General features: G+C 36.7%; 4 protein-coding genes and 1 long non-coding RNA gene across 18 annotated transcripts in view; 3 read left to right on the top strand and 2 right to left on the bottom strand.

Annotated features, from left to right (window-relative positions):
- Window positions 1–29,438, bottom strand: part of LOC106879295 (uncharacterized) — a 106,688-nt gene extending 77,250 nt beyond the window's left edge. For 4 of the 12 annotated variants that reach the window (XM_089357929.1, XM_089357928.1, XM_089357924.1 and 1 more), the window contains exons 1-2: window positions 28,288–29,438; window positions 10,248–11,444 (exon numbers count right to left, since the gene is read on the bottom strand). In XM_089357929.1, coding sequence (XP_089214055.1) covers window positions 10,248–11,438 — 1,191 coding nt within the window. In that variant the 5' untranslated portion in view covers window positions 11,439–11,444; window positions 28,288–29,438. Of the gene's footprint in view, window positions 1–10,247; window positions 11,445–11,780; window positions 12,713–28,287 lie in introns of those variants that run through there. The other 8 variants (XM_089357926.1, XM_089357922.1, XM_089357925.1 and 5 more) reach the window with 5 other exon arrangements.
- An 11,168-nt stretch (window positions 29,439–40,606) lies between these two features.
- Window positions 40,607–52,242, top strand: LOC106879286 (U3 small nucleolar ribonucleoprotein IMP4). Its single transcript, XM_014928781.2, has 9 exons — window positions 40,607–40,694; window positions 42,309–42,417; window positions 42,997–43,080; window positions 44,456–44,565; window positions 45,013–45,145; window positions 46,144–46,298; window positions 47,099–47,193; window positions 50,257–50,333; window positions 52,080–52,242. Exons 1-9 carry the CDS (start codon window positions 40,692–40,694, stop codon window positions 52,193–52,195), a joined length of 882 nt encoding a protein of 293 aa, XP_014784267.1. The 5' UTR covers window positions 40,607–40,691; the 3' UTR covers window positions 52,196–52,242.
- A 9,380-nt stretch (window positions 52,243–61,622) lies between these two features.
- Window positions 61,623–64,561, bottom strand: LOC149134231 (uncharacterized). The gene is made up of 2 exons (XR_016243231.1): window positions 64,437–64,561; window positions 61,623–63,101 (listed from the first exon to the last, which is right to left on the bottom strand). It is a non-coding gene; the product is annotated as an uncharacterized LOC149134231 (long non-coding RNA).
- Window positions 64,562–75,462: 10,901 nt separating this feature from the next.
- LOC106879291 (transmembrane protein 106B) lies at window positions 75,463–99,541 on the top strand. Its single transcript, XM_014928790.3, has 6 exons — window positions 75,463–76,221; window positions 88,153–88,216; window positions 90,480–90,645; window positions 93,704–93,894; window positions 98,023–98,076; window positions 98,645–99,541. The coding sequence occupies exons 1-6, from the start codon at window positions 76,002–76,004 to the stop codon at window positions 98,742–98,744; spliced, it is 795 nt and encodes a 264-aa protein (XP_014784276.1). The 5' UTR covers window positions 75,463–76,001; the 3' UTR covers window positions 98,745–99,541.
- Window positions 99,542–113,345: 13,804 nt separating this feature from the next.
- On the top strand, window positions 113,346–142,581 carry LOC106879296 (uncharacterized). Of its 3 annotated transcripts, none has more exons than XM_089357916.1 (8): window positions 113,346–113,385; window positions 131,756–131,836; window positions 135,259–135,366; window positions 136,567–136,755; window positions 138,379–138,470; window positions 138,988–139,095; window positions 140,105–140,198; window positions 142,355–142,581. In XM_089357916.1, exons 1-8 carry the CDS (start codon window positions 113,361–113,363, stop codon window positions 142,498–142,500), a joined length of 843 nt encoding a protein of 280 aa, XP_089214042.1. In that variant the 5' UTR covers window positions 113,346–113,360; the 3' UTR covers window positions 142,501–142,581. The 3 variants fall into 3 exon arrangements, with proteins under 3 accessions (XP_089214042.1, XP_014784285.1, XP_014784287.1); XM_014928799.3 differs by lacking the exon at window positions 113,346–113,385 and adding an exon at window positions 129,837–130,054; XM_014928801.3 differs by lacking the exon at window positions 113,346–113,385 and adding an exon at window positions 129,952–131,677.
- Window positions 142,582–144,179: the final 1,598 nt, after the last annotated feature.

The following is a 144,179-nucleotide window of genomic DNA, read 5'->3' as shown; positions in this document are numbered from 1 at the left end:
AAAACTGAAGGACTGCTACAATAAGTATGTGGATCTTTGAAAGGAATACATTGGATAAAATCATAATTAACTGATCTTCCTGTATTTTCTTTTACGCAAAGCCAGGGACTTTTCAGCACCCCCTTATATGTAACAGGTTTTGTTGTTTATCCCCAATTGTATCTTGAGCTACATTATCTAATTTATATTTTTTGTTATTGTTGTTGTTGTTGTTTTTTGTTGTTTTTTTTATGATTTAGGAGAAATTCAGATGTTATTTCTAGTAGTGCCTCATTATGCTTCAATCTGCATTGATTTCCCCCACCCACCACTGGATGTACAACATTAATTTTCAAGGAAGGGAGAATTGAAAAAGCGGTTAATCATTGGCAGAATTGATTAATTTATAGAGGAAAAAAATGACTGCATTAGTGTGGACATGTAATGGCAATGAAGGATACATAGAAGGTGAATAGGGATTAAGACTTGCTAATGATGGATCTAGATTAAAGAGTCTACTTACAAGGAAACAGTGAAGGCTTTATACATGGAATGACACAGGATCTTCATAAATAAATATATGATGTATTGTGGAACTGTCCAACTTAGAAGGTAGATCAGGAATAAAAGTGATGATGATGATGATGATGATGATGATGATGATGGGCAGTGACTGCAAAGCAGGTGGTGAGGGTAACATTCTTAAAGTTATTTACTTCAAATGAAAAGAATATTTATTGAACAGGAGAAAATTTAAGAAGGAAAAAAATTTAGTGAACCTAACAATGAAACAACATACATACCAACACAAATAATAACATCAGTGAAGCTATCAGTCCCAATTAACATTATTAATACATTAGTAGCATTGGTAAAATAGTGATAAGACTTGCAATGATAAGTTCAGAGAGAGACAAAGGTAGAAGGTGATTTCTGCATAGATTAAAGTCCCCCAGTTCATTATACAATAATAGTCTTTGAATCTCATTTTTGTTTTGAGAGAACGGGAGAGCCAAACTCATCATTTCCTATGTCGCAACATCTTTAGAGGTTCTTGTGAAAACAATGGCTACTTCAACTTGTGTGAATCTAGTCAACTCTCATCTAGTTGTAGATGGTCAGCCAAACAATTGCAAAACTATAATTCCATATATACCATGCCTATCTGAGAAGCTCACTGAATATATTACAGTGGTAGATGGTAAAGAGTTCAGTGTGGCAATCTGAACATGTACTCTTTCTACTGTCTACTGTATGTAAAGCATTGGTTAATGGTAGAGTTGAGTGCAGCAATCAAGGCATGTACTTTTACCACTGTCTACTGTACATAGTATAGTAGTTAATGGTAGAGAGTACAGTGTGGCAATCTAGTTGTGTACTCTTTCTATTTATTGTACCATAGTACAGTAATTAATGACAGAGTACAGTGTGGCAATCTAGATGTATTCTTTCAACTGTATGTAGGACAGTGGTTAATGGTGTGGAGTACAATGTAGCAATCAAGACATGTTGTGCTCTTTCCACTGTCTACTGAACACGCATTGGTTATTTGTATAGAGTATAGTAATGTGAGAATTATATTAAGGATATACATGTCTGTGGAATACTCAGCTATTTGCATTGGTCATCAACCAGGATCCATATGGCCCTAGGGTGTCCGTACAAGATTTTGTTGTTAAAAATTATGTGCAATGAATTGGTTATACTTCCACAATACACAAAACATTTTAACAATTTTTCTTTATACAGTTCCTAATTATATTTAATCATAAAATTTTTTAAAATATTAAATGGCAATGAGGGTCCACCTGAGTAAAAGGAAAATTGAAGGGGTCCATATGCAAAAGATGGTTGAGAACCATTGTGTTAACCATTTAGCATTCAAATTACTCAGTCAAATGTAATGCGTATTTATTTATGTTGTTTTGAATTAATCATACTTTATATGATAGCTATGTGAAGGCGCATGGCTAAGTGGTTAGAGAATTGGGCTCACAATCATGAGATAGTGTGTTCGAATCCCACACCAGACTGCATGCTGTGTTCTTGAGCAAGACACTTTATTTCACGTTGCTCCAGTTCACTCAGCTGTAGAAATGAGTTGCAACATCACTGGTGCCAAACTGTATTGGCCTTTGCCTTTCCATTGAATAACATTGGTAGCGTGGAGAGAGGAAGCTGGTATGCATGGGTGACTGCTGGTCTTCCATAAACAACCTTGCCCAGACTTGTGCCTTGGAGGGGTACTTTCTAGGTGCAATCCCATGGTCATTCATGACCGAAGGGGGTTTTATATCGTAGCTATGATATTTTGATGATATGATTGTCTATTTTTAGAATTGCATTGTTAGGTAGGTGTGTGAGGCCAGATCTGGCTGGTTTGAAAATAAAATAGGTAGGATATTTGGGCCGGATATGGCCAGTTTAAATACAAAAGGGTTAAAGCAATTGATCTACTGAATCCTCATTGTCAAAACAAAGAACCATAGAAAAAAAATTTTAATTCCAACTCCCATAATTCTTGACATCAGTTTCATGAAGTGTAGGGAGCTGATAGAGGAAACTGGTGTGATAGTGGCAGGGTATATGGGGTTGTGTGGTGTATGAAGGTGGAGTAGGACAGGAAGGTGGTGTGATGTAGTCCAGAGGATATTATGCTTGAAAATAAAGAGATGAGATAGCTTTAGCTGGAATATCAAATGTATATGTGACTTAATGATGTCATAGATATATATGTGACTGAGTGATTTCATAGATATACCTGTGAGTAAGAGATGTTATAGATATGTGTTAGATATATCTGTGCTCTGACACGCTTTGTCAGCAGTGAAATGCCACAGGTCTTTAGGTAACAGTATATGAAGTTTGAAAAACATCTTGCAATCTTGCAAGAACAATTACAAAAAGCTTATCTCTAAGCACTTACCTAAAACTAAAATACATGTATAACATGCAAGTGATACTACAATAATAGATTTATGTATGAAACTAAAATTTTGACACAATAAGTTAAAATGGTCTGCCCTCAGTGGACTAGATATCACTACTGTGTGGGTGTGTGTGCGCGCGTGACTCATAGAGCCAGACAGCCAATTTGAAGTACAAAGTGTTGGATTCATTTATCTCTCTCTCTCTATCTATCTATCTATCTATCTATCTATCTTACCATTGTCCAATTTGTTGTCATGGTAATAGTATTTTAGAACATGTGGTTCTTTCTTTGAGGAGAAACCTGTCTGTTATTTGCATGTTGTGTCACTTTCTATGAAATACAGACATGACCATGTTGTTAAAAGATTTATTTTGCAACTATGAATTTTCATGTTCAATTCCACTGCATGGCACTTTGAGTGAGTGCTCCCGCTACAGCCTCAGTCATCTTAAGCCATATAAGTTAAGATGCATTGATGCAATTGGAACATGCCTATTGGAAGAATTGTGCCTGTTTTTTGGGGTGGTAAACATAATGAGCTGTTGCCCAGTTTAACACCATCACCTGGTCATTCGGTACCTTTTGCCACCTGGTCATTCAGTACTTTTTGCAGATTCCACTCGTACTAGCTATCTAGTTTATTCACCCTGCTAATATCGGAGGTGCTGCCTTCTATCCTCTAAGCTTAAAAAATATTTCAAAATAAAAACTTCTTTCGTTGGTTGTGATAGTTATGTGACTTATACAGATGTTCTTTATGCAAGCATCAGAGAAAAATAATTTCTTGCAAGGGTATGAGGTACCAAGAGACTATGATGTTATAAAGTTCAAGACATTCTTCAGTAAAGCAATTAGGAGAGCAAGCGCAATTAGTGTGGTAAGTAAAGTAATTGGCTACAAACAGGAATCACAGCTGGCTCAGGAAGTTCATACCCCAGGAGTTCACCCTTACTGAACAAACTTTGTTACTAAGTTCAATGGAATAATCATTTATTTCTCAAAGAAATGATAAAAAAAAAATAATTAAAAAACAACAGAGAATCAAAAAGTTTTGCAAATCAGGCATTAAATAGCAGAGAATTTAGTGATTTAGATTATCCTAATCTTTCCTTTTCTATCATTCCAGTGTCTTATTGTCTTAAATCCTCTAAAAATGGTTTTGAACTCAAACCGTTATCTACAAGACAATGTCCTGAAATTTTGAACTATAATTTCAATAACTTATTTCAGACAATTAACTATCTAATTAAACTATGAATCATTAACTCATTTATGTCATTAAACAGCTATACTAATTATAAACAATAAAGCACAACCAGATAACAATTTTATCACATTCTATCTCCTTCAGTAATCTTAAACAAACGCATGTGATATATAAAGTATTGTTATCAAACAAATAATGTTTTGTACACTGAAGAAGTATAACATTCTAATTTTTAAAATGAATTCAAAGAGAATACAGTAAAAAAAAAGCATCTTTAATTAAGGGCAAACTGTATTGATTAAATTGATTTCAATATAATACTGGTTCCTATTTCAAGCAATGTAGTAGTATCTAAACTCTAAGCAGCAGAATAACAAATACCATAGCATATATATATATATATATATATATATATATAATTTGGCTTTGTTCTTACCCAAGATCAATTTATATTTCTGTTTAACTCTTTTTATTGACATATCGAAGTTAGCTTTAGTCTCAAGGACAGCCACATATAACTATAATTGGAAAGTGAATATTTTATGTCAGGAAACTTGTTAATTTATATTGTTAGATACTGTTGAATCTGGTGATAGGTGTGTCAACTTTTAATATTGTACCGCTACAAGAAAACACTGTAGACTTATGGTAATGATAGCTAAATTAAGACTAAGTTTGCCCTATCATATCACTCACATAGCAAGCTTATTACATTTATTTGGTTATGGTTATGGTTAGGAAATAGTTTATTGTAGCATCAGCAATCTCGACATCCTCATCTACTAACTTTAGCAAATATTATACCAAAATATTTACCAATGATTTTTTAATGAATTTTACTGAAGCAACTCTATTTTAGTATTGATTATTTTGACTATTTGATGGCACTTTGCCAGGCAGCAAACTGTGAAAGAAAGTGTATAAAGAAAGCTGGTGTTTGTGTGTATATGGTTCAAGAGAGGCACAAGATACAATATATATATATATATATATATATATATATATATATATATTGTAGCGGTACAATATTAAAAGTTGACACACCTATCACCAGATTCAACAGTATCTAACAATATAAATTAACAAGTTTCCTGACATAAAATATTCACTTTCCAATTATAGTTATGTGGCTGTCCTTGAGACTAAAGCTAACTTCAATGTGTCAATAAAAAGAGTTAAACAGAAATATAAATTGATCTTGGGTAAGAACAAAGCCAAATTTTTACAGACATAGTTAACAAGAATGACACCAGTATATAACTAGTATCTAAGCACCATAGTAATATCTCAGCATGTTGAGTATGTTTCATTCAGTTCATTTCTTACAACTGCAATATCCAGCTTGCTCACATAAACTAACAGACCTAACAACACATTCAGGTGTAATGACGGCAGTTGTTTATTTTAGTAGTAGTAGCTGTATCGATCTTAGAAGAAGAAGTGTATGGTGTTTTAGGGAAAATTGCAGTTTATTCAGATTTACAATGTAATTAACTCCAAGAAACACATGCATACAATGACTGTTAGAATCGCAAAGATTCTGTCAGAAACATTTGATAAAGAATCACAGGATACATATTTAATTGTCAATCTTTCCAATTCATTTTCCTCTAATTCCCATATATTTAATTTAGTCCTGCTGAATGTCTGGACACCCAGGAGGACAAATAACAAGACCCGTCGAAGGATGGATGAGTTCCTTGTGAGCCAATGGCCATCCAGTTAGAACTAACAGATAAAAGTAAATACTCGATGTTAACTAATGTAATATCATATTTGAATATTTTATTTTTCTTTTAAAAGTCAAGGTTTCGTTTTTTTCATTTCGTTTTTGTTTTGTTTGTTTTTTTGTAAGAGATGTACAAGAGATACAAAGTCAAACTCAATGTTATTGACATTCCTTAGGTTAAGCCAGAAGTCCTAAAATGTTGAGTCAACAATAATGAGGTTTAACTTAGAACCACAAGTATCAACTAGACCTCAACACATCTGTATTAAATCCCCTAATGTCAACACTTCTCTCTTTCTCCCCCCCCCCTCTCTCTCTCCTTAAAATATTAGATTTTCTCACTACTCAACAAAAACTCAATTTACTGAACTCTTTTCTTGACACAAGCCAATGAGAAAGCTTACATCTATTTCTTGCTGGCTGCCCAATCTGCTAGAAATAGAAGCCAAATCTCCCTCGATTCACACTATCGTATTAAAAGGAAGGACACATTAGATAATGTGGTTGCAGATAAATAAATGGGATGTTCACAACTGACTTTGTTTATAGGTCTATTGAATCAGGCCTAACTTGAGGTTTGATAACAGACTATTCTGGCATGCAAGTATTTAATACTAGTCTAAAAGTCAGTTTCAAATCTTTTTCATAATTTACCTATGTAGGCGAGGAGGTTTAAATCTAACAATTTAGCCGACTGACAAAAGATGCTACAACAAAAGTACTCATTGAGATGCTGTGGTAACTTGCCAACATAGTCTACTAGGGCAATGTATCAATGTAACAACATATTTTTCTAGGGTGGAGTGTTAACTTGACAAAATACGCCACGAAGGTGACATGTTAACCTGTTGATATACCTTATTAGGAATGAGGGATCAACTTACCAATATATCGCATAATCAAATAACCTAACAATGTACCCTAACTGAGGTAAGATATTAACATATAATACTTTGCAAAGGTAAAGTGTTAATCTAATTTATTCAACAATATATCTCTCACTAAGATAAAGAATCAAACTGACAGCATACTCCCCATTAAACCTGACAAAATAATTCCCATTAAACTAGGTATTAGACCAAGGAAATACTCTCATTAAACCTGACAAAAGACCCCAATTAAATTAAACATACCCCATTAAACCAGGCAAGATATCCCCAATAAACCAGACAGTATACCCCCATTAAACCAGGTGACATACTCCACTATTAAACCAGACAACATATCACCATTAAATCAGGCAACATATCCTCATTAAATCTAACAAAATCCCCCCATTAAACCAGGCAGTATACTCCCATTAAACCAGGCAACATACTCCAATTAAACCAGGCAACATAATTCCATTAAGCCAGGCAATATCATCCCATTAAACCAGGCAACATACTCCTATTAAGCTGACAACATACCCCACCCCACTAAACCAGACAGTATACTACCATTAATCTAGGTAATATACCTCCATTAAATCAGGCAATCTACCTCCATTAAACCAGACACCACAGCTCCATTAAACTTGACAACAAATCACCAATTGAAACAGATAAAATAATCCCATTAAACCAGACAACCTACCCCCATTAAACTAAACAACATACCCCCATTAAACCAGACAACATACCCCCATTAAACCAGACAACATACCCCCATTAAACCAAACATAGCCCCATTAAACTAGATAGCATATTTCCATTAAACCAGGCAACATACCTCCATTAAACCAGACAACATGCCCTCGTTAATCTGGTCAGTATACCCCCATTAAACTAGACAACACAGCTCCATGATATAAAGTGTCTTGGTTCCAGCCATGTAAGGCTGTATAATCACACCATCAAGTGGTACTACATGATGAATACCAACAAAATACTTTAAGGAACTCATATGCCATAGATTTAAACATTTGATTATCTCCCTCTGTGCCATGGGTCAAATCCTTAAGCAGAGCTGACCAACAGCCCCTAACAAGATATCAGGTTGAACAATAGTTTAACAGGGAATTTTAAATTGACCACTACAGTTTGAGATTAAAATCCCGTTGAAATTAACAGAACTTCTCATCTCTACATGTTTCATAGATTAAACAATGAAAATTATACACACAGTGTTGATAAACAACCTACAGCCTTTATTCTCAAACCATTAAGCACATCATTAGTTAGTCTAAATATGTAGTTCGAACAAAGATCCATGATAACAACAAAGATAATATAATTCATAAAGATAAAAATAAAATCAGTGGTCACTGATAGTGAAACTGTTATAAATTATGCCTGGAGGTGCAGTTACTTCTTTAGTGGCTGTCAAAATGGAACAGAGTTAAATTGAAACCAGAGTAAGGCTAATATGAACAAAAGAAGACAGTGTTTAAATTAATTTCATATCGCTAAGAAATTAAGGAGAATATCAAAAAGCTCACATGGGATTTGTTCATTTTCCATTGATTCTTTCTAATGCTGGATATCACAATAAAACAAGAGGGGTTTATATTATTGGCATGCCATAGAGATTAATGTTTTGAATTAGGTTTATAGTTGGAGAATACTCCAACTATAAACCCAATATTAGTGTCTACTTCACACAGAGACATGTCAACTTACACCTCTTCTCTACTCAAATCCAGTCCGGTTCTAGATACTTTAGTACTTTTGATACCACTTCTGGTTCTATGATACAAACTTCTTGTTTTAACCCTTTGGCATCCACATTATTCTGTCAAAAGTAAAGCTTGTTTCTTCACATGTCTTGAATTAATCTTGCATTATCTGGTAGTTCTGAGATTTTGACTGAAGTAACTGTTTCTGTTTTAGAAGGATATTGTAGGGTAGGCATGAGAAACTAGATCTAGGCAGTTTAAACATAAAATAGGGAGAATATTTAGGCAAGATATAGCCTCTTTAAATGCTAAAGAGTTAAAGTGATCTAAATTAACCATTCCCATCAGAATTTCATGGTACTTTAGATTCCAAACACCAGCTTGATAATGACAAGATTATTTTACTAAATATTTTATTTTCAAAATTAATTGAAGCAAAGCCAGTGTATTTAAACAAAAATATACTTACAAAATGGTTAAACAATCACTAAGCTATCTTTGTATTTATTATCCATATTTATCAGAATAAATACTTCTAAGGCATTAGAAATTAAATGAGACAAGTCATTTTCTTCAACTGTTAGTAGCTAAGACTTTCTTTTATTCCCTGTTCTTTGCATAACTATAAAACCTATATATGATCAATCTTGTCAAAATACTGACCCACACTTGTAAGCTTATGGGAAATGTTATAGACTTTCCTTGTTGTGGAATGCAAACAAAAAGTATGTTAAGCAAAGATATGGTCAGAAGGTCAAAGAATTTTTATAATGGATCTGCTACCTTAGCCAGAGATAGATATCTAGTGATTTGTGAAACAAGCAATAATGAAGATAAATACATCTCATGCACCTGTATAAGATCCATGATGGAAAGGGTAAAGGCTTACAGGATTTCAGGTAAGAATTTGTGAAGTAAAACAAAGTTATCTCATGATAAGAGATATATCAACATCTAACTGTATAAATTACACAAACACAATGGCATTATCAGGCAGATATTCTGCTATGATTGATTTTGCCTTTCAGGGTCGATAAAATAGTACTAGTCAAGAACCAGGGTTGATGAAATCAACTAACATCTTCTTCCAAAATTTCAGGCCTTGCACCTATCAGGCAGATATTCAGAATCTCACCACAAAAAAAAAAACAACATCACATGACCACATGACTGATAAGGCTATCAGATGTTGTTACACATCGCAAGTCACAATGCATTTTGCATTGTTTTGGCCTTCAAATGATACTCCCACCCCTACCCTTGCTGGCTAGGCAAGCAAGTCAACATTCCTCCCAATCGAAAGGGGGATTGGAGCAATGTGAAATGAAGTGTTTTGCTCAAGAACACATCACGCCATCCGATCAGGGAATCAAACCCACAATCTAGTGATTGTGAGTGCAACTGCCTGACCACTAGGCCACACGCCATCAAAAAAAAATGACAAGTTATGTTTGAGCCTTATAAAGACAGCAGAATGCCAAGAGCCATTAAAACAACAGAGAAAACAAGAAATGTTATTTGCCATTCTACAGAAATTAGAATAGTGGGCAAGATAATCTCAAAACATTTGGGGGTTGCACAAGTATTTGAACTGACATAGCAAATTCAAACAACAGAAATGGAAATTCCTTCTTAAACAAAAAGACATAGCCATCAGAAAGAAACAGTTTCAGATATTTGATAGTCAGCATCTTCTTAGGGGAGATAATATGCTAGAAATGGACGTTAGTTCTGGTTTAATATGAAGGAAAAAAAAAGTTTTGAAGAAAACTTGTAAACAAAAAAGAATATTTATTCTACTTACTTTTCTGTCTTTTGGATTGGTAAGACTTTCCACACTTCCATTTTCAGGTTCCTTTTGATATTTTAAAATAGGACCCAGTTCATCAAGGTTTCTATAATCACTACTATTGCATTGAGAACTTTGACACTTCCCTAATTGAATTGTTTTTTCATGCCCATGTTCAGAACTTTCAAGATATCTACTGGATGCCCCATAGTGATAGCTTTTGGGTCTTTCCAATGTTCTGTTTAGATTGATTGAACCTTTACCAAAAGTACTATAATTTCCACTTCGCAAAATCTCTTGGGGGTACTGATTATCAGAATTAACCACAACCTGGATACAAGCATCAAAGTTATTGTTATTATTATTGTTGTTGTTGTTGTTGTTGTTTATAGAAAAATTGGCTTGAGAAGAGGTTTCTGATGAATCGGGCCACCCAAAAGATGAGGAGGTAGTCATCGGAACTGTTCCAGCATTATCACTACTAAAACTTCGGTTCAGTACGGTTGTATTTGGTCTGTTTTGAGTCTTTGCTTTGGCAGCAGCTACCATCTCGGGTGTGGCAACAGGAGCAGGATATTTCTTCTTTTTCTCACCAGTAGCATGAGGCTTTTGTTTAGTTTCAACTGGTTTGATTTCAACTGGTTCAGTTTCAAACAGACTAGTTTCAAGTAGTTGAGTTTCAACTGGTTTCATTTCAACTGGTTTAGTTTCAAGTGGTTTAGTTTCCACTGGTTTGGTACTATCACCAGATGTATCTTTATTAATAATTGGTGGCAATGGTCTGTTGTTGCCTGGGTAATAATCCTCCAATTTAAATACATAATCAGCAGGAACATAGATTACATTTCCATCTGTTTTTTCAACTTGCCACCAGTCATCAGAACTATTTGACATCAGCCGGTATATGTCCCCTTTAACCATAGTCACTTTATCTCCATTGTCGTAAGTATATTCATAGTTATAAAGAGCTTTTAGAAAAACATCGTCTTCCAACTCATCTTGCTCTGTTTTCTCAGACACACTTTCCCTAGTGCTGTCGCTACTCTCATCAAGGGACTGCATACCACTGTCATCACATATGACAGCAGGAGACAGCTCCTTCTCCTCAAATGTATCACTGCCATTGCTGCTTAAAGACAAGTTGTGTAAAGACAGTGGCTCACCCACACATGTCTTATTATTATTATTGTTGTTGCTTGTAGTCATCGTGCCCTACATATTGCAAGAGAAAGAAAGAGAAAAAAAAATCTTAATTCTTCAGTCAAACAAGAAATAATAAAGCAATGTTGAACATGAGGAAAGACATAGTTACATGGTAATATTAAATAATTATAGATTTAAGTAGCTAAATTAAATATAAATTTTCATAATTTTGTGATTAATTACAACTAATTTATATGAAAATAATTTATATGAAATAGCTTAGTTGCATTTGATTGACCTTTTACAAGTACTGTCATGAACTGAACTGATATCAAACTATTACAGACCCTAGTGAATTATACATTAAAAAAATCAAATTAAGATATATCAGTTGATTATACATACATGTATGTGTGATAGAGAAAGACAAAGTGGAGAGACAGAATGTTGGAAGTAGTTAAATAGAAAGTAAAAGTAGGTTCGAAAGAGTAACCAATATTACCGCAGGAAGGTCACGTCACTATCACCACGCTCTCTTTATTTTGTTCTATTTGATTATTCTACCTAATTCCGAATAAAGAGAGACCTGACAAAACAAGGAATTCCCCGTCGTTTCACTCACAACAGCCATTAAAACATCCAAGATATTGTATATATATATATAGACAATATCGTGCTTCTTTGCCTCTATTATCAAATTACAAACCACAGACAAATTTCAGACAACTCTAGGGGAATAAATGGATGTATATGCAATTCTGTAATCGATGAATATATAAGCAATACTAAAAATGAACTGACAGTTGTTGGAAAAGATGGGAAGCATGCCTTCCTCTCACTCAGAAATTGTAAAAGAATCAGAACAGTAAAGAAAACTGTAGTGTATAGACACGTGAGGTGAAGTGTTCGGTGGAGGGAGGCGAGTGAGGGTTTTTAAAGTAATCGATCAATATTCGTTCAGCAAGAGTTGAAGATGTAATGTCAATAGTATTGGAAGAGTACTGTGTGTATTTATGTGTGTAGAAGTGGTAGTAGTAGTAGTAGTTCACTAGTGTGATAATTATGATGATGATGGGGGTGGTAGTATACCTATCTGGGTTGGTGTAGCAAACAATTTTAACAGATACGAGCTATCGAACTAACAAGCTGACAAACATTGAGAGAAAAAAAACAATCTATTCAACAGTAGATACAAAATATTATTAAACCTTCTACTTAGAACCAATTAAGAAGCTAAACAATTAGCCTAATTCCTCGTTCATTCGTATTATTGCTGTCTTCAACAGGTTGCTGTAGTTGGTGTCACTCACCGATTCAACTTCGTAGCTACCAGGTTCTTTAGCGACTGCCGTAATTTGTTTTAATTAATTTTTGTTTTTTTTAAATGAAACATCTTTCCTGTAAATCTCGAAAACACACAATTACACATTAGCGGGTGTGTTTGAGATTTAACCGAGCTATATACTCAACACAACTGAGTATGTTGAAATTATAACCGAGTTATGATGTTTGTGTAACGCGGTTAAACATCAAAATACTCAAAATTGAGTGCAACTGGACCTTAATTATACCTGTAAATGACAGGTGTTTACAGTTTGGCTAATTAATTAATACTGAGGAGGAGAATATATTTTCTTTCACTAATTTCTTTGTAACATTATATCACCAATTATTTGGAAATACTGAAACAAATGCAGCGGAGGGAAAACGAGATTTATAAATCGTAATGACATAAATACAAAGAAGAATTTTTATTATTTTAAAATTTTGGCAACAGGCAAAACAAAGAAGAGATGGTCATGCATTTTCCAAATATATTAACGCCGTAAACGAAATACTGATGGACAAAATCGGTTTGCTAAAATATTATTGCCTCGATATCAACAAAATGTATTTCTTTATAATATACGTGAAGATCGGTGATATTTGGAAGGAAGGAAAATAATACGGTGTAAGCGGCATATATGCTGTTCCCTAAGACTTTGACAATTTTAAATAAAAGAACCACAGTTGAAAACATTAAAAAAGAAATACGACAGAATAGGGGTTTGTTTGATAAGAAGACAAGACTGTTTAAACATACATGTATACATGTGAATGTGCAGAGTACATACGAATGTAGTTATATGTATAGTATGTATAGAATACATATGTATGTATGAATGAATGTAATGATATACACACAATTATATACTCTAATATACATTATATATTACACAATGCATATACATATATATTATATATATATCATATAAATACAAAATATATATACATACATGTTATATATATATATATATATATATATATATATATATATATCTGTCCTTTTTTAACTTTCACTTGTCTCAGTCATTAGACTACGGCCATGCTGGGGCACCACCTCGAAGAATTTTAGTCGATGAATCTACCCCAGTACTTCTATTTTTTTAAGCGTGGTAATTATTCTATCGGTTCCCTTTGCCGAATCGCTAAGTTACGCGAACGTAAACATACCAACGCCGGTTTCAAGTGGTGGTAGGGGACAAAGACAGAAATATACAGAGAAGTGTAAACGATGAGTCACATTTATCCAACAACCCTGCCTTTCAACAAAAGTGTAGGTATCTCACAACAGACAAATGACCAAACAGAAGCACAATTCACCATAGCTAGGACAGGACTTAGATTTTAGAATGGTACAGTAGGAGAGTAGGAAAGAGGCTCAGTAACTCAATGGAAAAGCCACAAGTGTCCTACTTAGAGTCATATAACACGAAAAATAAGAAGGTTGTGTGCTTCCCCACAGACAAGTCCAGCAAAATGTTGATAGACAGTCTGCCATATCACATTCGGGCAATGTAACCTCACATTAGCAACATGAGAAAAACAATGTTACAAACACATGAGGAGAGAGAAAAGATCCTCTATGCTCACATGATGATGTGATCAAACATCCTGGGACCAAAGAAACGCATAGCCAACAATTTCCAAGCTGCAAAAAACAACATCCCAGTGCTGTATGGACTCCACAACAATCACAAAATGAACACCGATCCAGTAGCAGGACTACTATCAAGACTGGTCTGTGGAGCTAACATTGCTAGCAACTACAGAGTTTCCTACTTCCTCTCTACGATCATACACCCCATCATGAAGATGTCCAAAAATGTGTATGACAACACAGAAGACCTCCTCAGCAGAAATCAAGGAAAGCAACTGCACCTAAGACCTGACAGGATGCATAAGAGGCAGTATGGATGTGGTGTCCCTATACCTATCCATCGACATTGATTTTGCACTGGAGAAATGCATGGAGATGATCAACAAAAGTAATGTGGAGTTTTGTGGTGTTGACGTAGAGGAACTGGGCTTCTTCCTTAGACTTACATGTGACAAAGAGTACCTAGACAAACACAACTATAGATGTTTCTGCTTCAGCAGACCAATAAGAGGCAGAGCTCCCACTATAATCTCAATATCAAAGAAAACCGCTAAAGAAAGATGGAACAGGTGAACCAGAGCCATCCAGACCCCCAAACCATGATCAGATGAGAAAAATGGTCGCACATGCAGTAGGTGCGAGTACCAAAGCTATATTAAAGGGCCACATGTTTAAGTTCAATAACAAAATATACACTCAAGAAGAGGATGCAGCCATCAGTGGCAGTAATCATTGGAGATGTAGCCAACCTCTTTATGATATGGTGGGATAGGAGACTCAACACATAGCAGAAAGCCCCATAGCCCTAAACATGTATTCGCGCTATGTTGAAGATATCAACATAGCAGCAAAAGCACCTCCACAAGACAATATCTATGAACTAGAAGTTGGTACCATGGAGAGCATCTACTAAAGTATTAAGGTAACAGTACACTACCTGAATAAGCACCCCAACTACAGACTGTTGAACACTGAATTCTGGCTGGAAACTAGGAATAACAAGGTCCAAATCTTCCATTCACACTATGCCAAAGCTATGGCCTCCAATTACCAGAACATAGTAATTGCCAAGGGTGATGAGAAATGTATCCTACATGTGCAACCCAACAGAATTAAAGAGATATATATACACTCTTCATCCACCACATGCAGTTCTCTGGGTATAGCCAAAGAGACAGGATCAGGGTGTATAAAGGAGCCATAGCAAAAGACCATCATGGAAAAGGTAGCAAACAGGGCCTGTCCACTACACATGAGTAAATCATGAAATAGCATAAACAGTGCTAAGAGCAAGAAAGGTTAGGCCAACTCATGGTATGACAACCAAAATTACCAGAGTGTCATGTTTGTTGATACTACTCCTGGAGGCTGTTTTTGGCATGGGTTTTATTGTTGGATGCCCTTCCTAAGACCAACCACCCTGCAGAGTGGACTGAGTGCTTTTTCTGCAGCACCAGCACTGATAATAAGGTCACCAAGTAACTTGCAAGACAAAGATTCTTTGAGAGGAGACGGCATTGCAGGAAGTGATCTTCTGCTAGATGATGGAAGGTTAGAGTGTGACAGAAAGACAGAAACAAGTGTCTTGCTGTAGAGGAGATACACGGTTACCCAATCAGAGAGAGAGAGAGAGAGAGATCAAGAAAGAGGACAGAAACAGGTGTGTTGTGGTAGAGAAGATACATGGTTAACCAGTCACAGGAAGAGAGAAAGAGAGAGTGTAAGAGAGATCAAGAGAAAGAGAAAGTGCAAGAGAGAGAAAGAGAAAGTGCAAGAGAGAGCAAGAGAAAGAGAGTGCAAGAGAGAGCAAGAGAAAGAGAGTGCAAGAGAGAGATAGTGGCGAAGTGTCAAGGTATACTAATAAGGAATAGGGATCAGAATATAAATGGGATGGTAGACTAGAGCAAGAAAGAGATAGATAGTGGTGAAGTGCCAGGTACCCTCAAGGTACGGTGGCGGGGGGTTCTCAGAATATAAATGGTAGGGTATTGTTAAATTTGCATGAGTAGGGAGTAGAGATTTTACATGAATGGAAAGGTTGTGGGGGTGGGGAATTCAATAACTGATGAAACCTGGATATATAGAGCAGGTGGAAGACGACAAGATAGCAATGATACAGTGAGCAGGGCAGTGAGGACAGAATTGAAGACGGCCAGCTGGCAGAATCGTTAAGCACACCGGGCGAAATGCTTAATGGTATTTCGTCTGCCGTTACGTTCTGAGTTCAAATTCCGCCGAGTGATAAATTAAGTAACAGTTACGCACTGGGGTCGATGTAATCGACTTAATCCCTTTGTCTGTCGTTGTTTGTCCCCTCTATGTTTAGCCCCTTGTGGGCAATAAAGAAATAAGAATTGGAGAGCAAGAGATAAGCATAAGCATAGAGCACGAAAATGAGGAAATGTGAAGAAGAAAAGAGATGTAGTTTGGTTTGTCAAGGTAGGAAGTGTGAAAAATTCTATTGTGACATGTGAGTGGAACACAGTGCTTTTAGAACTCAGTTTTGCTGAAATGGTCGGATCTTCTCAAGAACCTCATATCACCAGACATCTCGGTCCACTATCTCTCCTTTATGAAGCCCAGCATCCTGAGATCGGCCCTCACCACTTCACTCCATATTTTCCTGGGTCTCCCTCTTCCACAGGTGTCATCCACTTTCAGCGATTGCCCTTCTTTATACAGCTGTCTTCGTTCATACGCATCACATGTCCAAACCAGCATGGTCTTCTCTCTTGTATGCTGCATCTGATTCCTCTTATACCCAACTTTTCTCTCAACACATTTGCACTTTGTTGTACATACACACTGATGTTGCACATCAAACGAAGTTTACCACCTTCATTCCTCTTTAGTCAACATGTATATATATTTGTATGTGTGCGTGTATACACACATACACACACACACACACACACACACACACACACACATACAAGCACACTTTTTAGGCAATTTGTTTCCCTTAAGAAATATTTTTCTTAAAATTTGTTTATAAAAATTTACAGGTTAATATATAATAATTAAGTATATAATCCCATTACCACTGTAGTATTTAGCATAATTTAATTAAATATGATATTGATTTAATTGATAAAATATTAAATTTAACAGTATCATTACTACCACTACCACGGCTACCACCACCACTACTACTACTATTTACTGCTGTTGTTGTTGTTCTTGTCCACATATTAAATTTGAGGTATTTTTAAATAAAATACAATATACAGTTTTTAAATAATTTCCGTTGATACCTCAAATCCTATAAAAGTATATGAATACAATTTTGCATATTCATACATGAATGCGTCTTTGCATGATCTGCCTGTCTGCGCTTACGTATAAGAGAGAGAGAGAGAGAGTGTGTGTGTGTGTGTGCGCGTGCGTGCGTATGTGTGTGTGTGTGTGCGTGCGTGTGCGTGTGCACGCGTGTGTGCATGTATGTATGTATAGGTCCATGCGTGTGCATGTGTGTGAATGAATGTCTGTTTATATGCAGACACCTGTATGGATTGTGTGAGACAAAATTCGTTTTGTTATTTTAAAATGTCTCTCAGTTTTCATCCTTTAAACCCATTGTATGAACTGTATCTCCTTAACACAAAATTTGATTTACTTTTTTCTCCTGTATGTATGTCTTTGTATGTATATGTGCATATTTATTAAGCATTATACATGTATCATTGTACCAAATTTTGCTGAGGTGTGCGTGTGTGTACGTGTGTGTGTGTGTGTGTGTTATATCTATGCATCTATATAAAAAATAGTATATTATGTTATATTATAATATAAATAAATTGTTAGATTGTCAACTGAATCCCTCTATTCAATTTATATATATATGCTCTTGTGCGGGTGGCACATAAAATACACCATTTTGAGCGTGGCCGTTGCCAGTACCGCCTGACTGGCCTTTGTAGGATTTTCGAGCGAGATCGTTGCCAGTGCCCCTGGACTGGCTCTTGTGCGGGTGGCACATAAAATACACCATTCTGAGCGTGGCCGTTGCCAGTACCGCCTGACTGGCCTTCGTGCGGGTGACACGTAAAAGCACCCACTACACTCTCTGAGTGGTTGGCGTTAGGAAGGGCATCAAGCTGTAGAAACTCTGCCAAATCAGATTGGAGCCTGGTGTAGCCATCCGGTTTCACCAGTCCTCAGTCAAATCGTCAAACCCATGCTAGCATGGAAAGCGGACGTTAAACGATGATGATGATGATGATGATGATGATAGCCACAGGTGGCTGTGTATAGGCGCATTTAACATCTGTTTTCTATGCTGGCATAGGTTGGATGGTTTGACAGCACCTGGTTTCAGTGTCTGTTTTGGCGGATGTTTTACAGCTGGATGCCTTTCCAACCAACCACCTTACAGAGTGGACTAAGTGCTTTCTATGTGGAACCAGCACTACTAGTTTATTTATATGTTTATATATATATATATGTATGTATGTATGTATGTATGCATGTATGTGTGTATGCATGTACAATATATGTGGTCTGATCAATAAGTATCCGGACTGTTGCCATAGTAACAAAGCTAAAGAATGCAAAGTGAAGCTGCTTCGCAAAGATTGACCTTGAACTCTGCTGTGCATGCACACTAAATTTTAACATTCTAGCTCACTTCTGCTGGTTACAGCAATGCTTGAAAGGAAGGTGTGTAGAGTGTGATTGTCGCATTGACCATAACAGAGAGAATCGAGCAAAGAATCTGCATCAAATTTTGCCAAAAGCTATGTGACACCTGCTCAGAGGCCCGCACAAAGTTTTCAAAAAGCTTTCATCGTTCTCAACACAATCAAGGAGATCTTGTACAACTGAAACCCAAGTGTCTTCTTGGTCAGCTGAAAGCAGATTTGCCACAAACTTGGCAGACATGTGTCTCATACCCAAATCTTCAGTGATAATGGGCTGAACTGAACCATAATTAATCTGCACATCCCCCTGATAATTCACTGATGGTGATTTCACGATTTCCCCTTACAGCTGCACACACATCCATGATGTTTTTCTCAGTTCTGCTGGTTGTGGGTCTCCCAGAACATTTGTTAATATCGACATTTTTTCAGCCATCTCGGGAATATTTGAACCCCTTGCACACTTGTGTGCAGCTCATATACTCCTCTCCATACACTTTTTGCAACTTTGTGTAGGCCTCTGAGTAGGTATCACCATGACAATTTTCTTTGTCATGGTCAACACGACAATCACACGCTACACACCTTCCTTCCTTCCAACAACAGAAGTGAGCTAGAACATTAAAACTTAGTGCACGTGCACAACTGAGTTCAAGGTATACCTTTGCCAAGCGGTTTCACTCTGCATGCTTTAGCTTCGTTACTATGGCAATAGTCTAGATACCTATTGATCAGACCTTGTATATATATATATGTGTGTGTGTGTGTGCATGTGTGTGTGTGTGCATGTGTGTGCGTGCAGAAGCGCATGTGTGCATATGTGTAAAAAGAAGGTATGTATATATATTCTTTTATTCTTTTACTTGTTTCGTTCATTTCACTGCGACCATGTTGGAGCACTACATCAACTCTAGTACTTAATCTTTGTATATGCATATGTATATGTATATGCATACAAACAAATCAATTATTATTATCATTAGGTGTATTCATCATCATCATCATCATCGTTTAACGTCTGCCTTCAATACTAGCATGGGTTGGACAATTTGACTGAGGACTGGCGAACCGGATGGCTGCACCAGGCTCCAATCTGATCTGGCAGAGTTTCTACAGCTGGATGCCCTTCCTAACGCCAACCACCAGTACGAGGGCCAGTCTGGCAGTACTGGCAATGGCCATGCCCAAATGGTGTTTTTTATGTGCCACCTGCACAGGAGTCAGTCCAGCAGCACTGGCAATGACCTCGCCCAAATGTTTTGTTCACGTGCCATTGACACAAGTGCTAGTAAGGCGACACTGGTAATGATCACACTCAAATATATGTGTGTGTATATATATATATATATATATATATCACTCATGCTGGTGTCATGTACAACTCACCCAGTACACTCTGTAAAGTGGTTGGCATTAGGAAGGGCATCCAGCCATAGAAACCAAGCTAAATCAGACCTCCAGTTTGCCTGCTCCTGTCAAACTCTCCAATTTATGCCAGCATGGAAAATGGACATTAAACAATGATGATGATATGTATGCATGGCTGTGTGGTTGAGAAGTTTGTTTCCTGACCACATATTTTCATGTTTGATTCCTCAGTGTATTGAGTAACTCAAGCAAGTGTCTTCTACAACAGCATTTGGTTGAGCAATTCTTTGTGAGTGAAATTTGGCAGATAGAAATTATACAGAGGCAGCATCTCTTTAAACTGACCCTGTATAAGTTGAGCTAACATCTGCAGACATCTTGCAGCTTGGAAATCTTGGATTTAAGAGAGCCAATAGAATATATAGTACCCAACTTGAAATTAAGCACAGCTATGGCCGATGCCAGTGTTGCATGTCCAGCCCATTTAAAAGTACCCTTCATGGGTTAGGCTTCAGAAGACCTGTTGAGCCAAGTAAAACCAAAATTGTAGCTGTGGCCAGTGGTCCCTGACTGGCTTCTGTGCTGATGGCACATAAAATGCACCATTTGAGCATGGTCGATGCCAGTGACATGTAAAATGCACCATTTGAATATGGCCAATGACAGGTCCGTTTAATTGGCTCCTGTGCCGGTTGCATGTAAAAAGCATTATCTGAATGCGATTGATGTCAGGCCTGGCTGGCTCCTCTGCCATTGGCACGTAAAAGGCATCAACTACACTCTCAGAGTGGTTGGCATTAGGAAGGGCATCAAACTGTAGAAGCATTGCCAGATCAGATTGGAGTTTGGTGCAACCTCCTGGCTTGCCAGTCCTCAGTCAAACCATCCAACTCATGCTCGCATGGAAAATGGACATTAAACGATGATGATGATGATGATGCATATAATATATATATATATATATATATATATATATATAATAATTTTCCAGAGGGTGTAGCAACCGTTACCAATAAATCAATATATCGAGTTTGAAGTCTCTGTCTCTTTTGAATATGAAAATTTAAAAGTTAAAAACCTTATAATATACATATATATATATATGCATATATACATACTTACATATATATATTTATATATATATATATATATATATATATATATATATTTAATATATGTATGTATGTATTTTATATAGGTGCAGGAGTGGCTGTGTGGTAAGTAGCTTGCTTACCAACCACATGGTTCCAGGTTCTTGGGAAACTGTCTTCTACTATCGCTTCGGGCCAACCAAAGCCTTGTGAATGGATTTGGTAGACAGAAATTGAAAGAAGCCTGTTGTAGATGTAGATATGTAATATATATATGTATGTGTGCGTATATGTTTGTGTGTGTGTAATTGTCCCCACAACATCCCTTGACAACCGATGCTGGTATGTTTATGTCCCTGTAAATAAGCAGTTCAGCAAAAGAGACCAACAGAATAAGTACAGGCTTACAAAGAATAAGTCCTGAAGTCGATTTACCCAACTAAAGGCAGTGCTCCAGCATGGCTGCAGTCAAATGACTGAAACAAGTAAAACAAATATATATATATATATATATGGAAATGGGCTGTGCGTGAGAAGACCCGGCAAGCCAAGTAAGATCGTTGCCAGTGCCCCTGGACTGGTTCTTGTGCGGGTGGCACATGAGATGCACCATTTTGAGCGTGGCCGTTGCCAGTACCGCCTGACTGGCTCCTGTAGGATTTTCGAGCGAGATCGTTGCCAGTGCCCCTGGACTGGCTTGTGCGGGTGGCACATAAAAGACACCATTTCGAGCGTGGCCGTTTTCGTGCGGGTGACACGTAAAAGCACCCACTACACTCTCTGAGTGGTTGGCGTTAGGAAGGGCATCCAGCTGTGGAAACTCTGCCAAATCAGACTGGAGCCTGGTGTTGCCATCCGGTTTCACCAGTCCTCAGTCAAATCGTCCAACCCATGCTAGCATGGAAAGCGGACGTTAAACGATGATGATGATGATATATATATATATATATATATATATATATATATATAGTTTTAGTTTATACATATAACTAGACTCACATCCTTTATTATGATGCTCGTAATTTTCATAAGGGTATCCAAAATTATCATATGGATATCCAAAATTATTCTCTGCTTTTTCCTGTATCAAGTCCTCTGTAATAATAATTTTTCTGTTTATACTTCTTGTACTGAGGAGAACACTGATATGTAATTAATCTAATTTAATCAAATTAATTCAATTATTCTACCATGAATTTGCATACAATTTGCAGACACATACATACAAAAGAAAACATCAAACATCACAAAAAACACTTACACATGCACAAACACACACACACACACACACACACACACACACACACACACACACACACACACACTTACACACACACAGCTGGTGACCACACATACACACAGGGGGAGACACTCAAAAGAACATATCTAGCCCAAAAGAAAATCCTAATTCTTCCTTCAACAAGACATTCACCACAACATAAACACCCATCAACACACACCTGGTCACATTCCAAACATATTCAAAGGACATTCAACACAATGCACACACACACTCATACACAGGTGGACATAAAACCCATTCAATGTGGATTTTTAGCCGCTCCCTTGACAGGAACACACAGAGATTTTAGACAATAGACAACTACACCTCTTCTCGTACTCTCTAACACTTTGAACTTTATACCAAACTATATCTCAAGACGACTTCAACATAAAATATCCAGACATGTTCTTGACTCCCAGACAGAAGATAAACTGTTTTTCCTTCAAATTTTTATAAATTTTTATTGATATTTGATATGATGAGATTCATCACTGAAACTGGTAATATTTTCTTTATATAATTTTTAAAATCATTTTTATTAAATTCCTTCTCAAATTCAAATACCTTAGACTTACTTGTGCTATTACCACCTCCATATATATATATATATATATATCAAAAAGATGGAGCATAAGCACAACAGACGACAATGAAACATGTGGACAGATAGACGACACAGAGACAATGACTTTCATCTCTTATGTTCAGCTCCTATGTTTCTGCCTCAAGGATTTCACTTTACACACCCCAGCTCAATTTGATTCGTCCTTATTAGTCAAATGACACCTGTTGCTATTTTCTTGCTGCTTGTATTTATAATTGCATAACATTTTCTCCATTTTTTAATATTATGTATATATACATATACTATATTATGTATATGTATATATATATTCACTGGAAAAAGTTATATATATTTGCCAAGGGATGTCTTTTGCATCGAAGGTCGGCGATTGTTGTACGCTGAAGAAGGGAAATAACCTTGAAACTCAAGTACGTACGTATCGTAGATCAAGATGGGAAAGATAACTTCCCTTGGCAAATACAGACAGGACACAGATATGTGTCGATAGCCAGCTGGGGGAGATGTCCTCCTTGGGCTAAAAGCAACAGTAACATCTACCCCTCGGGGTCAGCCACATTTAAGTGGCAAACATACTTCACTTTATCGTGCAGTTACTGTTAATACCACGTTCAGAGATTTAACATTGCTTGTTTTCATTTTTTCGATATCAGTGAATAATTTCACTGGAAAAAGTTATATATATTAGCCAAGGGATGTCTTTTGCATCGAAGGTCGGGGATTGTCGTACGCTGAAGAAGGGAAATAACCCTGAAACTCGAGTACGTACGTATCGTAGATCAAGATGGGAAAGATAACTTCCCTTGGCAAATACAGACAGGACACAGATGTGTGTCGATAGCCAGCTGGAGGAGATGTCCTCCTGGGGCTAAAAGCAACAGTAACATCCACCCCTCGGGGTCAGCCACATTTAAGTGGCAAACATACTTCACTTTATATATATATATATATATATATATATATATAATATTAGGGACAAAATCCAAAATTACAGGTAAAAACTCAATTAAAATCAATTTAAATTAAAATTAAATTGAGCTTTCATCGATGAGTTGTTGAAACTTGGTTATTTTCCCTAAAACTATATATTTTATATATATATATATATATATATATATATATATATATATATATATATATATACATATATTATGTTATGTATATATATATATATAATATATCATATATATATATATATATATAATATATCATATATCAATATATATATATATATATATAGATATGTTATTTGTTTATCATTCACCTAACTCAGAACCTGAAATTCATTTGGCTGTAGACTGCGTGGAGTGTGGTGCAATAGGTGCAGTGAGAGTACCTATGTGTGACCTTAATATGTCATGTATTCAGTCGGCCATTTGTGATTGTATGCACAACCTGAGTACAAATCCATGTTTACTTTAGTAAGCATGGATCTGCTGTTAAATATTGCTTGTATACGACAGTCCTATCACTGACCTGACCTTGGTACTTTACTATTCAAGTACCTGATTCTCTTGAATCCTCGAAATTGTTTATATTTTTTTTGTTTTTTTTTTTTGTTATAGTTTCAGCTTAGAGCTGCGGCCATGCTGATGCACCGCCGTGTAAGAGAAAGTTGTGGTGAAAGATTACAGCAGGGTTCACCACCATCCCCTGCCGGAGCCTCGTGGAGCTTTTAGGTGTTTTCGCTCAATAAACACTCACAACGCCCGGTCTGGGAATCGAAACCATGATCCTATGACCGCGAGTCCGCTACCCTAACCACTGGGCCATTGCGCCATGCATATACACATATATATATATATATATATATGTGTGTGTGTGTGTGTGTGTGTGTGTGTGTATCGCCTGACTGGCCTCCGTGCGGGTGACACGTAAAAGCACCCTGTAGAAACTCTGTCAAATCAGATTGGAGCCTGGTGTAGCCATCTGGTTTCACCAGTCCTCAGTCAAATCGTCCAACCCATGCTATAATGGAAAGCGGACGTTAAACGATGATGATGGTGATATATATATATAAAATTCTAGATATAGGGTAAAAATTAAATATTAATTTTTTTCACCAATGGCCAGCGTGAGTAAAAATGTCTATAGACTGCAAATATTATTATATTATATGTGTGTATAAGAGTTATACACTGAGGGAAAGCCACTAAGTGGTTTTCCATCATGCTAGAAATGGAAGTTAAATCCCAAATCACAAAAAAACTATTCTTATTTTGACACATGATTAGCCATTCCCGTACTTCGAAGTTTTGCCCTTAACTATTAAATACTCTATTTATTAATCAATCAATGCATTAAATTGCTCATCAGCGAGAATCACTATTGACATATAAATACAAGAACTCGAATACATATGACATCAAACAAGACACACTGCATACTGAGTTTCCATCTTAATACATTGAAGAATTTAGTTCAAAAAGTCCCACAAACAGCGGTTGCAATTTTTATTCCTATTTCCTCTTGGAGTTTCCTGTTTCTTCCTGATTCCAAAGAAGAGCTATGCTCAAAATGTAAAACTTCTACTCTTTTCTTTCTCTGAGCATCTTATTAATGCATTGCTTGTGCCACATCCAAACATTTGCTTCTTTCTTTCTTTCTTTTTCTCATCTATCTATCAGCCTATCTACTTACCTATATTTCTATCTATCCATCTCCATTGTCATAGAACCTCACCCCCCAAAAAACAAAACAATGTTCTCTTCTAAACAAATCCCCCAAAAAAACATCTGTTTTATATAAATGAACAAGCTGTACATTCACAAAATTTTATTTGACAAGTTCGAGAAAGGAACGAAAGCGCTAATAATAATGAAGAAATAAAAAGATTTTTTTCCTAAATTCTGACGACTTTTTTTCTCAATATTCAATTTCTGTACATCACACCTAACACTATATATATATATATATATATATATATATATATATATAAATTTTTGTATACATATATGAAAATAGATATTCATATACAAAATTAGTAGAGGTCACAAAAGTGACAAAAGGGTACTGACTAGCACTGCTTATGGTAAAATAAGAGTTAAATCAACTCCAAAACCACTAAAACACTATACTTAATGACTAAAAAGGGGAGGTAAGTCCCTAATGTATATAGCTGTATCGCGATTTCGAATTTTGCACCTGCAAAATTTGTGGAGAATTAGGGTTCGGGCAAACAAAATAATACAGGATGGATGGATGTATGCAAGTAAAAAACGGTAATTTGAAACAATAGACGAAGACAATAAATAAATAAACATAGTCTTGGGGCAAAACAAGAGATTAAACTTATATATATATATATATATATATATATATATATATATATGTGTGTGTGTGTGTGTGTGTGTGTGTGTGTGTGTGTGTGTGTGTGTGTGTGTGTGTGTGTGTGTGTGTGTGTGTATACATACATATATATTCATAGATACAAAGCTACAACACACACACATACACACGTGTGTGTGCTTAGAGATCAAAAAGTGTAGTCACCCCTGCGGGTAGTCAACTTGGAAATTCCAAGTAACAATGAAACCTTGTTTTCATTAAGGCAATCTCAGCCTGATGATTAGCTAAGTTGAGCACCTGTCATTGTGTAACTATTACATGAGAGATTCAACCAGCCAAGAAACATATGTAACATGCATTTTATCAATTCCACTCCCTCAATTTGGATATGTGTAAATTCGATATATATTGACATACAGTGGGGGGGGGGGGAGATAGAGATAAGAGAGAGAGATGAAAGAGAGAGAGAGATGAAAGAGAGAGAGAGAGAGAGAGATGAAAGAGAGGGAGAGATGAAAGAGAGAGCGAGAGATGAAAGTGAGAGAGAAGAAATGAGAATGTGTACTGAATAGAAATGAATGCAGTGTCCATGTGAGTGTGAAGACAGACGGATTGAGAGACAAACATACGAACAGCAGATTGTTGATAGGAGATAGACAGACAGACAGATAGATAGTTGATAGATAGATAGATAGATAGATAGATAGTATCTGTGTTTTGAAGTTTCAGAAATCCTGTAAAATCAACTGCAACAGTTCACATGTAACAAATGTCGAGTGTTGCAAAGAGGATTGGCCTGCCGGAGTTTAAGTGAGTGTGCGCGTGTTAAATCATGTGTGTGTTTAATTGTGTGTAGTCATATGTGTAGTTGTGTGTGTGTGTGTGTGTGTACGTGTGTGTGTGTGTGTGTACGTGCATGTAGTTGTTTGTGTTTAACTGTGTGTAGTTATCTGAATAGTTATTTATACGTCTTAAATTATGTGTATGTAGTTATGAGTAATACGTGTAGTTAAATCTGTAGTTATGTGTGTGTGTCTTAAATTAAGTGTGTAGCTCTATGTGGTTATCTTTGTGTCTGTTAAATTATGTGTACAATTATGTGTAGTTACGTGTGTATTTATAACTTATGTGTGTTGAGTACCTGAGTAGTAATGCGTGTGTGTAGTTATGTGTATATGTCTAGTAATATGTGTTTGTTATAGTTTAACCCCAGGTTAGCCTTACTCAAGTAAACCTAGGATCAGGGTTGGGTGTGTGTGCGTGTGTGTGTAAGTCCAGGGGTGTTAGTGTAACTTTGTACAAATGTGAGTGTGCGAGTCAGTCTATGTATGCGAGTATATATTTATGTGTGTGTATATGTATATATATATATATATATATATATATATATATATATGCGCACATATACATACATATATACACATACATGCGCATGTACGCATACATGTCATCGTACATCGTATGTGTGTATACACATACCAGTGCGTACATGCCTGCCAGTTTGTGTGTGTGGGGGGATATCTACGTGTGTGTGCGTGTGTGTATTCATATTTTTATGTGTTGGCAACAGAAAAATATTTACCTTTTCAAATCGGAGCACGAATTATGATATATATATATAAAAAACCAATTTTCCGGTTGATGTAGAGAGCGAACCCTTGTACACTGACTTACCACTAGTTCCCTCACTTCCACCCTCCTGAAAATACACAAACGTTAAAAATTCTCTTTTCTCACCTTTCTCAACCTCTCCTTTTGTTTCCAGATAATAGTCTAGATTGGTTCCAATAGCTTCCCAGTAGATATCCATGGATGAACAAGAGACATTTTGGGTGACAAATTTTCTCTTCGAATTGTGTGCGAGACGTTAATTAATCCACAGATATGTAATAAGTCTATCGCCGCGGAATAACATGATATATACACAAAAACAAACACTACTTTAGTGGATATGAATATATATATATATTGTATATATATATTCAGGATGTCAGTGAATGGTGTTAGTGGCTATTTATACGTCACAAGGCGCTTTCCTGTTTTCTGGTTTAGTCAAAATTCCATCACAGCAACAGTAAGTCACAATATATAGGTACCTATATGGGTTGGGTGTCAAAAAGAAAAAAAATAGATATAAATGTGTCGTAGGTAAGAGATCAGCGCTCAAGGTCGCCACTGAGACACCAGAGAAAGACGTAGTGATAAAGTGAGAGATAGGGAGAGAAGCATTGTGATGAATAGATTGATACTGTGAAAAAAAGAGAGAGATACAGTGAGAGATAGATATATAAAAACAGAAAGAGAGAAGACCTATAAATAGATATATAGATATATACAGAGAGAACACTTAGCAATAGATAGAGAGAGAGGGAGAGGAAGGGGAGGGTGAACAGTGGCTCGGAACAAGTGCGTGTGTGTCAGTCAGCGACTATCTTTGTCCACAAAAATTAGAGAAAGAGCAGCCAACTAAAAACACATTGTTGCTGGCCAACATACGGTAGATAGATCGGAATGTCTGCCTTACGCATGTTTTTATGAATACGTACAAATACATATGCATATATATTCATATATATACATACATTTATTAGAATATAGACAAAATCATGCACATATATTATGCGCAGACGTCCGAAAGTTATTAACTAAAGTTGTAATATGGAGAAGATAGATATGCACTAAAAAAAGACAATTAAGTTGGTTACTGTCCTTAGAAAAAAGCAATGCATAATGTAGGCATATGGTCGTAATCAACACCTCTCCTATCAACCTCAACAGTTTCCTACTGACACCATTATAAATATCTTTGTCCATTTTATACCACGGTCATTGTCATAGCTTCGGACATTCTGATATATTCAAGCATACGCTCGTCCGCGCGCGCACACACACACACACACACACTTTCTCTCTCTTCTCCCTCTCACCATATACAGACAGACATATCCATACATATATATATAATAAATAAATGCGCCCTTTTAAAGCCCAGCCAGGCTCATGGGCCCGGTTTCCCTGTTTCAATGGCGTATGTGTTCTCCAGCTAGACGGGACGCCAGTACATCGCAGTGTTACTCATTTTTGCCAGCTGAGTGGACTGGACAACGTGAAATGAAGTGTTTTGCTCAAGAACACAACGCGTCACCCGCTCCAGGAATCGAAACCGCAATCTTACGATCATGGTGCTGACACCCTAACCACTAGGCCACGCGCCTCCACTACATATATATAGAGAGAGTGAGTGTGCGTCTCTTTTCGAATTTGTTTTTACAAGCGATATATATATATATATATATATATATATATATATATATATATATATATATATATATATATATATATATATATATATATATATATATATATATATATAAAGTTAAAAACCTTGAAATATATATATATATATATATATATATATATATATATATATATATATATATTTCAAGGTTTTTAACTTTTAAATTTGTATATTTAAAAGAGATAGAAACTTCAAACTCGATATATTCAAGATCGATTTATTTACCACTCTATGTCAACGTTATATTGGTAACGGTTGCTACATCCTCTGGAAAATTATATATATATATATATATATATATATATGCGTCTCTTTTCGGATTTGTTTTTACAAGCGAAGAGACACACACGCTAGAGCAGTATAAATGAAAGTTAGGTAAGGCAGGTTTATGGGATTACCTTGTATCATCAAATCCCAAAAGCCAACAGGTTTTGGGGTCTGGTGATACGCCATAAAGCTAAACCCTTCATGAACGTGAAACCTAAAGTAATTTCATAAACCGGCCTTATCTAACTTTTATGTGTGTGTGTGTGTGTGTGATGGACTCTCCCGTCGGTGACGATGTATGACCTGCACAAATGATTTGTTTAAAGTGATCAAATGTATGTGTATATGTATGTGTATATATATATATATATATATATATATATATATATATATATATAAATTTATATAAATATATATATAAATTTATATAAATATATATATATATATAAATTTAAATAAGAGCTATAACGCGATCCATTGTAAAAAAACTTTTGGGATCGCGTTATAGTTTTATTTAAATTGATATGCACACACAATTGTATGATTAACAACCTTTCATATGAGAATTTTGCTACGTTGATAAGAGGTACAATATTTTTACCAAATTTTTGGTAGAGATCTATAAATACAAGTATATATATATATATATATATAGTCATTGATCCCCTAGGGTAAAGTCTTATGCTATATTGGTAACAGTTACAACATCCTTTGGAAAATTATATATATATATATATATATATATATATATATATATATATATATATATATATATATATATATATATATAAACTTTAATTTGAAATCGAAACTAGAATTAACCGCTGACGGGAATCGAGCTTTGGATCTCACTAGCAATACTACCGTATCATGAAGACACGCCCATATGTATATATATATACACTCATGTATACACATATGCACACGACTAAAGGCTTGGTATAGACAGACAGATAGGTACTGTAGTCGTTTAGCGTCTAGTTTTTCATGCTTGCATGAGTCAGAAAAAATTCGATGCGGCAGATTTTTCTATTGCCAGATGCTCTTTTTATTGTCAACCCTCACCTGTTTCCCAGCAAGACAATATTTCGTTTCGTTTAAAACGAACAGCACAACGGTCGAACCTGTTTTTCACGGATGATTACAAAAAGATCATTACTGTGCCTATGACGGTAACATCTGTTTACAGTTACCACATGATATCGAAATAAAAAAAAAAAACAAGCACACACACTCGCACGAACACACACTCATGCACGAATATACACACTCACGAACACACACACAAATATATACATAATAGGCAACTTTCAGCACAAGTGTGGTTAGTGTGTGCTGCCTGGAACGGCAGTGCCATTTGTCACCCCCGGACCCTATAAAAGATGTATGCGTATATATATATATATAGTGTAGTATATTGCCACTTAAGTGTGGCTGACCCCTAGGGGTGGATGTTACTGTTGCTTTTAGCCCCAGGAGGACATCTCCTCCAGCTGGCTTATCGACACACTACTGTGTCCTGTTTGCCAAGGGAAGTTATCCCTCCCATCATGATCTGTAGCACGAACGGATCCGGGTTTCAGGGTTATTTCCCTTCGTCAGCGTCCGATAGCCACTGATCTTTGATGAGAGAGATAAATTCTTGGCAATCTTATATATACTTTTCCAGTGTCCGTTCGTGCTACAGGTCATGATGGGAGGGATAACTTCCCTTGGCAAACAGGACACAGTAGTGTGTCGATAAGCCAGCTGGAGGAGATGTCCTCCTGGGGCTAAAAGCAACAGTAACATCCACCCCTAGGGGTCAGCCACACTTAAGTGGCAATATACTACACTTTATCGTGCAGTTACTGTTAATACTTCATTTAGAGAATTAACATTGCTTATATATATATATATATATATATATATATATATATATATATATATATATACACATTATATATATATATATATATATACACATTATATATATTATATATATCATATATATCATATGTATATATATATCATATGTATATATATATATATATATATATATACATATATATATATATATATATATATATATATATGTTATATACATATTATATATATTATATATATATATGTAATTAATTTTTTTGCTACCCTAAGACTTATTAATTATATATATATATATCTGTAATATAATGTGACAATTATTCAGTTGCCATAATAAAACTCAGAATTTCAGATGTCAGGGGCGAAATCTGCTCCGGCATCTTGTCAGTTATTAAGACAAGCAAAAATGCTATGAAAATTACCGTTAAAACAAAGGGAAATTTCTATGTAAATGACCTTTATTAAGACAAACAAAAGAGCTATTAGAATGACCATTAAATAAAGGGATATCCATAATATCTCCGAAACAACTGTAAGACAATTTCATTATAAATGTCCTGAAAACTCCTCACAGCTTGGCTTTGTTATCTCATTCTGTCTAATACACATATATAAATTGCTGACATGGCCGATGACAGTACCCCATGATTGGCACTCATGCCAGTGGAACATTACAAGTACCATCCAAACGTGATAGATGCCAGGGCCGCTGATTGGCTCCCGTGCCGGTGGCACATAAAAAGCACCATACGAGCATGATTGTTGTCAACATCGCCTAACTGGCACATGAAAAAACAGCATTCGAGCATGGTCGTTGCCAGTGCTGCCAGACTGGCTCCTGTGCAGGTAGCACATAAAAAACACCTTTTGAGCGTGGTCGTTATCAGAACCGCTTGACTGGCCCTTGTGCCGGTGGCATGTAAAAGCACCTACTACACTCTTGGAGTGGTTGACATTAGGAAGAGCATCCAGCTGTAGAAACTTAATAATAATAATGATGACGATGATGATGATGATGATGATGATGACGATGACGACGACGACGACGATAATAATAATAGTAATAATAATAATAAGAGCAGTCAGAGAGCGCAAACCTCTGCCAAAGTAACGATTAGCCAGAGATGATTTTTTAAAATGGGAATATCTGAAATAAACTCAACTGCTCTCACAAATATGAATACTAAAAATGAACCTGACCACTCTCAAAAATTAAGTAAAAAAACAGGAAAAATAATTCAGAATCCTTGTCCAGTACTAGATTGATCCCAAAATCAAGTCAGTTCATGCCAGTCATGGAGCCAAACATCCCTGTAAGTTTCATCTAAATCCATCCAGCAGTTCTTGAGATATTTTGTCCACGGACAAACAAACAAACAAATATGACTGTAAACAATGCTTCTGCCTTCGCTAAGGCAGAGGTAATAATAATCATGGTTTCAAATTTTCGCACAGGATCAGCAGAGAAGAAAGGGAAGTTAATTACATCGACCCCAGTAGTTGGCTGGTACTTATTTTATAAAATCTGAAAGAATGAAAGACAAAGTCAACCTCGGTGGGGTCATGAGCAATTGTGTCACATTTCTTCTGACTGGACCTTAGCTTTAAAGCCACAGCTTACACTGGGTTATTGGACTGGGTGATGAAGCCCTAATTCAAAGGAAGTGGACAGAAAGACCATGTGTTCCAGCATGACTCTGCTCCCTCTGACATGGTCCTTGTGCCCCAAGAGTGAATGACAAAATGTTTTCATTATCATCTTATCTCAGGGCTTAAACACTGAGCAGGAGACCAACAAGTGGTTCCACAACACTCTAGACTTGTTGAAGGCTTTATCTGTGTGCATGATGGACAACATATATGAGAACCTGATCCTCTTTGGGTTGAATTGAGGGAAATTTTATTGAATGTGTAGTGGCGCGAAATTATGGCCACCATTAAGGAAGTACAATCTATGCATGCGCAAGGGACTTGCCTTCCCGGAAGCCCCTCAAGTGCGCATGCGTAGTAAAACCAGTACTTAAAGAGTTTCTTTCGTTTTCTAAGCCTCTTTACCATGATGCCTTCGACGTGACAGCTACTTGCTCCTCTGGCATGCATCAACGAAGCCCTTAACCTTCCAATGCCGAGTAAAAGTTAACTAGCGGCTGCTAAGCTGAATGATACAGGATTTGCAAAACCAAGCATCATCAAAAATAAAACTTATTTTTATTATGTTGTTAATTGTTCTACTATTTCTTAATATATAATCTTGTTGAAAGGTGATAGAGAGAGACTAATGTCTCCATTGCAACTATCAACCTTTTACAAATGTATCTTTAGTATATTTGTGTATACTATTTTACTGAAACTATAGTTTTTTTGGGGTTTTTTTGTTCTATCTAGTGTCATTGTTTTTCCTCATATTCAGTTTTATTCTCAATTACATGGCACACCTGTACATGTTATCATTTTATGACCACTATCCATGCGGACATGGTTTAGATAGCTTGTCATGGTCTGATTCAGCTCTTATTCAGATTTACTGCTCTATCATTACTCTACCTTCGCCCCCCCCCATCTCTCCTTCTCAATCTCTCCCCCTCTCCCTCCTCTTTCCTTCTATCCTCCACGTTTCTCTCTTTCCTACTCTCTCTCTCCCCTCTCTTCAAATTACTGGTGGTTGAAGCCATGATGGTCTAGTAATCAGATATTTTAAATTCCGAGTATCTTATAGACAATATATATATGGCAATATATATTGATGTGTGTGTGTGTCCTAATATATATATATATATATATATATATATATATATATATATATATATATATATATATATATATATATATATATATACTTATATTTATATATTTGATCCTTTATATTGAACACTCAATATTTCATCTACATTCAATACTTTATTTCATGGTGCCATCCATTTTTATTTTATTTTATTTTATATTATATATTGTATATTATATTATATATTGTATATTCCATAGTCTATACCCCACATTGGTTCTGCAGGAATATAAATAAAACATAAAAAACAGACTGTGTTGGAACTCTTTTAAACAAAATAATATATATATATATATATATATATATATATATATATATATAATACAAATAATAAATGAGTATATGCATATATATATATACATGTATGTACATACCTACATCTACCTGTATATATAGATGCATATCTGGGTACAGGACGTTGCAAAGAAAACGTAGACAAAATGATAAACAGAGTACAGAAAACACACAGGCCACATAGAGAACATTTCCTTCATCATCTATATATACATACATACATACATATATATATATATATATATATATATATATATATATATATATATATATATACTATATATCTACTATATATTTGTGAAAAGGGCAGACATTATCTCACAAACTGTTGTGCAGGCAAAAGTGTTAGTAAGTGTGGTCGGATTGATCTGAAAATTTTCACACCTGGAGAGTTTACATGGCAACTTTGAGTTTGCTCAGTTGAACGGTATGGCCTCTAAGGCAAAAAAAAAGGGTTCTCTTCGATCGATTTGGGGGTGTGGAGGTCGTGTTTTTTGTGCAATTTCAATAAAACGCACAACTGCCTGAACTTCAGGTTCTTTTGTATCAAATGCATGCAAAAAGTTATGGAAATTTTTGCAAACAAGGCAAGATTTATTTAAAAAACTTTTACTGGTCACTTTTTTTTTTTTGCAGCTGCTTAAATCTTATTGGGCATTTGCTTCTGCCGTTTTGCATTTTTCCCCCCCAAAATGGTACCTGCATATAGAGTGTGATGAGGTATATTTTTCACATTTTGAATCATTCAAAAATTCCACCAATAGGTACAAAAATAATTTTTTGCACCAATTCTGTGGCATGGGCGAAGGCGAATTTTGCTCCCATTTGTCTGCAAAGGCTTATCGATTTATTTTCTTGCGTCAAAGGCTTACGCAGTCTGTAAGCTAGTGTACGAAGGCGATTACTATTCAATAGCTGTTTTGCTTTTAAGTTTTAATTAGAGCTTGATTTTTTATTTTAATTCCATCAACGCTGATACAGAAGGGATGAAAGTTTATAAATGTTATTAAAAAGATAAAAATAAAGAAGATGGGGCACTGATTCTGCAAAATTGGGTTGGGTGTGACTACGTATTGTACCCAAAACATTATAAGTGCAGTTGTATTATACTGTTTCAGTTTTGTGCAGAGACCTGATTGGGGTTTTGTTTTTTTCCATCATTTTCCTGACAAATATTTCCACAAATATCAAATGTTGGAACACTGTTTAATCCGACAATAGTCTAAAATTAAACTTCAAGAAATTAAAACTGAAATCTGAAACTTAAGTTCATTGGAGCTTGTTTACCAGATCAAATATTGTTCACAAAATAAGATTATTTACTAAACAGAAGATCAAAATAAAGAAGATTGTTTAAGTAACTTGCTTCCAAGCACATGGTTTTGGGTTCAGTCGTACTGCGTGACATCTTGAGCAAGTGTCTTCTACTACAGCCACAGGCCAATCAAAGTCTTGTGAGAGGATTTGGTAAACAGAAAGAACGCTGTCATATACATGTTGTGTGTGTGTGTGTGTGGGTGTGTGTGTGTTTGTGAGTGTGTGAGTGTGTGTGTGTTTGTGAGTGTGTGTGTGTGCATGTATGTATGTCCCTCAGGGGCATGTCCTGACACAACTCTATCATCATCCCTCTCACTGTCACTTTCTTTATCTTACTCTCCAACTCTCATTTTGCTCTCCAACTGCAGTATCCATGTATCTACAGCAAGATACTTTTATTTGTCCCTCCTATAATTTAAATCTCTCAACTGGCACAGTTGAGAGATTTGTTGTGCAAGTTTCTTGGTGATCTTGTCGGTGCTGGCACCACATAAAAAGCATCCAGTACACTCTGTAACGTGGTAGGTGTTAGGAAGGGCATCCAGCTGTAGAAGCCAAGCCAAAACAGACAATGCTAGCTCCTGTCAAATCATCCAATCCATGCCAGCATGGAAAATAGGTGTTAAATGATGATGGTGATTATGTATGTATGTATGTATGTATATGTGTGTGTGTCTTTGTGTATGTCAAGGGTGGACTGAACTGTCAGTCAATCAGGCACTGCCCAAGGACTCAGTGTTCTGAGGGGCCCGCACTCTACATGGTAACTTTACTAAAACACACATTCAAAGTGGCCCGGTAAACAGTTGTGCCCAAGAGCCCTTAATACTCTCAGTCCGCCCCTGGTGTATGTCCACCACCATCAATCCCCACCCCCATCCCATCACCACTAGTGCTTGACAAGTGGTATCAGTTTGTTTATGTCCCTGTAACTTAACATTTCGGTAAAAGTAACCAATAAAATAAGTACCAGGCTTAAAAATAGTGGGGTTCAATTTGTTTGACTATACCCTTCAAGGTAGTGCCCCAGCATGGCTGCAGTCCAATGACTGAAACAAGTAAAAGATAAAAGACAAGATTCAACAAGGGATACAACATTGAGGACAATTTAATATATAAACATATGATGATGCTTTTCCTATAACTTAACCCTAAATTTTTATTGTGGTTCTATACAATGAAGGATGAATACAGTTATGTAAAATTACTGGCCATTGTCATTACATTCTAGTGTTTGGTATTTTATGATAAAAATAATAATCTATTTATGATATGCATAATTAATATTATAAGTCATTTGCTTCAATTAAACACTTGGAGACAGAAGTATTTGTTACAAGAGTAATCCATCTGAAGGCCTGTATACAATTGTATACTCAATAATCACATATAATAATTTACAATGTGCTTTTGTTCGCAGCCACTCTAATAGAAGGTAAAATGCTGCTGCTGCTTTTGATGTTGTTGTACAGATTATTAATTAGCAACAGGAAATTTTAGGAGATAAAAGAAGTATGAATGATGTTACAGATAGTAATTCAATGGCAAAATATTCCAAATACAAAGAAACATTGTTTCTACAGAAACAAAGCTTCTAATTCCTTGAAGCTAAATGTTTACTAATGAAAACAAGAGATTTGATAGTTGATAGTTTCTTAACAATGTCCAAATTATGTAAGTTTAAGGATAGGTTGGAGTAGAGGTGGGGGTGGGGTAAAACGTATCTATAGTGAATGAAAGAAATTGGTTAGAATCTTTCATTATTTTCCCTACTGCAAAACTAGGACCAATTCTAATCCATATTATTATTTTTTTTTACTACTATTATTACTACTATCATTAGCATTATCACCTTTATTACAATCACTATACTACTACTACTACTACAACCACCACCACCACCACTACTACTACTACTACTACTACTACTACTACTATTACTACTACTACTACTACTACTACTACAACCACCACCACCACCACCACTACCACTACTACTACTACTACTACTACTACTATTCATGCCAGTGCTCTGTAAATGCACCCATTCTGGTGGCACATATATTTAGAGGAGTGGGTACTTGGTTACATACTCTCCAGTACTCAATTGGTACTCATTCTGCTGACCATGAAAGAATGGAAGGCAAAGTTGACTTCAGTAGCATTTGAACTTTTACATTCTGAGTTCAAATTCCACCAAGGTTAACATTGCCTTTCATCTTTTGGGGGCTGATAAAATAAGTACCAGTTGAGTGTAGGGCCAAAGCAATTGACTAGCCCCTCTCCTCAATATTTCAGTCCACGTGCCTATAATAGAAATTATCATTGTTGTTGTTATAATTATTACACTTCTATAGTCTCAACATATTACTGCTGCTGTTATTACTTCCCCGAATACCAGCATAGATAAAAAGAGTCAATTATTTGACATGTCACTGAGCACAGGTATCCATCAATAGGTGATGTACTCCATTGATTTGGATAAAAAGATGGAACAGTTAATCTTTACTGTCCACTTTTACAATGAAAGTGAAATATTCTAAGAATTCATAGAATTTTTCTATTTTCTTTTCTTTTGTTCTACATCTATTTATTGCAGTATGTGGGGGCTGGTTTTGCATTGTTTTTTTGTAAATTTAGGGAAATAATTTTATTTCATGGTTGTGTGTTCTATCAAGCAATAAAATGATTAAGTGTGAACGTTTTGTCAGTTCAGAGGCAAGCAGAGGGGGCACCAAACTGTGGTTGTGCCAAAAATTTCATTGCCATAAAAAGCACCATAACATTTACAAAGTATTGTAATAATTTTCTGTTAAATAAAATGTGGTTAAGTCTTAAGGTAAGAATTGTATCTGGGGTTTCTCACACTCTTTTGAACGGATGTATTATTTTTTATCATTAATAAAACTATTGTCATTTTTGACAACACAGTTATGTTAGTATTGGTACAACATATGGTGCAACAATTTGGTTTAGCTAAAAGTTAGTACAAATATGTTTCCTATTGTATTCAAATGTCATAAGCACCCAGTTTATGCAAATTTAACTAGTTTGAGCTTCTTTTAAGGTTTAATCAGAGGATGAAGAAATATGCTCATGACATTTTTGTGGGCCTCTGAGAGTGGTTAATGGAGATGGAAAGTAATCCTCATTCTGGTGAATGTTAGCAACAGAGTGGATGCTATTAAATTACCTATGCCCTAGAAGGAAGTGTTCAACTAAGTGATTGGTCTGTCAGTAAAGAACAAGAACAGCTACTCTAATGGACATTACACAATTTCCATCAACAAAATTCTACTCACATGTATTTGGTCAAGCAAAGGTTATGATAGAAAACTCTTGACCTAGGTAACATGCAGCGAGATTGAACTTCATACCATGTTGGCATGAAGCAAACACTGTAACCACACATCCATGCCTATCTTATTTAAGAAAGATATCTCCCACTGTAGATAGAACAATAGTCTGTTCCTTGTGTAGAATTGGATGCCAAACCCAAAATTTCAAGGGAACATTTGAACATTGAGCTTATATCCTTACATACTTGGTTATGCTACATGTAACATAACATGATTTATAATAAAAGGTTGTGATAAGAGAGGCTGGTTGGCAGAGTAATTATGTTGTCAGATGACAAGCAAAAATGGCCATAGTTCATATCTTTTAACCAACACAGCAAATTTTAGATAGTCTAAACCACCTAACAGTAAAAAGATACTCCTGTAGCTCTCAAATGGTGCAGTCCTCCTAGTCATAAGTAGATATTACAGGGTTGGAACTAGTCACTGTTGTAAGCCATGATAAAATCAACAACAGTTTCATTCATCTATAATGCTAACTTCAATTCTTTTGGGGGGATAAACTTGGAAAGAAATGGGTGTCGAGAGATTGCATTGGCTGAAGGTTAATTAATTAACAGTTTCTGCGAGCCTAATGCCTAATGAAACTCAAGTTTGATAAAATACCATCTAAAAGAATGTGTTAAAAAAAAAACGAAATAAAACAGCAGAACAAAGTAAAGGGAGATAAGAATTGTGACTTTTTTTGTTTTTAGAAATGTGACTAAAGAAAAATTAAAAGTGATATAAATTGTGTTATAAGATAAAGTAGAGACTGAAATTTCTTTCTACTCCAGAATGTCGAGATATTAAGTAGTGAGTCCTACTATGTTAGCCTCTATATATTCTCGTCTGCATTAAAATACACTATTTTCATTTTTATTCCAATTGGATTCTTTTCAGTGTCGGGCTTCGATATATAGAGTTACTTCCCTCTTTCCACTCTTCTCTTTTCACCACGTGTTTTCATCTCTAAGTCAACATGGTGAGTTGTTTCAATATTATTTTTACAATAATTTAATATATTCTAATGATCCTTACATGTATATTTCATATATATTCTACATTTCCTTATGTAAACTGTAACTTTAAATCTAAAGTATCGACTTTATATTCCAGATCTTCTCGTTCAACTTCTATTTTTGTTCGATTTATTTGTTCCATTTAGAAATTTTATTCTCTTTCTACATACTCTCAGTTTTAGCCAATTCCTTATGTATTTTCTCATATATATATATATATATATATATATATATATATATATATATATATATATATATATATTCTAATGTTTAGAGCAGCGATCTTGTGTCATTCATGTCGTTCTCGTTGTGGTGATCTATATCGGAAACTCATTAGCCTGTGTGAAGTTCATGAGTTTGGAGAGAACATTGTTTTAAATTGACAAACGAACTGACTTCTCTCTACATATTAAGTCCTTTGACAATCTCAGTGTCGGAAATGAAGTAATAGCTACAAATTAAAGCCATTTCATATATTTGCAGTACTGGATTCTCTTGAATCTTATTAGTTTACATGTAGTGATGGTCAATGAGATAACCATCTGCATAACTACAGACGTGTGCCCTCCGCCACCGATTTCGTTTCTTTATAACTTCATGAAAAGTGCATATTTTTTAACGAAGATTTCTAGATTCATTTTAAATGGTGTAGATTTGGATTATATCGGAATTAGTTGTGAAAGAATCATTCAGACCGGTGGAGAGGAGTTTCGGATAATTCACGCACCTCGATTTGTTTCCTCTTAACTTTCGGAAAACTGGATAATTCTTTAAAGTAAAATCTTCTGCAAATACGTTTCTGATGGTGTAGGTGACGATTAGGCTGGAATTTTGTCTGTGTGTCCGGGGGTGGGAGATGGGGTCTGATAATTCACACACCACAGCTTGGTTTCCTCATACGTTTTGATGAGGTGTGTTAATTACCCACTTCCCTTCTGTGTTTTCCATATGATAAAGGAAACAAAATCCGGTGTGGGGGGGGGAACAAGGTGGGTACATCTGTAGTTATGCCTATACCTCACTAACTTGTTCACTATTAACTGTAACTGGTGGCGATCTAGTTAGTTGTTGACCATCACTGTCGTTCACCCCTTGACAGTTGATTTCTACAACAGGAGCTAACAAAGGAGCTGCTATGTGTTTGCCCAAGCTGTTAGAAACAGAATCCATATTCTGTTAAATCACATCTTGCCATATTATCACTGGAAGGATATTGAATGATGTCACATGTATACGAAAAGACAGGGTATTCACGGCTGATATGCCCTCTGATTATTGGCTTACTCTATAAGGATAATCTGGACTAAATAGCAACTTCTACAACATAGTGTGTATGTGTGAAAATAGTTTTGGGGTCATTCTACTCTGCAATACCATCTTGGTAATATAAGATCCAAATTGGAGTAGGTCTATATGTAGGTACATCTGTCTGACATTCCACAATATCTTACAAGCGTTATTGTCTCAGTAATAACAGTTGTCTTAAAGAGAATAAATACATAAATGCAACATTTTTCTCATTTTGTGATATCTTACAATATGTGTCTCTATTGATTCATTCTTGTAATTTTTTACAGCTGAGACGTCAAGCCCGTTTGCGGCGGGAATATCTTTATCGTAAAGCAATTGAAGACAAAGAACGAACTATTCATGAGAAAAAACAACGTCTGCTGCAGTCAATTGAAGGTCAGCTGCTTGTGATTGGTCTTGTTCCTTATTTTTAGATATGATTTTATACCTGTTTGTTCTATGTTAGTGTGCTGAGAGAAGCTAGAGGCTTACTGTAGCATCCTTTCATCTTGTGGGACCATCAGTCTGCACCTGAAAAGTTTTGTCTCAATCTGTGTTCATAGAATAGTGACTGTTGTGGCTATAACAGTCCATACAGGAGTGACAATTACAGCTGTAGCAACCACATTTGTAGGTGTTACCCATCAGTGTTGTGATGATGTTTTCTTCAGTAACGAGCCTCAACTTCTCACTTCTTTTTAAACTCTTGCCTCCATCAAGAACAATTATTTGCAATGTCTTCCCATCTGGAGGTTTAGTCCAGTAAATATAAATCATTTACATATGAATATTTAGGGCTGATGTTTTTTAGCTTTTTGAATTGTCTTCTCTTACTACTTATTCAGAACATGAGTGAGAAATTAAATTTCAGTGTGTTTTATTTTAAGTAGTTACTCTTGTTTATGATAAAGAGTCATTTTTGCTTTCATTATCTCATCATAATTTTCTATGTATTATATTTGATCTCTTTTTCAGAAAATCTTCCTATTGCTCCTGAAATAAGGAAAGATGCCATTAGACTCCAGAAAAGTTCAGAATGGGATGACAGTGGAGCAGATGGTAGGTCTCTTGTTTTTATATATTTTGTGTCACTTCGTAATTTTGCCATTGTCATATCCTTATATAATGTTTGTTTTTATTTTATATCACATTTTTTATTGTTTCGTTAAAGGAGTAGGGGTAATGCTGCAGCCTTGAAATTCTGTCTTACTGGAATTAACTGAGAAATGACTCAAGTAAAATCCCTGCAAGTGGTGGTTTTCAATGGTCACTACACTCTCGGAGTAGTTGGCGTTAGGAAGGACAGCCAGCTGTAGAAACCTTATCAGAACAGATTGGAGCCTTGTGCAGCCATCTGGTTTACCAGTCCTCAGTCAAATCGTCCAACCCATGCTAGCATGGAAAGCGGACGTTAAATGATGATGATGATGATGATGAAATAACTTAGTTGAGATCAGCTTTGTCTTTCATCTTTTCAGGATTGATTTAAAAAAGTACCAATCCAATATAGAGAATTGATGGCACTGTAAGAATAATGTCAGACTAGATGCCTTGCAGTTATATGACCTGGCTCTTTGTGCTCAGGGTTCCAGTCCTGCCATGGCTTACTTTGGTGGTAAGACTTAATTTGTCATCTGGTTTAACACTGTCACTGGCATTTTGGGTGCTGTTAATAGAGTCCAAGCTGTTGCAAATTTTTGGGCTCGGATTCTGGTTTGAGGATATTTTTCTCTCTCCTTCCCACCTGTCTTGGAGGCCCTGAAAAGGATCATCGACACTGCCTTTCCTCTTGGCTAAAAGATTTTCTGAAAAAACTTGTTTAACACAGCAACATTAGTTTTTGCTTACATTTTATGCAAAGATTTTAAAACTAATTACTATTAATTACCACAACTAAAAACATCATTTAATTTGGAATTGTTTCAGTTGTACAAATAATTATATTTCTTGTTAAATAATTAGAAAGCCATATGGGTATGGCTGTGTGGTTAAGAATTTGCTTCACAATCAATGTGAGTGTGGCCCCCATCTCCACCATGTAACAACTACTGATGGTTTATTTACATCTCCATAACTTAGTAGCTCAGCACAAGAGACCAATAGAATAATTACCAGACTCAAAAAACATGTACCAGGAGTAAATTTGTTTGACTAAGCCCTTTAAGGAAATGCCCCAGCAGAGCCACAGTCCAATGACTGAAATAAATGATTATAAAACCCACACATTTGATGCGTTCCTTTCAGTTTTCTGCTTACCAAATCCATTCACATGGCTTGGGTCGGCCCAGAATTATGATAGAAGACACTTCCCCAAGATGCCACACTGTGGCTCTGAACTCAAAACCATGTGGTTGGGAAGCAAACTTCTTAACCTCACAATCATGCTTGTTTACTGTTTAAACTATTAACACTTCACGATTCTCTTGTGTTACAGGGATCATTAATAGTATGGATGATGAATATAAATCTGCTGGTATTGAAGACCCTCAGTTAATGGTCACAACTTCACGTGATCCTAGTGCGAAACTCAAACAATTTGCCAAGGTCAGTGATTTTCATAAAAGCTTCATTATATCAACTGTTTATATTTTCTGGTGAACAGGACTACAGAACACTATGAATCAAGTTTTAATCTCTCGTCATAACTCTTCAACATACCATGATAGAGCTCTTGGATTGTATATCTTGAATCTCCTATTTAATTAAGAAGTTGCAGCTGCAAGCTATGAACTGTCCTCAGTTGATATATATATGTATGTGTGTGAGAGAGAAAGAGAGAGTCTATTAAACCTTTTCACTGCAGAATTAAATTTCATGATTATTCTAGTAAAGATGTTAAATACCTACCAAAAAATAGAATTGGTATTTTCTGCAAGTCATATTGATCATCATCATCGTTTAACGTCCGCTTTCCATGCTCTGGGATTCCTTCTCTGTCCAGTTTACATTCACCAGTTTATTATTATTATAATTATAATTCTTTTATTGCAGGAAATTCGATTAATCTTGCCAAACAGTAAGAAAATCAATCGAGGAAATTATGAACTGAAACAGTTAGTAGATGCTTGTCGTGCCAATAATGTCACTGATTTGATCCTGTTACATGAACATCGAGGAGTTCCAGGTGAGAAACAGCTTCAGTTTTCTATTTTTGAGATGAAAAGTTTTCATTTCGTCAAGTGTTATGTACTTAGTTTGTTCCAGCTGGTGTGGGTGGAATATTCTTATAAATTTAAACATTTACATATTAGCTGAGACATTGTTGTGTGGTTAAATTTGTTTTATAATCCTGTGATTCTGGAATTGACCCCACTGCTTGGCATAGCAGTAAACATTTCTACTATGCTCCTGTGTTGATCAATTTTATTGTAAGGGATGTTTGATTGATGGAAACAATGCAAAAATCCATCTTGTATCTGTGTATGTTAACCAGAATGCAGCACCTTGAAGAACTTTAGTTGAATGAATCGACCCCACTATTTGTTTTCAAGCCTGGTATTTATTTTATCAGTCTCTTACTGAACTACTAAGTTATGTGGATGTAAACACATCAACACCAGTTGTCAAGCAGTGGTGAGGCCCAAACACTAAGAAACACACATGTATGCACATTGTGCTTCTTTTGGTTTCTATCTCACAAGGCTTTGTATGGTCCAAGGCTGTAGTAGAAGACACTTACCCAAGGTGCCATGCAGTGGAGCTGAACCTGGAACCTTGTGGTTGGAAAGTAAACTTATTATCATAAAGCCATGCCTGCACCTAACATGAGACAGAAATGAAACTGGAGTCAGTCTGATTGACAAAACTCTTGGAGGTGGTGCTGACAGTAGTAAAAGACTTGATGGAGAATTTTTCTAACAAAAAGTAAACTTCTTAAGTCAGTGAGTCTGAGTAATTAACCTAAGTGAGCTAATTTATATAAAATTTTCTAAAAATTCCTAAAATATGCTAATTATTCACACCTACACATATACAATATTGTACATCGTCTTAGTGGGTTTTTCACCACTGCTTCAGTAAATATGGTGGTGTCTGTTCAAGTGATTTATAGTATTATGCTGTAAAACAGTCCCTTCAAAAGTTCACATCTTTATTTCATTCTTTCTTCTCTCTCCCATGTAGATGCATTAACAATCTCTCATCTCCCCTATGGGCCGACAGCTTACTTTTCCATGTTCAATGTCGTCATGAGACATGATATCTTTGATGTAGGAACCATGTCAGAAGCTTACCCACACCTTATATTCCACAACTTTGGTACACGGCTTGGAAGAAGAGTAAGTGAAGTAATAATTTGTGTTGATTTCTATGTTACTAAATTGCCAATCCCTGTAATTGTGGGATAATAAATGCATGCATCTAAACACAAAAGAGAATTAGGGTAGGGAGAAGAGCTCTTTAATCCTTTTAAAATCATGTCTCTAAGAGAATATTGATAGTTTAAATGATGAATCTGTTGTCAAATATATTAAATATAAATATGCATAACTCCCTACAGAATTTCTGTTTATTGAATTAACTTTTCTTTAACTTTACAGACTGTGGTGTTTGTGTCTGTATATCCTGTTATCAGAATGTACAACACACTGAAACTATTAACCGTTTACCGTTTAAATTGGCCATATCCAGCTCAAATGTTCTACCTGTTTTAAGTTAAAACTGGTCGGATCTGGCCTCTCATACCAACCATACAATGTCATTCTAAAAATAAACAATCACATCATTGATATCTTGAAACTATGAGATATTGCATGATTAATTCAAAACTATTAATAAGCATTACATTTGACAGAGTAATCTGAATGCTAAATAAGTTAATTAACTATTAGTTGAACCCAAACTTTTAAATTTGCTTTAAAAGCATTTCAGCAGATTTTTATCTTTAGAAGTGTCTTGTTTTGTCCAGTAAAATACACATCTTGGGATCACCTTAACTTGAAACACATGTAAACAAACTGTTTGTACATGATAATTGTTTTTTTCCTAATGTAAATATTTTAAGATAAAGATGTGGATGGTATGAAGTATTCCATGTAGGTGATGTTTATATTAAAAGATGTTAACATGATTTTTCTAGGTGCAAAATATTCTAAAATATTTATATCCTGTCCCAAAAGAAGACAGTAAACGTGTTATGACATTTTCTAATTCTGATGATTTCATCTCATTCAGGTAAGTTTTTCAGCAATTTTCTTTTCACCCTTTTAGATATAAATCCACTTGTGACTACCACCTCTGATTCCATCATATGAATCTTCTTGTTTAAAAACTTTGATTTTTAAATTTAATCTTTTCATTGCACTTTCTGAGAACTTTATGTTCCAAACACAAATTTTATAATGGACAAATCATTTTAATTATTGAACTAAATCCTAAAATTCTGGATTAATTTTGAAATTAATTGAAACATAGCCAATGGAATTCTTTATAAGTATGGTCACTGAGGGATTAGTGAGTGCAGATCACTGTCTCTGGCACAATCCTTAACTATGATCTAATGAGGAATCTACTACAAGGTTGCTTGACTTGCTGAAAATAGCAGCCAAATCTCCCTTAAACTATACCCTTCCATCTAAAGACATGTTGAGCAATGTCTGAATAAAAGATGGGATGATTGTGGTTGGAATGTCTTTGGTCATAAGCCTGCTGGTTCAAGAACAACTTAGAGATAAATATCAATATCACTTAATTAGTTGTCAGTTTTAATCTAGATATTATTTAATATCCATCATTGATCTATGTTTGGTCAATCAAAAGCAATAACTGGACTTGCCCTCGACCCAGGTGGAAGCTAGAATTATATTGAACCTGATTTATTGTCATTCAAACTATAAATAAATGATTTATATGGTAATAGACTCTACTGTTTAATGTTATAACATGTTAGTGGAAAGAAATAAAGGTTGATATTGTAAGGGAAATAACTCATGTCTTCTCTATTTCTCAAGTAGATAGTATTTTTTTGTTGCTTTCTGATTAGAGAGTTTCCCACTGAGCAGTTAGATTGTTTACTTTGTTATACTAGTATTCAGTCATTTACTTCTAAATATTATTTTTATATAAGATGTACCCAGTGTAAGCTATGGACACATAAGAGGTGCAGCAACATCAAAAGAAGATTAACCAAGAAAATAGCTTTCGTGTACGCCAGATGCACAGGGGCAATAAACACCACAGATGCTCAGAAAACAGATTCCATCACATGCCAGCGGGAGAAACTAGAAGTAGTTGATAGCTTCCGCTTCCTAGGTGACCAAGTTAGTAGTTGGGGTGGATGGTCAGAGAGTGTTACCACTAGAATAAGGAGAGCCTGGGCAAAGTTTAGAAAGCTTCTACCCCTACAAAGGCTTCTCACTCAGAGTGAAAGGTAGATTGTACGATGCATGTGTGCAAACTGCCATGTTTCATGGCAGTGAAACATGAGCCGTGACTGTGGAGGACATGTGTAAGCTCGAAAGAAATGAAGTTAGCGTGATCTGCTGGATGTGTAATGTCAGTGTGCATACATCACAGAGTGTAAGCACCCTGAGAGAAATGTTGGACATAAGAAGCATTGGATGTGGCGTGCAAGAGAGACGTTTGTGCTGGTATGGTCATGTACTATGAATGGATGAGGGGAGATGTGTGAAGAAGTGCCACTCCTAAACAGTTGAAGGAATCTGGGGTAGAGGTAGACCCAGGAAGACATGGGATGAGGTGGTCAAGCATGACCTTTGAACATTGGACCTCACAAAGGCAATGACAAAAGACTGACACCTCTGGAGATATGCTGTGACTGCGAAGACCCAGCAAATAAAGTGAATTCACGGCTGTATCCTACACCAGTTTCGCATAACCAATCCCAGCCCATTCAAAATTACCATGGATCATAGGGAAACCTGCTGTGCTTGAGGGACCTATTGAGTCAAGTACATCAACATCAAAATGAAAATCAAATGGAAATTGTAGTTGTGATACCTGTGCCTGTGGCATGTAAAAAGCACCATGCGAACGTGGCCAATGCCAATGCCGCCTTGACTAGCTTCCATGCCAGTGGCATGTAAAAAGCACCAACTGATCCTGGCCATTGCTAGCCCCCTCTAGCCCCTGTACCGGTGGCACATAAAAAGCACCCACTACACTCATGGAGTGGTTGGAGTGGTTGGCGTTAAGAAGGGCATCCAGCTGTAGAAACACTGGCTTCCCAGAACCTGGTTGAACTGTTCAACCCATGCTAGCATGGAAAACGGACGTTAAACGATGATGATGATGATCTCTTTTTAGCTTTTTTAGTTACTCTCAATCATGCATTTGTGAACAATAGCAACACAGATTTCAGGTTTCCAAAGAGTCTGTCACTGCATTTCCAATGATGAGAATGTCTGTGTAACACTGTGTTTGACCCATTGATTTTTCGGTAGTTTCTCTCTGGCACACTCATGCATATACAGTGGGCTTCTACACAGTTTCTAGCTACCAAATTTTATTTGTAGTCTATTGGTCAGCTGAGGCAACAGTAGAAGACACTTGCTCACAGTACCATACTGTAGAATTGAGTTCAGACCCACATAGGTTCAAGGCAAACTTTGAGATATCTGGCTCCTTGCTGAACTCTAGAAGACTCACCCTCCACAGCAGAAGCGCTAATGCTGCTCCCCCTGATGAAGAGGATTGGCCTGCAAGAGCCGTGTTCCACTTCCACATAAGAGCGCCTGTGCCAATTAAAAGCACCCAACACACACTGTAAAGTGGTTGATGTTAAGAAGAGCATCCTGACATAGAAACCAAGCCAAATCAGACAGGAACTTTTATTATAGTTATCTGAATCATCATCATCATCATCATCATTTAACGTCCGCCTTCCATGCTAGCATGGGTTGGACGATTTGACTGAGGACTGGTGAAACCGGATGGCAACACCCTATTCATATTATTTCACATTGTTAATTAGTTATATATTTTTTTTCTGTGCAGTTTCTCTAACCTTTATAATATTTTACAAACTTATTTTAGATTGGGTTAGCTTTTCTGGAATATAATGAGCATCAATTATAGACATTAATACATCAATTATATATTTATATTTTTAATTCAGCCGATATCAATTATGAAGTAATTTCTGTCCTTTTGTTCAGTTGTGTATTTTATGTGTTCTTTCCTTTCTCAGATTCTAGCAAACAAACAAAATCTTGTTTTTAAAGTTGCAAAAGTTTGTTCTATTCAACTGTTTTCAATTCTTTGGCTTCATTTTTCTAGGCATCATGTTTACTCAAAGAATGCTGAAACCAAAAAAATTGAATTAACTGAAGTTGGACCAAGGTTTGAGCTAAAATGTAAGTAAAACTATATCATTTATTGAAATGTATACAAAACACTATAAGCTCCATTTTCAAAGTGTAATGTTTTCTTTTATCACTGATATTCTTAGCATAAACAATCATTTTGTTTCCTTTTATTTTCTATCTTTTACTTGTTTCAGCCATGCTGGGGCACCACCTTGAATTTTTTAGTCGAATGAATTATCTTTTTTTTTTTTTTAGCTTGGGACTTGTTCTATTGGTCTCTTTTGTTGAACTGCTAGGTTACAAGATTACACACCACCATTGGCCAAGCAGTGGTGGGGGACAAACACAGACACAAAGACACTCACACATAGATATTCATATCTCTCTCTCTCTCTCTCTCTATCTATCTATCTATCTATATATATATATATATACATATACATATATATATATATATATATATATATATATATATATATATATATATATATATATAAATATATATATATATATATATATATATATATTTATACAGGGTGTTTCAAAAAGTTTGATATCATTTGAGACGTAAATATCACAGAAACTACATAGTCAAAGCAAATGAAACTAAACAGGCTTAATATTGAGCAACATAAGATTTATTCCTCCAAATCTGAGTGAAAAATTCAAAGGTATGTGGATTCCATGAACGATTTCACAAATGTTCAATATGCTCACCGCCTGGGACACAGTACACATGAAGCCCATAGTCCAGCTCCTCAGCTCCTCCCAAACATGCTGCAGCATGTCTTGGGTAACAGTCTCCAGTGCGATAGTGATTCTCTGCTCAAGTTCCTCTAGGTCTGCAGGAAAAGTGGGGACAAACCAAGCCCTTCACATAACCCCATGTTTGCGCTTTTGCTTGTCATCTGCCTGAACGAGCTGCAGGTTGTAGGGTTTGATTAACAAGCATTTCCTGAGGATGTGCCAAACTGTGGTTGGAGGAATCTGGGTTTCCAGACTTGTTCTTCTTATGGACTTCTTGGGGCTTTGCAAGAGTTTTTGGTGAACCTGCTCAACCGTCTCTTCCGATGATAGTGGTCATCCAGATCCTTTTGCCCTGCACAGACAGCCTTCCTCTTTGAATTTTTTGTGCTCAGTCCAAATCTGCATTGCTATTGGTGACTTTTTAGAGAACTGTTTTCAAATTTTAGTACAAGGCCAGCAATTTTGTGGAAGGAGATAAGTCAATTACCCTGACCGCAGTGTTCAACTGGTAGTTTTTTTATTGACCCTGAAAGGATAAAAGACAAAATCAACCTTGGCAGCATTTGAACTCAGAACATAAAAATGGATGAAATACCGCTAAGCAATTTTGTCTGATGTGATAACAATTCTGCCAGCTCACCGCCTTAATAATAATAATAATAATAATAATAATAATAATAATAATAAAAAGAAACAGAAAATTATTTAAGAATGATCTCTTGTTTACCATCCCTGCAAGTAGTGTGAAAGATTGTTTTAACTGGTAAATTAAACATGTTTAGAGGAACATTGTTGCTGTGAGAACAATAACTTTTTCTGTAAATAACTTCTTTTTTTTTTACATAACTTTATTTGGTTTTGTAAATGATCAACTGAGTGTATTTATTTTAGTGGCTTACCAATGTATATCGTGAGTTTCTTTGCCCTAGACATTGGGAAGACACTCAACAAGAAACAGAAACAAAACTAAAAGAAGAATAACTACTACCACAACTATTACTACTACTACTACTAATAAATCTATACCTTATTTTGTTGTACTTGCAGTGTTTAAAATAATCCAGGGAACAATTGATAATGTTGACACAGCAGATGTTGAGTGGGTTTACAAGCCTTACATGAGGACAACAGCTAAAAGAACATTTTTAGCTGAGAAAACTTGAATTATTGTAACTTATATTGATTTATAAATAAAGATGTTCTATTTTTATTTCTCTATTTTTTTTTTTTCTTTTACACAAATAATTCATTGCGCAACTCTGGATTACATCATCTACTTCTAACTTATATTAGCAAGTTACCTTTACATATCTGTCCTCTAAATTACACTAGCTACTGTCCTTATCAGCAAGTGTCTCCTTCACCTTCTCAAGTTACTGTCCCAACCCAATTCCATGTGTTCCCTACTTTACTTTCAATCTCCACTTTAGGATCCCAACTTTTCACAATCCAGTAGTAACAGTCTCTTTTTTTCCTAAGAATGTGAAATAAGCAGTTTTTCTCCCTATTTTTTATCCCCATCTGTGTGTACCTTCTCTCTCCTAATTCCATCATTAGCTCATTGCTGACACAACACTAAGTGTATCCTTAAATATTAGATCACTCCTAGAGTTTTCATGACAATGGCTGTGTGGTAAGTAGCTTGCTTACCAACCACATGGTTCTGGGTTCATTCCCACTGCGTGGCACCTTGGGCAAATGTCTTCTACTATCGCCTCGGGCCGACCAAAGCCTTGTGAGTGGATTTGGTAGACGGAAACTGAAAGAAACCCATTGTATATATGTTTGTCCCCCCAACATCGCTTGACAACCGATGGTGGTGTGTTTGCGTCCCCGTAACTTAGCGGTTCGGCAAAAGAGAGCCGATAGAATAAGTACTAGGCTTACAAAGAATAAGTCCGGGGGTCGGTTTGCTCGACTAAAGGCGGTGCTCCAGCATGGCCACAGTCAAATGACTGAAACAAGTAAAAGAGAGTCTTACCATGTCACGGTCAGGTAAGGAGTGTGTTGTTAGTGTATTTCTGTCAGCTCCAGTCCTGACAGAAATTAGACTGCTATTATTGAGTCTGTTGACAATAAATATACCAAACTCATAGAAATAAATAATGTTTCATGATATACATTTCACTGCTGGATATTAACCAGATGCACAAAAATAGTATGTGGTTCAAGGTGGTTGGTTGACTTACTAGAAATGGTGGTTAAATCATTACACTTTCAATAAGGATTGTACTTGATTATGTAGTTCTATATTCTCTTAAAAAACTGGGATTGGTTGGAATACTTTTGTTCAGAATTGAGCCAAGGCTGAATAACAAGAGAGCCTCTATCAAGATAGAAAACCTGCTAGAAATAGCAGCTGACTCATATTACAAATAATTTTTTTTAAATTTGAGACATTGCATAATGCAGTCCCAGATGCACTGCGTAGGTGTAATAGAATGACTGATATTATATATATAATATACCAATATATAATATATTATATCAAATATATAATATATATTATATTATATATGTAATATATATAATATATCAAATATATAATATATTATATCAAATATATAATATATATTATATTATATATATAATATAATATATATATATATATAATCAGACTGTATGACGCATGTGTACGAACAGCCATGCTACATGGCAGTGAAACATGGGCTGTGACTGCTGAGGACATTCGTAAGCTCGCAAGGAATGAAGCCAGTATGCTCCGCTGGATGTGTAATGTAAATGTGCATACCCGTCAGAGTGTAAGTATCTTGAGAGAAAAGCTGAACATAAGAAGCGTCAGTAGTGGTGTGCAAGAGAGACGATTGCGCTGGTTTGGACATGTGGTGAGAATGAATGAGGATAGCTGCGTGAAAAAGTGCCACTCCCTAACAGTTGAGGGAACCCGTGGAAGAGGTAGGCCCAGGAAGACCTGGGCTGAGGTGATGAGGCAAGACCTTCGAACATTGGGCCTCACCGAGGCGATGACTACTGACCAAGACCTTTGGAAATGTGCTGTGCGTGAGAAGACCCGGCAAGCCAAGTGAGATCGTTGCCAGTGCCCCTGGACTGGCTCTTGTGCGGGTGGCATATAAGATGTACCATCCTGAGCGTGACCGTTGCCAGTACCGCCTGACTGGCCTTGTAGGGTTTTCGAGCGAGATCGTTGCCAGTGCCCCTGGACTGGCTCTTGTGCGGGTGGCACATAAAAGACACCATTTCGAGCGTGGCCGTTTTCGTGCGGGTGACATGTAAAAGCACCCACTACACTCTCTGAGTGGTTGGCATTAGGAAGGGCATCCAGCTGTAGAAACTCTGCCAAATTAGATTGGAGCCTGGTGTAGCCATCCGGTTGCACCAGTCCTCAGTCAAATCGTCCAACCCATGCTAGCATGGAAAGCGGACGTTAAACGATGATGATGATGATGATGTAGTCACAACCCTTTTGATTGAATTGCTTGCCCCATCAGGGTTAATGTATACACACTCAAAAATATAGAGAGGGAGAAGCATGGCTGTGTCATTAAGAAGTTTCATTAACAACCACATGGTTTTGGGTTTAGTCCCACTACATAGCACTTTGGATGAGCCTCTTCTACTGCAGCCCCAGGCCAGCCAAAACTTTGAGTGGATTTAGTGGATGGAAACTGAAAGAATAGGTTCTGAATAAAGTGTGTATAAACAAAATTCTGAAAAAGAAAGAATTTAATTTTTTGAGTTTTGAAATTCTTCCTCCCTGTCCCAACTTTTGGAATACTCACCTGACTCCCCTATCAATACTCCACATATATCTAAACTTAACTACTTAGTTCTTCCACTTTGCAACTATTTATACACACTCAGAACCTATTGCTCTATGTATTTATGTCTGTGTCTGTCAGTCATTTCTAATGTTCTACAAAAACATGTCTGACCATTGAGAGAAACATTACTTTGCTTCAAAACAGGTGAGTGTTGGCAACTGGAAGGGCATCCAGCCATAGAAAATCTGCATTGACAAATATGAAATGGCAGCCACATATAACAAATGAATGCCTTTATGGAAACCTGCCGAATGTTGTCTGTGACTATCTGGTCACTGTGTCCTACCCTGAACTGGAAGCATTCAAATTAGTCATGTGAAATCCAGTTCATGGTGATGTAAGAAGAGGAAAACATTGTTACTCTTACATTGACGACTTCATTGCAAGCACTGGTGGCCTGGAAAGTATCCAGGACGTCGAGACAGTGATGTTGGACTGAGAAGTATGGCAGATGGACTCTGCTGCTGCAGCCCAGGTTGGAACCTGGCCATAAATAATAATGCTGGTTGAATAAGCAAAGATGATGACGGAGAGTTCAATATGACCATTTGATTTGCTTGAAGTAACAGCCAAATTTCTGAAAAATAATTTTTTTCCCAACATTTTGATATTTTTTAATCAACTCCTTATCTGGTTATTGGAATAACAATACCCACCACTTGTGAATGGATACCCGTTGAACCAGCAGACAAAATGAAGGACATCTCAATGCAGTCACTTAACTCACTACAAACAACAACCAAAGCTCTACTCTTTTATTCTCTCTTTTACTTGTTTCAGTCATTTGACTGCGGCCATGCTGGAGCACCGCCTTTAGTCAAGCAAATTGACCCCAGGACTTATTCTTTGTAAGCCTGTTACTTATTCTATCGGTCTCTTTTGCCGAACCGCTAAGTTACGGGGACGTAAACACACCAGCATCGGTTGTCAAGCGATGGTCGGGGGGCAAACAGAGACACACAAACACACATACATATATATATATATATATATATATATATACATATATACAACGGGCTTCTTTCAGTTTCTGTATACCAAATCCACTCAAGGCTTTGATCGGCCCGAGGCTATAGTAGAAGACACTTGCCCAAGGTGCCACGCAGTGGGACTGAACCAACCTCAGACTCAATATGGAGGCCTACATCAAGTGCCTGGAGGGGGTAGTGCTGGCCTGGGTCAAGAGGGTGGCTACTGGAAGACCCTATGTCTGGCAACAGGACTCTGCACCATGTCACACAAGCACAAGAACCCAGTCATGGCTGCCAGACAATTTCTGTGACCACATCACCCCTAGCACCTGGCTACCTATCTCCCCAGACTGCAACCCTCTTGATTATTATGTGTGGGGGCATAGTTGAGCAAGAGACCAACAAAACTTCTTGTAAACAACCAAGATGAACTGAAGGCAAGGATTATGGCAGCATTCACCAACTTAAACAAGGAAACCGTCCAGAAGAGTTGTAAGAGATTCCAAAGTTGTCTGGAGGCCGTGGTTGAAGCCAATGGTGATTTTATTAAATACATTTACTGTTTAGTATTTCAAGATATTTTTATGTAATTTTGGTAAATATAACTGTTAAATGAGATGTCAGTGTTATTGTCAATTTTGCATAATATAGATGACAGTTTATTCACTGCACCCTGTATATATATATATTCCTACATATGTATGTACATATACATATGTATAAACATACATACTTATATATATGTGGGGGGAGGGAGTGTATATACACCCCACCACACACATATATTCAGGGTTGGGCAAAACAATGGAAACACCATTTTTATTAAACTCTTTTTTCCTATTAGCAATATTTCAAAAGAAAAACAACAGTTCTAGTCAGTAGATATGCATTCATATACATAATTTGTGCCTTGTTGCTTATTATATAAGCCTCTATTTTTTGTCAGTTGGCAGTAATTTATATTTAAATAGGTTAAAATGCATACCCTATATGATTTCCATACAGAACAAGTTGTTGGAGCACGGTTGGCTGGAGTTTCAGTCACTAAAATTGAATTGTTTAATTTTTCAATAGTTATAATTTCTAAAATCGTATTGACATTCCAAAACCAAAGTAGAACAAGTTTTAGCAAGCATAATTATAAATGGAAGGCAAAGGAACATAGAGAGGGTTTGTAGAATAAAGAAATGTATGGTGACTTAAAAGCATTGGACTATGGTAGCAAAAGCAGCGGCAGTACTAGACCACTACTTTACCACCATGTGGTCAATCAAAGGTTTTTGCAGCTCATGACATTTTGTTGTTTATGAAACTTATGTCTAGTATTAATATATTTTCGTGTTTTATTTATGACCAACAGGATACATCCACTGATGTTCATAGAGACTATGGATAAGAGATTTTAGTAGGTCTATGAGAGACTTTAGTAGGTCTATGATACAATTGAACTATTTGCTACATTAACTAGCCAAATATCTAGTGGATGAGGTAATTATAAAAGTGAAACAATATATTTTGTTATTACCATGTAACAAAGCAGGAAGATAGTTCTGAAAAGTATGTGATTTAGGAAAAGTGTATTTATAGGGATATAAGATTGAAACAGTTTTTCTCAGTAGCAATAATTAGATTAAGGCAAAATGCTACTGGGTAGCTGTAGGGCTATCAGGGATAGTTTCATAGATGTATTAAGAACCGAGCTGTAAGTTATGTAGGAAGGAATGGCAGTCATCATTATAAAAGGCAATACAAGTAAAAGAGATACAGGTGAGATAGAGAATTATTGAGGTTTACCTCAAGCTGATAAGGATTTACTCGAAATATTTTCACAATGACTATGATTAACATGTCTCATGTGACCATCAATAGCTAAAATATCACAGAGAGATTATTCAGTGTCACATGGTATTTTTATCTATAATTAGGTTTACTGGCTCATTGATACATGTCTCTTTCAATAACTTCTAATCACCTGAGACACTCCTTATTTGATGATTTCTCTCAATGACAAAATGACAAACACCACGTGTACACACACACACATACACACACACAATTGGCCTTGAAATAACCATTTGCTACTGAGGTTGCCAAGACAGAAAAAGATTAGAGAGAGGGAAAGAGTAAAACTTCCATACTAAATGAAGAGTATTTCAGAGGAGAAAGTGGCTTGATAGAGGTGTCTTGCCATAGCAGAGATACATGGCTATCTCCTATTATATATAAAGAGATGTGTGGAAGCTGGTGAGAAGGAGATAAAAGGAAGGTAGTGCCAGAGAAAGTATACTTTCAGAACATCCTCCTCCGCTGCTAAATAGGTCACTATGACCTGTGGCAAAATGGAGAGCAGTGGTTTCATCATGACAATGTGCCTGCGCACACCTCCTTGAGTGTGAGACAGTTTTTGACCAAAAATGGTATGACCCCTCTTACTCACCCTTCCTATTTATCTAATCTTGCACCTTGCAAATTTTTTTTGTTCCTCTGAATGAAAAAAAAGTCCTTAAAGGAAAACGTTTTGCAGATGTGGAAGAGGTGAAGAAAACAGTGATGGAAACATTAAAAGGCATCACTTCGCAAGGGTTCCAGGACTGCTTTGAACCAGTGGAAAACACACCTGGACTAATGCACTGTTTCAAATGGAGAACACTTTGAAGGCAATAAAAGTGTAAATATGTAAAACTAAGTGAATAAAATAATATTACAAAATTCCAGGTTCTTTTGCTAGGGGAACAGCCCCAATCCAAGTGTACACATGTAAGCCAAAGGCACATCCCTAATCGAAGTGTAAGTATATAAGCTTGGAATACATCCCTACTCCAAGTATATTCATGCATTAGGGGTAATCATAATCCATTGGAGTTTATCACAACTACTGTCAGCAAATGACTTTCATTGCTAGAATTACTTTTTTATATTTCATATGTGGGGATATGTTGAATAATCCAGGCATAGATTCTGTGACAAGTGAAATAATTATCTATTAATATTCCAGATAATCTACTAAAATAGTTCTATTAGTGGCTATGTCACATAGAAAAGCACAAGTTGTGGGTGCTAATGTTTGGTTAGCGAGGTCAACAGTAGGAAACTCATTTTTAACTCTCTAAAAGTCACAATTATAAGCTGCAGCCATATGCTGACATAATAGCATTAAAATCCTACCTTAAGCTAAGTTTCAATCCTACGACATTGCTTTAATTGTTCTGGGGTCAATGAAATAAATATTAATGATATAATAGAATCAACTAAATCTTCTGTTCCAAAGAGCCTTGTGATGTCTCAATGAATACTCCTCCATTTACTGCATCATTATTTCCACTTTACACAATTAGTTTTGTTAATTAGCATGCATCTATACTTGCTAATTAATGTAGCTGTAGTAACCAGAAGCCACATATGTTGCAGTGCTATAACAACACTTACCAAGAGTATAAACCTTTTGTTCTAGAGGTAAATGTTTCATTGTTTTATGTCAATCTGTTTTATTATTTCAGTTTAAAACAAATTCTATTATGATGTAATGGATGGGTAATGTTCCACTACTTATTAACTGATCATGAGTTCAAATACAGTTATTGTGTTATGTATTACCGTGAGACACAATATATTCATTCAATGTTTAATAAGAGAAAAATGATTAAACTTTAAATTCCTGCTTCTATTATTCATTAAATTATCTGAATTTTGCAGAACTATACTGTTTGTATCATTGAAAATGAAATATATAATATTCTATCCTGTTATAAAAGATGAGTTTAGTATCCTATAACTTGTATAACATAACTAAACTTGTCAACATTATTTACTCTCTATCATCATCGTTTAACGTCCACTTTCCATGCTAGTATGGGTTGAACGATTTGACTGAGGACTGGTGAAACCGGATGGCAACACCATGCTCCAATCTGATTTGGCAGAGTTTCTACAGCTGGATGCCCTTCCTAACACCAACCACTCAGAGAGTGTAGTGGGTGCTTTTACGTGTCACACGCACAAAGGCCAGTCAGGCGGTACTGGCAACAACTAATTCCAAGTGACAATAAATACACCAAAATGTATGTATATATGTATGTGGGTATATATGTGGAAGCAAGGTGTGGAAGCAAGGTCTAGAATTGAAGGGCCTTAGAGTCAACCTAGCTAAAACCAAAATCCTAATAAGTAGGAAGGTAGATAAAACACAAACCCCTTCAGGTAGATGGCCCTGCTCAGTATGTAGAAAAGGAGTAGGTAGTAACTCTATAAGATGTACCCGGTGCAAGCTATGGACACATAAGAGGTGCAGCAACATCAAAGGCAGGTTAACTAGCAAGTTAGTTTTTGTTTGTGGCAGATGTTCAGGTGCAATAAAGACTGCAAACAAACAGGAAACAACTTCTATCTCATTCCAGGGTGAAAAACTAGAGGTAGTCGATAGCTTCCGCTATCTGGGCGACCAAGTTAGTAGTGGGGGTGGGTGCGCTGAAAGTGTAGCTGCTAGAATAAGAATAGCCTGGGCAAAGTTTAGAGAGCTCTTACCCCTGCTGGCGACAAAGGGACTCTCACTCAGAGTAAAAGGCAGACTGTATGACGCATGCGTACGAACAACCATGCTACATGGCAGTGAAACATGGGCTGTAACTGCTGAGGACATACGTAAGCTCGCAAGGAATGAAGCCAGTATGCTCCGTTGGATGTGTAATGTCAATGTGAATACCCGTCAGAGTGTAAGTATCTTGAGAGAAAAGCTGAACATTAGAAGCATCAGTTGTGGCGTGCAAGAGAGACGATTGCGCTGGTATGGACATGTGGTGAGAATGGAGGAGGATAGCTGCGTGAAAAAGTGCCACACCCTAACAGTTGAGGGAACCCGTGGAAGAGGTAGGCCCAGGAAGACCTGGGCTGAGGTGGTGAGGCAAGACCTTCGTACATTGGGCCTCACCGAGGCGATGACTACGGACCGAGACCTTTGGAAATGGGCTGTGCGTGAGAAGACCCGGCAAGCCAAGTAAGATCGTTGCCAGTGCCCCTGGACTGGTTCTTGTGCGGTTGGCACATGAGATGCACCATTTTGAGCGTGGCCGTTGCCAGTACCGCCTGACTGGCTCCTGTAGGATTTTCGAGCGAGATCGTTGCCAGTGCCCCTGGACTGGCTTGTGCGGGTGGCACATAAAAGACACCATTTCGAGCGTGGCCGTTTTCGTGCGGGTGACACGTAAAAGCACCCACTACACTCTCTGAGTGGTTGGCGTTAGGAAGGGCATCCAGCTGTAGAAACTCTGCCAAATCAGACTGGAGCCTGGTGTTGCCATCCGGTTTCACCAGTCCTCAGTCAAATCGTCCAACCCATGCTAGCATGGAAAGCGGACGTTAAACGATGATCATGATGATGATGATATCTATTTGAGTGTGTGCAAGTTTGTATCTCCCTGTCTTGACATTGTGTGATATTTGTAAATTGATGGTCACTGTCAAACAAGCTGTGTTATTCCTTTCCAGTATTCTGTGAGAACTTGCCTGACCATGGGAATATGTTACCTTGTTGACTTTCTGCCTACCATATTTCCAGTATACAAGTTGAATTTTTCAGAGCAAAATTTACAGCAAAAAAAAAAAAAAAAAAAAAATCAGTTTATGCACGAAAATGACTTTGAAGGATCAAAACTTCCATGTGAAATGCAGCAGGTTTGGAAAAGATAGTGATGATGTTTGAATGCTTACACTATGTGGTCTTGCAAGGGTCTTGCAGGGGTCTTGCAGATAAATTGAGACAATTTTTACAATGCATATAATTGGTTATAAAAACTAAAATAATGGTAGTAGACAGATATAATTTTAATGTAAAATTTATTACAACAAAAATATTTTTAGATGGTCATGGTCTCACGTATTGAAACCATCTAATGATGACACTGTTCAGAAGGCTATAATATGTCATTTGACAAAGGAGCACTGCACAATGAATTCATAGAACAAAGCTGTAACTTTAAATACCTTTACTCTAGGTCACAAATATATACAAGTTGAATAATAATGGAAGGAGTTTACAAGTGAAGGCCATGTTCATCTTCTGTGTATTACCTCATGGCTGCTCGATACCAGCTAACTGCTGCATCTGTGTAGTACAAGAGCTGGCAAAGTCATGTCTTTATGCTCCAGCATTCCAATGCGAAAGAGGAAGGGGTAAGTGACCAAACCTTAATGTCACATATGCCATCTAGTGGCGGGCTATTTAGGCAACCACTGTCAGGGGAGATAACTGTGCCTACACATTTATCACTCAATATGGCCACCCTTTTGGGCAATTACTACCTCCACACAAGTACAAAATTTTTTCACAGCTGCTGCAACTTCCGCCTCTTTGATTTTGCATGTTGCACGCATGATGCAGGTCTTCAAACTGTTGACACTCAACTGTGGTGAAGCATTGGTCCTTGCTTGAAGTGTGGCCCATAAAAAGTAATCGAGAAGGTTGAGATCTGGACTATTACTGGGCTAGATGTTGGCCTTCACAAAAAATGGCACCTTCTCACCAGGGAAGGCCTATGTTGCTTTTGACCCATGGCATGATGCAGAATCCTGGATAAGCACTACATTGTTAAGCCCAAACTTTTGCTCCATCCAAGGTAACAGAGAGTTCTTCAGGATGTCCAAATACTCGTTTGTGTCAATCTTTAAGCTAGACTCAATGAAATGTGGAACCATGACACTTCCATCACTTGCCTCTAAATACCATCACAGAGGCAGGATTCTTAGTCTAAAACACAGTGGGGATGTTAGAAGGGTTGTACACATTCACTTGAGAATTTCTACGATTCACCTCAGCATGCACAGTAAACTTCTTGTCCACAAACACAAGAGTTTTTCTGTACCTTGATGCTGGATGAATGACAGAAGCTTTGGGCATCTCTTGGCTCTGATTGCTTTGACCTTGGCTGTTAGGAGGTGACAGTGTCATCGAACATAGCTAGTCATGCCAGGGTTCCTGCTCACAACTCTGGACACAATGGAAAGGGACACATTGTATTTCATTGCAAGAGTTGTCACAGATGCAGATGGTTTGGCTTCAGTTTAGCGTTTGAGGCGGCCTAACCCCTTGGATTGCGCTGGGAATCATTTCGTGTCTCGTGTTCTTTTCTATCACTCTTTCCCTCTTCTTTAAATTGTTTATACATACAATCAACTGTTGCTTATGGAAGTTTTGACAACTTAACAATTTTATTGGCAGTGTGCCTGGTGCACACCAAAACAACAATGGTGGAACAATTCTGTTGGTCCGTGACTTTCTGCTGTCGAATTAGTTCACTATTTATCTGAAAAATAAAGAGGAGGATTAGATTTTTGAGCAAGCAAGGTTTAGTCAAAAAATTAAATGCTAAACCCACTAAGTCAACTGCTTAAAATTGGTCTCAGTTTATCTGCCAGACCCTGTATATGTATATATATATACACTATGAATTTATTATATACTACATCAACATGTATGCTAGAAAATACAGTAAATGTGACATGTAAAAAGTACCCGTTACACTCTTGGAGTAGTTGGCATGAGGAAGGGCATCCAGCCTTAGAAACTATGCCAAATCAGACTGGAACCTGGTGCAGCTCTCTGGTTTACCAGTCCTTGTCAAACTGTCTAACCCATGCTAGCATGGAAAGCAGACGCTAAATGATGATGAAGATGATGATGATGAGAAACCATTTTAAGATGGTGAACTGGCAGAATTGTTAGAGCATTGGAAAAAGCACCTCACTGTCAATTGTTCCAACTCTTCACATTCTGAGTTCAAATCTACCCAAAGCCAACTTTGCTTGTCATCCTCCCAGGGTCAATACAACATAATGTCAGCCAAATCCTAGTGTTGATTCAATGGGCAAGCCCCCCCCTCTAAACCTCTTCTCCACTTCTCCTGTTAGAAACAATTATTATTAATTATTTAAGAAGGTGGTGAGCTGGCAGGATTGTTAGCACGCTGGGTGAAATGCTTAGTGGTATTTCACCCATTGCTATGTTCTAAGTTGTGGAGGCGCAATGGCCTAGTGGTTAGGGCAGCGGATTCACGGTCATAGGATCGCGGTTTCGATTTCCAGACCAGGCGTTGTGAGTGTTTATTGAGCGAAAACACCTAAAGCTCCACGAGGATCCGGCAGGGGATGGTGACGAACCCTGCTGTACTCTTTCACCACAACTTTCTCTCATTCTTTCTTCCTGTTTCTGTTGTGCCTGTAATTCAAAGGGTCAGTCTTGTCATACACTGTGTCACGCTGAATATCCCCGAGAGCTACATTAAGGGTACACGTGTCTGTGGAGTGCTCAGCCACTTGCACGTTAATTTCACGAGTAGGCTGTTCTGTTGATCGGATCAACTGGAACCCTCGACGTCGTAAGCGACGGAGTGCCAACAACGTTCTAAGTTCAAATTCCGCTGAGGAATTAGAGTTGAAATCTAAATCTACTTTGTGTTTATATTGATGATGATGATGATATTGAAGAAGAAGAAGAAGAAGAAGAAGAAGAATGTGGAGAAGGAGAGGAGAGGGAACATTAATGCATTAAATCAGTTTTTGTCAATTTATGAGTCAAAGCTATTTACTGTTAGATTGTTTAATTAAAACTAGTAAACATTAACTCAGTACACTCCACGAACCTGTAAACAATGATGACCTTTCACCTTCTCTGTATTGTTAAACTGGTCGTTTTTGCGCTGCTTCATGTCACATGAGCTGCTGCTGATGATTTGGTGATTGTGGTAGTGATGATGGTGATAGTCATCTATCTGAAAATGATATGGACTTCATGTCATCTAATATAATTTTACTGTACATTCATATTATACAGACATATATATATATATGTAAAAAAAATAATGTGTCTTGAATGGCACAACAATGCACTATAATAACAACAATAGACTATAATAACTGTTATAATTTAATAATCCATAGTCTGATATGATATAATATTTCAGAATATAAATATTGCTTCTTCAGATATCCCTTGGAATTGATCGATCAATTATAACAGTTATTATAGTCCATTGTTGTTATTACAGTGCATTGTTGTGCCATTCAAGACACATTATTTTTTTACAAACACTACACAATGCTTCAAGCAAACTACAATACTCTCCTATGCATATGTATGCATATATGTATGTATGTATGTAAATGTAGGGATAAACAGGTTAGGTAAGTCAATATGCAAAAAATATTAAATACATTTAATACAAAAAATTGTATATATGTTTACATATAAAAAGATCTCACTTACACAGAATAGAAATGATATCAGAAATTAAAGGAGTTGAATAAGAATTTTACGAGTCCAACAGCTGTTTCTAGAGGCTTTGTGGTTCAAAATAATGATTATAAGTTGATTCTATTTTTAATCTCATTTCTGTCAACAACTTAAATGTAAAATTCTTTCCTGAAGATGAAAGCTGGTATTATCTGATGATGGAATCAAGTTACAATTATCATTTTGGACCACCAAGCCCCCAGAAACAGCTATTCAACTTGTAAAACTCTTATTCAACCCCTTCAATTCCTGATATTGTTTCTATTTTGTGTAAGTCAGACTTTTTTATATGTAAGCATATGTACATTTTATATATTAAATGTATTAAATATATTTTGTACATCGACTTACCTAACTTGCTTGTCCTTACATTTACTCCTCTACCTACTCAAGTTTAAATCTCATGAGCTCTACGAAGTGTATTCTATATGGAGAATATCTGCCTCTCATCTATAAACTATATATATATAAACAAAATCAAACATATATATACAAGTTGTGTGTGTGTTGTTAGTTCGTGGGTTGGCTGCGTTATAATCAGCAATATGCCTAGAACAGGCCTTGTTCAGTATGCGGCATTGAAAAGTTACAACAATGATGAAACATCTATGTCTGTCGCTCCGAGAAGGGACCTGATGTGAGTTGTCGTGCTTGCCTAATACTTATTTCCAGGTATTTTTAACAACAGGCACATTGAGAATATATATAGGATCTTCCGTACTTTGTTAATCTTTTTATAGAAGTGAAAGGATTTTGTCTATTTATTTATTTCGTCCATCCACTTGCCAAGGTGGTATGCAATGAATATCCAATACCAAACAATCTTAATCTCCATATTTAAACTGCATTAAACTTTGGCAAGCTTACCTTTACCTATTCTGAGTTACTTGAAAGGTAATGTTCCCTTCCCTCTCTTCTATTTGTCGATACCTTTGTTTACCTACCAATGCGATGTTTCCCTTTGAGGATGCTTATTTACCCATCCATTATATTTCGACTGTTGTCCATTGTTTCAAATACGTTTTAGCATTTTCATTCTAGCCTTTTTAAACAATCACATATTATTCGTCCCAAAGAATCAACCTTTAAATAAGAGTTTTGCTTCCACTAGCGAAAGCTATACGTATCTTTCAGAAAGCTCCATACTAATTTAACTTTATGCAGCATAAGCTGTTAGTTTATGTACTGGGTATGTGGGAAGACAGAATAAAGGGGTTTTTGTTAGCTTATCTCTCAGAAAAAATAGCTCCCTTTGCAGTAAAAAAAAAAAAAAAATTCGCAGAGGGGAAGTTTCAACGTCTTCCTTCAATTTCCTTACACCATTTATGTGGCTGTTTCCAACAAAAAATTTCACTTTCATGTAAAACAACTATATTTTGTAGTCCTTATCCGTAATCTACTCCAAAAAACACTTCAGCTCTACTTTGTATCGCTGCAAACTTATATGTTCTATGATCATTAAAGTGCAATGACATCCACAATAACGGTTAATCAGAAACATAGATTGCCATGCCACTCATAAACGTTCTTGGTAGTTCAATTATTTGGTGAAAAAAATACCACCAAAGCAACTTAAACCGCCCAAAGGATGGGTGCATTTGTTAGTGTATATATATATATATATAAACAATATATGAGTATATGCATATATATGTACATGTATGTACATACCTTCATCTACATGTACATATAGATACATAACTGGGTACATGACGTGGCAAAAGAACATGGACAAAATGATAAACAAGGTACAACAAACAAGCAAGCCACATAGAAACATCTCCTTCATCAGCTGCCACCATTAAAACACCGGCGTTTCGAAGAATTAAGGCAGTACACATCGTTGAAATGGTTCTTCCCACGAACACAAATTAAATTATTTTCGTGAAGGGTAGTGGCAGACGGAAAACAAGACAGGAAAACGAAAGGGTGAATAAACAAACAAGCAAAAAGGCTGTACAGCCAGACATGAAGTGTGTATGTATTGAACGCTGTGAAGCACGAACAGGAGGGGCAAATATATATATATATATATAGATAGATAGATAGATAAATAGATAGATGGATGGATGGATATACATGTGTGTGTCTTTGTGACTGTGTTTGTCCCCTACCACCATTTGACAACCAGTGTTGGTGTGTTTATGTCCCTGCCACTTAGTGGTTTGGCAAAAGAGACCAATAGAATAAGCAGTTTGACTAAAATTCATCAAGGCAATGCTCCATCATGGCTGCAGTCCAATGACTGAAGTAAGTAAAAAATGAAAAATAAAAGATATATTTTGTATACATAAATACATACGTACGTACGTATGTACATACATACATACATACATATACGGTGGGGGGGGTGTTGAAAAGTTCTTGGCTTTAAGGGGGTTGCAAAAGGCCTGGTTGGAAGCTCAACCTTCCGAGTTCTTTTACAGAGATTATAAAAAATGAAGGACCACTGCAATAATTGAATCTCAGAGTGGAAAATGTTGAATACAGTCATAATCAACTGATCCTCCTGTATTTTCTTTTGCCCAAAGCAAGGAACTTCTTTGTACCCCCTTGTGTGTGTGTGTGTGTGTGTGTGTTTGTATTTACATATTTTGTTTATATATATTGTACATAATACCATACTAGCCAATATATTTAGATCATAGGTTGCTTTAATCTTATTGAAGGAACTTAATATGTCATACACACCAACCATTTACTGGAGTTCAAGTCCTTTGATTACCTACCATTTGTTCTTTGTTGAAAATGTCTGTTTTTGAACATTGACCTTTGCCTTCTGGCAAACTTTCCTTTTGTATTCATTGTTCTTGTCATTTTGGTAAGACTGAAAATCCATTCATTTTCTATCAATCAGCTGCTTTATTTGGGTGATGTTCTCATCTAACAAGTCTTGGACTCTTGCCCTGAAACCCAGAGACGTCTGATAAGCCACCAAAACTTCTGCTTTTAGAACAAATAATGCTTTGATTTTGTACCTTTTACTTGATTCAGTCATTGAGCTGTTTTGAACTGTGGCCATACTGGGATACTGCACTGAAGTATTTAGTGGAACAAATTAATCCTAGTGCTTATTTAAAAGTCTGGCACTCATTCTATTGACCGTATCCTATTGATAAATCCTTAATGATAGCAAGCTCCAGGATTTGGAATGTGTGTGTGGGGGGGGGCTCTAGCTAAGTGGTGCTCATATTTAGCGGATGTGTGGTACAGTGAAGTTTGTTTGATATGAGTTGTACTTCAGCTTTTTTGATTATCTTTTTAAGAAATGAGATTGACATGGTCCCTCTGGAGAGAGAGAGAGAGAGAGAGAGAGAGGGAGAGGGAGAGAGAGAGAGAGAGAGAGAGAGAGAGAGAGAGAGAAAGAGAGAGAGAGATTCATGGTATTGGAGAGGGTCATTGTTAGTGAATGCTGTCACTGCTTTAGAGATGCTTGAGATGAGAGTGTAACAGGATGAGAGATTCCCGCACTGGATAGGTGCTATTCGCATCCTTCATATTAAATATTAATTGAAGAAAGAGTCAAGATTTTTCGTTAACTTCAACAGTATAAATATTTATTCTTTGATTCGCAATATAAAACATTTCCTTCCTCTGGGCGAATCGGCAACCTAGGACCTCATCGGCAGTAGTCTAGTGGAGTGAGTCAATCCTGCCCGTTCATGCGTAGCAGGGATGCGCCACGAGGTAGCAGCTCGAGAGAGCTGCTGGAGACACGTCTGTATCGTTCAGCTGCTAGTGTCAAAAAGATAGATACAAGAGAATTTCGCTGCTGCTAATTTTCTGCGCATGCGCATGAGGGAGCTTCCGGCAGGCCTTCCAGAAGATTCCAACCCTGCGCGTAAGTGCTGGAGATTTCCAAGATGGTGTCACTACAAAAGCAATAGGATGATAGTTGGCTGTCTGAGAAAATGTCTTCCTTTGAAATGAAACACACTGAGGAGTCAGAATATATCCCCAATTTGGTATTGGAGTAAGTTCTGGTGTTTAAGGAAGGGAAATTGTCTAGGTTGGTAACTTTGTTTATTTGAAGCAACTGGAAGTGTTTCTACCCTTGGCATATATGTATATAGGTTGGAAATGAAATGGTGTAGATCTGGAGAAGACTGGCCAAGGAAGTGTTGTTCGGAACTGAATTCAAAGTGGGCAGTGAAGCTGGAGGTTTTCTCCATGGGAATTCTGCTTATAGAGTCATTATTGTTTAGAAAAGGAGGGAATGAGGACTCTGCAAAGGCAGTGAGAATTCTTTTAACAAGGGACCAGAAAGGTTAACTGAATTTTGGAAAGTGGGAAAGGCTGGAGATATATAATACATGTGGTCTCTCAAGAGTTGCACTGATAGGTAAAATTCTCCAGGTACTGTAAGTCTTAAGAATAATAATATTGATTTCAAATTTTAGTACAAGACCAGCAGTTTTGAGGTCGGGTAAGTTGATTACGTCAACCCCAGTGTTCAACTTCTACTTATTTTATTGACCCCAAAAGGATGAAAAGCAAAGTCAATCCTGGCAGAATTTAAACTCAGAACATAAAGAGCTAGAAGAAATGTTGCTAAAAATTCTGCTAATTTGCCATCTTACGCAGTACCAGGCAGTGGCTCTCATGACTTCTGATCTTAACTGATTAAAAGTGTTGTAATGTACATTGTCTTGTCATGGTATAAAAAAGATGGGCTACAGCAAATATTCTGCTCAATACCACAGATTTGCTTGTCAGTTGTTTGACCGTAACCAGTTGAGCATGTCCCTTAGTGGTTGACGATATGTGCATCTCTGATCACGAGCATCATAGTCATGTGTTGAAAGGAATTCTTTGGGGTTTGAATAATTCACCTCTGGAAACATGGGTGTTTTGTTCAACATCCTTAAACAACTCTTATTCAGGGACCTTTTGAGCGGGATGAGCTACTCAATCTGAAGAATTATTTTTAGCACATCCATATACACTAAAGATGTGCAACTGTCTTGGAAGAGAAATTCTCTTTATGGACAATGCCACACTGAGCTATGTTGTGAATGATGTCACAGTAAGACACATATTTATGGACTGTTATGCTTCCTCAGCTACAGACACCAAATCCATTCTTTGTAACCCACTGAGAATTACCACTTGTTCAGTTTGTCTGGCTGACAAACTGCTCCCCAACATCACAGCTGAGTGATTCATAGGAGCAAGAACATAGAGCTGTACAAACAATTGCTCCAACAAAAACAACACCTCCCTTCAACCACTTACTAGGATTGAAAAATAGATTTAATACTGTAAAAAAAAAACATATGGTCTGCAAATGTCTTCACTTTTACATTTACACAATTACAAATATATTCACAGGGATTCCCTCCCATATACATATGCATACACACACACACACACACATTCATGTATACACACACATATACACATACATATATCTGTGTATCCACACATGCTGACTGGTTTAAGCTCAATGATCTTCACACAAAAAATACATTGACAAACATTGAAATATGGCTTTGTTAGACAATACAGAATCAATAAAAAGAAACAGGTTGTTTTTCTGTAAATACAGAATTTCTTGTATAGCGGAAAGTATTAAACAGATTGTCAGCGGCTAACAAATCTAGCAAGAACTGAAGAAGATATTGTTAGATTAAAGAAGTAGGCTGGAGATTAATAAAAGTGAGACTGTTAGTGTGGAGTTTGAAGAGTTGGATATAGCAGGGTTTGGAGGTAGAAATACCACAGGGTTTGAGACAGGGCTGGCTTAATAGTATTTATAGACCCTTGGGCAAATAAATACACAGGATCCTATTGTATTTAGTTATTGACAGCAAGCCTGTACATGTAAAGATCAGAATTGGGTATCTAGACTTGTGGAGGTCCTTGGACAACTGCCCAGTGTGCCCACACCTTCAAATAGCCTTGAGTTGAGAGAAAAAGACAATTGGATGCAACAATAGGTTACAAATGGAAGGATGATGATGATGATGATAGAAGTGGTAGCAGTAGTAGAGGTAGTGGTGGTGGTGATAGGGTGATGATTATGGTAGGAGAGACACAACAACAACGACAACAGATGGATTGAGAAACGTTTTTCTCATAGTTATTGCAGTGAAGAAGATCACAAACATATTTTGGTGTTTTCCACAGGATCAAAACAGGAAAGAAAGAAGAGACAGAAGAAGAGAAACAAGAGAAAGAGGCAGCAACAGACATCACAGGTGTTTGCTGAAAGTAACATGTCAAAGTTCAAAGTAATACATGTTAATATATTAATATATATATATATATATATATATATATATATATATATATATCATCATCATAAATATACAGGGATTAGCAATTGAGTTGCTTCTCCAACATACTGAAAATTTAGAAATAGCAGTCAAAGAACTACTGATTCCAAACTACAAATTTTTCTCTAAAGCGGATGGCGATATTTATGGCACACATAGAACAAAAAACCGGAGGGAAAAGCGTAAACAAACCAAGCCTTTAGTTAATTGGATACGAATCGTTTCATGGTTAAGTGAATGGAAATTTCACTATTCCAATCTTCAGCCCAAATATTCTGATAAATTTGAAAGTGTCTCTAAAAAAATTCACGGTAATTTTTGGCCATGCGACACCAAAAATCAATGATAAGAAAGGCACTTACGAATTCATCGGCTAGCGAGTTCAGGCACCTCACCTCAAAGAAATCTATTCCATGTGCGTCACAAATAGTCCCGTATGAAAAGAAGTCCCGTGTGGAGGGATTTACGGTTTAACCATCTAACTTAGAGATATCAAATATAAATATACAAGAATAAGGGCAGAGAATCGTCAATTAATAATAGAATTAATAATTAACAATTTTGCCAAGTAGTTCAGTATGAAAAAAACCTTTATCGGTATTCTTGTATATATATATATATATATATATAATTATGTGTATTTCTTCTATCTTAATGAATAAAAATTCTTCTGATAGAATAAATGGGTTAATAGAAACCAATGTAGCAAAGAACACAAAATAATTGTGGTCAGCTCCTGTTTTTAAGGCAGGAACTCCTTGAAATTTTGGGTATTTGAGTATATTTAAGAATTTAAGTATGCAATTATAACATGCGTTTTCTCCATTCCTTAAATTCTTATATATATATATATATATATATATATATATAAGATAAGATTGATATATATATATATATATATATATATATATATATATATATATATATATATATATATACATATACACATACATATATATATATATATATATATATATATATATATATATATATATAGGCGTAGGAGTGGCTGTGTGGTAAGTAGCTTGCTTATCAACCACATGGTTCCGGGTTCAGTCCCACTGCGTGGCATCTTGGTTAAGTGTCTTCTACTATAGCCCCAGGCTGACCAAAGCCTTGTGAGTGGATTTGGTAGATGGAAACTGAAAGAAGCCTATCGTATATACGTATATGTATATATATGAGTGTGTGTTTGTTTGTGTGTCTGTAGTTGTTCCCCTCCCCAACATCACTTGACAACTGATGCTGGTGTGTTTACATCCCCGTAACTTAGCAGTTCTGCAAAACAGACTGATAGAGTAAGTACTAAACTTACAAAGAATAAGTCCTGGGGTTGATTTGCTCGACTAAAGGCGGTGCTCCAGCATGGCCGCAGTCAAATGACTGAAACAAGTAAAAGAGTAAAAGAGTAAAGAGTATATTCAATAAGATAAGATTGATAAAGTATCAAACTGAAATATGTACTGGAGTTGATGTGATTGACTTACTGCCTTTGAATGCAGTGCTCCAGCTTTGTTGTAGTCCAAAGAAATTAGTATTATCTTTTGTATCAAGGTTTTTCATATTTTCGTATAAGTTTGTTTGGAATGGTAAATTCATCATCATGCCATTGATGTTTTTATACCTTCACATTCTCGTTTCCAACATGAGGTAATGTTGGTATGTGTTGCTATATAGTAGTAGGGTTTATGTGATTAGAGTAGATGTTACCATCAAAATTTGAATTTTGATTGTTTGATTTATCTCATCAGCCCAGTGTCGTTATCGTCATCGTCCTCCTCCTCATCATCATCATTTACCATCTGCTTTTGATGCTGGATTGGGTTAGACAGTTTGATAGGAGCTGGTGAGCCAGAAGACCGCTCCCAGCTCTATTGTCTGTTTTGGCTGGGATTCCACAACAGCATGCTTTTACAGGGTGCACTGGTTGTTTTTATGTGTCATCAGCAGGGTCTCCAAGTAACTTGCCAGACAAGACTCCTTGACAAAGTGGAGGTGCAGTATTAAGGCAGGCAGCTTTGTGCGAAGTATATGTGGATCATTTTAGTATCCTCCCTTCCTCAGCAGTGACCATTTTAACAACCTTCCCTCTGGTTTGGAAATTAAACATTGCTCCCTCAAAAAAATTTCAAAAATTAATTTAAATTTGGCTCAAAGTTAAGTTTATGATTAGGATTGGGGTTGGAGTTAAAGAAAAGGTTAGGGTTAGGGTTACTGTTAGAAATAGGGTTGGAATAAGGATTATAATTAGAGTTCGAGTTAGGGTCAGTGTTAGCACTGAGGTTAGAGTTGGGATTGTGGTTAAGGTTAGGGTTAGGGTTAGAATCGAGGGTTATGGGATCAGTAACTTCTAATCAGATTGCAGCATCATTGCTTGTGCTGACAGGGGTCTTTCTGTCACCCACTCACTCAACTCTGGTTTCTGGCTTCTTTTCCGCCAGTCTCTCCCTTCTATACATCAATGACTTATCTCTACGTCCAACAATGTCCACTCTTACTCAAGTGATGACACAGCTTAACTTTCTTCGACCATGCATCATTCACACGAATCTTAGGCACCGTATGCTAAGCCTGTATTGCAGTGAGTCCAAACCAATTTTGTCTTTTACTGCACCCACCCAAATAAAAAAAAAAAAAAAAAAGAACTCAAGCAGCACTCAGGACCCCAACAGATACTTCAAATACTGAGCTGCACAATCACAAAGGATCCCTCTTGGCAAAAAAATGCATCCTTAACATAACTAGAACTATATCCCAAAGAGAAGCCTTTCCTCTTCAAGGTCAGAAAATATTTCGGTTCCCAACAGTCGCTGACACTTTACAAAGCCCAAGTGAAGCCCACAATCAGTGCCACTTTAAGGCATAGTCACGTAAGACAGTTGCCTGGTCAGTCTCATGAGTCTAGAGGTCCAAGTCTGATCCATGTATGCTGTGGCTTGCTGTCAATACATAAATACTACAGAGTCCAGTGCACTGATTTACTAAGAGGCTTATAATGCTGCTAAGATGGCCTTGTTCACAATAGAGTACTGCTCTCATATTTGGAATGGTACTGCTGTTATGCAAAAAGATATCCTGGACCACTTGACTGATTGGCATTCAATCTATAATGGACTTGTTCTGGCCTCATGCTCACAGATATACTATCCCCTCTCTGTCTTTTCTATTGCCACTTTAATGGCCAATGCTCCTCAGAGCTGGCTGGTCTCATACCTCCACTTCTTTGACATCTAAGATCCTTTTGTCTCGCCATCTCTTATTGCATCCAGTTCCTCTTAACTCTGCACTAGTCTTTATGTCTGGTCCCTTAAAATATTGTCCTTTTGGAACCCTCTCCTTGGTCATGTCTTTCCTGTAACAATTAAAATGGAACACTTATGGCATGATGCTAAATGTTTTTGAGGACAGGCATAAGTCTGAAGAGACTCAATAAGTAAGATAAAAAGAAATATTAAAAAATTAGATTTAATGCATCTAAATTTTTATACAGATAAAAATCTCGTACTTTGCTTCGCATTTCACCCAAATGTCGCCATTTTAACATTAGAGCCACCAAGTCTTGATGATTTGACTGTATTCTCAGGTTCTCTATGGAGGAGACGGATAAAGTGATTCTGTATTACCAAATACATACATGTGAATATGCGTGTGTGTGTGTGTACGGCTCACTGTGTATGCGCGTATCGTTCGCACACCATCAAATAGAGAGACGGAAGGAAAGTAAAAGAAAGATTTAAATTGAAGCATTCTTTTGAATTGATATAAATAAATATGAGAGAATGTGAATGAGATGAACATGTAATAAAAATAAGAGATAAAGATATAAGGAGAAAGAGGTAAGTGGTACTCAATGAAATGTGAGGCTAGAAAGGGAGTGGGAAATTAGTAGAGAGAGAGAGAGACAAAGGCGCTTTGTGAGAAGTAAAGAAAGAACTGTCGTCGTAGTAGTAGTAATAGTAAAGAGTGAGTGAGTGAATGAGAGAAAGAAGAATTTAGTGAGAATCATGCAGTCGCCGGTGAGTAGTAGAAAGAGTATAAAACAGAAAGAAAGAGAGAGGCGCAAAAGAGAGCTTTAGAGTACATGTGCTATGTGACGTCATAGCGAGTCCTGTAGATGTTGTTATGTCTCTCAAATGTATCGATGTTAAAACATTGTGATCTGGTGGACGACTGTTCCCTCATAGTATACCTCTCTGGATTCCACATTAAACTCTTATCTCAGCAGACAATGGAATGTTTCATTTACATTTGATATTGCCAACAAGAAACTTGACTTCTTTACCCAGAAAACCAGCTGAAGTTTGTTGACGGTGCATGTAACTTACTTCACACACACACACACAACGATATCCATTGATTGTACAGCTGTTTGAATTATTGCTTTCTATTTTACAATCGAATACACATTGAATTTTTCATTACATATGTGTTAAGGAAGCACTGAACCAGAATGTGAAACGTTTTACAATGAACGTAGTTGACAGTGAATTGTCAGTAATTCGTGCACATAACCTCTACAGAACGAGGATTCTATTCAGAAAGCTGCTTGGATAAATTCTTCTACTATTCTATTATTCTGTCTAAAAACCAGTAATTTCTGGTCGTAGTGGAACAACTTGATTTACTGAACAGCCACCATGACTTCCACTTCAAATAATACCCGAGCCATGAGTAGTAACGGGTACAAAACATTCGTTAATGAACCGTATGCATCAGATGATGCTTCAAAGGAATTAGATAATATTCAAACTACTTCCAGCAGTCCTGACCCGTCCAACTTTAATACTGGGTATGAGGAATTAATGAAAGGCAGTAAACAGTGCCCTACATGTCGAGGGCTTGGACGAATACCCCAACGTAAGTCTTTATTCTTAATTTCACAACTCTACATGACTAGTTATTATCTTCTAGTCAGATATCTTCCAGTTACAACAGCTCTTTCTTATTCTAATAAATGTAACAACGATATAGATGAGCTTTTTTTTTATATTACCCAATGTCGTAATTAATGTGTCTGGTATTATTGAATGAGCTCGTTTAGTACACTAATGTGATATTTATTAATAGTTTTCCTTACGCTAGTATATCTCTGTACATGTACTGGTTGTTTTCGTATATAAATATATAGTATCTCAACATGTCCTGGCTAGTACTGTAACACTATATATATATATATAAATGCATTAGGTTAAGATTTCATATAATTGCTCTACTTAGAGTGTGCTTCTGCGGATTTATGTATTTCTACAAACGATCCGCACACACACATATCTATATATATATATATATATATATATATATATATATATATATATATATATATATATATAAAATGAAATAAAGACCCCCCCCCCTCGATCATAAATGATTGCGGGATTGCACTTAGAAAGGTCCCCCTCCGAGCAAGGTCGTTTATGGAAGACCAGGAGTCGCTCATGCATACCAGCTTCCCATCTCCATGCCACCGATGTTATCCAAGGGAAAGGCCGATACAGTTTGGTACCAGTGACGTCGCAACTTATTTCTACGGTTGAGTGAACTGGAGCAAGGTGAAATACAGTGCCTCCCTCAAGAACACAACATAACACACAGTCCGGCCCCGAAATCGAACTCACTATCTCATGATTGTGAACCCGACGTTCTAACAACAGAGGCATGCGCCTTCACACACACACACTGTATATATATAATACACACACGCGCACACACAAGTGAGTAGACAAACGAAAGATGGGCACTCAACACATTGGGAGTTGTATAGATCAAAACAGTTTGATTCACACTCGGAGTTGTATAGATCAAAACAGTTTGATTCACACTCGGAGTTGTATAGATCAAAACAGTTTGATTCACACTCGGAGTACCAAGGAGTCTGAATCAAACTGTTTTGATTATATATGTATGTTACATGTACCAACTGGCTCTGTGCACTGATATAGTATCTCTATATGTTCTGGCTGTCTTTGTATAACTGGTATATCTCAGCAGATGTACCAGCTAGCTTACTACTTTCGTATATTCGCCACATATACCAAGATGAGTTTAAACACAAGTATAATCATTGAACATATATCAACTGACATAGTTTAGTTTAGCACTTATACATGTTCTGACTGACCTTAAAAAACTTTTAATGCTTTATTTTATGGTTATTTTTACTGTGTAGCTTCTACAAGTTAATATTTACTAACTTTAACACTTTTAATTCTTATAAAATATAATGTATTTTTCACACTAGTTACATCTAATTGACAGTTGCTAGATCGTTTTCGTTCCATGTCTGTAATTAAAGCCCTACATATACATTTTTGGACTTTTTTCTAATTGTTTTTCTCCGTGAATGGACAAAAATTATAAATTATATTAAGATTTGCATATTATAGGTACTTGGTTTCCACTGTCTACTTCTGTCATCTAATAATTATAATATTGTATATTAAACTTTGTCTTCTGCCCTCGTCCTGTTGGTGGTGAAGGGTGAAAGACTTTATTTGTGAATAAATTCTTAGTTCTGATTTCCTGAGGTGAATGACTTGAATTCTAGACAGTTATGTGTCACGAAAACTGCGAGTAGAGTGTAAGACAAAACGAGTTAGCTCCACGCACTATGGTGACTTTTCACATTGTACTCGGTGAATAATATAAATACTTGAGGCTACGTAAATAGATATTCTGTTTATGTAAACGTAAGTTCAAAGTTCTAGAAATGAATGGGTTAGCCTTATAAATGGTTTTGCCGACAGCGTCGGACAAAATACTTGTGTTTACCTACGGTACTTTTCGTTCTAGTTTTTAATAGTGCTAAAGAGCAGCTTTGTCTTTCGCTTTTCCGAGGTCGATAAAATCTATCAATCAAGTACTGGGAGAAAATGTAATAATTGTATATCTGAATGAAATTATGACAGATGTGTATTTGTGTGTCTTAATCTGTTTACTTCCACCTCATACATCAAGAAAATGATTATGACATGATTATTGACAATTATTGGGTTGGCAAAAAAGTAATTTCGTTTTTCGCAAATGGAATTAAGACTTTTTTAATGACTTGTCAGTGTTATGAAGTTTCCCCTTTGACATTTGATAACCGTTATTTATAGCTTACTTTAGAAGCAAATTGTGCGTAATTTTGTTAACAGCTGTTAGTTCAGTGCCAATTTTAACATGGAGTGCAAAAACGAACTTTTTCGCCATATTTTGCTTTATTCTCGTAGAGACAAGAAAGCTGCTGGGACTCACAAAGTTTATGGTGTTGATTGTTTAATAGAACGCACATGTCAGAAATGGTTTAAAATTTCCGTTCTGGAGATTTTTCACTCAAAGATGACCAACGTTCTGGTCAACCTACTGAATTTGATGACCGAATCAAAGCCATAATTGATTCTGATTGTCATATAAACTATGCGAGAGATTGCGGAAAGGTTAAATGTATCACACACAATAATAGAAAATCACTTAAAATGTCTTGATTCGTTAAGAAGCTCGATATTTGGGTTCCACATAAATTGAAAGAGATGCACTTAACATAACGAATCAATATTTGCCATATACATCTCACACGTGATGGAATTGACTTTTTTTTTAAAACGAATCATCACTGATGATGGAACATGGATTGTCCACAAGAACATCACTCGAAAACGATCATAATTCAAACGTGATGAGCCAGCACAAATCGGATTAAAAGCTGAATTGCATCAAAAAAAGGTCTTGCTGTCAATTTGGTGGTATTTGTTTGAACTGCTTCCAAGGAACCAAACGATCAATTCACATGTTTACTGTCAACAACTAATGAAACTGGAGGAAGCAATCAAAGAAAAATGGCCAGAATTGGCAAATCGTAAAGGAATCGTGTTCCACTATGACAACGCTAGACCAAACACATCTTTGCTAACTTGTGAAAAGTTATTGGAGCTTGTTTGGGAAGTGATGTCACATCCACCATATATCCTTGACCTTGCACCATCAGATTGCCATTTATTTTGAAGTTTGCAAAATTCTTTGAATGGTAAAACTTTCAATAATGATGATAACTTGAAATCACATTTACTTCAGTTTTTTGGCTGATATGGACCAGAAGTTCCATGAGCACAGAATCATGAAGTTGCCAGAAAGATGACAAAAGATCATTGAACAAAATGGAAAATATATAATTGATAAAAGTTTATTCTTTGTATGAAAAAAAAATGACTTATTTCACTCTAAAAAACCTAAATTACTTTCTTGCCAACCCAATATATACTTAAAATATGTCATTGACATTCACAAACCAGTGTACATGTGACCACTAAAACCATTGAATCGATGAGGAGGCCTCTACAAGATCATTCCCACTATCAGAACTTCTTCATACCCCAAACTGTAAGACATTCGTTCGTTCGTTCGTCGTTTAACGTCCGCTTTCCATGCTAGCATGGGTTGGACGATTTGACTGAGGACTGGTGAAACCGGATGGCAACACCAGGCTCCAGTCTGATTTGGCAGAGTTTCTACAGCTGGATGCCCTTCCTAACGCCAACCACTCAGAGAGTGTAGTGGGTGCTTTTACGTGTCACCCGCACGAAAACGGCCACGCTCGAAATGGTGTCTTTTATGTGCCACCCGCACAAGCCAGTCCAGGGGCACTGGCAACGATCTCGCTCGAAAATCCTACAGGAGCCAGTCAGGCGGTACTGGCAACGGCCACGCTCAAAATGGTGCATCTCATGTGCCACCCGCACAAGAACCAGTCCAGGGGCACTGGCAACGATCTTACTTGGCTTGCCGGGTCTTCTCACGCACAGCCCATTTCCAAAGGTCTCGGTCCGTAGTCATCGCCTCGGTGAGGCCCAATGTACGAAGGTCTTGCCTCACCACCTCAGCCCAGGTCTTCCTGGGCCTACCTCTTCCACGGGTTCCCTCAACTGTTAGGGTGTGGCACTTTTTCACGCAGCTATCCTCCTCCATTCTCACCACATGTCCATACCAGCGCAATCGTCTCTCTTGCACGCCACAACTGATGCTTCTAATGTTCAGCTTTTCTCTCAAGATACTTACACTCTGACGGGTATTCACATTGACATTACACATCCAACGGAGCATACTGGCTTCATTAGATATTGTAATTCAAGGTACATTGTCTGAAAAGAATGGTGGAGTGGTCTAGGATGGAAAGCCTTTGATCATCAGTCTACTCGGTGTTGAGTCAGAGCTAAACAAAATGTGTGTATCCACAAATACACACTCAAAACACCAAGGACCTGAAGGACTTAATGCACACACCAACATCTGCAATTACTCCTACCAGCATTGTCAAATTTCCAAAATCTTAAAGTGGGACAAAATCATAGCCATTCAAAAAAAATTCAAAGCTAATTCTTGACACAGTATAAGTGACCCACACAATCTCCTTCAAAATGCAACACTGTTGTAGACCATTGCATTCAATTACCACACTATTCATGGCTCTAACATAAAGGATACACAATTTTAAATGCAATGTCAATGCTTTTGACTCTATTTCCCACTATCCAACTTTTAACATTCAGATTTCTGTCGAGCATAATGGTCTTTCATTCGTATTGTTTTAAATTAATCATGCATTGTCTCAGAGCTTTGAGATTTCAATGATGTGATTATTTGTTTTAGAATGATATTGTAGTGTAGATGTGAGAAGCCAGATCTAGCTGGTTTGAACATAAAACAATATTTGGCTGGGATATGTCCAGTTTAAATCAGGGCTGTGGAGTTGAAACAAAAATCTTCAACTCCTCTACTATTGGCACCACTGATTCCTCTTTATGTAATTAAGTGGTTGTGGTCTACATATCTCATAAAGCATGTGCATAAACGTGTACTCTGAGTAGGCCTATATGTTATAACCGGTTTATATTAAAGAATAAAGTGTGAGTTGGAGTCGGTATAGTTTTACCGACTCCTATCCAGCTACCCCTTAATTATTTCCAACTCTGAATCCACAGCCCTGGTTTAAATACTAAAGGGTTAAACAACCCACTGGCAAACTACTTGTCAGATTACTTATTAATGTACAAAATCATTTCCCAAACTTGCTATTTCCTGAATGGAGCACTATGGGGGTTCATCCTTTTAACCACACTTTTCAATTTGTACCTACATGTTATTTTCACCTCTCCCTAGAATATCCACACAGTCACTTATGCAAATATCACCCTCAAACCATTTTCAAGAGCTGTACTGATGCTCTTACTTTCACCTAGACACCTGCTCCAAAATGTTTACTGTAACATTTACCAAACCCACTGTCTCCCTTCTTACTAGCAATGCCATAAAACATTGAATACAAGACTTTCAACAACATAAACATACAACACACGCACACGCACACGCACACACACACACACACACACACACACACACACACACTAGGAGTTACATGCAATACCTCTAGAACATTCACAGCACAAACTGAAGGCAATTTGGCAAATATAGTGATGGTTATATGTAGCTGGCAGAGTAGAACTAAAACCTGTCCAAAGTTACCTTCTATTTACTGGAAAATAAAAATGTCACTGAATAATTCTCAATAGATTTGCTCTTAGCTTTTAAAGGCTTAATATATATTAACAGTAAATTTTATTAAGCTCAAAATATTCAATTATTTACTAGCAAAGTAAGGTGGGATTGTTGTTTGCTCAGTTCATCCTTCCTCTTTAGCAAATTATGTAACATTGTCTTATTAAATATTTTGAGGTTATAAAATTTACTAGTGTTAATATATTAAGCCTTTAAAAGCTAAGAGTAAATCTGGTGAGAATTAGTTAATGACATTAGTTAGATCACCTTGGTAACAAACTACCAACTACATCTAGGAGACTAAACAGTCCTTGGACTACATTTCATGAGTGCGCCTGTTAAATATTCATACATTTAACGCATGTGATAACCTGGTTCTGATTTAGCCTGCCATCTCACTACATTGTGTGAGTAAGTTATTGCTTACATTGAGTACATATGGAGTACCTTTTACTATTTATTTAACAAGACCACATCCCACATTGATCTGAGAGTTTATGGCAGGAAAAGTTATTCAACTGTAAAAGCTTTTTGCAACATGTGAATAGCCTAATTTTCAATACTACTACAGTCATAGTGGTATGCTAAAGTGACTCTAAAACAGCTAAAGCATTAAAAGAGTCAGAGAGTTTGATAACTTTGCTGTTCCATTTGTCTTAGCAATTCCACATAGGGACATAGTAAACATAGAAAATATCCTGTTGAACTAAATAGTTTAGTGTTTACTCTGTCATCATTGGTGACATTTCTAAATTGTTTTGTAAAAGAGAGATTTGTTCAGCATTCCACTTATATCTTAAAACAGCATATTTTCTTTCATCCAGAATCAATTTGTATAACTAAAACGAGTCATTTTAATCACTTGATATTCATCCAAACTGAATTATGTCTGCAATCTAAATCCATCAGAATCATCTTATTTTGAAAAGTGAACAGAATTCTAAAATTTATACAAAAGTAGTTAGCTTTGTTTTTCATTTTGTCCAAGATGCTCTCATTACATTAGTCTAGCTTACTGCAAACTTAATGTCACTTCAACTTAAAGATTAATAATTTAATATAGGGACTAGCACTGCTTAGGAAAATTCCATGGTTATTTTTTTGTAATTTGTTTGAAGCATTGGTTTTTCATGGAGCAAATGTCCACATAGGTAGTACTGAATGTGCAGTATTAGAAGGCATCATCTCCGAAAGCTATAGTCCTTTTTATATATTTGTCCCCTCTTCTACATTGAGATTTATTTTCTATTGTTTTTCACTTCACATCAAGAAGTAAACAATCTTAATAATGGAACATAATTAAAAACCTAATTTATCTATATTATTCTGTTATTGTACAACTACATTTGTGAAGATTTAACAAATCTTACTGTGCTGTATTATACTCTCATATCAGAAAAGTTCATATGGCTGGATTTGAACCCACAGTCTCAGTGGACTAAATAAAGTAGCTACCATATTGAGTTCTGGATTCTATAAACAAACATATCAATGACATAAACGCAGGCATGGTTGTATGGTTAAACAGTTTGCTTTGTAAGTATGTGGTTTGGGGTTCAGTCCCACTGTGTAGAAGCTTGGACAAAAGCCTTCTACAATAATCTCAATTAATGCCTTGAGTGAAATTTTAGTTGATAGAAACGGCATGGAAGCCTAATGTGTGTGTGTAATCTGTGTTTTTCATTTATGTTAGTTAAATTTGGTGATGTGATGCAACACAGCAGTTTCACAAATACACATTGATGAAATAAGTATCATTGTCATTGTCACCATGATTTAATGTCTGTGGACAGTGCTGGCATGGGCTGGACAGTTTGACATGATGTGATGTGTTCAAGGACTGCATATTGCTCCAATGTCTGTTTTGACATGGTGTCTATGGTTGGATATCCTTCTTAATGCCAACCACTTTACAGCAGTATTGGGTGCTTTTTTTCCCTGCCACCTGCACTATTGAGGTTGCCATGCAGCTTGCAGAAATTACTTAGAAGATCAACAAAAAGAGACTGATACCAGACTTGAAAATAAGTACTGGGGTCAATTTGAGACTAAATCCTTTGAGATGATGCTCCAGCATGGCAACAGTTGAAAGACTGAAACTAGTAACAGGCAAAAAATGGTTAAGTTATATTTGGATATATTTAGATATGTGCATTTGGTAGAATCTTTTAATGGCCTATCCTTTATGAATGACTGGCTGATAACCAGCTGGTAATTAACAATTCTAGAGTTCTTTGGATGGCATATCTTATGAACCAGGATAAATGTTAACTGGGTAACTATAGGAGTGTTGTGACACTTAAGACATTTGAAATCTTACGTAGGTTGATATAGTTATTGACATAACTTTTTATCTATCACTAAAAGTTATCAATAGATGGTCTGTAAATATGAAATAGGCAACTACTAGTGATTGTAGGTGGGGGTTTAAATGTTGAAATTAAAACATAAGATTAACTTTTTTTTTCTACTTTAGGCACAAGGCCCAAAATTTTTGGAGAGGGGGCCAGTCGATGAGATCAATCTCAGTATGCAACTGGTACTTAATTTATCGAACCTGAAAAGATGAAAAGCAAAGTCAACCTTGGTGGAATTTGAACTCAGAACATAAAGACAGACGAAATACCACTAAGCATTTCGCCTGGTGTTCTAATGTTTCTGCCAGCTCACCACCTTAACACCAGTCTAAATAAGATGATTTCTTTCATATTTCTTTCTTTCTGACTGTTACCCATTAGTTGGTAGTAGTTGGAAATACAGAAATTATTGTCTTTACCAGTAGTTTCTGTAGGAGTCCAAGTTTTTGCTCTCATTTATTTATTTTGTATCTCAATTTGTGTACAATAATGTCATGGATTCCAGGCTTTTAATAGTTTAGTCTCTGATTCATCCCATGGTGACAGTTACAAGGAAGTTCATATTGAACAAGTATCTCAAATAACTTTGTGACTCTGTAGTTAGAATTAGTGTTTTTATTTGCATAAAAACAATGAACACTTAGATTGAATAAAGTTCTTGATATGTAGACAGTCTAATATTGTAATTCTATTGACAGTGACTTGAAGTTTTACTAGGTCATGTCTTATTCAGAATGTTTGAATTAGCTGTTCCATGTTAAAATTTTTGAAGTCACTATCAAAATTGTGTGTAAAAAACAAAAAAAGATGGGCTTCAGCACAATTTCTATCTATGAAATTCTACCCATAAGATATTAGTTAATCCAAGGCTATGATAGAAGACACTTCTCCAAGGTATTGTATTGTGAAGATTGAACTCAGAACCATGAGGCTGGAAAGAGAACTTAACAACATAGCTGTGCCTGCACCATTTGACCCTTTTCTCTTTCATGTACCACCAATAATTATTACTAACTGTCTTGTGTTGACAGGTTATATGAAAAAGTCACCTAAAAGTGGAGTATCTAAATCATTTTTGAGTTATTAATCTACTGGTATTTGTTTTTTTTTTCTCTGACTTAATGTTTTTATTGACAAGAGGTGACCATAAGAGAAGCCTCGTTCTCTGTCTATAATTATATATTTTAATATATAATTACAGCTGTCATCTTGTCTTTTACTAATTTCTTTTTTAACCCCTTTTTTTTAAATTGGAGATTATTATTTTTTTTTTATTAATGAATAATTTCATTGCTAAAATATTTTAAATAATGTTTAACTATTAGTATGGGTTAGACAAGTGTATTTAGTCGGCTCTTTTTAATTTGTTGTCATTTAGTAATGTCCTCTCAGTTGTTTTCTTGTTAGATCAGGTTTAACATCAGATTTTCCCTGTCCTTTATCTCAACACTCAATTATCCACCAGCAACTCACAATATTTAATCACCTGTTTTTTTACCCAATTCTCTTGTTATATGTCTGTAATTTATTTTACCTCCTCATCACCATCAATTTTATATAATTTTTTTTTTTATATTGGATAGGTTTTTTTTTTAAATAATACTCCTCATCTCAATCATTGTCAAATCCACACACATCATTTCCACTAAAAATCTGAAATCTTCATTATCCTTGCTTTATTTACCATGAATTTGTCCATATTTGTATATCCCCACCCTCAACTCATCATTGTCTTTGTTATTTATTTTCTTAATTTTTCTCTTCAACCTTTTTCTCCACTCAAACTTTCACAGACATCAATACTTGATGCCTTTTATTCCCTGTTCTCCTTAGTTTATCCAAATATACTCTACCTGCAAATCACACATTCTTTTACTGCTTATTGTACCTTTCCACTGATATCCTTGTATATAATCCTGTCGCAAGATTTACATAACCTCTTATCACTAGCTTTCTTGTAGCTTTCACTAGCTTTCTCCTTATTTAACTAAACTTAAAGTTAACTAAACTCTTTATATAGATTCTTCAGCCTTGTACAACTTCTGCAGTACATGTATCAATATGTTTGTACAGGAAAGATTCTCTAGAGTTTTCAGTATTCCAGACAGCAACCTGTGTCAGTATGTCTAGACTCACTGAACTGTAAATTCTATAGATCATTGGTCCCGATACCTTTCTGTAATCCTTTGTAACACCCCCTCTTTTTTTTTTTTTTTTTTTTTTTAAATATTGAAAGCAATTTTTCTAAAATATCTCTATCCACATCATCTAAACACTACTAATATTGGGTGCCAACCTTTTAAATAACAAAATACTGAATACATACACAAATATATTTTAACCTCAATATGTGTGTGATAAGCAGTTAATAAACGCAATTAAATATAATTTAGGAACAAAACTAAAATATATTTAACTTTACGATGAAAGTAAACAAACAAAGTTTGTTCTCTTTTTTTTTTCTTTTTTTTTTTAGAAGCGTTCATGGCTGGCTGGCAACGTATTTTTCTGCATTATATGGATAATTTATACTGATCACGCTATTTATAGCATTATCACGCTATTTATAGCATTATCACGCGTTTGAGAAATAAATTTATTTCTGTATCTTAAAATATATTTGTTTTTTGTTCAGTTTTTATTTTTCATCATTTATCTAGATTTAAATAAGTCCCAAACTGGTTAATAAATTGCTAAAACTGGCAATTGGTTATCCATAGCTTGTAAACTAAACTAAATAATCAGTAGCCCCAAAGTGAGTTGAGTAATGGGTCTAATGTTGTTTAACAGCACCAGCTGGACCTTGGGTGCTTTTAAGAGTACACTTTTTTTGTGAGCATTCAGGTTCTCTGTGTGAAAATAACTGCTTCCCACCAATCTAAGAGGCCCTGAAAAATGTTGCTGTCCTTCCTCTCTGATTAAGTAACCAAACACAAAAAATTGTTTTTAAATTTCAGATCTAAAATGTTTTTGAAACATTACTAAATGAATCTATTCCAATGGAGCACACTTGACATTTGATATTTTGTGGTGGAAATATTCTTCAGTTTGTGTTTGCAGTCAGTGTAGTGTTGTGGCTCTTATGTCTACAGTTTATTATATAACATACTTGGGGGACGTTTTGCATTTTGTCAGATATTGCAGAAAGAAAAGATTTTGTCTTTATGACTCTTTCAGAGTTGTACTGCTATCCATCAGTTGGAAATAGCTGATGGTTGACCCACTTAGTCTCAACTTTTCAGCACTTCTAACTGTAGTACACAATACAGTGTCTTTGTTTTTCCTTTTGTGTAACTTAGAGGAAGAGGGGCAGAGCCTATGACCATCTTTGCAGGGTTTCCAAGACAGAGAAAAGGGGACACTCTCACTTCTTGGTTTTCTGCAGTATATCAAGGTATTGAGTTATCTTCAGATCAGTGACCGGGTCCAAATGGCAGCAACAAAGGCCATTTTGTTGTAAATGCCCAAAGATGGCCATAAGCTTATGGTAGCCGTAATCTCTACTTGATTTTGCTTTCAGAAATTTTGCTACTTCCATTTGGATTCTGTCTGTTTTATTCTTGAGTGTAGCAACTATAGGAGTTTTTGTTTAGCCTTTAGTTCAGACCTATAAACCTCTGATAAAAGGTATTCCAGCTGTAACCATCCCATCTTTTTGGTGATTTGAAGAGTTGGTTGCTATTTGTAACTGGTCAAGCAACCATGTAAAAGTTGCTTCAAATTGGAAACAGAAAATAGTTCACTGATGAAAACAAAAATAGATTTATGAAAAACGGCCAATAAAATGAATTTTTTTTGTTTCATTCAATTCTTTTGCTTTTTGATTTGTTAAGAAGACAGCAATTATTGTGTCACTATACCTTTTACATTGACTTTTATCATTTCCTTTTTTTATGTTTAGATGAAGCAGAACAACTTGTTGCTCTCATTCCAATTGGTGACAAACGATTAAAACCTCAACGAACGTAAGTATCTGCTGTATGGATTCTACACTTGCTGCCCTGGTGAACTATGCTAGCAATTATGTTAGGAAGATGTGTGGGTCTTTACATTTTTCAGATAATGTCATGGCTTTGACTGACAGAGTTGAACAGTTTCTTTGTAGTACTCGACTTGATGATAAGAGTTGGTGTGATCTTAGTTTTGTAAACCTTTAAACTGTCAAATAATTAAGTACATATACATATTATGAGAAGAAAAGTAATTAACATTTATGACAGATTTTGTCTTGGAAGACATGCAAAAGAATTCCCAAGTTTAAATTAAAAATTCGACACAGTGAGGAGTGGTTCTGATATTTGGTAAGTATAGGGATAACACTGGACATGTTCTAGTCTTAATAAGATCTTGTTAGCCGGACATAATTTGATACATACCAGATTCAGAATGATTTTGAGGGGATATTGTCTTTATGTGATAATTAGTCACTGATTTGACAACTTAAAATAGGACATTGTAGAGAACAGAATTAAATTAAACTAACATATTTAATGTAAATATTAAAAAAGAATTACCTTAGTGATTTATCCGGTTTCTTCTCAGTTCTGCTGTCAGTAGAAGATAGTAAATACTTAGGAATATACTCTCCCACTATTACAGATACTTTGTTTATAAAGGTGTAGATATTTTGACATGTTGAAACAGGAAACGACTTTGTTTTTTGTTTTTTTTAAAAAGTATTTTGAAACTGATTCAATAGTAATCTATAAAGATTGTTGAACAGGGTACATCAAATAAATGAGGACAAGAGTAAAACACAGGAACCAAACAGAAAACAAAAAAACAATCTTGGGAAAATAGTACACACATTGGACTAGATTTCTCAAAAGACAGACACTATTTAATAAAATCAACTTCTACCTTAATAATGGTTCCAGTGTAGCATCAGAAAAGTGAGTCTGCATACCAGGACCAAGTGATCCATACCTCTATGTTTAAGATGGCAGATCCTCTCCCTCCCCAACTAGCTTTTAGTACTGTAAGGCTACTGGTTGCTTCAATCACCCCCACTAGCACCCAAAATATAACACTCTATGGGGTTTCAAATCAGGCAAGCTAGAAAGCCACATGTTAGGGAATACATAATTGTGAAAATTCTTGATCAATTACACCTGAGTTAGACAGGTTATGTCATAGGGAACAGAATCCCACTAGAACATGCATGGCATCTCTTTCCTTGACCCAGAGCTTAGCTACTATGTCCAGCATCTTGATGCAGGTAACAGAATTGACACTAAGGTTCTATAAAACACCATGACATGGTGCAAGATGATCAGAAACTCATGTATTACTGTGGACACATCTGTAGGGTCGGTCCATATAGAGCCGCCTGTTACGGTTCTGTTCATCTTCTCTTCTATCGAATTACTTCACATTGGACTTATATGTGATGTCCTTATGCATCACATGTCAGATAGTGGAGTCTGTCACTTTGAGCTGCTTAGTGTTGGTCTTCATTGACCCACAAAGGGTGTTGTCAATGTCCTGGATTTAATAGATGAATTCAGCATTCTGGAAACCTCTGACAGTTGAGAATATTCCTTCCTCTTTGCCACAAATACTATAGGCTTCTAAATTTTTTCTGACCCTGAACTAGAAGGACCCAGTCATTTTCAAGAAACCAGTGATCTCCAGGTTGCTGTGCTTGGTAGCTGCAGCCAAAAGCTAAGCATGTCTTTTCATTCCCTGTGTCATATTGGAATTGACCATGTTGGTTTCAGTACATCTGGAAAAGGAAGTTAAAATTTGGCTCATGTTGTGTAACATTAGGTCATTCTGTTTACAACCTGCTAAAGTTTGTTCACAAACACTTGGTGCATCCTGTATAAAGAAGGATAACATTTAAAACTGACTTTTGAATCAGTAGTTTAGTAGTTTAACTAAGTAGGGGTTCTTTTGCTTAATCCTTTAGTATTCAGGTTATTCTATCAAACATATTACTTAGTTATTCACATTATTTTGAATTAATCATGCATTATCTCATCTCCTTAAGATTTCAATGATGTAATTGTTTAATGTAGAATAACATTGTAGGGTAAGTGTAAGAGCCTGGATCTGGTCAGTTTGAACTTAAAACAAATGGAAATTTTTGGCTGGATGTGACTGGTTTAAATGCTAACAGGTTAAAGTATTAAACGTGTTCTGTTCTGTTTCAGTATTTTGCCATTAACAGATGTTGATGATTATAGCTATAAATTAACATTACCGTTTGTTTTTCTTTTATTCCAGAGTTCAGTGGGTCATTCTTTCAATAATTATATGCTGTTTTGTGGCAGGACTTGTTTTGTTTTTCCTGTTTCCCAGAAACGTACGAGCTTTAAGTAATCAACCTGATCTTGAGCCTTCACTGCTCCAGATAAATGTCACTATGCAATATGTTTACCTCAGTTTTATGGTAAGTACAAATAGTTTTTGCTATAATTTAAATAGAATGGTCGTTGACCATGTACAACTTCGGTTTTACAAATCTGGACTCTGTTACAAGTACTTCATTGTATGAATGGGATAGGCAGTATTCAAAATATCTTTTATCAAAAAAAAAAAAGTCCCAAACAAAACACTTTTAAGATTAGAAATAATCTAAACAGTATCTATGTTTTTGTTTTTCTTTATAGGTTGAGCAGATCTGCTGAACAAAACTCGATCCCTTTATTTCATATTTTTGGTTTGAATTCTGATCTGATAACCTTCTACTCATCCACTATATGAGTATCTAAACCATTTTCTAATACAAAAAAAAAAACAAAAAAACTTCCGTACACTTAATCATCATTAACATTAGTAAAACATCTAACTATCCCCCAATATCCTGTCATTCAAAGTACTTTAAACAATCCAAAGTGATAGTTCAGTATTTATCAAGTTTAATTATCATTTAACTGCAGAGCCTACTGGCTACATTATTTCTTTAATGAGATTTCACCAGAATCCACTTTGGTAGGACACCTCACATAATAAAACTGCAACCTTATATTGTCAAACTCATAGTAATGTCACATCTCATCTGAAACAGCTGTATACATATTGTACCTGGACAAATTAAAATTCTGGCTTCATCAGAATAGATTAATATTTCCACTATTTCACTCTACAAAATTAACCAAAGAAAACATCTATTCAATATATTAAACAGTAATGACTGTATCTTGTAGATATTGTAGACATCACAATATGTCAGTATCATTTCTCCAACATTCAGACATTATAACCAAAACAATAACATTTAAACACTGAGCAATACTCTTTTGTGCAACATTTAGCTAATATGAACAAACTCCTGCTTGTTCTAACAAACTTTCTGCTGGAAATAACAAGACAAAAAAATGTTAAAAACATACTATGTATCAACAACTGCTACACCAACCTATTATTAATCTAATTCCTTTTATAACATGGCCAACCATTTTCAGATTCTCTTTAATTAGCAAGTGTAAGACTATTTGACTTTGTACATCTAGCAGCAGTTCAGAGGTTACACTATATATATATATATATATATATATATATATATATATATATATATATATAGTTTGTATTTGATTTGCAAGATTCTTGATGTGAATATGTATGTTGAACCTTGGGAGGGGCATTATTATTACCGGTGTAATGCCCTTCCCAAGGTTCAATAGTATATATATGTATATGTTTCCAAATTATGGTTGGTAGGGATATAGAATCCAAGGTGGGTGCCATAGTCGTATGTACTGGTTATTCTCCTTTATGTATATGTATGTATGTATATATATATATGTATGTATGTATGTATGTATGTACGTGTGTGTGTGTGTGTGAGAAAGTTGGTATGTGAAAGCACGTGGTTGGATATATAAAAGATAAACAAGAGTGAAAAAACTACAGAAGGCTTGTGTTATATGGTTAAAGTATATATTTAAATCGTTATGTTAGAAAAATGTTATAAAATTTTGAGTATAGAAACATTGTTTTTGGAGAAATAACCGGTTTCGTATTTTCTTTTCAGATTTCTCTACCTGTATCGTAACATGTCTTCGCTCCGGTGTTTAACATTTTTCTAACATAACGATTTAAATATATACTTTGACCATATAACACAAGCCTTCTGTAGTTTTTTCACTCTTGTTTATCTTTTATATATATATATATATATATATATATATATATATATATATACACATATATTCTGGGCTCTTAAAAAGGAAACTTAGATATTAAATATACCACTGATAATGTCTCCAGAGTAAACAAAGTTTCAAATCACACTTTGCACTTTTTGGGAATGTGATGGTTTCAGTTGGGTAACACTTCTGGAAAGATGAGATACTTGTTGATTTTTATATTGTAATTGGACAATAGTGACATTGGATGTAAGTTTTTGTTTCTGATGGCAAGAGTTAACAAAGGAGTGTCTGTTATACTTTTACAAAATAAATATCACAAGTGGCTTTGAGAAAATGGCTGTTTTTTTTTGTTTGTTATCAATATTTAAATTTTTTGCTAATTTTTTTTTTTTGTGTATATATATATATATATATATATATATATATATATATATATACACAAGAGGTGCAGCACAGTGCAATTAAACGTGGAACCACAAGAACGCAAGGTGGACATTTCATAGGCTTTAATTTCTCTACATGTGAAGTGTTGTTATTTTAGTTGTCTTTTACTTGTTTCAGTCATTGGACCATGGCCATGCTGGAGCACCACCATGAATTTTAGCTGTGCTAATCAATACCAGTACTTAATTTTTAAGCCTGGTACTTACTCTGCTGGTCTCCTCGCTGAACCATGTTATGGGATGTAAATAAACCAAACAAGACACACACGCGCACACACACACACACACACACACACTGTGGGCTTCTTTCAGTTTCTATCTACCAAATCCACTCACAAGGCTTTGGTTGGCTTGGGGCTGTGCTAGGAGACACTTGCCCAAGGTGCCATGCAATGAGGCTGAACCACAGTCCCATGTGGTTGGGAAGCAAACTTCTTACTACTAAACCATACCTGTGCCTTGTCGAATAAAATCCATTTAAGGATTTTCATTGCAAAAACATTTTATTTAAATTTTGGCTTACTTTGTACAGCAAAAATAAATGTTTGAATTAACCCTTCAGCATTTAAACCATATATATCCGGCCAAAATAAACTTCCTGTTTTATCTTCAAACAGGCCAGATCCAGCCTCTCGCATTTACCCTATTATTCTAAAAATAAACAATTACATTAAAATCTCACAGTTACAAAGTAATGCATGACTAATTCAAATCAATTTCAATTAATAATTACTACATTTGACAGAGAAAGCTGAATGCTAAAGGGTTAATGGTAAATTGATTATCAACTTGTATTGTCTGATACTTTGCTCATAAAACAACATATAGTGCAACGTAGTAGTGCTCACTCTAGTGCATAATTATGTATATGCATGCATGTCTTAATTGTCTATTTCCTTTGATTTATTTCCAGAATAAATACAACTTCAGTAATGAGAATTATATCCCAGTATCGGTGACAGGAGTAACAATGTCTGTACAGTATGACAGGAGTATTTTGAGTAAAGTGGAGAACAAAACAGAATTAAAAATACCCCAGTTATCTTCCAGGGAGTACCATGTTCAAATGAATTTGACTTTAGAAGGGGACCAGAAATATCTTGTGTAAGTCTGTTTACTTTTTGTGTTTACTCTTACTTTTCATAACAATTATGATTTTTTTTTTTTTTAGTAAACAACTTGCAGATGCAAGTTCTACCAGTTGAAAGCTCTACATATCAGATGCTAGCAAGTTTATGGGGTCATCAGGAGAGAATTTGGACTGTTTCAGGGCCTTCCTCTTAGTGGCATCATTGCGCGCCAGCCCCAACCTTGTTGAAATGCAGCCCCACTTTCTATATCAGGTTTCGCTCAATATTCTTCTAGCCATTGCTTATCATCTCTTTTTAACTGAATCCAGTGGCTTGCCTTTTCCACTGTAGTCTGGATATCTTTCATGGTGATATTTGCTTTACAATGAGTTAGGTTTAATAACAACAGTCGCCTCATAGTGTCCAATGAATCCTCTACATCTGACTTGTAGTTGTAGCAGCTGAATGTTATTTTTTAAATACAGTTTTTTTAATGCATAAACAAAGTCAACAGCTGTAAAAACCTTGCTGTAAAAATCTTGCCAAAACAGTCACAGAAGTCTGGTGCAGGCTTCTGCCTGGCCAGCTCTTGTGAAACCGTCCCACCCATACTAGTATGGGAGGCAGATGTTAAACGATGATGATCTGGCTGTTTGATTACTGACTTCAACTTGCAGTAAGACTATATGGTACTTTGGTCGACTGTCTTCTATCATCGTGTTGTAGTAACCAATACTTTGTAAACAGACATGCCTCTAATGCTAGTGCCACAAGAAAACACACCTAATACAGTCTGTGAGGTGGGTGATGATTGAAAGGACATCTAACCATAGAAAGTAACTTAAAATGATATATATGAGCACCTGTCTGTGAGAGCAGTGACTCTCAATAAGAACTGTCTTGGATCATCAAAAGCCATCTGACCCATGCCAGCAAGGAAAGCAGATGTATGATGAGGACATTTCATCATCTTCATTTAAAGTCTGTTGTCCATGCTGGCATAGGTTGGACGGTTTGACTGGGCTGTCACACTGGAAGGCTGTGCCAGGCTCCACATACAAACATGGATGCATATATATATGCGCATATACACACATGCTGGCATCTGCAGTTTCTGTTTGCAAATATTCCGCTGGTCTCATAGACTGATGCTGTTATGCGTTATTTTGGTTTGGTTTCTATGGCCAGATGCCCTTGCTATTATCAACCACTTTACAGTGTTACTAGGTACATTTTCCTGTGGCACCAATATGTTCTCAGCAAGACAAGACAGAATGGTCCTCTGAATCCTACATTTTCTTTGCTTATTTGCCAGCCAATTTTATAATGCCTTCAGGGTATATTTTTTTGTGACACCAGCACTAGAGACATTGTCAAGTCCTTGGTGAGACAAGAGCCAAGGAATGCCTCATCCTTAGTTTTCCTCCACTCGTTTACCAACGACATGACGGTACATCAAAGGTGAGGGGATCATTCGCTATAGCATCTGTACTGAAGGGCAAACCTTATATACTGTAAGCATTGAGAGTTCTCTCCATTACTTAAAACTTTGGTAATGAGACTGAGTGTAGGAAAGTGAGAGAGAGAGAAATAGTGATGATTGTTACACAGACAGATATACAAATACACATATTTAGACACACCCACAAACATTTAAATATACGTTTGTCTGTCAGTCTGTCACTCTGTCTCTGCCTGTCTGTCAATCTGTCTCTGCCTTTCTCTTTTTCTCTCTCCATCTCTGATTATCAGTCTGTTCCTAAACACATACACATATAGCAACACATGAACATATACTCATAAAATTGAATATTCACATACTTATCTCTCTCTACCACCTAGATCTAAAAATAAGTATGTAGATACATACTCATATCTGTTATCACACAACTTGTGCCAATTCACATATGTATATACTGATATTGACGCACCTGTGGGTCCCTACCCTTGTTTACATGTGTACCATTGAACAAATTATGTACCATATGTATACAGAAACTGAGTAGAAAAAAACTTTGACAATGATTAAACAAATCATAATTAGAATAATGCTAATAGTTTCTGACTTAAGCACAAGGCTAGTAGTTGTGAATGGTTGGAGTAAGCCAATACCACTGACCACACTTCTTGACTAGTGCCCTATTTTATCAACCCTGAAATGATAAAAGGAGTACTTGACTGATACTTTAGTTCGTCAACCCTGAAATGACGAAAGGCAAAGTTGACCTCTGGAGTGGGTGGGCGTTGAAATCAGAATGTGAAGCGCTGGAACAAATATAGCTAGGTATTTTGTTCAGTGTTCTAATGACTCTGCCAGGACACTGCCTACATAACAATAATAATGATGTTTCAGTTGCAGACCATCGGCTTGTTGTATACAGATGATTAAGGTGTGAGGAGTTTACTATAATTTTATGATGGGAACTAGATACTGTATAGGCTAGCTTGTCGCATTGCCTCTGTATGTGGGCAAGCTGAAACATACATACACGCTTACACACACCATTCTCACATACACACGCACATGCAAGAACAAATTTGTTCCACTGGGTTATCATCATTATCTCCTTTCCATTCAGCCTCTTTATTCTGGCTATTTCATCATGTTGAACTGTTAATCCCTACGAAAAATTTTTTTCTCTCTGTTCTTTCTTTTTCAATCTCTTTTTTTCCCTCTTAATCCTTTCTGTCGAAGAGTGTAGGCTTGGAGTGTAAAAGACTTTTACATTCTTCCCAAGCATTAAATAAATACACCTGCTTCTTGTTCCTACAGCTGTCTTTGTCTTTTGTTCTCTGTAAATTTGAACTATATATATAAGGTATATAAGGGCTTGGGAACGTTTGGCATATTAATGGTGCAATTGGGATGAGGGGAAACAGTAATGGAGTGGGAGTGTGGGCTAGCTTTGTGTTAAGATTACAAAGTTGGTTTGGCTCAGGATTGTTTGACATGTTGGCAATACAAGTTAGGTAGCGAAGAGAGTGATGAGCGATTGAAGTGCGAGAGAGTTTCTTAGCTTGTCGGCTGGACATAGTGCATCGTGATGTGATGGAGTCAGATAGCACAGTGGGAAGGAGGGTTTGAGATGGGAGCCAGATGTGGGCTACAGGCCAGGAGTGGTCAAGGAATAGCTGACTTCATCGCACGGGAGTCGAAGTGGCAGCAATGGACAATCGTGAAATGGAGGGAAGTGACTGGCTTCACAAGAGAATAAAAAACTCAAGGGCAGAGGTAAAGGACATGGACTGTACCCCCACCCAACTTCAAATCTATCATAGCAGCCTCTAATAAACAAAAGCTTTCTCTCTACTATCAAAACTCACACTATAACAACTCTAGATACACTAATACTCAACATGTACACAGCTCCAGCACAGAAACCTTTAAATTAGACCATAACCCAACCCATCCTACCAGCACTGCTCAGAATACCACCACAACTTCCACCACTCTTACAGGTAGTACAATTAACAAGAACAATAGTAATAACAAGAACAAGAACAACAACAGTAATAACAACATTAATAGTACTAATAATTTAGACCTCTCTACCCGCTTCTATAACCTCTTCGTTGACAGTATTACCTCCTCCATTCCTGAAAATAACCTCCAAAATACACCCACTTGTAACTGCCATCCTGGGGTCATCTGCACTCTACAAACCCATTGTAGAAGATCTAATGTAACTTATAAAATTTATGCAAATATGTATTGTGTTGAATGTATTTCTGTTAAAAGTTGATTTTCTTTCAAGTAATCAAGATCCAGCATGAAAAAATTATTAAGGAACAACATGGGGAATGGTCCATTCTGAATGGGGAAACATTGAATGGTCAACTCTTAATAATTCCCTATCATCTATTTTCCATGCTGGATGTATTTGTTAGATTGGCCAATACTTTATATGACCATTTCTCTGTATTTTTTGCTAACCCCACTGAGAAGCTCAACATCCTGAGATCCCTCTTCATCAAGAAATTCTTATTCATGTGTTCAAAGAAGCATTTCTTCATGGCTTCTTGCAACCACTTCTAATTCTCTAATTCTCTCTCTCACATTTACAATGTGGATATATCAAAGCCCGAATTAGATTATTAAAAACGATTTTAACAATATTTTTTCTATTGTTTGTTAAAAATATTCTTCTGTTTCTAATTACAGGAAATTTTGCAATGATCCAAGACGATGGGTCCATGACATGTTTATGCAGTTTGAGTAAGTAAAGATTTAATGTCTAAATTTTAGAAATAACTTGTAAATTCTCTAATTATACTGTATTGCCTTTTGTTATTAGTAAACAGTGGAGGCGCAATGGCCCAGTGGTTCGGGCAGCGGACTCGCAGTCATAGGATTGCGGTTTTGATTCCCAGACCGGGCGTTGTGATTGTTTGTTGAGCGAAAACACCTAAAGCTCTACGAGGCTCCGGCAGGGGATGGTGGCGAACCCTGCTGTACTCGTCCACCACAACTTTCTCTCACTCTTACTTCTAGTTTCTGTTGTACCTGTAATTCAAAGGGGCAGCCTTGTCACACTCTGTGTCACGCTGAATATCTCCGAGAACTACGTTAAGAGTACACGTGTCTGTGGAGTGCTCAGCCACTTGCATGTTAATTTCACGAGCAGGCTGTTCCGTTGATCGGATCAACTGGAACCCTCGACGTCGTAAGCGACGGAGTGCCAACAAGTATTAGTAAACAGATTTCATAAATCCTAAGTCTATCATTACCATATTGTATTACATATTCCCCTTGCTGTAATATTTTATTCTTTTTACTGTTGCAGGTTGACCGCTAACTACAGCTATTTTGGCCACATAGAACAGACCACATTGACCACTTACCAACATGTCAGCTGTGGAAATGACACAAAGAGTCCTTATTGAGTTGGCTCACCAAACTGACACTTCTCCCTCCAATTGCTGCCAGTGCCTTGTATCATTTGACTTCTCACACTGTTGTTGCTCTTGCCAAAATTTACAGTGAAGCTAGATATACACCCATGTTGGTTCTGGCCAGCTATCTTTTCAAGCATAATATAATCTTTAACAATTGAGGACTTCATAAATTTAATGAAGAAAATCTCAGAAAGTTCTGAAATTATTTTTTCACCTGTACTGAAACAAAGCAAACTGTCCTTTATATTACACAAAACCAGAGAACATGAAGTAATTCATTTTCCTTACATGAAAGAATTTTCTAGTTATGACTCTATGCTAGAATTTTTCCTGTGACTATAATGCTCTGTCTACCCATTGTTATCCAAATGCTACATACTAGGCAGGTAATTTCCTTCTCTCAGATCTGCCAAGACATTCAAAAAAAAAATTCTTTTTACTGTATTTAGTAATGATTTTTTTCTCTCTCAGTATTTACTTTGGGATAGCAGAGGTATATTATTGTTTTTTTTTAACTGTAGTGTATTTATTTTCATTGAATAAAATTGAATAAAACTTACAATGAAAGTATACAATCATCTAAACTACTGACTGTTTTAGTTTGTTCTGAAAGATTGTCACAAAATCAAAAAAAAAAGAAGTCATTTCCCTCACTCTACTCATTTGCCTATTGTCGAAGGTTTGTTATTAACTTCTAAATCTCCGTGCATAAAGCCATAAATTTCTGTCAGAGAATAAAATGTGAAATCACAGCATTTTATACGTTTGCTGTTCATGTGCCTGATGATATGTCTTAAGTGTTCTTTCTTTCGTTCTCTTCAGTTTAGTTGAAATTATTCAATTCTGCATTATTTCAAGTATCAACCATTCTATTATATAAATCTAGCTATAATTTCTTCATTTGCCAATTATTGCTTCAGTGCCACACCCTAACAGTTGAGGGAACCCGTGGAAGAGGTAGGCCCAGGAAGACCTGGGCTGAGGTGGTGAGGCAAAACCTTCGAACATTGGGCCTCACCGAGGTGATGACTTCTGACCAAGACCTTTCGAAATATGCTGTGCGTGAGAAGACCCGGCAAGCCAAGTGAGACCTAAATCCAAGGCTTCTGCCAGGGGTGTAGCCAGCCCACTTATGCATACCTTTCCTTCATTGGACACGAAACTCAGCTTGCGAAGACTTATTGGGGCAAGTGAAAGCGAAATCGGGATGGCACCTGTGCCCAGCGTCGCCTTTCTGGCACTTGTGCCTGTGACATATGTAAGGTTTTTCGAACGAGATTGTTGCCAGTGCCCCTGGACTGGCTCTTGTGCGGGTGGCACATAAAATACACCATTTTGAGCGTGGTCGTTGCCAGTACTGCCTGACTGGCCTTCGTGCTGGTAGCACGTAAAAGCACCCACTACACTTTCTGAGTGTTTGGCGTTAGGAAGGGCATCCAGCTGTAGAAACTGCCAAATCAGATTGGAGCCTGGTGTAGCCATCTGGTTTCACCAGTCCTCAGTCAAATCATCCAACCCATGCTAGCATGGAAGGCGGACGTTAAACGATGATGATGATAAGTTTACCATTCAAACTAAATATGACATACCAGGAAGGCTCACTTCACACATGTTGACTTATATGAAAAGTTTTTGTCATCTGTAAAGAAATGAAATTTGTAAAAGTTCTCTCAAGCCTCTTAAGCTGATTTTCAAAACAAGAAAATACATTTTCTCCCTTTCAGACTTGCCTTTGATTCTTAAACCAATGAATATTAAGATTTATTGGAATTCAATAAACAGATTATACTCTTTAAAAATCAGCATGTCACATATGGTAATATTTATTTTGTAACATTTGGCCCAGAAGTTCACAATTGTGTTATTGAAGTATTCCTTTACACAAGATCATGGTAATATCTATAATATTTATTCTATGTCTTTCTTTTCAGCTTTTTTTAAAAATATTTATCATTTTGGTGCAGGAGTGGCTGTGTGGTAAGTAGCTTGCTTACCAACCACATGGTCCCGGGTTTAGTCCCACTGCGTGGCACCTTGGGCAAGTGTCTTCTACTATAGCCTCAGGCCGACCAAGGCCTTGTGAGTGGATTTGGTAGACAGAAACTGAAAGAAGCCCATCGTATATATGTATATGTATATATATATGTGTGTGTTTGTATGTCTGTATTTGTCCCCCCCCCCCCCCAACATTGCTTGACAACCGATGCTGGTGTGTTTACGTCCCCGCAACTTAGTGGTTTGGCAAAAGAGACCGATAGAATAAGTACTAGGCTTACAAAGAATATGTCCTGGGGTCGATTTGCTCGACTAAAGGCGGTGCTCCAGCATGGCTGCAGTCAAATGACTGAAACAAGTAAAAGAGTATTATTATTATTATCGTTGTTGTTGTTGTTGTTGTTGTTGTTGTTGTTGTTATTATAGTTGCAGCTTCAGGGAAGGGAATATTAAGGTTTATGTATGTGTTTGTGATATACAGTGCTGCTCAATATGGATATATGATTGGCAATACCTGAACAACCAACCACAGCACAATGTACTTTGACAGTGTATAGAGGCTGAGATATTTTCTACATTGCTGATCCTACATCTTATTGCTCTTTCTCTCTCTTTGCATATTTGACCACCACCTCATCACTCTATTACTTGCTTACCCCTTTTCACTCCATCACTCATGTCATATCCCCACCATCTGTGCTGACTGCATCATCCTCATCACTCTGTCACTGGTTTCATAAATCAGATACTGCATAAAATCACTCTCTTCATATCACTTGGCCAGTGTATAAGTGACTGCATCGGACCTTTTCAATAAACTCTAACTTACTCTTCTTTACCAGCAAACTCAGTGTTACTACTCAACTACTCATTTTATTTCCTCATCCACCCTTATGTCTATCTACCTCCACTACAGCCAATCTCTATCTTGTCTTGATTCCACCCTAAAACAACCTCGTCTCTTACATCAGACTTGTAGTTCGTACACCATTTTGAGCGTGGCCATTGCCAGTACCGCCTGACTGGCTTTCGAGGATTTTCGAGCGAGATCGTTGCCAGTGCCCCTGGACTGGTTCCTGTGCAGGTGGCACATAAGATACACCATCTTGAACGTGGCCGTTGCCAGTACCGCCTGACTGGCCTTCGTGCAGGTGACACGTAAAAGCACCTACTACACTCTCTGAGTGGTTGGCGTTAGGAAGGACATCCAGCTGTAGAAACTCTGCCAAATTTAGATTGGAGCCTGGTGTTGCCATCCGGTTTCACCAGTCCTCAGTCAAGTCGTCCAACCCATGCTCATTCTCTCTCTCCTGTTTTCTTTGATTAGTTTACATTTCCATGGCTTTTGTGAGTTATTGTCTGGCTCTTGTGTGGGTGGCACATAAGATGCACCATTTTGAGCGTGGCCGTTGCCAGTACCGCCTGACTGGCTTCCGTAGGATTTTCGAGCAAGATCGTTGCCAGTGCCCCTGGACTGGCTTGTGCGGGTGGCACATAAGAGACACTATTTCGAGCGTGGCCGTTGCCAGTACCGCCTGACTGGCCTTCGTGCAGGTGACACGTAAAAGCACCTACTACACTCTCTGAGTGGTTGGCGTTAGGAAGGGCATCCAGCTGTAGAAACTCTGCCAAATTTAGATTGGAGCCTGGTGTTGCCATCCGGTTTCACCAGTCCTCAGTCAAGTCGTCCAATCCATGCTAGCATGGAAAGCGGACATTAAACGATGATGACGATGATGATGATGATGATGACATATTTACAAACCTGCTTGACACAAGTGCCTTATGATCAACCTAAGATCAAGACCGTTGATGGTTTTCTGTGTGTGAAAAGACTTGTCAGACTAAATGAAAGTATAGTCATGGACAGTGCTGGTGATGTATACAAGGGACCCACTACACTCTTGGAGTGGTTGGCATTAGGAAGGGCATCCAGCTGGAGAAACCAAGTCAAAATTAAACTGGAGCCTGGTACAGCTCTCTGGCTTAGCAATTCCACTCAAACTGTCCTACCTATGCCAGCATGGAAAACGGATGCTAAATGATGATGTTTACATAAATATGTGCAGAAAATCTTAAGAATGTTTTCCATTTATGTCACAAACTAATTATATGATAATTTAGATGCACTGAAAAATTATATCAAAAAATGCAGAGAGAGGAGGGTATGAAATAACTGAAGGTGCACTGACATTACAAAATATGCTGTTTGTATATGCTTCATTCTCTCTTTTGCTATGTTTAAATTTACACATCACTTCAGTCTCTCAACTACTCTTTTCCCTCATATCTTTACTTCAACTCCCATTCAAACTCAAACACAGAACACTTTGCATTACGTTTTCCATATCTACTTTTTTCATGTTTTCTCTCTCTTTACTGAACCCAATATTTCTGTTGTTTCTGTTTTTTTTCCTTCACTCTCTTTGTATCTTAGTCTGCTACCACCACTTCTATATTACTCTAACACAAAAAATAGGTAGAGACATAACTTTGTATTAATAGATATGTGTGTTTGTATATATATATATATATATATATAATATAATGTTAGGATAAAATCTTTATAAGAATTTATCAAGTAGTTAGCGTGAAAAAACCTCATAAGGAAAAATAACCCAACATTTTTTTCCATAAATATATATAATTGATTTATATAAGGGCATTACTATAAAATAAGGCCTCACGCTTAGAGGGACTTCATAAGTCAAAACTACCAAAATAAGCACGCTTATTTTGGTAGTTTTGACTTATGAAGTCCCTCTAAGAGTGAGGCATTATTTTATAGTAATGCCCTTATATAAATATATATATATATATATAATTATCATCATCGTTTAACGTCCGCTTTCCATGCTAGCATGGGTTGGACGATTTGACTGAGGACTGGTGAGACCAGATGGCTACACCAGGCTCCAATCTGATTTGGCAGAGTTTCTACAGCTGGATGCCCTTCCTAACGCCAACCACTCAGAGAGTGTAGTGGGTGCTTTTACGGTGGTGGTAATGATGATAACATATACATGCACATATATCTGTGTGTATATTTGTTGTGTGTGTATTTGTCTATCTGGCCACATGTGTATGTGTATGAATATTATTGTTTAGCGTTCATTTTTTCCATGTTTGCATGGATCAGATGGAGTTTATTGAGGCAAATTATCTATGGACAGATGCCCTTTGTATTGCCAACTCCTTCCTGTTTCCAAGCAAATTAATATTTCCCCATGGCTAGACATGGTTTCACAGAATATTGGAAATAGATGTCATTCATTTACAACAATCTTACGGTGTCAAGATAAAGTGACACATTATACATGACTGAAACTAGTTTCACTTTAGTAAAATATATCGAGCACTAAATAATTATTCATCATTTGACATCACGTTTTCCAATCATTTTTTCATGTTTTCTCTTTAATGAATCATGTAGGAAAATTACCCTACTGTTTAAACAATTTAACAAACATTGGTTATAGTCAGTCTGTTTATCCCTTTTGATACCAAACTGGCTCTGTAGTACACATGTCTTATTTTCATAAGTTTTGAATTAAAATCTTCCACCAAATCTTAGTCACAATTTATGTTCCTAACACGAGCCTAATGATAACTAAGTTATTTTACTAAATTCTTTGTTATCATCATCATCATCGTTGTTGTTTAATGTCTGCTTTCCATGCTGGCATGGGTTAGACGGTTTGACTGAGGACTGTTGAACCAGAAGGCTGCACCAGGCTCAATCTGATCTGCCAAAGTTTCTGCAGTTGGATGCCCTTCCTAACACCAACCACTCCAAGTGTAGTGGGTGTTTTACATGCCACTGGCATGAGGACAAATCAGACGGTTCTGGCAGCGACCATGCTCAAAAGGTGTTTTTTATGTGCTGCCTACACAGGAGTCAGTCCGGCAGTACTGGCAACGATCATACTTGAATGTTGTTTTTTCACATGCCACTAGCACGTGCTAGTAAGGCAACAATCACACTCGAATGGTGCTTTTTACATGCCACCAGCACAAGAGCCAGTCCATGGCCCTGGCAACGATCATGCTCGGATGTGCCTTTAACGTTCCACTGGCACGAGTGCCAATCAGGCGGTACTATCATTGGCAATGTCAGCGATTTTGATTTGATTTCACTTGCCTCAATAAGTCTTCGCAAGTATGAAAGAAATACAGAGCATCTCGAAGTAAATACGGTAATGAAAGGGTCAATCAAACTGCATTATATTGGTTTCAAATTTTGGCACAAGGCCAGCAATGACATTGTGAACTCAGAACATAAATACAGATGAAATGCCTCTAAGCATTTTACTTGGTACACTAACAATTCTGCCAGCTTACCACCTTAATCAAACTACATAATATTAGAAATGCTAAGATCTTTCATTCAAATCTGATTTCTTATAAGGGATTGGAAGTGCTGGGGGAGGTGTATTTCTTTTTATTTCCCACTACCACACATCTAAGCTAAATAGAAGCTGATCAAATATAAATTACAACTATTCTGTCAGTCATCTTCACTATTATATCTGGTATTGGCTTTCTTTAGAACAAATGTCAACAAACAATTCAAATTGATATTTTCTTAAACCAAGCACAAGTTTACTTTTAAAAACCTACTTAATCCTTTGTTGTTTACTTAAGATTATGACTTTATTTCAATATTTTTCTTTCATATATGTGTGTGTGTGTGTGTGTGTGAACAATGGGTGACACAATGTGAGTTTGAGTGTGGTAGATGGTTCCTAAATAATATTTGGAGAGATCAGACTCTCAAATGCCAACTTCATCAGGATAAATAGAACAATTTGCCCTCCATCTTCTGAAGAAAATGCTGTAACTTTTCTGCGTAGAACAATCAGAATCTATACTGAGACTTTGCTTTTGTGTATACCTACAATAGTACCTTTGTATTGCACCTGTTTTCATAATATGCATTGTTATCATCTAGTCATTGATCATTCAAAACAGCTGTAAAGATAAGACATGGAGAGATTAAAAAAAATATAGCATTGATTTTTTTAGAAGGTATATAGACAAAAGGATATCTTGGTTGTTTCTAATTTGGAGAAAATTTAGAATTCAGTGTCCTTCTGAACAATTTACATTCAACTCTGAAATTCACAAAAAAGATGAGCAATACAAAATTACCATTTCTAGATATGGTGGTATTTAATAATACCAATATCATAATGGATATATATTCTTTTCTACTCTAGGTCTGAAAGTTTTGGGGAGAGTGCCAGTCGATTAGATCGACCCCAGTACACAACTGGTACTGAATTTATTGACCCCAAAAGAATGAAAGGCAAAGTTGACCTTAGTGGAATTTGAACTCAGAACATAAAGACAGACGAAATACCACTAAGCATTTTGCCTGGCATGCTAACGTTTCTGCCAGCTCACCACCTTATAATGGATATATATATATTATAAAGACACAGATACACATCAGTACATGAAATTCAAATGATACCATCCAGCACACATAAAGAGTAACATCCCATACTATCTGAAACAAAAGAGTAAAGTGAGAGTAAGAGTATATTAGTTAAGTTGTTCCAAGTAGAAAAAATGCAGAGAGGATTAATCAAAATATTGCCACAACATTCACCGTATATAATGTATATAATATCAAATCTCAGATTCATGGAGTGGGGGGGGGGAGAAGGAGAACTTCTTTAGGTAGTATTTATGTAAGTAGAACTAGAAGGTTTTCTGAATTTTCCATCATAGCATTATTGATATTGTTCTAAGTATCTCACGTGAAATACACAAGTGCAGACCAACACTGCCACAAAACTATAAGTATCTTTTTATCCCCACAGAAACTTATCAGTAAACCACAAATATCAATTAATACATATATACATAAACTTACAGACACATTAATTCACCCACTATTGATTAAATAAACAAACATTACATTCAATCAGTTCTTCTGTTTATTAAATCCAGTAATCAAATACAGTGTACATTGTATAAACACATGTACACACAAACATACAATCACAGATTTCACATAAGACACATGCTTGCTCGAAGAATTTCCTGTTTTTCTGCAAATGGCTTATTTTTTTTATATCTCTAGCTCTATGTCTTTCTTCATTTCTAAGTTAAGTGCAAAAATAAAGCAACCCTGCAAAACACAACCGATCTTTACACATAGACGTACAGAATAACAGCAATCGAATAACAACAGCGGAGTGCACAACTAATATCTGCAATCTGATAAGAGATACCAGTTAGTCTTGTACACCTACCAGGCTTGTTTGCCTGAGTTGCTCAATAATTTTTCGTTCCTTTAAGAATATTGTAGAACAGAATCTTTTCATACATTGGAATTTAAATCCTAATCTCTGTAGAAATTTATTGTTTCAAGAAAACAATATGAAATGACAAATCAGTCAACTCTGGAAACGAAGTGAGTAGCTGTTGGTAGGAGTCACCCAAAGTGACCACAAAGAAAGAAGGGCTTACAATGGGGGACAGAAGAATCCTTTCTGGGGATGGCGAGTGAAGTGGTATCATCAATGAGTTGGCGCCCCCTAACGTCCACAATGAGAGAATAGTGGTGTAAGAAATCAGCACCAAGAATAAAATGGGGCAGGTCTGCAATGGCAAAGATCCACTTGAAATCCCTATGGAGTGACAAATTCAGCATAAGGGGATATTTGTCCATAGGTCTTGATGGTGGAGTGATTCACTGTGTAGAGAGAGATATCTGAAAGACCAGGAATGGTGGAGGTAAACCGTCGAGGCCAAATAATTAAGCTGACACCTGTATCCTCCATAAAGGACCTTGAAGAACTGGCATCTCTGATAAAGAATGCACGATAAGGTGAATCAATGGGGGAGATGACTGACGTGCCCAGTGTCTCCTTGAGAAGTGTAGGAGCAGGGCTGTGTACATTTCTCAGCCTGGTCCTTGAACTTCATGTGGCACCAGCAGACTGAGGGAGCAGGAAGTGCACAAATTAGTCAGTGCACAAATGATGAAGGCCATTGGAAACAACTCAAGTTTGTGAGAGTCAAAATTAGCCACTGAATATAGTGAAAGCTACAGAAGAGGAATATTCTCCCTCATTGAAGCCTCTGAAACAGATCAAGTTGATTATCTGCAAGGAAAGATTGATGAAATCAGAAATGCAACTGACAGCAAGAAATCAGCAGTTGTATGGAAGATAGGAAATGAAATAAGTGAAAGAAGGAAGTCAAATATTTCCTGACTGAAATATCTAATTCAAGTAGAAAGGATTTAATTATGGAGGAAATACTATGAAGATCTTAGTAAACCCACAGAAATTGCTGAGGGCAATATTGATCCTGTCTTAACCGAAGAACTTGACATAGAGAAGGATTCTTTCATCATTGATGAACTGCATGATGCCTTCAAATGACTTCAAGATGATAAAGTTTGTGACCTGGATGGCATACCTGCAGAAGTCTGGAGACTGGGAGAAGAAAAAAATGTGCTTCCTGAGGAAATAGGTAGCTGGAGAGAAGGTTGTATAATATCAGCATCCAAGAAAGAAGACTTAGGTTTTATGAAGAACTACTGTGGCATTACACTAACAACAATTACAGCTAAAACCTACGACTTGATACCATGAAAAGAATCAGGATCAAGCTTGAGAAAATTCTGACCATCACAAGAAGCAGAGCAGCCTTTGTCCAGACAGATCAATAACAGAAATACTTACAATCAGGCAAATCATTGAAAATGAAAGAGAAGAATATACCAGCTGTTCTGCTTTTCATAAATTTCATAAAAACCTTCAATTTGATCCACAAAGGGGGAAATGAGACAGTTATTGCTAGCTTATGGCATTCCTGGAGAAACTGTGAATGATGTTATATCAGAACACTATCTTTTATCAGATTACTACAGGCGTGTTACAAGGAGATACCTTCAAACTCTACCTTTTCATCATATGCCTTGATTATGTACTATAGCAAGCATTGAACTCAAAAAATACCCTAGTTTTGACAGAAAATTAGTAATAAATATCCTGTAAAGAAAATGAAAATTACAGATGCAGAGTGTGCCATTATGCTGCAGATTGTGTCCATTCATCAGCAGCAGTTGTTTAGATGCTGCATAAGAGACTTGATTCAGCAACTCCACAATAAAAAAATATTCCAACTGTAACAATCACATCCTTATTTGAAGGTGTAGTATATCAGGACCATTCTGAGTGTCCTGCCTTGGTGATGGTGCCACATAAAAAGCACTGATGCTGGTGCCACATAAAAAGCACCCAGTACACTCTGTAAAGTTGTTGGCATTAGAAAGGGCACACAACATCATCATTTAACATCTGTTTTTTTTTTATGCTAGCATGAGTTGGATGGATTGACAGGAGTTGGCAAGCTGGAGTGCTGCAACAGGCTCCAATTGTCTGTTTTGGCATGGTTTCTACTACTGGTTTCCCTTCCTGATGCCAACCACTTTGCAGAGTATACGGAGTGCTTTTTGCATGGTACCAGAATGGGTGTTTTTTTACGTGACACCATCACAAGTGTTTTCTCATATGGCACAAGTACCAATATATGTATATTACATAGGCGCAGAAGTGGCTGTGTGGCAAGTAGCTTGCTTACCAACCACATGGCTCTGGGTTCAATCTCACTGCATGGCACCTTGGGCAAGTATCTTCTACTATAGCTTTGGGCTGACCAAAGCCTTGTGAGTGGATTTGGTAGACGGAAACTAAAAAGAAGACTTTTGTATATATATATATATATATATATATATATATATATTATATATATATATATATATTATATATATATATATATATATATATATATATATATATATATATATATATATATATATATTATATATATATATATATTATATATATATATATATATATATATATATATATATATATATATATATATATATTATATATATATATATATATATATTATATATATATATATATATATATATATATATATATATATTATATATATATATATATGTATAAACCTACCCTGGCGAAGAATGTACCCCACAACATAGATTAGTAGTTAGCGACTTTGGGATCAAGGCAAAATGGGTGCCCAAAATTAGACAGGCTTGGAGAAGAAGGGTGTGGAAGCTTAAAGACCCTGCAAACGGACAGAGACTTAGAGACAAGTTACTTGAAGCATTTAACGAAATAGAAGGGGATATAGCATCATACAACGTGGAAGACAATTGGAGATTTCTGCGGGACAACCTGTTGAAAGCCACCGACCAGATTTGTGGGTGGTGTAAGGTCCCCTCCCAACCCAGAGTAACGTGGTGGTGGAACAAGGAGGTAGACAGGGCTATTAGACAAAAGAAACAGGCTTGGAAGGACTGGAAGAACGGTGGTAGCAGGGAATTGTACCAATGTGCCAGAAGGGAGGCTAGGCGACAGGTTTATTTAGCCAGAGGGGAAGCAGATAAGGAAAGATTTGCCAATGTTCTGCGCCGTGAGGACCAAAGACTCGAGGTATTTCGTGTTGCAAGACAGTGTAGGAGAGAGAATAGTGATGTTGTAGGAGAGAAATGTGTTCGCATGGATGATGGTACGCTTGCATTAAATGAGGATGCAAAGAAAGAGGTCTGGAGATGCCACTACGATAGATTGCTTAATAAAGAGAATGAATGGGAGAAAGAGAGCCTGCCTTATGTCGACCCAATAGAGGGACCAGCTATCCGAGTTGATAGTACCAGGGTAGATAAAGCAATTAAGAGTATGAAGACCGGGAAAGCCCCCGGCCCATCAGGAATCACTGCAGAGATGCTCAAAATATCTGGCAGTGTTGGCTATAGCCTAGTCACCCGTATTACGAACCAGGTGATACACGAAGGAGTCATACCCTATGACTGGTGTAGCAGCATCATAGTCAACTGCTACAAAGGTAAAGGGGACGCTTTAGATACAAATAATTACAGAGGCATCAAGCTGTTAGATCAGGTTATGAAAGTTACAGAGAGGGTCATAGCCCAACTAATTAGGGAGCGAATCAATTTAGATGAGATGCAGTTTGGGTTCGTGCCAGGTAAAAGCACTACTGATGCCTTATTTCTAGTGAGACAGTTGCAGGAGAAATACCTAGCTAAGGATAAACCTCTGTACCTGGCTTTCGTTGACATGGAGAAAGCCTTTGACAGGGTCCCCCGATCCCTTATCTGGTGGTCAATGAGGAAACTTGGGATAGAAGAATGGTTAGTGAGAGCTGTGCGAGCCATGTACAGAGATGCTGCCAGTAAGGTGAGGGTTGGAAATGAGTACAGCAATGAATTCCGGGTAGAGGTAGGGGTCCACCAAGGTTCCGTCCTCAGCCCCCTATTATTTACCATAGTCCTCCAGGCAATCACAGAGGAGTTCAAGACAGGTTGCCCCTGGGAGCTCCTCTATGCTGATGACCTTGCCCTAATTGCGGAGTCACTATCAGAACTAGAGGAGAAGTTTCAGGTGTGGAAGCAAGGTCTAGAATTGAAGGGCCTTAGAGTCAACCTAGCTAAAACCAAAATCCTAATAAGTAGGAAGGTAGATAAAACACAAACCCCTTCAGGTAGATGGCCCTGCTCAGTATGTAGAAAAGGAGTAGGTAGTAACTCTATAAGATGTACCCGGTGCAAGCTATGGACACATAAGAGGTGCAGCAACATCAAAGGCAGGTTAACTAGCAAGTTAGTTTTTGTTTGTGGCAGATGTTCAGGTGCAATAAAGACTGCAAACAAACAGGAAACAACTTCTATCTCATTCCAGGGTGAAAAACTAGAGGTAGTCGATAGCTTCCGCTATCTGGGCGACCAAGTTAGTAGTGGGGGTGGGTGCGCTGAAAGTGTAGCTGCTAGAATAAGAATAGCCTGGGCAAAGTTTAGAGAGCTCTTACCCCTGCTGGCGACAAAGGGACTCTCACTCAGAGTAAAAGGCAGACTGTATGACGCATGCGTACGAACAACCATGCTACATGGCAGTGAAACATGGGCTGTAACTGCTGAGGACATACGTAAGCTCGCAAGGAATGAAGCCAGTATGCTCCGTTGGATGTGTAATGTCAATGTGAATACCCGTCAGTGTAAGTATCTTGAGAGAAAAGCTGAACATTAGAAGCATCAGTTGTGGCGTGCAAGAGAGACGATTGCGCTGGTATGGACATGTGGTGAGAATGGAGGAGGATAGCTGCGTGAAAAAGTGCCACACCCTAACAGTTGAGGGAACCCGTGGAAGAGGTAGGCCCAGGAAGACCTGGGCTGAGGTGGTGAGGCAAGACCTTCGTACATTGGGCCTCACCGAGGCGATGACTACGGACCGAGACCTTTGGAAATGGGCTGTGCGTGAGAAGACCCGGCAAGCCAAGTAAGATTGTTGCCAGTGCCCCTGGACTGGTTCTTGTGCGGGTGGCACATGAGATGCACCATTTTGAGCGTGGCCGTTGCCAGTACCGCCTGACTGGCTCCTGTAGGATTTTCGAGCGAGATCGTTGCCAGTGCCCCTGGACTGGCTTGTGCGGGTGGCACATAAAAGACACCATTTCGAGCGTGGCCGTTTTCGTGCGGGTGACACGTAAAAGCACCCACTACACTCTCTGAGTGGTTGGCGTTAGGAAGGGCATCCAGCTGTAGAAACTCTGCCAAATCGGACTGGAGCCTGGTGTTGCCATCCGGTTTCACCAGTCCTCAGTCAAATCGTCCAACCCATGCTAGCATGGAAAGCGGACGTTAAACGATGATGATGATGATGATGATATATATATATATATATATATATATATATGTACATGTATATATATACATACACACATATATATATATGTATGTATATATATGTACATATATATATATACATACACACACATATATATATATATGTATATATTTGTGTGTCTGTGCTTGTCCCCCCCCCCACCATCGCTTGAAAACCGATGTTGGTGTGTTTACATCCCCGTAACTTAGCGGTTTGGCAAAATAGACCGATAGAATAAGTACTAGGCTTACAAAGAATAAGTCCTGGAGTTGATTTGCTTGACTAAATGCGGAGCTCCAGCATGGCCACAGTCAAATGACTGAAACAAATAAGAGAATAAGAGAATATTATGACTCCAAGACTGCTGCCTGAATATTTATTTTATAAGTAGAACTTGTCTACACTTAAATTCTATTAAGTGAACTTATTTACATTCTAATCTGAACTGTTTCTCTAAATTCTATTATTTTCCACGTGTCCTAGAAATATGTTGAACTAATTATTGAACTGTTATCTATTGTTTGTTTATATATTTTATCTACAGGATCGTAGAAGTGTGTAGTTTGTATGTCAAATTGTGAGGACATGGTCCATTGTATTGTGTGTGTGTGTGTATTGGTTAACTTGTCTATGTGTAGTTATGGGGGTGTTTATAAATGTCAATATTCAGCAGTGTGGACATATGTATACATGTATCTATGCATATGTGTTACTGTTGGCGTGTGTGTGTGTATATGTATGTATGTATTTCTCGTCTACGTTTTGTTTGCAATGTCCTGTACCCAGATATGCACCTATACATACAGGTGGATGTCGGTATGCACATACCTGTACGTATATATGCATATACTCATTTACTATTTGTTTTTACATGACTGAACGCGGCGTCTCCAATCGTAAGTAGTTTTCGTAAACTTATATCTTCCGACGCTACTCTATCTCTTTCTCTTTCTCTTCCTCTATCTTTTTTCCCCCTCTCGTTCTTCCTCTTTACTACTACGTATCTCTTTTTTCCCCCTCGTACTTCCTCTCTTTCTCTTTTCCTCTCGTTGCTCACCTATTCTTCTACTTCCTCCCTTTGTTTCTCCCTTTACCACTCTCTCTCTTCCCCTTACACCGGCATGGTCACATGCTTCTGGTCAATAATCCTTTTCTTCCTTGGCTATCGCCGAGCAAACACGCGAACCTTCGTCCCTTTCAAGTTCGTGCCTCACAGCGTTCATACACACATAATTTTTCTCGTCTGGCCGTAAAGCCTTTTCTGTTTGTTTTCCTGTCTTGTTTTTTGTCCGCCACTACATTCCTCCATGGCAAGATTTAATTTGCGTATACAAATTTAATCTGTGGTCCATGGGATGAGCCGTTTTAACGATGCGTCCTGCCAAAGCTCGTCGAAACGACGGTGTTAAAACGTGGGTAGCTGATGAAGTAGAATGTTCTCTATGTGGCTTGTGTGTTTTCTCGTCTACGTTTTGTTTGCAATGTCCTGTACCCAGATATGCACCTATACATACAGGTGGATGTCGGTATGCACATACCTGTACGTATATATGCACATACTCATTTACTATTTGTTTTTATATATATATATATATATGTATATATATATATATATATATATATATATCCCATACACACACACACACATACATATACATACATACATACATATATATATATATATATATATATATATATATATATATATATATATATATATATATACATACATACACTACGTGTGTGTGTGTGTGTATTGGTTAACCTGTCTATGTGTAGTTATGGGGGGGTTTATAAATGTCAATTTGCAGCAGTGTGTATGTATGTATACATATATCTATGCATATGTGTTATTGTTGGCGTGTGTGTGTATATGTATGTATGTATGTATGTGTATATATATATATATATATATATATATATATATATATATATATATATATATGGGAGAATATATATATATATGCGAGTAAAAATAAATACAAAAAAGGTGGTTTTTTTGTATGATTGTGTATAGAGGAATATATTATTTTGTTTAAAAGAGTTCCAACACTGTCTGTTTTTTATGTTTTATTTATATTCCTGCAGAACCAATGTGGGGTATAGAATATGGAATATATAATATAAAATAAAATAAAATAAAAATGGGTGACACCATGAAAGAAAGTATTGAATGTAGATGAAATATTGAGTGTTCAATATAAAGGATCAGATATATAAATATATAAATATAAATATATAAAGGCGACTCGAGTTTCAGGGCTTTTTCCCTTCGTCATGGCCGGTATGACAGACTTTAACATATATATATATATATCACACATATACATACACTACATGTGTGTGTGTGTGTGTGTGTTTGCCACACCAAGTTGTGAATGTGTAAGTCATGTTTTGTCTATTTTTATGACTTGATAACTTCTGGCATGTCACTTTCCCGTCTGCTTTGACTTCTGCCACAGGGTTGAAACTTGAATAATCTGGAATTTGCTGTTAGTATGTTTTAAAAGTATTTGTAATCTAATCCCTTCAAACTGGATATATTTTGTCATATCCACTTGATCTATTTTTGTTTTATTTAATTATATCTACACTTGTTTGTTATGGTTGGAGAACCTATTTATTTTATCTTTATAATTGTCTTTCACCTTTTTATTTCATCGTTTGTTTTATTATTAGTTTTGTTGAGCATGACTTCCAGGTATATCTGTATCAGTTTTTCAGGTGGACTTGAGAGCATTGGGCAGCATGTTGACGCCACTGGCTTCTTTTGGTTGGAGTTTTCTCTATGTCTACCCATGCGAGACTGGCCTGTCTCATATTAGTTGTGAATATTCTGTATCATGTAGTGTTTGATTTACTGCTCTTCCTTTCCTTCTGGTAGTGTCCATTTGAATACTGTTTTAGAACAGCGTTGTTCTGGTAACTAAAATATGACCTGCTACTTTCAATCTTCATTCCATGATGATTTCAATAAGTGTTGTGTTGGCCCTCTTCAGAACATGTTCATTGGTTAAATAGTTTCGCCAGTACATTCTCCGAATCCTTCTCAAGCATCTTTGATGGAAAACATCTAGCTTGTAACAAAATTCTAAATTTATAGTATACCTTTGTATGTATGAATGTTTGTGTGTGTGTGTGTGTGTGTTTGTCAGTAGAAAATGTACATATCATTGAGCAGAGTGATAAAGTGGTGCTTTCAAACAAAAATAGCTTGAGGTATATATTCTGTCTGAGTTGCTTAGACTTCCCATTCACAATCTTACCATCATAAATACAGGTGAACGAGAAACTTTCATACTCAATGGTACCATTTTCATTCACAAAGTGCAGGAAGTAAAGTAAGATATAAAGTAAGATTTACTCAATCTAAGAAGCTGTAAGATTTATTAATCCTTTTACTGTTAAAATCAGATATATTCACTCAAAATTTCATTACTTTCAACAGTGGAAAGCAGTTTTATATGCCAGTCTATATTTTGTTGAAGAATGTCATATTTGAAACTATTTCTTCTTACATGTGTGAGTCACTAATGTAAATTGGAAGGAATGTCTCCTATATGTAATGTGTTCGAATTCGTTTCTCCACTGATAGAGATGTCTGATGGAGGACTTCATGCTTCATAGATAAATATGTAGTGTCTTGCAGTATGTCTGTAGTTAGATCTTTCAAATGAACCACTAAGGAAGAAGGAATGGTGCTCAACAAAATGTATAGCTGTTGCTGCTTCAATCTAATGTTGTTGGCAGCAAAATATGCCTCCTTTTGCATGAACCAAACTCTTGCATCACCAGTGAATGCTGGTAAGGAAGAGTGATTCATACCGGCCAAGAAATGTAGCACATACGAACTTATAAAATGTGGCGAGCACAGTTCTCAAAGAAAAGAAATCACTAATCTATATATATAAAAATGAGAATGTGTGTCTGTCTGTCTGTGTGAATCCCTAAAACTCGAGAACTACGCAACCAATTTCATTCAAATTTTACAGATGCCTTACTTAGGGTTCCAGTTGTGTTTTAGTCAAAAAAAATTATTAACTTCTTGCGGAGTTCGAGCCCACGGCAACATAATATCTCCTCCACTATTTAAGTATTACGTGTCAAAAGTGAAACAAAAACACTCATGTCAAATACTTTCACTTTAAAAATGAAACTATTCTACTAACTGAAACAATCACATTTCGATACTGTAATGACAGATACTTTCAGAGAGAGAGAGAAAGAGAGAGAGAGAGATGTATATGTATACATATAGATGTATATGTACACGTTATTCCACTAACTGAAACAATCACATTTCGATACTGTAATGACAGATACTTTCAGAGAGAGAGAAAGAGATGTATATGTATACATATACATGTATATGCATATATATATATAGATAGATATAGATCTATATGCATACATGTATATGTATACACATGTGTAGATGTATATATATATATAGATGTACATGTAATACACATGTGTAGATGTATATATATATATAGATGTACATGTAATATGTACACATATATACATATATATACATGCATACAGATATCTATACATATATACACCCATCACACACAAACACACACATTAGTCATTTGTTTTCTTATCCAAAACTACGTCAAAAGTACTGAACGGATCTTTATGAAATTTGGAAATTATATTCTATGTATAACTCCCATGAAAATTCATATATTTTTGATGTTGATGAAATTTTAACCCGAACATAACAGATGAGCATTATTTGTAATTCAACGGTACAACAGTGTAAGACTACCCTTTCAGATATACTTACATTGTGATTTCTGCAATGTGGTGCATAAATTGTCAAGTAAATGAGACGCATCTTTGCCTCCACTGATTCACTTGCAAAGTGTTGAGTAAAATTATTTCGTTGCAGACCTCCTTTGGGTCTTTTTATTATCACTACGACACACATAGTCCCCAGTTGGTAACATTGATTTCAAGGCCCTCCTGGATGAGAGACTGGCATTCGACTTAATGTCTATGTTCCATGCTGGCATGGATTGGAGAGTTATTAATGTAGAAATATGGTATCGTAGCTACTAATAGTTGAGGGTTGCATAGTCTAGACGGCGTTTTTAGATTTCGTTATTTTCTTTAACCCGGGCAAAGCCGGGTATTTCTGCTAGTATTGCAATAAAAAGATATATTAGTCCTCAGTGTGTTTTGTTTCATTTTCCTTTCAAATAATCATAAAACAAATTCAAGACAAAGCAAGATCAAATTTTACACCAATGGTGGCAAGCAGGAAAAAAATTAATCTGAAGTGAGGTGAAACGTGTATTGGGCACCGGTGCACATGCGTAAGGCATCACGGGTTTATGTGTGAAGAAGAAGATCGGACGCCATATTGAAACAAAATGCATCCATGTGGTTTAGAAGAAAATAAATGAAGCCATCATATGAAGAATACCACTAGAGGTTCCTCATTGAAACAAAAATAATAGACAGCTTTGATATGTTAACCTACACAATTTTAGTTTACCTTTGCTCAGCCCTGTTCTACAAAAATATTATTATAAACACTGAGGTCTATATGAAGCAGAGTGGAAGCTGATATTAATCAAATGAGTTGGTGGTGGACAAAGAAAATGTGACATGTCGAAGAAAGCGATGTTGCTTCTTTGCCGTCAAATCCACAAAACGTTTCAAACTGCCACTTCTCTGCTGTAGTGAGTTCTGTTGCTAAGGCGAATCACTGCCGTTTTATTCATACACCTCCATCTCTGACTGGCTGGAATATGCCACAGCACAACTGAACTATACCACAGTAACCTAATAAATCTTTTTGACTCACTACAATGTGATTGAAATCTCAAAGCTACAAGGTGAAGTATAACTAGTTCATATTGATGTGAATAAACAAGCATTACATATATGCTCCGTTGGATGTGTAATGTCAATGTGAATACCCGTCAGAGTGTAAGTATCTTGAGAGAAAAGCTGAACATTAGAAGCATCAGTTGTGGTGTGCAAGAGAGACGATTGCGCTGGTATGGACATGTGGTGAGAATGGATGAGGGTAGCTGCATGAAAAAGTGCCACACCCTAACAGTTGAGGGAACCCGTGGAAGAGGTAGGCCCAGGAAGACCTGGGCTGAGGTGGTGAGGCAAGACCTTCGTACATTGGGCGTCACCGAGGCGATGACTACTGACCGAGACCTTTGGAAATGTGCTGTGCGTGAGAAGACCCGGCAAGCCAAGTAAGATCGTTGCCAGTGCCCCTGGACTGGTTCTTGTGCGGGTGGCACATGAGATGCACCATTTTGAGCGTGGCCGTTGCCAGTACCGCCTGACTGGCTCCCGTAGGATTTTCGAGCGAGATCGTTGCCAGTGCCCCTGGACTGGCTTGTGCGGGTGGCACATAAAAGACACCATTTCGAGCGTGGCCGTTTTCGTGCGGGTGACACGTAAAAGCACCCACTACACTCTCTGAGTGGTTGGCGTTAGGAAGGGCATCCAGCTGTAGAAACTCTGCCAAATTAGACTGGAGCCTGGTGTTGCCATCCGGTTTCACCAGTCCTCAGTCAAATCGTCCAACCCATGCTAGCATGGAAAGCGGACGTTAAACGATGATGATGATGATGATGATGATTATACATATTTTGTATAATGTGACTAATTCATATTTGCTAAAGAGACTAAAAACATGTTTTAGGTTTTATTTAAAATTTGAGAGAGAATTTTATTCATAGATGCAAAGGGAGGTGTAGCAGTAAAAAGGTTAAGAATCAAGGTGGTGAGCTGGTAGAAACGTTAGCACGCCGGGCGAAATGCTTAGCAGTATTTTGTCTGCTGCTACGTTCTGAGTTCAAATTCCGCTGAGGTCGACTTTGCCTTTCATCCTTTCGGGGTAGATAAATTAAGTACTAGTTAGGCACTGGGGTCGAGGTAATCGACTTAATCCCTTTGTCTGTCCTTGTTTGTCTCCTCTATGTGTAGCCCCTTGTGGGCAATAAAGAAATAACTAAAAAGGTTAAGAATCACTGGTCTATAGTCATCGAAATGAGAAGTAATTTCATAGACACTAGGAAAATGAATAATACCAGTTCATAGTCAATAGTACACAGTAGTTGGAATACTGTATCAAGAAGTCATAGCCATGATGCTGAGCTGGTTGCAGGTACATGTCATACGTGAAGTCGTGGCTGTGATGCTGCTACCTGGGTCACTTGTATAGGAGTTCATGCAGGTTGTATATTTGCTGTTGATCCATGGTGAGATAATTCATAAACAGTGAAGTGTTGGAACCTGGGTGAATTGCTTACTGAGCAATGTGTGTAGAGAGATGTTGACAATGTTAAGAAGGACACGATGATGGCAATGAAGATGGAGATTACTGTAAGGCTGTTGGATGAAGTTGGTGAGTCTCAACGTAGCTGCTGTGGTGGTGGTTGTCTGGTGTTGGCGTTGTCACTGGAACTGGCTGTGTCTTTAAGGTCAGTGGCTAGACCTTAAAAGGTCTGGAATCAAAGACCTCGGAAGGAGGAAAACTCAAGTTTTTATAAGAAGCTGTAGGCTCAAAAACAGAATTATAAACAGGTTGTCCCACGTGATCATATTGAGGGCCTCCGACTGGTTATACATGTCAGTTGGCACAATTGAGTAAGAGACAAATTGTGCCAATGCCAATCAATCAGAGTAGTGGACACAACAGGATCCAAATAGCAGCCAAAGACTAGCTGTTCCATGCTACGTTCGAATGTACGTATATATAATAAATGGGAAAGAGGAATTTCACCTGCGTCTATGCTACAAGACAAATAATCACTCATCTAACTGACTTGCAAACAGAATACATCAGATAGTTCTGAAATATAGATGAAATGCATGAAGCTTGGAAATTCATCAGGAACCCATTTCAGTGTGAAGTGGCTGATGTTTTGGATGAAGTGCAAGGGGAGTTTCTTGAGCTGAAGTTCAACTCCCCAGCTAAGGGAGACTTCAGAGAAATGGATCTTGAAACGTTCTGGGTCAAGTACTTCCCTGTTTACCCTCTGTTCTTACATAAGACTCTTTGAATTTTAGCTATGTTTGGATCCATGTATCTTTGTGAAGCTGCATTTTATTTGCTCATTGCTGTGAAGACCATGTACAGAAACAGAATGAACATTGAAAGGGACTTACATTGTGCACTCACTGGCATTCAAGCACACATTCAAGATCCTGTAGCCAAGAAGCAATGTCAAGTATTTCATTTTTTTGGATAATGTGTTTATACGTAAAAACTAGCAGAAATACCCTTTGTTGTCTGGGTTAATGAGAATAATGAAATTTAAAAACATCATCTAGATTACACAGGTCTCAACTACTAGTAGCTGAGATACCAACAATAAGAAATTTTTAGGGAAATTAACTAAGTGTACAGATTTAAGTAAAATTTTTGAAATTACTTCTGTCAATAAATTATGAACTTACTTTTATCAGTAATTCCGTCAAAAAAAAAAAAAAAAAAACCCCACAAAACGTTGCAAAAGTAAATAAGAAATTTGTAGGCAAATTCAACGAAGTGTTCGGATTGAAGTGAAATCTATGAAGTTACTTCTGTCAGTAAATTATGTATGAAATAACTTTTATCAGTAATTGCGAACTTCTTTCAGTCAGTAATTTATTGTTGTTTGTAAATAGCAATTGAAAACTTAGATTGAAAACAATAACGATTGAACTTAAAGTGAAAACAATAGCATCTGAAAAATGAAGGTGAAAACAATAGAGAATGATATATATATATATATATATATAGAGAGAGAGAGAGAGAGAGCTAGTTAGACAAATAAGATAGGTATAGATAGGTAGATAAGATATAGACAGATAGATACAGAGAGATATCGAGATAGAGATGAATAGAGAGATGGATAGAGAGATATAATCGTCACTGACACTAGGAAACTGGAAGTAAATATTTAAAAAACCTTTCAAAGATGTGAATCTAATATAAAAAGCAATATCTTTTATTTTTTTATGACCAATGGACGTAAGGGAGACAATCAATTCTGAAACTTACTTCGTAAAGAATTACCTCCCTTCTCCCCATAACCCAGGAATGGGTGTTTTTGCCCCTAGGGTCCCATTACTCATTATGTGAAAAATTTTAAGAGTCTAAAACCATCCCCCGAACATAAGTAATGTATGTTCCCAGTTTGGAGAAAATCAGTTTAAAAATACGGCTGTTATAATCTTTTACACACATACAGACAGAATGGGATTATATTATAGATTATACATATTTTGTATAATGTGGCTAATTCATAGTTTAGATTTTATTTAAAATCTCAGAGGAAATTTTATTCATAGATGCAAGGTGGGGTGTGGAGAGCAGGACAAATTCCTAGGGGAGACATGGTTGTAAAAAGGTGAAGAACCACTGTACTAGAGTATGCCTATCTCTATTTTCAGTCTGTAACTTTCAAATATAATAAAATATTGGAAAGAGGGGCATTTGAGGTGTATGAAAGGCAGAGGTCTGTTTGAAAAGTGAAAGTGTGAGATAGAAGCATATGGGAAGAGAGAAAGGATGATGAATGACATGTAGGAAGTAAAAGTGAACTAAGTGGCTGTGAGTGGATGTGTGCGTGCGTGCGTGCATGTGTGTGTTTCTTGAAAATTGACAAAAATTCTTGGAAACAATGAATTGAAGTATCAAAGAGAGAAAGAGAGAAGTGGGTGTTTTAGTTTTATAAAATGAAGATCAAAAATAAGAACAAAATATATTAATCACATTGAAGCAGAAATCCCCAGAATATCTTTTAGTTTACTTAAATCTTCACACATCTCATTGATTTCTGTATCACTTTCTCTCTCCCCATATACTTATCTCGCACTTTTGCTTTTCAAACTCAGTCTCTACCTTTCAAATCCTCAACTCTTCCTAGTATTTCATAAAATTTGAAAGTTATAGACAGAAAAGAAGCAGAGATTTTAGAAAGGGGGGATCTCATCATCATCATCATTGTTTAATGTCCGCCTTCCATGCTAGCATGGGTTGGATGATTTCACTGAGGACTGGCGAACGACCCTCTTCGGTCATAAATGACCATGGGATTGCACCTAGAAAGTTACCCTCTGAGACACAAGTCCATGCAAGGTTTTTTATGGAAGACCAGCAGTCACTCATGCATACTTCTCCATTCCATGCTACTGATGTTATGCAAGGGAAAGGCAAAGGTCAATACAACTTGGCACCAGTGACGTTGCAACTCATTTCTACAGCTGAGTGAACTGGAACAACGTGAAATGAAGTGTCTTGCTCAAGGACACAACACACAGCCCAGTCTAAGAATTGATCTCACTACCTCATGATTGTAAGCCTGATGCTCTAACCACTGAGCCATGAGCCTTCACATAAAGAACGACAGAACTCGGATACAAATACAAGCCTGTAACGTTTTTGTTTATGATAAAAGTGCATAGTCTGTTATTTATTCAGAAGTAATGGGGAGGTTGTAGGAATGCAAAGTGCAGGATAGGTCAATGTAGTGTGATTCGATTTTTATTATAGCTCAAATATTGATTTACTTTTAAGTGAAGTAAATAAGAGGCAATTCAAAATACCCAGGAGAGAAGTACTTCTCTTATGGCATGGTTAAGATAAAATGAAATTGCCAGATGATATCTATTCTGATATTCCCTGGCATTATATCTTTGACTAAAGAACAACAACATGGAAACAAAATAAAATAAAATAATTCTTAGAATGTATGCAATATACCCCAAAGAAGCAGATATTGCACTTCAGATTATGATGATGATGATGATGAAGGCAATGAACTGGGAGAATCATTAGCATATTGGACAAAATGCTTTTTGTCTGTTTTTATGTTCTGAGTTCAAATTCTGCAGAGGCTGACTTAGCCTTTCATTCTTTTAGAGTTAATAATAATAAGATAAGCACCAGCTGAACACTGGAGTTGATGTAATTGGCTATTCTCCTCCCCCAAAATTTCAGGTCTTGTACCTATAGTAGAAAAGATTATTATTATTAAGGCAGCAAGCAGGTAGAGTCATTAGCAAACTGGGAAAAATACTCAGCGTGTCATTTCAACCATCTGTAAGGTCTTGGTTCAAATGCTACTGAGGCTGACTTTGCCTTTCATCCTGGGCTTGATGTAATCAATTTACCCTCACCCTAAGTTTGCTGTATATGATAACAATTCCAATCAGTTAAGATCAGAAGCTATGAGAACCACTACCTGGTACTGCATCAGGGCATTAATTATTATTATTATTATTATTGTTAAGGCAGCATGCTGGCAGAATCATTGGCATGCCGGGTGAAATGTTTAGCAGTATTTCATTTGCTGCTATGTTCTGACTTCAAATTCTACCGACATCGACTTTGCCTTTCATCCTTTTGAGGTTAATTAAATAAGTACCAGTTATACACTGAGGTCGATATAATCAACTTAATCTCTTACCCCAAATTTAAGGCCTTGTACTTCCAGTAGAAAGAATTATTATTATTGCCACTAGAATAAGAATAGCCTGGGCAAAGTTCAGAGAGCTCCTACTTCTACTGGTGGCAAAGGGCCTCTCGCTCAGAGTGAAAGGTAGATTGTACAATGCATGTGTGCGAACTGCTATGCTTCGCGGCAGTGAAACATGGGCCGTGACTGCTGAAGACATGCATAAGCTCGAAAGAAATGAAGCTAGCATGATCCGCTGGATGTGTAATGTCAGTGTGCCCTGAGAGAAATGTTGGACATAAAAAGCATCAGATGTGGTGCGCAAGAGAGATGACTGTGTTGGTATGGTCATGTACTATGGATGGATGAGGAGAGCTGTGTGAAGAGGTGTCACTCCCAAACAGTGGAAGGAACCCGTGGTAGAGGGAAACCCAAGAAGACATGGGATGAGGTGGTGAAGCATGACCTCCAAATATTGGGCCTCACAGAAGCAATGACGAAAGACCGAGACCTCTGGAGATATGCTGTGATTGAGAAGACCCGGCAAGTAAAGTGAGATCACAGCCGTAGCCTACACCAGTGGTGCATAACCAGGCCACTTAAAAAGTACCTTTGGATCGTCAGGCGACAATGCTTGAGAAGACCTATTGAGTCAAGTACATCAAAATCAAAATCAAATCAAATCACAAGGAAGTTTCTCTCACTTCTTCCTGTTTCTGTTGTACCTGTATTTCAAAGGGCCAGCCTTGTCACACTCTGTGTCACACTGAATCTCCCCGAGAACTACGTTAAGGGTACACGTGTCTGTGGAGTGCTTAGCCACTTGTACGCTAATTTCACGAGCAGGCTGTTCCGTTGATTGGATCAACTGGAACCCTCGTCGTCGTAAACGACGGAGTGCCACATGTTGATCCAATTGGGAGACTTTCGACCGACTAGAATTTAGAAATAGAATTGGGATAGTTATAATATTTAGTGGTGCATTCCGATTTACGGGGAGAAGGCGTTGGTTAAATATATAACTATATGAGCAATTTGGTTAGATCAAAAATAAAATAAAATAAAAAGTAAGAAATATAATAAAAAATACCGGTAGTTATAGAACTAAATAATAACAGTTGACTACAATTAATTATTTATTGATTTCGTATGTATTTTACTCATTATTATAAGTAGGCTGTATACCTGAAACAACCCCGGAGGATACTATCTCAGAAACAAAAGGCTGGCCATTAAGAAACTGTTAATCGCTGGAGCAAAATGGTAAATAAAGGAGATATGTGTAAGGGGCCTCATATCGCTTATATTAGCGCATATTAAAAGCATACAATGGGGAAATGGGACAGTTATGAGTATTTGTGGTTAAGGGGAGGCAATTATTGATTTATCAATTTAAATTTCGTTTTTGGATTTGGTTTGCAAGATTCTTTATGTGAGTTCGTGTGTTGAAACACATTCTGTTGAGTCTGGGGAAAGTCATTTTCTTTTTGTGCCTTATAATTTAACACACTCACCGGTAAAATTTTCGTTGCGTCTTGCAACTTTTTCAATTGTCTTTTCAATAGTTAAGCTATGGAAAAGGTTGCAAGACGCAACGAAAATTTTAGGAAAATAAAAAGTGGAAATTTTACCAGAGTGTGTTAAATTATAAGGCACAAAAAGAAAATGACTCTCCCCAGGCACAACACAAGTAATTTAAATGCTTACGGATGTATTTCTCTAGCGGTTAAAAGTGTATAGCCACTGTTCAATTAAGTTATGCAACATGCATAGATGGGGGGCTATATCTAATCTATAATATTACACACCCCAATAAACTGTTATAATATATATTTTTACACACACACACACACAGAGCCTTGGCCAAAAGTATTAGGAAACCTCAATGTTTTGGGGTTCTGCTATGTCAATGTTAATGAAACTCGTGCACGTGGTAGATTATGGTATATTGCACAATATACATTAGTTTTAATATCTGATTGATCCTCGTTAAGCATCAATTACCACTTTTATACTCTATTGGGCTATCTTTCGTTTCGATTACATTTTACGTCATTTCTAATCCACATGCGTTTGTTTATGTTTCCGTAAAAGGGTTTTAGGGTTAGGGTTAGGGTTACGGTTACCGTTGGGGTTAGGGACGGAATTCCCTAACCCTAACCCTAAAACTCTTTTACGGAAAGCGACGATCTTGTTCAGAAACATAAACAAACGCACGTGGATTAGAAATGACGTTAAAAAAAATGTAATCAAAACGAAAGATCGCCCAGAAAGATCCCAAGTTTGAAAGTGTTTCGTTAAGAAAACAAGTGGTGCCCGCCAAATCAGAAAGATCCCGTGTTACTCTTTTTCTTTTTGAATAATTAGGCCATTTTTTCCCAACAACGACAAAAAGCAAATTCGCACAATTTTCTTATTCCAGTTCAAGCTAGGCCGAAAAGCTGTTGAAACAGCTTGCGATATTAACGATGTGTTTGACCCAGGAACCACTAATGAACGTACAACACAATGGTGGTTGAAGAAATTTCGTAGCGGTGACGAGTCTTGAAGATGATAAGCGTAGTGGTCGGCCATCGGATGTTGCCAACGATCAACTAAGAGCCTTAGTGGAAGCCAATCCACACACAACTGTTCGAGAGCTTGCTTCTGAATTAGACGTAATGTATACGACAATTTTAAACCACTTGAAAGAGATTGAATAAACAAAAATACTTGAGAAATGGGTGCCGCACAAATTGAACGACAACCAAAAAATATGCCGTTTAGAAGTGTCATCTTCCCTTCGTTTACACAACAAGAAGGACCTGTTTCTCGACCGGATTGTGACTTGCGATGAAAAGTGGATTCTTTACGACAACGGGCGATGCTCAGCTCAGTGGTTGGATGCCGACAAAGCTCCACGGCACTTCCCAAAGCCAAAGTTGCATCAAAAGGTCATGGTGGCTGTTTGGTGGTCTGCAACCAATCTCATCCATCACAGCTTTTTGGATCCAGGCGATACCATTACGGCGGAGAAGAACTGTCAGCAAATGGATAAAATGCATAAGTAACTCCGAAAACAACAGCCAGCATTGGTCAATAGAAAAGGACCAATTCTTCTCTACAACAACGCTCGGCCGCACGTCGCACAACTGACCTTGCAGAAGTTGAACGAATTTGGCTACGACACTCTGCCATACTCACCAGACCTCTCGCCTACCGACTACCACTTTTTCAAGCATCTCGACAACTTCCTGCATGAGAAATACTTCAAAAACCAAGACGATGCCAAACATGCCTTCAGTGACTTCATCGCCACCAGAACGCAGGATTATTACGCTACTGGCATGAATAAACTTGTTTCGCGCTGGCAAAAGTGTCTTCATTCTGATGGTGTTTATTTCGATTAATAAAGTTTTGTTTGAGCCGAGATTTGGGCATCTGAATTCAAAGGTTAAAAACCGCAAGAATTTTCTTGACAACCTAACAAGAAGATACTTTAACTATTTTTTTAATTTTTATGTGTGCATGGTAGTGTCATTTTCATAAAATGTGCTCAGCAGTCCATGCTATGTAAATGCAAATCCCAGTGCTTTATGGGTTCATATTAATTCTGAGTCTATATTTTTGCTTTCTACCAAATACATACAAACTAGTAGATATTTTAGTTAGGTAGGATACATCTCGAAAGTATAAGGAAAGAAGGCAATGTTGCTGTTGCTTTTGTTATGAACAATCTCTATTAAGTGTGTGCAAGAAGTGTGCCACTATGTGTTAGTGAGACATGGAGTACTCAATATGGAAGAAGATCTGTTGAAAATGGAGACAAATGAAGTGAGCATAATTTGTTGGATGACTGCTGGGTTTGCACCAGCACCGTATGCTGTCAAACATTATGGTTCTTTGTCATTTCTGTAGTGAGATGCAACATCTTAAGATTAGTCTCACCACTTTGTCCAAGGCTATCTAACTTTGAGTGCTTCGTACTTTTTTGTACAAATGGCTTCACATGTTTGTATCAGTGCAGTCTTCTCTCTTGTCTGTTATAACGTCTTCCTCTTATATATAGTTTTTTTTAGTAGAAAGTGGGTTATACATCTTTAGATTGTATACCTGACTTTCTACTATAAAATTGAAGAAATAGACGGAACGCTGAACTCCAGACTAAACAACTCAAACAACATTTATTTACTTGGTAAAACATACAAATCTTTAGTTATACATCTTTAGAGGTGAGAATAACGAGCTGTCGAGTATAAGACCGAAAGATGTAGGGACAGCTTTTAAACACACGTCCATGCTCAATCGCTGGCCAGCGTGAAAGAGAATGAATTGAGTGGGAAACGCTTGCTTGTTTAATTCTACGCATGCGCAGGTGTTACTACAGTTTTTCTCTAAGCTCATTTATATTCCATCATTCATGTACACTAGTATTATACATACAGCAAAGTATGCTCGCTTCATTCTGTTCTAATCTTCACAAATCCTCTATACTGAAGTTTTGCCTCTCACTATAGTACAACATAGCACTTTGCATATTAACATCATAGCATTTCCTCTTTGTTCTGAGGGAAAAGCCATTTTTCAATCTGTTCTTATTTTGACGATAAGCTTTCAAGGCAAATACTCCCACTTCTAATCAAGCTACCTAGGTAACAGCTGCCAACTATTCCTAGTGAATCACCATAGGTATTCATAAGAATCTACTTTCCCAGGTTTTTTTTATTGCTCCTATACACCAGCTGCATATGAAATCTGTTTTGTCTGTAACACTATAACATTACAAAATACAGACTAGGAGAATGTGGGGCATTTGGTAAAAATTTGTAAATAACTTGAAAAGCATGGAAAATGCAGGTACTCAGAAAAAACAACCATTCATAAACAAACCAACCATATTAATATATATAACCATCATCATCATCATCATCGTCTAAAGTCCGCTTTCATAGGTTGGACGGTTTGACTGATGGCGGGCAAGCCAGAAGGCTGCACCAGTCTCCAATCTGATCTGGCAAAGTTTATATAGCTGGATGCCCTTCCTAATGCCAACCACTCCAAGAGTGTAGTGGGTACTTTTTACGTGTCACTGGCACGAGGGCCAGTCAGGAAGTACTGGCATCGGCCACACTCAAATGGTACTTTTTACATGTCACCTGTACAGGAGCCAGTCTGGCAACACTGGCAACAACTACACTCAAATGGTGCTTTTTATGTGCCACCGGTAGCCAGTCAGCGGCCCTGGCAACGATCATGCTTGAACGGTGCTTTTAACGGGTGCCAATCAGGCGGTACTGTCATTGGCCACGACAGCGAGTTCACTTGCCTCAACAGGTCTTCGCAAGAATAGTTTGTTGTCCAATGATTGAAGGGTACTCTTAAATGGGCTGGTTATACAGTACTGGCATAAGCCACAGTTATGGTCTCACTTGGTCTGATACAAATTCAGCACGCTTGTTTTCGGGAATAGTGCCATGAAACGTACCACATTTTGTATCCCCTGCAACTTAGCGATGAGCCTTACTTTTTAAATCCAGGACATCGCAATATCTTCGCAAGCGAAGGGCCAAGAACACTGCTGTCAATCTTCATTTTAGTTGCCTTAAAAAATATGTAATAATGACGTTTAATAACCTCTTTTGTTAAAGCTTACTCAGGATAGCCAGGTTTTTCGGACATCTCTGGTTTTGTTTTCTTTCATTTTAATCCCACTGTTAGAATCGTGTTTTTGCCCCAAATCTACGCCTATACCAAATTTCAGAGGTGATGACATTGTCCATTGAGTGGTCCATCTAGTAATCGCTATTAAGTGAAACTTGTTATTGAACAAAGAGACATTGTTTCTGTTTCTGTAGTAAAACGGTATTGCATTAAAAAGTACCGCCTGAAAAAATAACCAGCAACGATTTTATGTTTACATTATATTTATCATAATCAAACTTCGCAGAACATTTCCCTTCAATTAATTGATTTCTCTCAGAGCAAAAGTAACAACATCAATTTATCGATTTTAAATGGATACATAAAAAAAAACATATTAGGTTTAATATAATTTGATATGACACCGTTATGTTTGCTTGGCTGAAAGACGGCAAAATGAAACACTCAATTCATACAGCTAAAGTAAAATTAAATAATGGCTTATTAATGCCCATCCTTGGTTGTATGTATTATTTTAGTTCAATTATTATCATGTTAAATTTTAAGCTTACTGGAAACGGAAGTTTATTTGTAAAGGCTATTGTTATTGGTCAGGCGTAGTTACCACGCTATTGTTGTGTAATCTCAGAAGAATCAGATTTGTGATCAAAAGATTCCAGCTGTGACCATACAGCCTTTTTGCATATATAGAAATATATTCTTCCACGTGTCCTTCCTTTTTTATACCATAGGCTGAGATCCAAGTGAATATGACCAGTATTGCTGACCACGTAGATTTTTTGCTCGTTTGTTGGTTGTTGGTAAAAAAATTCGTATACCTTCGATGTAATGCAAACAACGTTTACAGTGCCCTCACGATCCATCAAAAAAAAAAAAAAAAAAAAAATTATTCCTTAAAAGATAAAGAAAAATCTAAAGATCTACAAACAGCATTTCATTTAAAAACAGAAACTCAATTTTTACCCTTCTGTTGAGTCATATAACATCTGTTACTTCTATCGTGGTATTTAAGTAACTTCCAGAAACAGCTTATAATTACTGTCTCCTGTAAATTACTGCTGTGTGAATCAAAGTTTTTCTTTCTTTTTTATCTTAATTATCAAAAATATAGTATATTGTTGTTTTAGTTATAAGAATCATAAACTGTCCTTGGTTTCCTGTTGCCAATTTTGGCACTCGACCATAAATGTTTTATTCTCTAATTTTCTGCAAATTTGTAGTCAAAATAAATGAGCCGATATTGTAAAGATGTTATTATTCTTGTGTTTCTAATTAAAATGTTGTTGGCGGAATTCAGGATTTATCAGATATAACCCGGTCAATATTGTTTAGGAGTTAAAGAACGTAGAAGCAAGTACTTGGTGACTTCACTAATGCTGGTGACACGTAAAATGCACCAAGAAAACTCTCTGACGTAATTGGTATTTGGAAGGATAACCTGCAGAAGAAGTGAGGCCAAGACATTGACATTAGGTCCTCTGGTACATTGGTTCCTGTGGAACCATTGAACCCATGCCAGCATGGAAAAAGGGACGTTAAATGGGGATGATGATGACAAGATGATACGGGTGTATGTGTGTACCAAAGAAAGGGCCATTACTTTATATTGGTTTCAAATTTTGGCACAAAGTCACCAATTTCAGGGGAGGGGAAGTTGATTACATTGACCCCAGTGCTCAACTGTTACCTATTTTATCGACTCTGAAAGGATGAAGGGCAAAGTCGACCTTGGTGGACTTTTGAATGCTGAACATAAAAATGCTGCTAAGTATTTTGCCAAGTGTGCTAACGATCTGACAACTTGCTGCCTTTCTGTTACTTTATATTGTTTTTTTTAGATGTTAAGTAAGGAAGCACTATTTTGATTAGCCAACACACATATACACACACACGTATAGGTATGTTTATATCAGTGGTTTGGCAAAAGAGACCAACAAAATACCAGGCTTTAAATAAAAATAAGTATTGAGGCTGATCCATTTGACTAAAATAAATTCTTCAAAGCATGGCCACAGAAATTCTTCAAGGCATGGCCCAACATGGCCACAGTCTAATGACTGAAACAAGTAAAAGATAAAAGATGGAAGTCAAGAATACTACAATATGCTATATGCGATGAATGGAGGTAACCATATGTTAAACTGTAATCAACAAGTAAAGAATATTTGTTCATTTTATTTAGTTATTTATTTATTTTTTGCAGTGGGGACTCACAAGATTCAAGGCAAAGAGTTGATTTATTCTGTGTTGGATGCTGCTTTGGCAGCTGGCTACCGATCTATAGGTAAATCTTATATTTTACTGTAATTTATTTTTTAGTACATAGTGTGCACCTGCTCAATTTACCATTGTAAGGGAGACAACCTCTTCTAGGTTAAGTTGAGGACTATACTTTTTTTCTTTCTACATAATCTAAAGTTCTTAAAGCTTCCAGTTATTGGTAACCTCATATAGTGCTATTGCAGCATAGCATAACAAATGAAGCTAAATTTAACACTCTACAAAGCTTCTTATAAAGAGAAAATAGTTTATAGTTTAACCCTTCAGCATTCAAACCTGCCATATCCAGCCCAAATATACTACCTGTTTTATGTTCAAACTGGCCAGATGTGGCCTCTCACACCTATCTTTCAATGCCATTCTAAATATATAACAATCACGCCATTGAAATTTCAAGGCTACAAGGCAATGCATGATTAGTTAAAATAAAGTGAATAAATAAACATTACATTTGACAGAGTAATGTAATGTTGAAGGGTTAGAAATAGACATGTTTAATTTTTTTTCATCCTAAATTGTTAACTGACCAAGATCACGTCTTGTAAAAGAGAGAGAGAGAGAGTATGATAGGGTTTATGGTACAAGAATGGTTTGAATATTGTATGTAAGATTTTAAGCCAAATGAAATCTTTTTAATGAGATGGCTGTCATAGATGAGTTTTGTTGTGAGATGACATTTATTGGTAGATACCATAAACTGAAGGTTTATAGTCACTGAGTTGGCTTTACGACATGAATCATTACTTTAAAGAGAGGTTTGTTACCATATATTTCATAGTTATTAAATATTTTATCACAGGATTTTATATTCTCTCTTCAATACAAGCCAATAAGGAAGCCTGTATTTGGTTGTTCTACTAGCTAGAGATCACAGTCTACTGTCTTAAAGAAGGATACATTGAACAATCTTCTGATATGTAAACATACTAGATGGTCATGGCTGGAATGTCTGATCATTGAGTCTACTTAGTGCTAAACAACAGTACTGTATTTTCCAGCATACAAATCACTATAGTGTTCAGTGTAAACATGTAGTGTAAACATTCGAACATGGTCACTATCTTTCCAAATCCTGCTGCCTTTCACATGGAAGTTTTGGTCCTCCAAAGTCATTTTGATGTGTAAGTTGATCTACTTTTTAGGGCTGTAAATTATGGGGAAAAACCTGACTTAGATACCAGAAAATGCAGTAGTCTTGCATCAGTTAACACAACTATTTGAAAAATCTAATCACATACCTTAATCTGCCGAAGCAAATATATTAAGAAAAATAAAACAAACTTCAGCAAACATCAAGCTAGAGAACCACAATATTAAAGATATCTATTCAAGTTTACATTTCCTAATTATAACATTTATAAAATAAATATTTTAGTGATACTTGATTCCAGAAAGCATTTACTATCTTTCATTACACATCTATAAAAATCTCAATGTAATGGAACATATGTGGTCTAACTGAATCTAATGATCTATATATATATTTCCATTGTTATTAAATTCAGCCTTGGTATGTCACATTTAGACCAGTAGCAGATTCAATTACAAATTATACAAAAAAAAAAAAAAAAAATCTATGTAACTGAACAAGAAAACACTCTCTCACAAATTAACAACAATCTGTGATTCACCTTCTAACAGCTGTCTTCTCTTTCTTCTACTTATCAAAACAATTATTGATAATTTCTACATTCTTTATTGTAGAGTATGTTTATGTTGCTAATGTTAGCTTGAAAATAAAGAAGTGTAGTTTTCATTGTATTGTTAAGTAGTCTGGGAGATAGGAATAATTGGGTGAAATTAGTGTGGCAAATGTTCAGTTTGGACAGTCATACATTTTTGGTTAATAGAAAGCAGTATAAAGGACTTCTCCAGTCTATGTAATATTTTGTAGCTGGAATGAATGACAATAACATTGATAGAAGGAGAAGGTCATATAGAATAGATGAGACTAATGAAGATAATAATAGAAGGAACAGAGAAGGAAATCAGTTAAACAGTTCCCACTGATTGAAGAAACATCATCGTCATCATCATTTAACATCCAGCTTGCATGCTGGCATGGGATGGATGGTTTGACCAGATTCAGTGAGTCCAAGGACTACATTGTACTCCAGTGTCTTCTTTGGCATGGTAACTATGGCTGGATGCCCTTTCTAACATCAGCTACTTTATAACCTGTACTGGTTATTTTTCTTGTGCTACTGGTACAAGTGAAGACGCCATATAGTTTGCACGACTGTGAAACTCGATGAGGTAGGCTGGGGGTCAGCTTTATGTTAGGAGATGAGGGTTAAGGTATGACAAATGGGTAGAGCTGAGTGGGTTCTTGTAGAGGAGCATGGCAACTCACATTTAGGGGAAAGAGAGGAAGAATGAATCAGTAGTAGCTGAAAATAGCTCTGATAAACTTCATCAGTCTGATTCTGCCAAGTTGTGGACCATCTTGTAGTTAGTGAGCGGTGATTTATCTAATGGAGTACACTGTACAAGTTAGGGTTGTGTGCCTCCCTTTATCCAGTCTGTTCTTATTTGACTCTATATTCTGGTGGATAGAGGCAAAGAAGGACAAGTGAATTTGGACAGAGAATGTCACATATTGTTTTCTAATGGAGCAGGGCTTTATTAAGAAGCTGGTTTCACGAACACATGGTTTCAGGTTCAATCCTGTTCTGGACCCTTAATATAGTCAGAGATGGAAGTTTAAGGACCCTTCATATGGTCAGAGATGTAGGGACATCCTAATTGAGAAATTTGATGAGAGGGAGGAGCAGCTACAAACTTGTGACATAGAGGACAACTTGGAATTCCTGTGGAACAGCCACAGACCAACTCTGTGGCTAGTGCAAAGTCCCTTCCAGACCCAGGGTAACATGGCGGTGGAACAGTACCATAGAGGATGCCATTAGAGCAAAGAGAAAGGCCTGGAAGAGTGGGGCAGCAGGGAACTGTATCAGATAGCCAGAAAGGAAGCTAGGAGTATATCTAGCCAAGGGTGAAGCAGAAAAGAAGAAATTTGCCTATGTTCAGTGCCATGAAGAACAATGAACTGAAGTATTTTGGATTGCAAGACAGTCTGTAAGAGAAAATTGTGATGTCATAGGAAAGAAATGTATCCGCATGGATGGTGGTGCACTTGCTTTTAATGAGCCTGCTTGGAGATGCCATTATGAAAGACTGCTGAACATGGAGAATGAATGGGAGGAGGAGAGTCTGCCAAATGTGGTGGTAGTGGTGGTTTTTACAGAGGTCAGTGAGGTAGATCATTGAGATTCACTGATCTTGTTGCAGTTATGTGTGATGTATATGTATATGCTATGTACACACACACACACACATACACATGCATGTGCGCATTCACATACACATACTATTAGAGATTTAATAAAAGATTATACATCTCATTGCTGTTATTCCACTCGACAGACACAGCCTCAGTGTACAAAAATGAATCAGACATTGGATCAAGTCTTCTGGAACTACTTGCTAAATATAACTTGAAAAGAGAGGACATATTCATCACCAGTAAATTAGGTGAGTATTATTCATAAATTTTAGTTAAGGTGACTTGTTCAGCATAAATCATTTATTGTTTTTACAGTACCTCCAATATTTACAACAATAACAGTATGCTGTACTTCTCCACATGGTACCTATCTCCAGCTAGGTGAGCTGAGGCATTTAGGATGAAGTATCTTGGTCAATAATAATTCTTTCTAATTTTCGCACAAGGTCAGCAATTTTAGGGGTGGAGTAAGTCGATTACATCAACTCCAGTATTTGGACTGGTACTTATTTAGTTATCACTAAAAGGATGAAATGTAAAGTGGACCTTGCTGGCATTTGAACTCAGAATGTAAAGCTGAGAAAAATGCCGTGAAGCGTATTGTGTAGATCACTGACAATTCTGCCTCAATGCTGACTCAAAATACAGAAGTATTAATGAGATATTAACTATTAATAAGTTTATCTCTACAGATGTTTTCTAGAACTCAGAGCCAGTACTGAAAATGCGTATTTCAAGAATTATTGTTCTTTCATCAGCACAAAGTTGTATCCATGCTAGTAAGAAATATTTACATACCAGCTGTCAGGAATGTAAATTGGCCTGTCTGATAGTGTTACATCACTAAACTTGTTGGGTATTTAAGCAATGTGTTTATGGATAATTGATGGATTGGATGTGATGCTGATAAAAGAGCAATAACTCTTGAGATAAGCATATACACCCATTACCTATTTTTTTTCTATCTTTATTTGCACTGTTTACATAAACATATTTGTATACAAAACATCGTAACTTTCAGTGCTGATTCCAAATTGTATAGAAAATCTGTAGAGACAAACTTAACAATTGGAACACTGTACAACTAACACAAAAGGGGAAGGCACAACATTGACTTGTAAGCCTTTAATATACTTGGTAGTATTTTAGAGTTGCAAAATGAAATACTCTGTCCTTGCTAGCAATTAATACAAAACCATTGACTCAGATGTAATAGATCACAACTAATAATTCAGTGAGCTTAACTCTTCATAGGAAGAAAATGTCTCTTTTTTTTCTATGTCAGTATGAGTTGGAGAGGTATTTCTGCTGTAAGTTGACAATCATTTTATAATGAGGCAGATTTTGAACTTATGAGATATAGGTGCATGGTCCTACAATTTAACCAGTTGACTAGCATAATTTCAAATTAACACATGTGAAGACTTTCTTGGATCAATTATTTGCAGGCCCAAGAGATCAAGGAAGTGGAAAGTGCCGAGAAGCTTGTTTACAATCATTATCACGCTTGAAAACTGACTACCTCGACTTATATTTAATTCATTGGCCTGGTGTACAGGGGTTCAAACCTGCAGATAGCATGCAAAAGATTCTTCGTCAGGAAAGCTGGAAAGACATGGAGACCTTGTACAAGGAAGGTGAGACTTCGATTTGAACCCTCAATAAATTTCATTTTTTATGACAATAGATTTAATTAAACCTTGACCATAACATTACCCCTATATCTCAATGCCTCTCACTGACTTCCATCTTACTCACGACCATAAAGCTACTCTTATCTCTTGATGTATTTTCTTTCCACCCTCCTAATTGACCATAATGTTACTTGTCTTCTCTCAATGGATTTCATGTATTTCATTGATTCCTTTTCCCTTAACTTTTACCATAAAGTTACCCTTGTCTTTCAGTGTATTCCACTTACCTATTTTTCATCAATATTGACCTCATAAATTTACCCTATCTCTTCATATATTTCACTGTCCTCCCCATCAGTTCTTGTTCGGTTTCACTGACCACTCAACCATCTAACTAATCAATGCAACTAATAACACCTCAGTTGCTCTATCAAACAGAAGAATTATTTACATACTATTAACTGAAACTGAAGCAATGAACAATATCAAGTTTCTTTCAAGATTTTATGCATTATTTTCAGAACAGATTGATGAATAACCCTTTCTACTATAGGTACAAGGCTTGAAAGTTTTGGGAAGGGGTAGTCAATTACGTTGACCCCTATACTTAACCGGTGCTTATTTTATCAACCAAAAGGGTAAAGGACTTCAGCGGAAACAGACTGATGAATAAGTAAACATAATTATAATTTATACTATACAGTATGTGATTTATTTTTTGTTAACATACTTGGTCTAAACATACATGAAATTGGACACTATATTAAGGTTATGTTTTCAATACAAGTTTCAGAATCACAACAGAACATTTACAGATGAGGTGACTCAATATTGAAAGTAAAGTCAAATTTGAGTTGTACACCACACCAGTGAATCTATTAAATGTCTGTGATGCGGTGTTACTAAACTATGAAACATTGACTAACCTTGCTAAGGTGTTTTCTTTTAAAGCCATAATTTAATGAAAGTTAGCAAAATGCTGTATTCATAAGTATGGTTAACACTAGTTTCTGTATACATTGGTCATGTTCCTTAATTGTTAACAGTTATATCGATTCTTTACATTCCTCGCCCTTTTTTTACATGATGAGCCTGTTTCATGCAAAACAATTTTCCCACAGACCAAAACAATTTTCCCACATATATAATGCAAAAGCACCCTGCAGACTGCAATAGTCAATAGAATAGAAACAAGAGTTTAAAATATATTCTTTCTGGGCGGCCGGTACCCAATAATCCATGGTCCTTTACTGGTTAGCAGTCCAGTGATTGGAGATCCCTGTTTTTCAGCATTTCTGTCTCAAGCTAGAATTGTGTTATGATTGAAGGGAGGTAACTGACACTGATATTTTGTACTTGTTATAACTACACTTCATTAAAATGTCAAATAATGTTAACCATTCTGTTATTATTTACTTTAATGCTTCCATTAATATCTTCTGTGGCTACATTCAGTTATTATATTTCCTTATATACACAAAAGATTCCTACACTAAGATACATGTAGAAATATATCTCCTAAAGCCAATGTGGAGTTAGTTGTATTTATTAGCTCGTTAGTTAAATTGCCTATTTAATCAAATATTGATCTATTAATTATGTTGTTTCTTCCATCTTTTGCAAAAGGTAAATTGAAGTCAATTGGAATTTCAAATTATCAAAAGCATCATCTGGAAGAACTTCTACAAGATTCTTCTGTGAAACCAGCAGTTCTTCAGGTATTTCATTACTTCATCGCTACTTATAATTCATTTTCATTCTAGCTCTTTATATTTTCTCAGTTGTTTCTGACATTTTATCTTCTTTAATTTTAAACAATTTAAAGAATAGGGGAGAAGAGAGATAAATATATATTGTTGTATTTCGGGATGGTAATTTTTTTTTTTTTTTTTTTTTTGCCAAATAAACACACGCACTATATATTCTTTCTTCACTTGTTATTCTAACTCATGTCCATTGTCTGGAAATCTTTCATCACACATCTGTGACATCTTCAGCGATACTTTTCATCTTCATGTGTGCTCTTGCTCTGCTTATTCCATTCCATAAATATAGTTTGTTGAACATTATCACCCTTGCTTTAAGAAATACTTTTTTTTAAAAAAAAGACACTATTTTTCACACCACAACTACTACTATCACCACCACCACCACCACCACCACCACTACTGCCATTACTACTTCCACCACTATCATTTTAAACTAACCGTTTCTTATGATTAATTTTCTCTGTAGACTGAACATCATCCGCATCTGGTACAGCATGAAGTATGGAAGTTTTGTCAAGAGAATAACATACAATATCAAGCATATTCTTCACTTGGCGCATCAAAAGACAATATGGTAAGTTTCGTAATCTTAGCATCACAAGCATTGTGTTGTGTTTCCTGAGAAAGTCATATAATTCAGCTTGCCTGGTTAGTACCAGGTATCACCATTAGCAGTAAAATTTAATTCGTATTTTTCTTTGTGACTGGTCAGATTGATGTATAATAGCCACTATTTGTACACTATTTACTCTAACAATATTTACAAATGCATATGTGTATATACACATGCATACACACACACACACACACACACACACATATGCACGCAACAAACTTCCTTTGGTTTCTGTTTACCGAATCCACTCACAAAGTTTTGGTCAGCATAGGGTTATAGCAAAAGATATTTGCCCAAGGTGTCACACTGGGATTGAACCCAGAACCATGTGGTTGGGAAGCAAACTTCTTACCACACAGCCACGCCTATATGAATATTCAAATTTAGTATGAAACAAATGAAATACCCCAAAATAGAGCAGTGTTTTGAATAGTAATATATAATGAATGGTACACCATGGTTAGTAGAGCAAGGATCATATACAATGGTTGATATATAATGCTTTGTTGGAAGAACATAGGTGGGTATTTTAAACGTTCATTCATAATTTTTCTATTGAGCATGGTTGGCTGGTTCTGTAAATCTAGAGATTTTCATGAATTAATTTCTTTACTCAGTTCAGAAGCAAGTACAATACATCAGAAAGAGAAGGTTGTAGACTATTTAAGGTTGTCTAGAATATTCACACTTGTGCTTCTGTTCTTCTATTGGTTGTGGAGGCTCCTTTAGGCTTTTTAGTCTAGAGCTGGTGCCTTGAAAATGCACCCTGCACCACTCTTTAAAGTGGTTGCAAACATTGGAAAGTGGATGTTAAGACAACAGTTGGTGATGTGTGTGTTTGTGTATTGTAAATGTATGTATTACTGTATTTTGTCATGTATCTATGCATTTGTGTTTAGTTTTCTTTGTAATGGTTTCTTTCTGAATGTTCCTGTGGCAAATAAAGAAATCCTTATTGTGATTGTAGCTTCTGGATGATGCAGTTATAAAAGAAATTGGTAAGAAGCATCAAAGGCCAGTTGCCCAGATATTACTCAGATGGGCAATACAACAGGGAATTGGTACGTATCATTTATATAACAACAATATCTGTTTATTGCTTGACATGAGCTTACCTTGTGGTCATAATATCTCAGCAAAAGAATTTGATAAACTCGGGGATAATATAAAGATTTGCTGATTGAAAAAAAAAATGTGGCATCTCAAGGCTGTTACAATACCAGTGATTGTAGGAGCACTTGGAATGATCAAAAAAGGAACTGAAATTATTTTAGGATGATTCCTGGCTTACCATCTATCCAAGAAGTGCAAAAGATTCTTTTAACTGGTACGTCACATGTATTGAGAATAGCATTGTTACTGTGAATTTTCTTTCCTTTTCCCCCCCTTTATTTTCTTTGTTTTCTTTTTTCCCCCCTATTTTAAAGAATTTTTCTTCTTTCCTTTTCTTTTTTTCTTCCTTCCCCTTTTTTTCTATCTCATAACTTTGTAAAAGAACAATCTGGTGTGTTTATTTTAATGGCCTACCAATGTACACAGTGAGTTTCTTTGCCCTAGGTATCAGGAAGACACTTGGCAAGAAATGGAAACAGAATTGAAAGAAGCGGATAATAAATAATAATCCTTTCTACTAAAGGCACAAAGCCTGATATTTGTGGGGAGGAAGTCATCAACTACATTAACCCCTCCCTCCCCCAGTGTTTCACTGGTAATTAATTTATTGACTCTGAAAGGGGTTGGGAGGAGTAGGTTAATAACATCATCCCCCCCTCCCCAATACCCAGCTGCTACTTATTTTATCAACCCTGAAAGGATGAAAGGCAAAGTTGACCTCAGCGGAATTTGAATGCTGCTAAGCAGCTTGCCACCTTAGCAATTCTGATAATAACAACAATTGTAAGTCCAGTGTAATTCAAATACAGTATTGTTGGACTGGCTAGATGGGACTTGATTAATTGGTATGATGTTTAGACTGCATGCTGTCCCATATTAAAATCAACTCCAAACTGTGTTTGATAAACATTTATTTATACAGTTCAAATATTTACGTGATTATACAGCTACTTGTCAGGGCTGTATTTGTCAGTAGTAAATGGCATTTGTTGTTGAATCAATAATAAAGAATGGCTTCATGTGAGAGGTGGGAAAATACTCTGTTCTTCATAGACAATGATTCCTTTAGCTCAAAGTTGAGCAGCAACCAAGGAATCTGTCTTCTTAAGGACTTGTATGTGTCCACCTCTGTGTGTGTGTGTGTCTGTCTCTCTCTCTCTCTCTCTCTTGTGTGTTTACCCATGTCTCTGCTTTTATAACCCTCATTTGTGCAGAAATATAGAATTTTCGATAATATGGGGTGATATTCCTGCAAGATGATTGGTTAGTTGTCAGGACAAGTTGCCTAATCTGATGTCTGATCCTAGTTACAAAACCTACATGGATTTGAATCTAGGCCTCACTACTGTATCATAATCATCATCTGTTAAACCCGTTCCAGCATGGTATGGGTTTGATGGTTTGTCAGGATTTGACTAGGCCGAGGGCTGCATTGGTCTCCAATGTCTGCATTACAAAGTTTCTATGGCTGGATGTCTTGTACGAAATGTACTGGGTGCTTTTTTTATAGCACCAGCATTAGTGAGGTCACCAGGTGGGTGACTAGCAAATGAAGATTCTTTGACAGAGTAGAGATGCGGTATTGAGAGTAGTTGCTTTGTGCCAGGTGTTGAGAGGCCAAAGTATAAAAGAGGGACAGGAACAGGCATCTTGCTTTTTACTGTAAATGCCCTTCCTATCTTGAATCCCTTTACGGCATAGATTCAATATATTTTGTCATACCTCTCGTACTAGAGGGATATTTTCTAAAGCCTGTCTACTATATAAAAAATTTTATATGCATTTACAGTTGCCATCAACATCCTATATTAATATATATATATATATATATATATCATCATCATCATCATCATCATCGTTTAACGTCCGCTTTCCATGCTAGCATGGGTTGGACGATTTGACTGAGGACTGGTGAAACCGGATGGCAACACCAGGCTCCAGTCTGATTTGGCAGAGTTTCTACAGCTGGATGCCCTTCCTAACGCCAACCACTGCATGTTTGTGTACACACATATGCATGTGCGTGTACACACACATACACACAATTATAAGTGTACTAATTTTACTCAACTGCTGTTCTGATTCTGTTTCTCATCTTTTGCAGGAGTTTTACCAAAATCTACAAACATGCAGCACATATCAGAAAATGCAGATATCTTTTCGTTTGAACTCGATGATGAAGACTTGAAGATGATTAGCCAAATAGATATTCAGCATCATTATTGCTGGGACTCTTCCGCTATTGTTTAAAACTTAAACACTTAAATAACTATTTTGTCTTAGAATATTTTGTTTTCATTGGTTTTGTAAATATAACATCATTATCATCAATATTATCATTTAATGTCTGTTTTCTGTACTAGCATAGGTTGGACAGTTCAGAGTGATTGATGGTGAAAAATATTTGCTGCCAGGAGTATTCAGCATAGAATTCACAGTAATTTACTGCTGTAAGATCTTACAGGAACCGACACCAAACTTTAGCAGTGAAAAATATGAAAGACCTGAACTAGGTACCATTTATGCAGCGCCAAACATCTTCCAACCACTTTTTCCCAAGTTGAGACCTGATACTCCAATAGACTGGAGTTCAAAGGATCTCAGGTCTTTGATATCTTTCTGTAAAACCTGTATGGAGTAGGTGGGAAGATATTCAAAAAACACTTGGACACTGCTATGTAAGGTTCTCAGATAAAACTGTATCATGACAAACAAAGGTTAGCGTAAATTCTCTCATTTACCAAGTACAAATTTCCTTTCTGTATTGTATCTTCTTTAGAAGAACACTCATACTGCTTGAAATAGCAGTCAGATCTCCCTCAAATCACACCTTAATCATCATCATCATCCAGTGTTTTAAATCTGGATTTTGTCCCCGTTAACAGGGGTGGCCGGATCTATCTCAATGCCGTAGCAACTGCCCTCACACCATCTCGCCATATAGCCCTGCTTTGCGCATCCTCCCTTCTGAAGCCAACCCTCCCAATCTCCTCCTACACCTGTCCCTTCTACATTTTCCTCAGTCTACCTCGCTTTATTGGTCCATTTACCTCAAACTCAAGCACCCTCCTCAGAACATGCTCCTCATCCCTCCTCAATACATGTCCATACCACTTCACTCCATTCGTCCTTACCAGCTTTTCCACTGATTCCTCCAACCCCAGTATCCCCATCAAGTCCTCAGTCCTCCTTTTATCAAACAGCTTCACTCCACACATTTCTCTCACTATAGCTCTCTCGGTCCTTCTCAAAATTGCCATCTCTCTCTCTCCCTCAGACACCATGTCTCACTCTCATACAGCATTGCAACTCTCACACAGCTCCTATAGACCTTTCCATTCATCTTCAATGAGAACCTTTTCCTACATAACGACGCTCCACATTCCCTGAACTTCACCCAGCCAAGTATCTTACAGAAATGAAAAGGAGAATGCAGTCATAGAGATACAAAAAAAGGGCTGATCATAACTAAACAACTTTGATGGTAAGTCTGCTGGATTGAAGCTGACCTTGGGCTAAACAGATACAACAACAACAAAGATAATCCTTTCTACTATAGGCACAAGGCCTGAAATTTGGAGGTAGGGGGTGCCCAGTCGATTAGATTGACCCCAGTACGCAACTGGTTCTTAATTTATTGACCCCAAAACGATGAAAGGCAAAGTCGACCTTGGTGGAATTTGAACTCAGAACGTAAAGGCAGACGTTGAGCATTTTGCCTGGCGTGCTAATGATTCTGTGGAGGTGCAACGGCCCAGTGGTTAGGGCATCGGACTCGCGGTCATAGGATCGCGGTTTCGATTCCCAGACCGGGCGTTGTGAGTGTTTATTGAGCAAAAACACCTAAAGCTCCATGAGGCTCCAGTAGGGGATGGTGGCGAACCCTGCTGTACTCTTCCACCACAACTTTCTCTTACTTCCTGTTTCTG

The sequence above is a fragment of the Octopus bimaculoides genome, chromosome 9 (genome assembly GCF_046866305.1).
Source record: "Octopus bimaculoides isolate indiv1 chromosome 9, ASM4686630v1, whole genome shotgun sequence".
NCBI classification, from domain to species: Eukaryota; Metazoa; Mollusca; class Cephalopoda; order Octopoda; family Octopodidae; genus Octopus; species Octopus bimaculoides.
This window is presented reverse-complemented; position numbering and strand designations above follow the sequence as displayed.

Coding starts and splice junctions, on each gene's coding strand:
- LOC106879296 (XM_014928799.3), top strand. CDS start 129,961: ATGTTTGCTTGGCTGAAAGACGGCAAAATGAAACACTCAATTCATACA. Junction 130,055..131,755: donor ATTAATGCCCATCCTTGGTT/GTATGTATTATT, acceptor TATTTTTTGCAG/TGGGGACTCACAAGATTCAA. Junction 140,199..142,354: donor GGCAATACAACAGGGAATTG/GTACGTATCATT, acceptor CATCTTTTGCAG/GAGTTTTACCAAAATCTACA.
- LOC106879291 (XM_014928790.3), top strand. CDS start 76,002: ATGACTTCCACTTCAAATAATACCCGAGCCATGAGTAGTAACGGGTAC. Junction 76,222..88,152: donor GCTTGGACGAATACCCCAAC/GTAAGTCTTTAT, acceptor TTTTATGTTTAG/ATGAAGCAGAACAACTTGTT. Junction 88,217..90,479: donor CGATTAAAACCTCAACGAAC/GTAAGTATCTGC, acceptor CTTTTATTCCAG/AGTTCAGTGGGTCATTCTTT.
- LOC106879286 (XM_014928781.2), top strand. Junction 43,081..44,455: donor GGATGACAGTGGAGCAGATG/GTAGGTCTCTTG, acceptor CTTGTGTTACAG/GGATCATTAATAGTATGGAT. Junction 50,334..52,079: donor ACCAAGGTTTGAGCTAAAAT/GTAAGTAAAACT, acceptor TTGTACTTGCAG/TGTTTAAAATAATCCAGGGA.